The sequence below is a fragment of the Mercenaria mercenaria genome, chromosome 5 (assembly GCF_021730395.1).
Source record: "Mercenaria mercenaria strain notata chromosome 5, MADL_Memer_1, whole genome shotgun sequence".
Classification (NCBI taxonomy): Eukaryota; Metazoa; Mollusca; class Bivalvia; order Venerida; family Veneridae; genus Mercenaria; species Mercenaria mercenaria.
The window spans coordinates 23,444,391-23,564,027 of record NC_069365.1 but is presented as its reverse complement, the minus strand read 5'-3'; the positions used below and the strand labels follow the sequence as shown (position 1 = coordinate 23,564,027).

General features: G+C 35.7%; 5 protein-coding genes across 5 annotated transcripts; 2 read left to right on the top strand and 3 right to left on the bottom strand.

Annotated features, from left to right (window-relative positions):
- The first annotated feature begins 8,393 nt into the window (after positions 1–8,393).
- LOC123556697 (uncharacterized) lies at positions 8,394–14,262 on the top strand. The gene is made up of 4 exons (XM_053542908.1): positions 8,394–8,474; positions 8,905–8,980; positions 9,581–11,938; positions 13,365–14,262. Exons 3-4 carry the CDS (start codon positions 9,612–9,614, stop codon positions 13,477–13,479), a joined length of 2,442 nt encoding a protein of 813 aa, XP_053398883.1. The 5' UTR covers positions 8,394–8,474; positions 8,905–8,980; positions 9,581–9,611; the 3' UTR covers positions 13,480–14,262.
- A 14,598-nt stretch (positions 14,263–28,860) lies between these two features.
- Positions 28,861–43,949, bottom strand: LOC123556653 (LON peptidase N-terminal domain and RING finger protein 1-like). The gene is made up of 11 exons (XM_045347543.2): positions 43,302–43,949; positions 41,500–41,618; positions 41,090–41,212; positions 39,280–39,516; positions 38,486–38,546; positions 37,350–37,514; positions 33,227–33,423; positions 32,390–32,511; positions 31,955–32,125; positions 31,540–31,724; positions 28,861–30,223 (listed from the first exon to the last, which is right to left on the bottom strand). The coding sequence occupies exons 1-11, from the start codon at positions 43,882–43,884 to the stop codon at positions 29,934–29,936; spliced, it is 2,253 nt and encodes a 750-aa protein (XP_045203478.1). The 5' UTR covers positions 43,885–43,949; the 3' UTR covers positions 28,861–29,933.
- Positions 43,950–56,834: 12,885 nt separating this feature from the next.
- On the bottom strand, positions 56,835–71,551 carry LOC123556652 (COMM domain-containing protein 5-like). The gene is made up of 7 exons (XM_045347542.2): positions 71,326–71,551; positions 69,080–69,240; positions 68,351–68,379; positions 67,587–67,637; positions 64,249–64,344; positions 63,409–63,484; positions 56,835–62,793 (listed from the first exon to the last, which is right to left on the bottom strand). Exons 1-7 carry the CDS (start codon positions 71,471–71,473, stop codon positions 62,692–62,694), a joined length of 663 nt encoding a protein of 220 aa, XP_045203477.2. The 5' UTR covers positions 71,474–71,551; the 3' UTR covers positions 56,835–62,691.
- Positions 71,552–75,741: 4,190 nt separating this feature from the next.
- Positions 75,742–90,376, top strand: LOC123556651 (vacuolar ATPase assembly integral membrane protein VMA21-like). The gene is made up of 3 exons (XM_045347541.2): positions 75,742–75,777; positions 81,535–81,653; positions 85,433–90,376. The coding sequence occupies exons 1-3, from the start codon at positions 75,755–75,757 to the stop codon at positions 85,567–85,569; spliced, it is 279 nt and encodes a 92-aa protein (XP_045203476.1). The 5' UTR covers positions 75,742–75,754; the 3' UTR covers positions 85,570–90,376.
- Positions 90,377–96,527: 6,151 nt separating this feature from the next.
- Positions 96,528–113,874, bottom strand: LOC123556650 (N-acetylglucosamine-6-phosphate deacetylase-like). Its single transcript, XM_053544482.1, has 9 exons — positions 113,742–113,874; positions 105,253–105,389; positions 104,411–104,465; positions 103,641–103,850; positions 102,753–102,841; positions 101,813–101,957; positions 100,060–100,189; positions 97,911–97,957; positions 96,528–97,686 (listed from the first exon to the last, which is right to left on the bottom strand). Exons 1-9 carry the CDS (start codon positions 113,872–113,874, stop codon positions 97,493–97,495), a joined length of 1,140 nt encoding a protein of 379 aa, XP_053400457.1. The 3' UTR covers positions 96,528–97,492.
- Positions 113,875–119,637: the final 5,763 nt, after the last annotated feature.

Sequence of the window (119,637 nt, the reverse complement as noted above, 5' to 3'; positions counted from 1 at the left end):
TTTCTTGGTTGAGTATTATGTTTAAGTCAACTTTTCTCATAAACTATCAAAGCTATTGCTTTAAAACTTGCAACAGTTTTTCACCATCATAAGTGGACACTGTACATCAAGAAACATAACTCTATCCTGCTTTTTGCAAGAATGATGGCCCTTTTTAGACTTAGAAAATCATGGGTAGGACAATATTTCTATTACACAAAAAAAAATCAGATGAGCGTCAGCACCCGCAAGGCGGTGCTCTTGTTAAACAAACAGCAACAATGGATTTAAAATAATCTTTAAGATACTTATGATTCTCAAGTCTGATCCGAGTTAATATTCAGTGGTTATCAGATCTTGAACTGTAAATTACTTCATCCTTAATGTCTAGCCGTTGGTAAATAAGCTGTTATCTGTGAATGGGTTGATAATTGCAGCAGTGTCCATTTCTTCACAAACATCTCCGATGAAAGGTTAGAGTTAATGAAACTTGTCATAAATATTCATTGGATGGTTCATTTCCAAATAACTTCAATGGTTCATCTTGCGAGAAAGTAGAATTTTTCAGAGCAAAAGGTTGAAAAATACTCAGATATTGATTCATAAACTGGTTGTCCAGTTTTGAAATAATTTCACATTAAGTTCCTTGGATGAACGACCAGAAATGCTCCTCAAGTCAATGGCTATATAGAAAAGTGAAAATCTTCTGCCGAATCTGTGGGCCTTCTTTCAAAGTAGTTTGACAGAATTATTTCTTAAATGGCTGTACAAAAATTGATCAAGTCATACCCATTAAATATAAAATAGGTAACAGGAAGTTGAACATTTTCCCTATAGGTGTTGATGGAATATAATTGAAAAATTTGGACAGATTTTACTGTAGTTTTGCAGGAATACTCCTTCAGTGACCTACAAAACTAAGCTATGGTCATAGGTCAAGAACACGAATTCAGTGGGTGGAGCTTCTGTTCTCATAATGTTTTTATTGGACTATGAAAACCATGTCTTAAACCTCCAGTTAGATTTCAGAATGATTTCACAAAATTGTTTTTAAATGACTATCAAAATGCTGTGTTGATTCGTAAAACAACTTGGTTGCCATTGGAATGTGGTGCATATGAAGTTGTAATGAATGAGGAAGACTTAATGTAATAACTGAGAGACTTTAAAAACGCAATAGTTACTAATTTGGTGAAAAAACATAGTAAACATTTGTATATTTTAATGAAAATTGGCAACATTAAACACTCATATCTGTTCAACAACTTCTGGAAAATCCATTTCAAAATATTGATTAGAAAAAAACAATACCACATTTTAAAGAGCAACACCCTCAATATTGAAAATCACAATTAATAGCATGTGTAACTTCCATTAGAAGCAATACAGGCAGCGCATCTCTGCCTCATCGACAACACAATATTTGTTATGCGTTGTTGGGGAATGTTATTCCACTCCTGGATCAAGGCCTGAGAAAGCTCATTGACGTTTCTAGGGGCTGGGCGATGGGCTCTCAATCGTCTTCCTAACTCATCCCAGACATCTTCAGTCGGAGACATGTCCAGGGACAGCGATGGCCAGTCTAGCATAGGTATTACATTTGTAGCGAGAAAAGCTGTTGTGAGGCGAGCCGTATGGGCAGGAGCATTATCTTGCTGCAATAATCCTCCTCTGTTACTACGATGCATAAATGGAATTACAACAGGACATAACACATTGTCTATGTATCGCCGAGCATTCACATTACCCTGGAGGATGACAAGGTCAGTTTTGTGGAACTGGGAAATCCCAGCCCACACACATGAACGCTGCCCCCACCTCCACGATTAACCTTCTGTATACATTTATCGATGAACCTCACCTCTCGCACGATACACCCGCATACGTCCATTACAGTTCTTAACATTGAACTTCGATTCATCTGAAAAGAGAACTGCTCCCCATTGCCGGCGGGTCCAACGATGGTGTCTATGAGCCCAAGCAAGCCTCGCTGCTTTGATTTTCTCTAGAGGCCATACCCTTTAATGGATCTTCATGAAAATTGGTCAGAAAGTTCACCTTGATGATATCTAGGTCAGTTTAGAAACTGGGTCACGTGCCTTAAAAAACTAGGTCAGTAGGTCAAATAATTAAAAAACCTTGTGACCTCTCTAGAGGCCATACTTTTCATGGGATCTGTATGGAAGTTGGTCTGAATGTTCATCTTGATGATATCTAGGTCAAGTTTGAAACTGGATCAACTGCGGTCAAAAACTAGGTCAGTAGGTCTAAAATTAGAAAAATCTTTTGACCTCTCTAGAGGCCATATTTTTCAATGTATCTTCATGAAAATTGATCTGAATGTTCACCTTGATGATATCTAGGTCAGTATCGAAACTGGGTCACGTGCGGTCAAAAACTAGGTCAGTAGGTCTAAAAATAGAAAAACCTTGTGACCTCTCTAGAGGCCATATTTTTCATGAGATCTTCATGAAAATTAGTGAGAATGTTCACCTTGATGATATCTAGTTAACTTTCAAAACAGGGTCACGTACCTTCGAAAACTAGGTCAATAGGTCAAATAATAGAAAAACCTTGTGACCTCTAGAGACCATATTTTTCAATGGATCTTCATGAAAATTGGACAGAATTTTTATCTTGATAATATCTAGGTCAAGTTCAAAACTGGGTCACATGAGCTCAAAAACTAGGTCACTATGTCAAATAGTAGAAAAAACGATGTCATACTCAAAACTGGGTCATGTGGGAAGAGGTGAGCGATTCAGGACCATCATTGTCCTCTTGTTAAAGTCTCTCAGTGTACACTTATTTAATTACCAGGGCCTCCGCTGTCGATCGCCAATGTCGCCATTTGCGATAATTTTAAGAATTTGGCGCTAAATTTTGCGAACTGGCGAAAATAAGTGGCGCATAGCTTTTTTTCCTCGGCATTTGTTTTTTCCGTAGTGATATAAGCGGCCCAATAATTGGTTCCCGATACACATGTTTACCTAGACGCTGGTAGTGAATAAAATCGATAACCAGTCTAGGCAGTGTTGACAATTCGACTATTGAGGTTGGTTGACACTTTGAGAAGATAATTGCGTAATAATGTGTGAATTGATGATTAACCAGTAATCAAAACATCTGACAGCTTTTATGTTTGACCTCTGCCGAGAATTCACCAAAATTAACGCCGATTACGGTGTACTTTATGTGTTGCGATTAGACAAGTGTTCAACTCGACCTTTTAGAATAGAAAAAAATCCGAATTTTCCTTTCCGAAAATAAATGAGTCCTGAAAAATTGGTAATTCTGACCAAAGAGCTATAAAAATAAAAATTACTTCTACAATAAACTAATGCACCTTCAAAACTTGTTATTATTCCTAATGAAATTATTTACAATATTTTATTTCTCTATGCACACTATGACAGCCAACTAAGAGAAATAAAAGTGGCTCAGAACTTTGGCTTAAAAATGGCTCTAAAGTGGCTCCAACTTTTTCAAATTGGCGAAAAGGTTGGCGACAAGTATGAAAAACCCAGAGGAGGCCCTGATTACACTCAGTTTTGAAACAAGCTTGAATCACTGTCTGATTCATTTTATGAGAAAAATATCTACAGGTGTCATATGAAGTGACTTTTAGAAGTGACACCTAACAGATTCCAATGTGTGATACCAGTGAGGTGCCAACACTTCAATCACTTTACCATTACAGGAAATTGGAATCACACTTATCCTTTTCTAACAAATATTGTCTATTTGAGATTTAAATTAATATTGTGACAGTGTCATCTAAAATGGTGTAAAATATATGTAAGATGCAACTTAAAGTTTCTACTTTTTATGCCCCCGAAGGGAGGCATATAGTTTTTGAACCATCTGTCGGTCTGTCCGCAATTTTCATGTCCCGTCCATATCTTTGTCATCCATGGATGGATTTTCAAATAACTTGGCATGAATGTGTACCACAGTAAGACGACGTGTCGTGCTCAAGACCCAGGTCCGTAGCTCAAAGGTCAAGGTCACACTTAGACGTTAAAGGTCATTTTTCATGATAGTGCATTGATGGGCGTGTCCGGTCCATATCTTTGTCATCCATGGATGGATTTTCAAGTAACTATGCATAAATGTGTGGCACAGTAAGACGACATGTCGCGCGCAAGACCCAGGTGTGTAGCTCAAAGGTCAAGGTCACACTTAGACGTTAAAGGTCATATTTCATGATAGTGCATTGATGGGCGTGTCCGGTCCATATCTTTGTCATTCATGCATGGATTTTAAAATTATTGGGCATGAATGTGTACCACAGTAAGACGACGTGTCGCGCGCAAGACCCAGGTCCGTAGCTCAAAAGTCAAGGTCACACTTAGACGTTTAAGGTCATATTTCATGATAGTGCAATGATGGGCATGTCCGGTCCATATCTTTGTCATTCATGCATGGATTTTAAAATAACTACGCATGAATGTGTGGCACAATAAGACGACATGTCGCGCGCAAGACCCAGGTCCATAGGTCAAAGGTCTAAACTCTAACATCGGCCATAACTATTCATTCAAAGTGCCATCGGGGGCATGTGTCATCCTATGGAGACAGCTCTTGTTTTATTATGAGATCATTTCTTATTTTACTTGAGATTAGGAGACTTTTAATTTTTGGTAAGTGTATAAAACAAAATTACATCATTGCCTCAACTGTATACATGTCCATCATTTCCTTTTCAGTCACTAATATAAAATATATGTAAAACTGAGGATATATATTATTAAATTAGTAAATTAATTAATTTGTATTTTATACATAGTGCCAAATGCTGTAGTTGTATTTTATATGAAAAAATAAACGCTATGTATGTTTCTGAGCTAGTGTTATTCTTTTTTGTAGGGAAAGAATGCCTCAGTCAAAGCCGATCTAAAATGAAATCCATCAACTCCACATTTAAAAGCCTGAAATGATTTTTAGCTCGACTTATCGAAGAATAAGTAGAGCTATCCTACTCACCACGGCATCGGCGTCGGTGTCGGCGTCACACCTTGGTTAAGTTTTTAGTACCAGTCCACATCTTGACAAAGTCTTTTGAGATAAATCTTTGAAACTTTCAACACTTGTTTACCATCACCATGGCCAGTTATAGGCAAGAGTACATAACTCCATCAAGGATTTTGGCTGAAGTATGGCCCCTTTCGACTTAGAAATCTTGGTTAAGTTTTTCATACCAGTTCGTATTTTGACAAAGTCTTTTGAGATAAAGCTTTGAAACTTTCAACACTTGTTTACCATCACCATGTCCAGTTATAGGCAAGAGCACATAACTCCATCAAGGATTTTGGCTGAATTATGGCCCTTTTTGACTTAGAAATCTGGGTTAATATTTCGTACCAGTTCATATTTTGACAAAGTCTTTTGAGATAAAGCTTTGAAACTTTCAACACCTGTTTACCATCACCTTATCCAGTTATAGGCAAGAGTACATAACTCCATCATGGATTTTGGCTGAATTATGGCCCTTTTTGACTTAGAAATCTTGGTTAAGTTTTCCGTACCTGTTCATATTTTTTGTAAAGTGTTTGACATATGGCTTTGAAACTTTTATCACTTGTTTAGTATAATAGTCTCTATCTGTGGGAAAGAGTACATAACTCTGTCATCTATTTTGGCTGAATTATGGCCCTTTTTGGACTTTGAAATTGGTTCTGTTCTCATACAAGTCCACGTTTTGTCAAAACTATTTGACATATGGCTTTAAACTTTGAACACTTGTTTATCATTATGATTTCCATCTGTAGGCAAGAGTACATGTACATAACTTTTTTGACTGAATTATGGCCATTTTTGGACTTTGAAATTGGTTCATACATTGCCATTTAGTGCAAGACTTATCGAAATCAAAGAAATACAGGAACATTGTTTGTCTAATCTATTTATTTCTTTTGTCTGAATATCTGTGGAAATATTTTGACCCCATTCTTCAATCAATTCTTCGAATAGTCGAGCGCGCTGTCATCAGACAGCTCTTGTTTTAATTGGACCATATTGCCATAGATATGTCTGTTTGAAATTCAAGGAAATTCTTAAATACAGAGGCAGCAATGTTTGTGTTTATATTCATTTACACACACTGAATTTGCTCAGGTGAGTTTAAAAGAATGATAGTACATACTTAGAACTGTAAGTCACTGGCCTCGCCTCAGTTTCCAGTGCCTTATCATTGCTTTTCTTTTTGCTGTTGTTTTTCTTTTCTTTTTTAATTTATATTTTGTTGCAACATTCAAGGGAGTCATGTTAAGTTACTTGTACACATACTTACTGGTATGCAGTAAAGTTGATGTGTCACTCATTCATTCTGGTGTTTATAATTTGATACACAATGATCATTTTTGCAGATTTGATAAATGTATGACCATATTTGACAATGGCTGATATTAAATTCATCTCATATAATTGTCGAGGTTTACATGACACTAAAAAAAGGGCGGATGTTTTTAGATTTTTGAAGGATCGGGATGTTAGTATTTATTGTTTACAAGATGTCCATCTAGTTTCTAGTATGCAAAAGCACTTGTACTCACAGTGGAATGCAGAATGTTATTTTAGTTTTTCCAGATCCAATGCTAGGGGAGTAGCTATACTTTTTAAAAGAAATATAGATATGAAGGTTCACCAGGAACACATTGATAAAGATGGAAACTATATTATTTTAGATATTACAGTTAATTCAAAGAGATTCACACTTGTTAATATTTATGGACCAAACCTTGATCAGCCAGTATTTTATGAAAATATTTTCAGGATAATAGATACAGTTAGAAATGACTCATTAATCTGGTGTGGTAAGATTTAGTATTAAATACAGATCTAGATTACTATAATTATAAGTCAATGGATAATAATAAAAATTCCAGGAATGTTTTTATTGATTTTATATCAAGTAAACATCTTTGTGATCCTTATAGAGAGCTTAATGGCGAAATTAGAAAATTTACATGGAGAAGAACAAACCCTGTTCAACAGGCTAGACTAGATTTCTTTTTAGTTTCACAGGATCTGTTGCCACAAATTAGATGTTGTGATATTAGTTTAAGTTATAGGTCAGATCATTCTATTGTTTTGTTAAATGTTGATTTTAGCAATGTGACCCATGGCAAAGGTCTCTGGAAATTTAATAATTCTCTGTTGTTTGATAGTGAATATTTAAAATGTATCAATGAAAAAATTGAAGAAGTGAAATCACAATATTGTCTGCCAGTTTATAACCCAGAGAATTTAGAAAATCTTAATAACCAAGAGATCCAATTTGTTATTGATGACCAACTTTTTCTAGAAACATTGTTGATGGAAATAAGGGAAAAACTGTATCATATTCCAGTTATAAAAATAAGTGTAGAAAGTCACAAGAAGATATTTTGATTTCACAGATTAGAGACTTAGAGAATAATTTAGTAGAAGAGAACAAAGATAAGTTGTTAAAACTACAGGAAGAATTAGAGAGTTTTAGAAAAGAAAAAATGAGAGGTCATATAATAAGGTCAAGAGCGGAATGGATAGACAATGGTGAAAAACCGACAAATTATTTTTGTAACCTTGAAAAATACCATTATACTAATAAAGTGATACCCTTTTTGGAAAGAGATGATGGTACAATGATATATGACCAAAAGGAAATTTTAAATGAAACACAATTATTTTATAAACGTTTATATACTAAAGTTGATATAGCTGATGACTATAACATTGATAACTTTTTAGATAATGATGCCAATATTCCAAAATTGAGCAAGGAGCAGTCTGATTCTCTTGAAGGCCTGATTTCTTATGAAGAGGTTGCTGATACATTAAAAAACATGAAAAACGATAAAAGCCCAGGATCTGATGGTTTTTCATCAAATTTTTTTAAAGTCTTTTGGAAACAAATTGGAAATTTTATTGTTCGAGCTATAAATTGTGCTTTCCATAAGGGCGAATTTTCAGTTACACAAAAACAAGGCATTATTACATGTATACCTAAAGACAATAAACCTAAGCAATATTTAAAGAACTGGCGCCCGATTACACTTTTGAATACGGTTTTTAAACTTGCATCTGGCTCCATCGCAAAAAGACTTAAGAAGGTACTTGATTTTTTAATAGATGGAGATCAAATAGGATTTGTACAAGGAAGATTTATAGGAGAAAATACACGTCTTTTATATGATATAATGCAATATACTGATAAACATAAAATACCTGGATTGTTAATGATGATAGATTTTGAAAAGGCGTTCGACACCATTTCTTTTGATTTTATCAACAAAACATTAGCCTTTTTTAATTTTGGTCCCATTATAAAAAAATGGATTTCGCTGTTTTACAATGGTACGGAGACATCCGTCCAGTTGAATGGTTTCCTTTCAAAGTTCTTTAACACAAGTCGCGGTTGCCGTCAAGGAAGTGTCCTATTGAGTTGTGTGGAAAACTATTAAGTAGAAAACAGACACTTAAAAGTCATATAGCCTGCCAACATGATGTTGAAGGTAAGCAAATATGAACAACTTCATATATTCACGGTATTAAAGGCAATAGCCTCCAGATCATTCGAAAACACACACACACAAAAAATAATTTTTTAGGTATCTGAAAATTAATGATGTATTTCTTAAGAATGCTTTGAAACTTAATATTCCATGATGAATCCTTCAGGTTAAATCACGGTTCTGGAGTTACAGCCCCTCAAATGGCTCAAATTTAATATTTTGTCTTTAGCAGTCATACAGAGACTTCATTGTTTTCTTGATTTGGCATTTTTGAATAAGTTTGGAAACAAAAACTAATTTTTAAATGTTCATAATAAGACCATACTTCAGATGGAAAGAAAGATCATTTTTTAGCCAAAATCTAAGTATGTGTATATAGTAAGAAAATAATAATTTATGGGGGAAAATGTTTTTGTTTTTTTATTTTCAGCGGGAAACCCACCAAAAAGATACCGGCAATATGAAACGGATGAAACAAAAGTCGTCCCTAGAACTACTCAATGGAGGTAAAAAATTTATAATAATCTAAATGAATACCACTTACTATCCACTAGGTAAAGCTGTATTTAAATAATGAGGCAATTGCACTACATTTAATTCAAGAAATATTTTAGCTTGTGAATAAAAGGTTATTAAGTTAAGGGTGAGCTGTTAATTGAGGACATGGTCAGCCATCCATTTTCTTCATTTTTAGCTTGACTTTCTATTTAAAGAAAAAGTAGAGTTATTGCTCTCTCCCTGGTGTTGGCATTGCTGTTCGTTAAAGTTTTTGATACAGTCAAATATCTCTGTTACTATCATAGCTATTGACTTGAAACTTAAAGCAGTTATTTACTATCAAAGTCTACACCAGCAGAAACAACATCCATAACTCTGATTTGAATTTTGACAGAGTTATACCCCTTTTTAAACTTAAAATTTTTTGGTTAAAGTTGCATAATTTTTTTTCTGGCGAAGCTCTGATTCAGAATCAAGCACAGAGAAAGGTCGAGCGTGCTGTTGTACAGACTGCTCTTGTTACATCATCTCCTCTGAAGCTGTATTTTATCAGTCATACATGTAAAGAATATGTCAAAATTATCAAAGATTTATTTTTCTATTAACAGAAAAAATCAATCATCTGAAACTGAAAGAGACATGGAATTTCAGATTCCAGTTGACATCATACATGGACTCCTTCCAGATTCTGATGATGAAAATGATCATGAGAATGTTTATATGATACAAGACATGGATATTGTTGTTTCATCATCAGATACTGATACTGATACTGAATCATCATCAGATGAAGATGAACAGGCTTGTGCGGACACTGAAAACATACCAGAAAAGACAGAAAGTGATCCATCTCTTTATGTAATTCCACCAACTGAGTCTATGTACCAAAGTGAAATAAGCAGATCTGAACATTTGTTGGCTACAAGTGCCTTTGCCACAAGACACAATTTGTCAGACACAGCTCTCAGTGATTTATTACAACTGTTGCAGTTACATCTTCCAGGTAATAATATAGGTGAAACCAGTGGTAGAAAACTAAAAGAGTCTTGTGGCTTTAATAAAAGTTACTTGAAATACCACATGTACTGTGATAAATGCAAGAAATTATTTGACACAGAAACTGATAATTGCATCACACCTGGATGTGATGGAATCCGGAAAGATGTTCAGTGTAAGAACTATTTTGTAACAAGCAAGATATGTTTCCAGCTCCAAGAAATACTTGAAAGAGAAGGTGTCTGGAGATCCATAGAAGAATTTAGAAACCATGAGTCAGAACATATTTGTGACATCACAAGTGGAAATGAATACAGAAAATTAAAGGCACAAGGTGGATTTCTTCATATGTCATCAAATTTAACATTGTCATTATTTATTGACGGCATCCCTCTTTTTAAGAGCTCTTCTACATCCCTGTGGCCAGTGTACCTGCTTATAAACGAGATACCACCAAAGGAGCGCTATACTAGAAAAAACATGGTTTTGTGGGGGGTGTGGCAAGGAGTGGGGAAACCAAAAATGAACATGTTTTTGAAACCACTTGTGATTGATTTAGTGTCTTTGTACCAGCAGGGCTTTACTTTTACTTGTCCTGAGACGATGTTGGTTGTGACCGTGAAAGCTATGTTGATTATAGCAACTATGGATTTGCAAGCAAGAGCTTATGTTGTTGCAATGACGCAACACAACGGATTAAACGGATGTTTATACTGCATGGAGCCAGGACAGGTTGTTGCAAGCGGAAAGGGTCACTGTAGGGCCTACTTGTACAGAGACCAGCCAGCAGAACAGCGTACAGATGAGACATTACGAGAAAATGCAGACTCTGCAAGAAATACAAGAGAAAGGGTAAATGGTGTAATAGGACTGAGCGTGTTATGGTATCTGCCATATTTTTCATTCACCAATAATGTGGTAATTGATTATATGCATGGGACATTACTAGGTGTCTCCAGAAAAATGTTAGAGCTCTGGTTTGATAAGACACACTCTTCTGAACCATTCAACATATCACAGAGAATGGGAGAAGTTGACAAGGATCTGAAAAGGATTAAGCCCCTGTATGTTATCCATAGATTACCCCGAGTGTTAACAAACACATACACCAATTGGAAGGCATCCGAAATAAGGAATTGGCTACTGTTTTACTCGTTGCCATGTTTGAAAGAGCGCTTGCCGGACATTTACCTAACACATTTCAGCTGCCTGGTTGAAGCAGTTTACATTCTTCTCCAAGAAGGAATCAGTCCCCAGGATCTTCAACGAGCTAAGTTACTTCTGCAAGCATTTGTCAGAAACATGCAGATTTTGTATGGAGAGAGATTCATGAGTTTGAATGTTCATAACCTTACCCATATGGTAAGATTTGTTGAGTTGTGGGGCCCACTGTGGGCTTGGTCGTGCTTCTGCTTTGAATCTTTTAACGGGGAGATCAAAAAGTCTATACATGGGACTGGTAATGTTTGTAATCAGATATTTTGGACATTGCAAGCACAAAAGCGTATTGAATCTGCAACAAGACATTTACCAGATGAAAGCAAAACTAAGGTGTTCATGCAAAACATGACTGAAAGCTCTGAAAGGTTTGGTTCAAATGCAGATGCCTATCAATGTAAAGTTGTGAAAGTGACTCCTCTGTCAGTAACAGTTTCCAACACAGTGAAGATGCAACTGAAGGAATATGTAGACTCTGATGTTGAAGATGACTTTGTTAGTGTTTCGAAGATTGCACGCAATGGCTTCATGATGTACAGCATGCAGTGCTCTAAAGTTAAGAAAAAAAATTCTTACACTATTTGTTTGAGTAAGAGGATGCCAAATTTTGATCAAGTAAATGCTGTAGAGGTAAAAAGCTTCATTATGGAAAAAAGAACTAGGAAAGTGTTTGCACTTGGCAGAGGTGTGGAGAACAGCGGGTCTATCCTCCAAAGACGTGTACCACACTTGCAGAAGTTAATTTTTCAAGGGTAAGAAATTTGCACTTACTGTGGTAAAGTTATATATTTTTTATGCTACATAAAAACTGTATTGGGCTGTTCAAGTTTATATTAACAAAATAATTATACCCACAGATCACATTTGGATACCATTTTGCAGTCAACCACGTCTAAAGTTCTGTCCATTGTGTCTGCTTGTTACCTTACTAACTTATTAACTACAATAAAGATTTTCCTTAAACAAGCATCAACTGTTAGCCTTGTCAAGACAATGTACAGAGCACATAACACAAGTCACTTCAGGTCAAGTAGTTTCACTTTGTGTCCACTATTTTATATTTCTAAATGGCTTGAAGATTGCCATCATTTTAACATCAGTTGTTTAGGTCACAAAGACTACTTGGCTTGCAAAGCACACAACCATGGCCACGATGATCAAGTCACACTTGGAGATCAAATAGCTTAATTTCATGTCTGCTTCAAACTTTGTAAACCACTTTTATGACTTTCACGAAACTAGCATCAATTATTTACCATGTTAACCCTTACCCTGCTAAATTTATATAATGAACTTGTCCATTTTTCTATTTGGATTATAATAAGTACCATTACTTGTGGTGCTTAAGGGGTGCTTAACCAAAAAAGATGCTGACTGAATGACAAACAATGCAGATCTTGATCAGACTGCATGGATGTACAGGCTGATCATGATTTACACTAGTCGTAAAGGTAGAACCAATCGTGTCCAGCAAGATAAGGGTTAAGTTGATGTGAAGAGCATGATTCATTAGATCCAAGGTGAAGGTCTGAGACCTTGTTTCCACTCCATAGCAAAAGTCCATAGAAGATTTTCATAAAACTTGCATCTCCTTGTAACCTTACCAGGGTGACATGCAAAGCCCGCAACACAGAAGTCAAGGTCACACTTGAATGTCAAAGATAAATAGCTTTAATTAGTGTCCACTCTGTTCCTTCTAAACTACAAGTATGAATTCGCATCAAATTGATCAATTGTCACCATTATGCGCTACCCAGGTCATTAGGTCAACGTCAAGGTAACACTAATAAGAGGCCTTTAATTTGTGTCCACTTAATATCTTTTTCACCACTGAAAAGGATTTTCATAAAAATAGCATCAATGGCTGACCTCGTCAAGACAACATACAGCATGTAAAACCCAGGTCACACGGTCAAGGTCACACTTTGTCAAGGCTATATTCACTTTACTTTCCATGTATTTAATAGAGTAGTGTATTGTAGGGTTAGCTGTTATTATTTGCTTTTTAAATGACTTCAGTGCTTTTCTGTTAATTTTGTTGTAATTAGAATGGATATAAATTTCATATTTTTGTTTTCATTTTGATTAGACATATATATATATATATATAAAATATTGATTATATGTTCTGTGACATTCTAAGACTTGTTTTTGAAAAGACAGTTCTTTTTTTTGCAGGAACATGTATGACATGGTAGTTCCAGTAGAACATCTGGGTGAACCTTTGATGGTTATTGATACAGTAGGAGGTGTATATGGTGCCTTGCTTCCAAACAAAATAGAAAGAGACTGAATGCAGTAACATGATTTGACCAGTAAATAATTGACTTCTGTCTGGTAGTGAATGTCTGTTTGTGACATAAATTAGAGATCCTTGCAATGAAACAAATAAAATCACCAGGAGATTGGGACCTTACTTGTGAAACTGAATTTACTTTAAGCAAACTTTTTTCTTCTGCAACATCATTATAGCAGCCAGAAACAGTACAATCCATAGGGATTAACTGATATAATTGTTGTACAGATCTTTCTACTACCAAGAAGGATTATCATGCTGTGACCTGTTTCTATATAAATAGTGCTACTGTTCCAAGTTGTATATTCTATGTTGTTGGAAATTGTTTGACTGGGAACTTTTTTGAGTTTATAAAGTTTTAAATGGACAGTGTGAATAATTTAATTCATGAAAAATACAATATCAATGAGATGTACATGACTTATTTCTTAAAATGCATTTATTTTAGCAGGTATATGTAGGAAAAGATCTGAATCTTAAGTATTGTCAAGTCTATTCCTAAGAATTGTTTCTTATGATTTGATTGCAGTGTTAACAATGAAAAAAATATTTAAATGATCAATATAAGTTCTAACCTTTACCAGGGAATTTTGACTACATTTTTTGACTGATTTAAATTAATAGTTGATAACATCAAATTTTAAAAACTCAGTAATACCTGCCTTAATTTTTTTTTTTTAATTTTTAATTTTTTTTTTCTTTGCGTATTTGAAATCATCAGGTCATTGCGGTTATTTTGAATACTTGGACATTAAAACTCAAATAAAATATTTTGACATTGTACTTTTTTATTAAAAAAAGCCTGAAAACTGGACTTAGTCAATTCTAGTGATGTTTCTTGAGTCATTTTGAAAATAACTCTAAGTGCAAATACTTCAGTGTCCAGGGAATTTTTCCATACAAATTCCATACACATTTTTAGTTGAGGGACATTTTCCATGCAATTTTCTGTGTGTCTGGAAACTTTGTGTCTGGAAACTTTCCAGTGTGACCCTGGAAACTTTCCAGTGTGACCCTGGAATACCAGTCACTTTTCCATGGAAATTTTCCAGGGATTTGTGTATTCCAGTGTTTTCCAGGGTCAATAGCATATTTTCCAAGGGATTCCATGCACTTTCCATGGAAAACCTTGCTTGTCCAGGGACATTCTACAGACGGGTAGCTCTTACATTTTTATCCTTTGTGCAGAGATTTTAGCTATAAAAATAAGAAATAACAAAAATATTAAAGGTATTGAGATTAATGGTACAGAATATAAGATAGCACAATTTGCAGATGACACTTCCTTATTGTTAGACGGATCAGATAATTCACTAAATTGCACTCTAGATGTTTTGCATGAATTTTCAATATACTCAGGTTTGAAAGTTAACTTTGAAAAAACTCATGTCATATGGATAGGTAATTTGAAGTATAGTACAAGAGCAATTAAAACAAAGTGGAAACTAAATTGGGGTTGTACATCATTTAAAGTTCTTGGACTTAAATTCCATGTTGACTTAGATAAAATGCTAAGTCTAAATTTTGATGAAAAGATAGAGAAATTGAAAAGATGTATTCAGTATTGGAAAAGAAGGGAATTAACCCCTATAGGACGTATAACCGTTGTTAAGTCCTTGTTATTGCCAATGTTAACTCACCTTTTTACATCATTGCCAAATCCAGACAAAATTGTATTAGATGCCATAAACAAAATGTTCAGTGAGTTTGTATGGAATGGTACTCCTAGAATTAAAAACACTGTTTTCATAAAAGATTATAAAGAAGGTGGCTTGAAAATGCCTGATACTGTTTCTTATGTGAAGAGCTTAAAATTGTCATGGATTAAACGTGCTGTTAGTGGAAAAAACTTAAAATGTTATATACTACTGGATGATATTCTGAATATTGAAAAGTTGTTTAATGTGGTAAAACATATATAGAAACTGTACATAGAATATTGACAAATGCATTTTGGAAAGATGTTTTGCAAGCTTATGTTGACTTTGTGCATGTATTACCAATTGACTGTATTGAAAGATTTCATGAAATGCCTTTGTTTTATAACCACAACTTTCTTATTGGCAATTAGCCGGTGTTTTTTAAAGCTTGGTATGATAAGGGGGTTAGATATGTAAAAGATTTGCTGGATACAAATGGAAGGTTTTTAAGTAGACAGCAATTTGAACAAAATACAGGATTGAAAATCAATTTCCTACAGTATGAAGGAATGCTTAAAGCTGTTAAAACATTTTATAAAAAAGTACCAAGGGACAATAATATGAAAACAGAGTCTACCCCCCTGTTCCCTATAATTCCTTGTTATGTAAAACCTTTGATAACTTGTAATAAGGGAACTTCAGTGATGTATGATATATTTATAGACAATACAGATACTCCAACTTGCCAAGACAGGTGGAACGATAATTTTAAAATTGAACCAATAGAATGGAAATACTTACATAGCTGGGTGTTTATTCTTACAAAAGATACATATCTACAGTGGTTCCAAACCAGATTGATACACAGAATATTAGCTACAAATATATTATTACACAAGATGAACATTACACCAGATTCTAATAATTGTTCTTTTTGTAAGACCGATACTGAAACTTTAATCCACCTGTTTTGGGAATGTCCAATAATAGAAAAGTTTATATTAGAAACCAAGAATTATGTTATAACTTTTGATCGAGACTTTCAGATTGATTGCAAAACCTTCATTTTAGGAAATTCTAAAAAGAACTTTGAACATTATAACATTTTTTGCCTGGAAGTAAAAAGATATATTTATATGTGCAAAAGAAAAGGTTGTATTCCATCCCTAAATGGATTGAAGGGAAGTCTAAAGTTAGCCTTGTCAATTGTTAAAGAAACAAAAATATCAGAAGATAAAAAGGAAAATTGGTCTTTGTTAAAAAGAATATGTGAATGAGTTTGTATTTATTTTGTATTTATTATAAGAAGTGTTAGTAAGCTGTACAGAACTTTACTTCTTCTATACCAGTGTACCAGTGTCTTAAGGTCTTAAGTTATACTTGTCTTGCTAGAATGTAATATGACTTTTCATTTGAATGTTTATCTCCTAACATATAAGGTACAATACATCAACATTATATTGCTTGTTTGATACAGATTAACTAGTGTCTTTTATTATGTGTCTTTCATATTTTGTATATATTGCACTCTTTGTACGGTGTGTTCCCGTGGAGTGCCCCGATCCACGCACACCTATGGACGGGGAAAATAAAGATGTATTGAAAAAAAAAAAAAAAAAAAATTAAAGGCACAGTGGAGAACTATGCAGGTCATTTTTGGGGGGGGGGTTTGCCACATCCACATCTGAAACTGCCAAAATAGTTCCCTAACCTAAACATGAGATTCGGCATGAGAAAGTTACCAACATAGTGGCTTTGCAACCAGCATGGATCCATGCTGTTTGCTTTCAAACCTTATTGCAATTAGAGAAACCGTTAGCGAACAGCATGGATCCTGACCAGACTGTGCGGATGCGCAGACTGGTCTGAATCCATGCTGGTCGCAAAGCCACTATGTTGGTTTTCTCATGGCGCGGCTCAAATATTGATCCACACCTTCAACCAGTGAATGATTCTTATTTTGCTGCACAAGAGTCTTAAAATTATTGCTAAATAAGAATCTGAAACTGCCTAAATAGTTCCCTTACCTGAACATGAGATTCGGCATGAGAAAACCAACATAGTGGCTTTGCAACCAGCATGGATCCATGCTGTTTGCTTTCAAACCTTATTGCAATTAGAGAAACCGTTAGCGAACAGCATGGATCCTGACCAGACTGCGTGGATGCGCAGGCTGGTCTGAATCCATGCTGGTCGCAAAGCCACTATGTTGGTTTTCTCATGGCACAGCTCAAATATTGATCCACACCTTCAACCAGTGAATGATTCTTATTTTGCTGCACAAGAGTCTTAAAATTATTGCTAAATATTTGAGCTGTTGTGATATCCTGTGTCAGTCTTCATCATTAATCAATAACTACTTTTAACACTAGAAGTCATAATTTAGGCCCAATTTTAATGAAACTTTGTTTGAATATTTATCTTAATAAAATCTCAGACAAGATTGAAAATGGGTCATCTGAAATTGAAAACAAGGTCTCTAGGTCAAATCATAGAAAAGCTTTTAATATTGTAATGGACATGTTTTATACCTATGAAACCTTGTCAGAATATTTTCTTGGTCAGATTTTAAAACTTGTCATCTAGGGACAAAAACTAGATCACTAGGTCATGTTGTGATTTAGGCCTCTGGCCCATACACTATCAATAACATACATGTATATATATATATATATATACAAACATGAAACATATTTACTTACAGCTACTATTATAACGGATAATCAAGTAAATATTAACTGTTATGTATCATTTATGTGAGAAAAAAAGTATTTGTTTTGAGAAATAGGTTTGTATACAATTTCTAACTCCTTTTAAGTTTAATACATGCCAAATTCTAGAAAGGCCTTGTTAACATTCCAGAGACCACAAGTTTTACCTGATTTTCATGAATCTTTATTGGAATGTTTTCTGTGAAATCAAGGTCAGGTTTGAAACTGGGTCATCTGGGGTCCAAATTTGGTGACTAGGTCAAGACATGGAAAACCTTGTTGGGACTCTAGAGGCCGTATTTTCTACCTCATCTATATGAAACCTGAACAGAATGTTTACCTTTATAAAATCTGGGTCAAGTTTGAATCTTGGTTGTCTATTGTAAAAACTAGTTGCCTTATACACACTCCAGAGGCCACAGTTTCTAGATGATCTTAGTGAAGCTTTGTCAAAATGTTACCGGTAATTGTCTTTATGAAATCTTGGTCTTGTCCAAAACTGGGTTGTCTGAGATAAAGAAAACTATTTCAGACAAACTTTGGTAACACTCCAAAGGTCACATTTACTACCTGATGTTTATGAAACTTGTCGGATTAAGTTCTAGCTGTCATGTTCTAAGATGTAAGGGGTTGCTCAGGTAAGTGATGCAGAGCCTACATGTCACTACTGTTTTATGCTTATTTTAACATTATATAATCTGTTTCTATAAATACCGTGTTATTTGCCATGTTTATGTAATGTTGTTTATTGTCTATATATAGAAGAGAGTTATGTAAGGATGTTTTTATTCCCTGTACACTCCTGTTATTGATATTGTATCCAAACAGGTAATAGAAATTAACATTAAACAGTGTAGTCATAAGAAACGTTCAGTCTAGGATAGATTATAAATATGAAATATAGTTATATATCCGTCTGCATCACAGTTCAACTTTTCTAAGCAACCAATCAGAAGCCAGAGATTTTCAAATTATTTCTAATGCATTTATACAGCATGCCAGGTTATGCAGTACATTTTAAAGACTCTTAATGCCTTAGTATAAAATTTTGCTGCCACATTTTCTGTTATGAACAGGAAATACATTAATTTCTTGTTAAACCCTATTTCTGATAAATGATGTCTTTAACATTTGTCGAAGATTTGAATATTGCTGAAAATACTAGAATGCTTTATTGATTCTATTGTTTTTTATTACCTCCCTCAGTTTTTGGCTCCTACTGCTTTTCTAACTATGAAATTACGCACAACAGCTATTTGGAAAGCTGGTCAATCTGTTTCTAAGATGAAAATTTAAAGCATTATGAACCTTTAAGGGAATCTATAAAGCAGATATTTCGAGATTGCCAATTGTTAACTACAAGTCTAATTGTCAAACTATAAATAGGTATATATCAGTTATTGATTTTCTAATGAATAAGGTGACTGTTTATCACTTTGATGTGCTTCATTACCCCAAAGAATGTGAACAAATGAAATATATTGTATTCTTGCTGGTTTTTCACCTCGGTGTACTACATTTCTAGCATTATTGCAAAACTGTAGCATGTTTTATTGTGAGTATGAGAAAAAATTCAATACTGTTACTTGCTGATATATTCAGTTTACAAGAAGTTAATTGGCAACTATAATTGAACCATTGATATTACCAATAGATCTCCCAGATATTGCATTGGTTCTATATTATAGATGCCTTCTTAACCCTTACCCTGCTATATTTCCAAAATAGACTGGTCCATAATTCTATTTGGGCAGTACCACTTATTCAAAAAGGTGTTTACTGAAAATTAACTGACTTAACAGCGAACAGTGCAGACAAAGATTAGCCTGCACGGATGTGCAGGCTGATCTTGGTTTGCACTGGTCGCAAAGGCAAAATCACTTGCTGCCAACAGGCTATGGGTTGATGTTAACCCATCATAAAATAGTGCTATTTGAGTAACTTAACACATTAACATCTGTAACATTAGCCGCAAATAATGGTTGTTTTATTATTCATTTTTTCTAACTATACTTGTGTAATTAAGGCATGGAGATAACTTGAATTTATACTGAAGATGGAGGAATGTAGTACAACGTAATTGTTGGCATTCATCCATCGGCACGCCCATCACTGCAATATATGTTTAAGTTCTTCCACCTTTCATGACAGACTTTTACCCAGGCCTTAAAATTATAAACTACCTCTCAAGAACCACTTTATTTTTTTGCATCAAATATTATCTTTACCATAATTGTATTGACCTCTCACAGGTTTATGCAAATGGCTTGGATTGGCTACATAGGGTCTGCAAGAGATAAAAAAATATGTATCATGAAACACTTTACTGATCTTCACCAAAGTCGGTCTAGAACATCTGTGTATTGGTTCATTTAGGGGCTACCACAGCTAAAAAAAATGAAAAAAGAACTTGATCTTCACCAAAGCACAGCTAAAACAGAAAAGCAAGATCATTAAATGACTCCTTCTCGTGAACCACTTTACGGATCTTAGATCTCTGTCGAGTTTCTTAACATATTGGTCATGATGGCCATACTTGGGGAGAACCAGAGCTAAATATAGATAAATCCTTCAAGCAACTTCATTCACCAACTTGAAACTAGAGTATCCTTGTAGCAACTTTTCATATATTTGTGCCAGTAGCTCCACTTGGCACGTTTTAGCGGTCGCCATGGTCACACAAAAAAAATATTAAATGACATTTTTCTCGTAAACCACACCAAACTTTGGTCTGAGAAAAACATTGTCTATTTTATGTAAAATTGTCTCCCTTCCTTATTGTACTAAGTTGATGTAGACAGTGTAATACATAATATGTTCGTTATGTTGGACAGACGAAATACCGAAATGGCAGAAATCAGCCACCATACAACTGAGTTATTAAGTTGTTTTCCTAGTTTTTATTCTACTGCTAACGCAGGTTAACCTATCGTTAAAAGCTTGGCTTGCTGGATCAATAAGATTGTATAACATGTCATCATTATATAAACTTGTGATTTCTATGTCAGCAAATATTTCACCATTCATGTCACTTTATCCATAATCAAACTAGAATATACCAACGTAAATGTTTAAAGCTCACTAAGTCTTTAACTTTGTTCTGGTTGAGCTATCAGTATATGCGGATGGTCCGGCGACCTTCTGTAACAGTTTTACAGAAACATCTCATGTTCCATACTTTGTAGCATCCTCACAAAGCCCTTTTTCAATTTTATCTGACCACTTCTAGAGCTGAAAATAGAAGAATAATCCTTTAATTAAACGATCTTCCTTCATGATGTAATTGCATCTTCACAATCTTTGGTCAGAAGCATCCCTTTGTTTCGCTTGGCCCCTTTTAGAGCAGAAAATTTTTTTGGCGACTTCCCTTCCCATGAATGGCATGTTTGGTCCTCTCTGAAATCTACTTAACCCCTTTTAGAGACACAATGAGCAAAAACAGAACAAAATCATGTAATTGACTTCTTGCGATAAACTGCTTTATGAATATTTCAAGCTGTTCATTACTAGTTGTTTAAAGGTGTCTCTTTTTGAAATTGTTCGCTCCTAAAAGGAGACGTGTGCTCATATTTAAATAAATTTTACATGACCTAAAATCCTACAATGTTTGACGTTTGATGCAGATCCATCAAGCTCAAGAGAAAATCTGTTTAAAGGTATTTCTGTTTTAGTTCTTGTGGAGCCCTGAAAGGGGTCGACGGTTCCTATCTGAGCAAAATTGGGAGAGGATCTTCAATGATGGTACAGACCAAATGGTTCATGGGGAGAAGCTTTTTTATAGATAATTCTATTTTTAACTGTAGCGGCACCTGAAAGGTCTGAATGCCCCAATTTGAATAAAATTTGAAGAAATTTTATAATGATGCTACATGCCAAGTTTGATGTATCCATCAAGCCTTTTAAGAGAATTCGTTAAAATTCTATACTTACCTTTAGTGGCCCTAAAAGCGACCATCTGTCCCCATTTGAAACAAGAGTACTGCCTTGTGGGTGCAGATGCTCATCTGATTGTTTTTGTCTCTGTATAATAGAAATATTGTCCTACCCGTGTGTATTTGTGATATTTTCTAAGTCCAAAAGGGACCATAATTCTTGCAAAAAGCAGGATGGAGTTATGTTTCTGGCTGTACAGAGTCAGCTATTTGTAATGAACCAGTTTTGCAAGTTTTAAAGCAATAGCTTTGATAGTTTAGGAGAAAAGCTGACCTTAACATAAAACTTTACCAGGCAATGCCGACGCAGACGCCGATCAAGAAATGACAATTATAGCTCTTTTTTTTCCAAAAAACATCAGATGAGCTAAACAAGAGCTGTCACAGGAGACAGCGCGCTCAACTATTTCCATGCTGGATAGTTAAACTGGGTACATCTGTGGAAACTAGTGCTGTCACTGGAGTGTTTAATGACTCCAATTGTGGATGAAGATATTGCTCAATAGCCTGAGTCTATGTCAAAAATATAAACTTAAAGTAATAAGAGAGGTAAAGATAAAATGTATCAAAACACTATATAAGTATATCCTAAGCAAAAAGGGGCATAATTCATTAAATATTGGTGCCAGAGTTATGCACCTTGTGTCATACGGTGTGGGTGATGATGTTGAACAACTATTTTAAGTTTGAATCAAATCCATTCAGGAATGAAAGAGACAGAGTGAAAGTGCATCAAAACTTTAACATAAAATTCTAAGTAAAAGGGAATAATTAATGAAACATTGGTGCCAGAGTTATGAACCTTGTGTCATATGATAAGGGTAATGATGTTGAAAAATTGTTTAAGTTTGAATCAGATCCATTCAGTAATAACAGAGATAGAGTGAAAGTACATAAAACTTTAACCTGAAATTCTAAGTAAAAAGGAGAATAATTCATGAAAAATTGTGCCAGAGTTATGCATCTTGTGTCATATGATGTGGGTGATGATGCTGAACAACTATTTTAAGTTTGAATCAAATCCATTCGGTAATAACAGAGGTACAGTGAAAGTGCACCAAAACTTTAACCTGAAATTCTAAGTAAAAAGGGAGAATAATTCATGAAAAAATGGTGCCAGAGTTATGCACCTTGTGTCATATGATGTGGGTGATGATGTTAAACAACTATTTTAAGTTTGAATCAAATCCATTCAGTAGTAACAGAGATAGAGTGAAAGTGCATCAAAACTTTAACCTGAAAATCTAAGTGAAAAGGGGGGATAATTCATGAAATATTGGAGCCAGGGTTCTGGCCCTTATGTCAGATGATGAGGAATAAGTATTTCAAGTTTGAATCAAATCCATCAAGTAATTACAGAGATAAGTTGAAAAAAGAGAAAGTGTAAAAAAACTTTAACCAAGGTGGGGACGCAGAAAGACGCCGACACCGGGTCTAGTAGGATAGCTCTCCTTATACTTCGTAGAGTCGAGCTAAAAAGTTTTAAACATTGCACCTACATTATTTCAGTCGTGTGGCCACTTTCTAGCTTTGGTGGTCGAGGAAAACCCCAGATGCTCCTCCTTGCATTATTTCCTCATGGGCAGGCACCTGGGTAAACCACCAACCTTATGTAAACTATCTGGATGGCTTCCTCACATGAAGGATTGAACACCCCAAGTGAGGCTCGAACCCTCATCGGAGAGGGACAAGTGATTTAAGTCAGCGACCTTAACCACTCGGCCACGGAGGCCACAAAATTTGAAAGGACCTTACAAAAATGCTGCAAACCAAGTTTGATAAAGATCCATCAAGCAGTTCATGAGAAGTTGTTTACAAGTTACTGCACTTCTAGCTCTGCTGTCCTCTAAAAGGACTCAAAACCATTTGAACATGTGTTAGAGAGGACCTTGCAGGATGCTATTAACGAAATTTGGTGTAATTCTGACCAATTTTTCAGAAATGTTCATGTTAATCGTTGACAATGGCCAACATACCGTCCACCTATACTTATCACACACCTGTACATTAGCTCGGTTCAGGTGAGCTTAAAGTGATGATATTCCACCGCCTCATTGACATTTTCTACCCTTTGTCCACCATTTTGAAACTAGACAAACCACGCACACCCACTAATTCAACTAGTTAAAAAATACTGTTATATCTGTTAACTAGAGGCAATTGATGCAATAGTTAATAAAAGTAGTTACAATAGTAGATGATCAAACCAGGCCATAGATGCACCTGCATGTAGTTTACTTTTTGATAAATTTCGTTCATAAGGCATGGGCATGTTAAGCTTTGTTGGTGTAACTTTTCTTCACTTCTATGACTGAAGAGATAACAACAGAAATATATGTTAACTTTGTATTTCTCACTTTTATTATAAATACGTAATTACAAGATAATAAAATACTTCAATTTGATGGAACAAGACATTATTGAAACTATGACAAAATGTACTGTAAAAGCTGAAACAATCCAAGGTCAGTCTCTTCAGTTGTCTCTACCAGGTTTACTATATGTAAAGAAATTATATTCCAGAGAGAGAACAATGACTTCAGTTTCTGGAGTGGGGGTGGAGGGTTCAGGGAATTTCCTCCTCAAAAACAATTTGGCAAGAATTATATTTTCATGATGTTAAATTCCAGTGTTTTTTCTATTATTTTTGAAGTAACTTTTTTTTTTTGAAGATTTCAACTGACACACTGAAGAAACTAACCTTTTCTTTTAGCCTTACAAAGTGAATTCTTATCTATTAATAGTTTGAATAAAATCTGTGAACATTATATCACCTTAAAACATGCACACTGATAAAACTCAAGGTGTAAAACATAAAAGTTCAGGAATTCTTACTTCATAATTACCTCAAAATGGTGCAACACTTCGCCATACCTTGGTTTCAAATAAAAAAAAATACATGTTAAAACACCCAAGTAATAATAGTAAATACCAGGGCAATATATCAAATATTCATGATAAACATTAGGATAAAAATGCATATCAATACCTGCCTATGACCTGGCTGTGAACATTCATTTGGAAACACAGACATATATGATAACTGGCTGAAAATCTAGAAATATTCTTGCATGTCACGTAATTAATATTCCATTAAAGATAGTTCTGCACTACTGATTAACCGGAAGTAAAGGCGTCATATCATTTATCTGTAAAACATGGAATAAACCCTGGATTCCGCATAGGGGAATGTAAATCATTTTATGAAATAATAGCAATAGGTGAGTAAATTTATTACAACAGCAATCTACTACCTTTCTTCAGTTAAAAAATAATTTGAAGACACCCGAAGACAGTAAAAAAGTGTGTTAAAATCAGCTTAAAATGATTTGCGGATCTCTTTAACCACTTGCAAATATCTCTAAAACACGCACATGGACCAATACGTTTCATTTCACCATGTTATATGCCACATGTTTATTTATGACTGTAAGAAGATTTATTAAAATCTACATTGTAGAAAAATTCTATTCGCGAAAATATTATCAAAATTATGATTTTCCCTGACTCCTGTTATGAAAATTTGCATGCGGTCCAAATTTTTCAAATCTGTCTCGCAAAAAAATTGAGTACACGACTCTGTCAATTTATTTACTGAGTTTTCTGAGTATATCCTGAAGTTAAAAAAAATCAGGGTTTAATTATGTTTTATACTGTAGAAAAAGTTTGATTCTAACATGCAGAACCACCTTAAATAGGTCTCGGAATTTAAGGAATATGTTCACTTTAGTGACTGCAAGCAAAACTTTGGTAACTTATTTAAAAACAAAAATGTAAAGGAAAATTAAAACAGGTATTCAATGTTACAGTAGTAGAGTAGAATCTATCTGTTGCAAATAAATGAAAATACAACAGTATACGTCAGTATGTTTTTGACAATTGTCCTTCCATATCAGATAACCTAAGATATACTATTATTTCGTTTTCTATCTCTAACTTCCCTGGCCAGCCACTCCAAAAATCTTATGCAGGTTCTTGTTGCATAAAAACTACAGTTTAACAGCTAAGATAAAATTCAATATACAAATTTCATGCAGTTAATGTATATAATAATATCTCTTTTCATTCTGATTTTGAGTGATTTAAGTTCTACAAACTAATCTATGATCCCTTCCAATGTTTCTCACACAGACCTTGTATCAAAATGTTTAAGGTGATAAACTAAAATATGTAAAATGAACGTTAAAAGTAAACAGAATTCAGTGTGACATTTCATATATATAACGACTTCCTTATCAACAAGTGCTTTATTTACCATAACATAGACTAACTAAAGACCATTAACATACTGCCTTTTTGGAACTTATATGCCGAAAATTTCCTCTCAACTGTGCAGTGATTTAACTTAAGTAGACGAAACAGTTTTGTTGATTTATGATTCTGGTTTCAAGTTTCAATTACAGTGGAATCAAAATGAGGTATGGTATCAAATTTTTCATATCTGCTGGAATCACAGAGATAAAGCAAGACCAAATGTTCAGACCCTGTACGTCTCCTCTTACAATCATACGAGTGTAGTTCCAATTGTTTTCAAAGATGAAAATAGACCATGATTTAACATTTTGACTCACTAGAGACAAAAAATCCTTGATAAGCAAGTTACAAAAATAATTATTAACACATAAACAAAGGTAGATTTTAACAAAGATAAAAATGGTTTCTCTGATATTCTTTACCCAGTTACACATCTTAAATAGCACATGACTTAATGAGGTACATTTGCAATTCCCTGAAATTCACACATATAATGTTCCACCTAGCTCAGTATACTCTTATAATCTTACTGTTTCTATTCATGTTATAAAGAAAGTAGCGGGTATACCTTATTTTTGTTTCAATATATATATATATATATATATAGAGAGAGAGAGAGAGAGAGGGAGATTTAAACCTGTGTTTAAATAGCTATATACAGCCACACTTTTCTATAGATAATGAAGCACTGAATTTGCTACAGAACGGAAATGTAATAAACAAAGACAAAAATCAGGTGTAGCCACTGTGTCCATCCTCCTAGAAGGGTTGTTAACACAGGTTCAACCATATGTTACATTCTTTAAAAAAGTTCATTTTTTTGTTATATTACAAAAATATGTTTAGAAAATTAAATCACTGATGGAATAAGAGACAGAAAAACATTGTTGAGAACAATTTAACATTAATGCATCAAACAGAACATATTACCATTTACACTGAACCATTGATGAAGAACACCTTTCAGCTGGTGACATTAAAGCTATATTATACTGAAATTTTAAATTTGGAAATATGAACAATTACTTCACAGTCTCAAAATAAACATAATTTACACATTTTTTTCTTTAAATAGTATGTGTGTTAGAATTAAAATGCTTCACACTAATGTTTAAATCTAACTCAGTATGAATGTGCATTTCTGACTTAAAAAAGTTTTTGAACAAGTGGCTATTACCAGACATGACTTTAATTGCAACAGCAGTTCTGCATACACATACACATACAAAACTGAGGAGGATTATCTTTAAATCAATATCCAAAAATCTATACCTTACTGCTAATTATTTTAGTATGATGAGCATAGTACATCTTTAAGCAAAGCATCACTAGATGAACAATGATCAGACACAATCCTCTACAGACAAGCAAGGATATTCCACTATTTCACAATAACTAGTATACAGAAATATATAAAAATATTCTTTTTATAATTCAGTGCATCAAAAATATTCTTGAATCAGTAATATGGTACACAAGTTTGATGTGAATGATTGAGAACATACATATAACAACCTGTACAGTAGACATAACTTCATTAACTGATTAACTTGACAGAGCAAATAATTAATTAATTCTAAATTGGTTATCTAGCAATTGTATTCATATTAATTCACATGTTATTTCACATTGTACATGTCTGGTATGGAAATAGAGGTATGTTAGGGGGACGATAATTAAAATAATCAATTAAAACTATTTATACAACCAATGTAAATGGAGCAATTAACAGTCTACTAAATTAGTTTAAATGTAGTTTCAAACTAAGTTGGAGTTTTCTTTTCCACAACTCGAAAGTAAATCTGATGTGATCCTTTGAGAAAAGCACAATTCGAGGGTTCAACGCAATAAGGGCGTATCTACATATAATAATCATATGTAGATACGCCCTTATTGCGTTGAACCCTCGAATTGCCTTAACAGTTCATAGACAATCTTTCTGTAATTTATACAAGTACTACTTCAGGAACTTTTGGTATTTTTTTAAAAATTTCAGAGGAAGGCCAAGGGGAACAGATTTACTGTTACTGAATTAATTCCTCCTGTTTATGGTCTTTCTTTAAGAGTGTGGTAAGCATGCTCTTTCAAAGTCACTATCAAATAACTTAGCTACGATCTCAGGGCCCACGCTGTCGTTCGCCACTCGAGCCATTTGGCGAATCTGCGATGAAAGTGGCGAAGAAAAATCGCGAGTGGCGAAAATGAAAAAATGTTCGTAATTTGGACCGCCATTTTAGACGTTATAAATCGTAACCTCTGAGAAATTATGTTAAAAAACAGTTGACTGGTTCCGATAATATTACCTTATAAAATTAACTTATTTCGGGATAGTACTACCCAGTCTGCGTTTACTTTTACATACAACAATGTGTAATAAACATCTTGACACGCGAGAAGATGCAATTTGCAATCAATTAGCAACCGATTATCGGGTTAAAATAATCTTTTTGTTTTGTTGTCATTACGGCAGATTAAATGATTGATGCCTTTAATTTCCATGGATCAAATAATAAATAAATAAATCGGCAAAATAATGAATGGTTTGATGAATTTTTTAACGTTGTCGCCACCGTCAGACAGTATCTTAGTCACAGGCACGGGTCCAGTGTATTTTTTGTTTAATATAAACATCCTTTTTTTTCACACAAATATACTTTTTATATGTTAGTCAAATGAAAAAAAAATGATGACAAAAAATCCGGTCACAATATCATACACAACACTGTGACCGGATTTTTGTCATCATTTTTTTTTTCCATTTGACTAACATATAGAAAGCATATAAAATTTGTGTGAAAAAAGGTTGTTTTTTTATATTAATAAAAAAAAATAAAAATACACTGGATCCGTGTCTGTGATCTTAGTAAGTAATTAGTAAAGGTGTTTGCCAAGTTTTTTGAATGTCTTTAAAAGTTAGGAATGGATTTGAAATGTAATCCTGTATCAGGGTAGATTTCTCGGAAGCACAGAGCACCAAAAAACACAGCCCCCGGGCCATGCATTTACATAGTAGGCCCACAACAAAAAGAAGCTGTAATGGAAAAATATTTCAGACAGGTTGCTTCAAACATCCAACAACATTTTAAAATACAAAACTTGCTTTAGAGGTATACCCACTTTCATTCAAAAGTCCCCCTATATAGCTAGAATATCACCATTTGCTTATGGGAAGTAACAAAAATTTTCAACGCGCCGCAGGAAGGGAAACCTCTCCAGCACCCTCCCTACCGTTCCCGAGAAAAAAGGTGGCTCCAACTTTTTTCAGCCCAGTGTGGGCCCTGGATCTAAATAGTACCAGAAAATAATCAGTCTTCAACTTACAACAATCAAATAAATACATGTAACTGAATACACTTCCATACTGTATCAACATAAACAAAAAAGTAAAAACAACTTCAGCTGTCAATCAAACAATAATCAGTTGACTGAATTATACAGGGTACCTGCTGTTCTTGTTGTTGCATAAGGTTTTTGTAAAACTTTTTGACAGCTCAGATGGTGCTGTTATCTGATATCATGTCTCTCTTATCACTAAGACGCACTGATTCTTCTAACCCTTACCCTGCTATATTTCTATAATGGACTGGACCATCTTTTAATTTGGACAGTACCACTTATTATTCAAAGGGGTTTTCACTGAAAATTTACTGACTGTATAGCGAACAGTGCAGACCATGATCAGACTGCACAGATGTGCAGGCTGATCTTGGTCTGCACTGGTCACAAAGGCATAACCATCTGCCGCCAGCAGGCTAAGTGTTAATAAAACAATGTTTCATTCATTTGCAAATTACTGTCAGTTTCTGAATATATATTTATCAGATGTATATACTGCCACTATGTCAAGTTTAACCCAGGGCATATCTGAATAGAACATTTATGAAAATAATTATTATCGACAGTACAATGACTAGTCATTTACTGTCACGTTTATGTTTCAAAAATCCTAACACTTTCTTCAGCCCGAGAAGTCGCTCTTTATACGATTGCATAGCAAGCATTGCAACCTGAATCCTAGGATCTAAAGGTAGAACTGCTATCATCCACCAGTGCCAGGCAGTTCCATTCTGCCCGTAGTTGTTGTCAGCCTCTGGGCTAGGAAAATCTCCAAGGTGCTGGCGGATCTGAGTTTGTTGAGTTTGAGGTAAACTTTCATACCAGCTCTTGCATACTCCGTACAAATCATCTGACAATGATTTTAATTCTGGAAAAGAGAGACAAATAAATGGAATAGCAGTCCAATAAGGCTTCTTATATAACAGAATAATTATATGGTCAGAAAAGCACTAATTCAATACTGCACAAAAATTTATGAACAATTAACTGTAAAGGAAGGTAATAAAATTTTGCATGCAATAAAACTTTTTGACAAATATCACTGACAAAAGGGCATTTAAGAAGAGACACTTCCTACAGTATGATCTGTGTCAAGGTGGCAGAAGCAAGTGGTGTCCTTGTAACAAAACTGACAGAACTTGGATACAAATTCACATGACTCTGGTTTCAATTTTACAAGAATTCATGTGTCTTTCTAACCTGGATTGGCACCTTCCTTCACATACATTTATTTGTGTTATAATTCAGTACTGAGTGGCAATGTGATTTTATACATGTCATTTTATATCTAATATCCTGGGTAAAATGAAAAACTGCCATAACTCTTAATTATGCAACCCTTAATAAGCTTGTGAATAAACACCGATGAGGCAAAATTGAAGAAACTAGATGCCCAAGGGCAACATTTCGAGCCTGCCAGCTGTCAAAAGGACCCAGAGTTGCACACGATTCTCTGTCTCACTGAGACAAACATTTGTGCCAAGTTATTTTAATCCCACAATCAATGAGAAAGTTATTGTCCGGACAAGGTCAATTATAACCATATTTGACCTTTAAACTCCAAGTGTGACCTTGACTTTTAAGATATTGATGCTGGTGTTGCACGCGACACACCATCTCATGATGGTTAACAATTGTGCCAGGTTTTAATTTATAATTCCGCATTAAATGACGAAGTTATTGTCTGGACAAGGTCATTTTTAGCCATATTTGACCTTAAAACTCCAAATGTGAACTTGACCGTTAAGATATTGACACGGGTGTTGCACGCGACACGCCGTCTCTTGGTGGTGAACAATTGTGCCAAGTTATTTTAAAGTCCCACAATCAATGACAAACTTATGGTCCGGACAAAGAAATCCGGATGGATGCACTGACACACGCACATGCACCAAACAGCCATTTGGACAACTATGTCTTCGCTCCCTTATGGGCTTGACAAAAAATCATTTAAGCCCGACATTGTACAGTCAAACTGAAACCTGGGTTTGACTAAAATATCCTAGGTCTTTATAAGGTTCATCAGTCACAGCTTCTATTCAAACTAAAAAGCTGATCCCATGTATTACCATGCTCCCATTGATGCCAGATAGAGTTAACTAAGCAGAATTCTACATATAGATCTATTTGTCAATCTGGTCGTAGGGTATATTCATATTTTCAAGTAAACTATCAGTAACTGACCTTCTATGTTATCTGCAGGTTGATCTTGTAAAAACTCCACCTTGGCTGTACTGTACCCTTCCCTTTGGCCTCTACTCAACACCTTAAACCTCTTCCCACCTACAGTATCTACGAGAGATCTGCCATCAGGGAAAAACTGCACATCTCTAATCTCAAGCATACATCCATACTCTGAGAAATCCTCCCTAAAAAAGATGGGGAAAATAATGAATCTAAATCAAAGTAACCAAAATGAATAAAATAAATAAAGAAAACATTTATCTTCAAACTGTTTTTCAACTCCATTATTTTTTGTCACATACAAAACACTGGAAGAGTGAGAAGCTCTTATTACCAGAGTACACATTAACAAAAAATATACAATTACAATTAAATTTAGTCCACCCACAAACATCTAAGAAAATTAACAACTTACTCTCCATCCCCTGTAGCTGTACACATGCCAAACTGACGACTACCTGTTTCCATACACTGTCGTACCATAAGTCGGTAACGTGGCTCAAATATGTGCAGAGGACAAGGTACATATGGATATCCCAGAGTACACACAAATACAGGGATTTCACGCTGGTTCTCAAATCCTAACCTGAAATGAAAAAAAAAAATTTGTAAATACAAGAGTTCAATAACATCTTGCTCTTAAATTTCACGGCTCAAACAGAGTAGCAGTTTCTGATGACAGTATTTTTATATATTTTGCTATACACCATAAAGGGAAAAGCCACAACATCCTATGATGGCTGTTTCTACAAACTTCAATACAGGAATGCATAAACTAGAGCTCTATAATCTCTTACCAGACATTAATAAGCACTTACATTAACGAAAAGTATAAACTGGCACTCCTTACCCTGCTATTTCATTCAGTTCCTCCTCATGTTGTTGTTTTCTCAATCTGGTTTCTGCAGGTAAGTAGGCTTCTAGCAGATTCTCAACAGCAGTTGTCACAGCTTGTCTTCTTTCAGCCAGATACTATAACGACAAAAGCAACTGGTTTTTATCGACACTATCACTCCAATATTCAAAATGTGTACGCTTTCAGCAAATGGCTATCCTTCTTTTTTACAACCTATTTTTAGATGATTTTTTCCAGCATGGCTATAACTCTATATCTGTTTATTGAACAAAAGCTACCAAATTAAATTTTACTTCAGTAACTTAAGGAATGAACCAAACAGCAAGACCTGTTGGTCAATCACATGATTAAAAGTTGAATAAGTTTCTCTATACTCTTTGATCAGTCAGTTACATATAATAACCTATTCAAGCTTTGAGATAAGAGATATGAATAATTGCAACTGACTGAACAAGCTTCAAATGATTCCAAATTATATCCCCTGTAATTACCACTGGACCAATAAACTATTAAGGTAAGATAGCCTACATATACTGTACTTAATAATATAGGTCATTTCCCCCAGAAAGAGTTTGATACAGACACCAGTGGAAATTACAGTTTATGTGGTCAAGGGCAGCAAATTTATCAAGTTAATCAGCTATTGTAAGTACTCCATAATTACAGGTAACTAACTGCAACATGAAATACATTATCAATTCAGTTATATCAGAACGGAAAAGTTTAGGGGATCAAATTCAGCACCATTTCAAACAAATCTCATGCACATGTTTTTTGTCTTCCCTAACACAAAAGGGGAAAAAGGAAATAACATGTGTAATGATTATTTACCTCTGCCAGACAGCTCTTGCATAGTGGGCATTCTGTTTTATGATCTAGCACCTTGTCGAGACATGGACGGCAGAAAATGTGACCACAGGGTGTGGTCACAGGCAGGTGTAACAATCGGTAACATAGACTGCACTCAAAGTCTTCCTTATTTACCACACTTGGATCAATACTTGGCAAATTGATGGCTCTCGGTGCATCTGAAATAACATAACTTCACTTTAAATAGATTCAGAAATGTACAACATAAGAAATGTGTGTAATAATAAAACTTAACAACCTATAATTCCCATTTCAATGTCAAGTATGCTTGATCACACTAAGAAGTCTTGACAACTGATTATAAACTAAGCTCGAATTTTTTTTTTGGTTTTTTTGTTGTTTTTTTATTTGGGTTTTACAGTGCACCAACACAGTATAGGTTATATGGCGCCAAACAGGACTACAAATTTTGTTTCCATATCTCATTTACATAGAAACTAGAAAATGCTTTTGTAAAAAAGCGCATGTCTCCCCCAATGCAAAGTCCTATAGGCAAGAAGTCAATAGGGGTCAGGAGCAAAAGTCAAAGGGACACTGATGGTTGGTTGCAATAGGGATCATCTACTTGGCATGTCCAATCATCCCCCTAAATTTCAACACTCTTGGCCTAGTGGTTCTCAAGTCACTGTTCAGGCTTCTGTGACCTTGACCTTTGATCAAGTGATCTCAAAATAAATAGGGGTCATCTACTCTGCAAGTCCAATCATCCTATTAAGTTTCAACATTGTAGGTCAAGTGGTTCTCAAGTTATTTCCAAAAAATGATTTTACATGAACAGGCCACTGTGGCCTTGACCTTTAATAGAGTGACCCCAAAATCAATAGGGGTCATCTACTCTTCATGTTCAATCATCCTATGAAGTTTCAACATTCTGGGTCAAGTGGTTCTCTAGTTATTGATCGGAACTGGTTATCAATGTTCAGGCCCCTGTGACCTTGACCTTTAACAGAGTGACCCCAAAAACAATAGGGGTCATTTACTCTGCATGAACAATCATCATATGAAGTTTCAACATTCTGGGTCAAGAGGTTCTCAAGTTATTGATTAGAAATGGTTTTCCATGTTCAGGCCCCTGTGGCCTTGACCTTTAACAGAGTGACCCTAAAATCATTAGGGGTCATCTACTCTGTATGACCAATCATCCTATGAAATTTCATCATTCTGGGTCAAGTGGTTCTCTAGTTACTGACCGGAAATGGTTTTCAATGTTCAGGCCCCTGTGACCTTGACCTTTCACAGAGTGACCCCAAAATCGTAAGGGGTCATCTACTCTGCATGACCAATCATCCTATTCAGTTTCAACATTCTGGGTCAAGTGGTTCTCAAGTTACTGACCGGAAATGGTTTTCAATGTTCAGGCCCCTGTGACCTTGACCTTTAATGGAGTGACGCCAAAATCGATAGGGGTCATCTACTTTGCATGTACAATCATCCTATGAAGTTTCAACATTCTGGGTCAAGTGGTTCTCTAGTTATTGATCGGAAATGGTTTTCCATGTTCAGGCCCCTGTGACCTTGACCTTTGACAGAGTGACCCCAAAATCAATAAGGGTCATCTACTCTTCATGACCAATCATCCTATGAAGTTTCAACATTCTGGGTCAAGTGGTTCTCAAGTTACTGACCGGAAATGGTTTTCAATGTTCGGGCCCCTGTGACCTTGACCTTTGATGGAGTGACCCCAAAATCGATTGGGGTCATCTACTCTGCATGTACAATCATCCTATGAAGTTTCAACATTCTGGGTCAAGTGGTTCTCTAGTTATTGATTGGAAATGGTTTTCCATGTTCAGACCCCTGTGACCTTGACCTTTGACAGAGTGACCCAAAATTCAATAGGGGTCATCTACTCTTCATGACCAATCATCCTATGAAGTTTCAACATTCTGGGTCAAGTGGTTCTCTAGTTATTGATCGGAAATGGTTTTCAATGTTCGGGCCCCTGTGACCTTGACCTTTGATGGAGTGACCCCAAAAACAATACGGGTCGTCTACTCCAGCAGCCCTACAACCCTATGAAGTTTGAAGGTTCTAGGTCAAATGGTTCTCCAGTTATTGCTCGGAAATGAAGTGTGACGTACGGACGGACGGACGGACAGGGCAAAAACAATATGTCTCCTGGGGGAGACATAATAAAAACATGAGGTATGGAATCAAAAATTTCATACCTGCTGAAATCACAGAGTTACAGCAAAACCAAGTGTTAAGATACTATTAGTCGCCTCTTAGGATCATGCAAGATGCAAGGGTAAGTTCCAATTCTTTTTATACACAGATCGTCCCAGAACCACATGAGGCGGCTTGTATGTTGAACAAGAGGACAATGATGGTCCTGAATCGCTCACCTGTTCCCGCATGACCCAGTTTTGAGTATGACGTCGTTTTTTCTATTATTTGACAAAGTGACCTAGTTTTTGAGCTCCTGTGACCCAGTTTTGAGCTTGACCTAGATATCATCAAGATAAAAATTCTGACCAATTTTCATGAAGATCCATTGAAAAATATGGCCTCTAGAGAGGTCAAAAGATTTTTCAAATTTTAGACCTAATGACCTAGTTTTTGACCGCAGTTGACCCAGTTTCAAACTTGACCTAGATATCATCAAGATGAACATTCAGACCAACTTTCATACAGATCCCATGAAAAATATGGCCTCTAGAGAGGTCACAAGGCTTTTATATTATTTGACCTACTGTCCTAGTTTGTGAAGGCACGTGACCCAGTTTCAAACTTGCCCTAGATATCATCAAGGTGAATATTCTGACCAATTTTCATGAAGATCCATTTAAGGGTATGGCCTCTAGAGAGGTCACAAGGTTTTTCGATTTTAAGACCTACTGACCAAGTTTTCGATCGCAGTTGACCCAGTTTCAAACCTGACCTATATATCATCAAGATAAACATTCAGACCAACTTTCATACAGATCCCATAAAAAATATGACCTCTATAGAGAGGTCACAAGGTTTTTTCATTATTTGACCTACTGACCTACTTTTTGATGACATGTGACCCACTTTTGAACCTGACCTAGATATCATCAAGATGAACATTCTGACCAATTTTTATGAAGATCCAATCACAAGTATGGCCTCTAGAGAGGTCACAAGGTTTTTCTACTTTTAGACCTACTGACCTATTTTTTGACCGCATGTGACCCAGTTTCGAACTTGACCTAGATATCATCAAGATGAACATTCAGACCAACTTTCATAAAGATCCCATGAAAAATATGGCCTTTAGAGAGGTCACAAGGTTTTTTATTATTTGACCTATTGACCTAGTTTTTGACGGCACGTGACCCAGCTTCAAACCTGACCTAGATATCATCAAGATGAACATTCTGAGCAATTTTCATGAAGATTTTATGAAATATATGGCCTCTAGAGAGGTCACAAGGTTTTTCTATTATTTGACATACTGACCTAGTTTTTGACCGCATGTGACCCAGTTTCGAACTTGGCCTAGATAACATCAAGGTGAACATTCTGACCAATTTTCATAAAGATCCCATGAAAAATATGGCCTTTAGAAAGGTCACAAGGTTTTTCTATAATTTGACCTACTGACCTAGTTTTTGATGGCACGTGACCCAGTTTCGAACTTGATCTAGATATCATCAAGGTGAACACTCTGAGGAATTTTCATGAAGATCTTATGAAATATATGGCCTCTAGAGAGGTCACAAGGTTTTTCTATTTTTAGACCTACTGACTTAGTTTTTGACCGCACGTGACCCAGTTTCGAACTTGACCTAGATATCATCAAGTTGAACATTCTGACCAACTTTCATAAAGATCCCATGAAAAATGTGACCTCTAGAGTGGTCACAAGCAAACGTTTACGCACGCACGGACAGACGACGGACGCTGCGCGATCACAAAAGTTCACCTTGTCACTTTGTGACAGGTGAGCTAAAAATGACTGATCTGTTAGATGTTTAACATAGAATTTCATTTTGAATTTTGATCATTCAATTCTTACCAAACCACATTTAAATAATTAGCACTATTTAAATTCTTTGGCAAAAATTCTCATTCTGCCCTGAAATTTTGTGACTCTAAAAAAATACATCTTGAAATTTACCTTTATTATCATTGTTTGATTGGTTGGCATTGGTAACCATATCAACAGGCTCATTACTTGTTTCATTATCCATCTGGCTGAGGTAACACATGTTTGAAGCTTCTGAGTAAGTTCTCTTTGGGGAGTAGACAGGTGTGTTTGCACGAGAACTTGGTGCTGATAAACCTAGTATAAAGAAAAAAAAATGTCATAACTACCAGAGTAGATATACATAATTAATTGACAACATAACTGACAATTTGTTTACTCCATAAACACATTTTTATATTTATATAATATTTTAATTTAAATAATAAAAGGCATATATATATATATGTTTCTTTATTTTGTTAATGACCATAAGTATACACCAAACATTTAACAATTGTCACTTGACTGCTTTAAGTACATAACTACACTGACAGGTGAACCAGTGGTTGACCTTACGCTTGACCGCTTGTATAACATTAAACTTGAACTTGAATGGTCATGACTAGTCCAAGTCTCTATGTTCACATGACATTTTTAGTCACAGTGAGATTGAAAATTTAACAACAAATTTTACAGAACTTCATGATTAAATTCATGTTGAGACAGACCATCACAACTAAACAATTTAAATTATATCTTATATATGTAATTAAGATATCAATGACAAAAATTGTTTCATAATCAAATTCAAATTCAACAGACTCTGGAGACAGATAGTGAATATCAGCCAGTACAGCTTGATATGACACCCGATTAGTATGTATAAACACATGGATCATCAGATATAAATAATGAAAATCTATTTATAGACTGAGTACTAGTAGGTTAAGTAGTTTATATAACACTAGTTATATAAATCAATATATTTTTATCAGCCATACAGTTTGTATGTTTTATAAGCTAACTGTGATTAATTTTGTCAAAGTCATGGTGGAAAATTGTACCTGCCAGAAATTGTACTGGTTTTACATGAACAGTTGACTGCTAGCCATTCACTAGTTACATGTAACTGTTTGAAATTACTAGAACTATCATAGAAACAATCTGTGTACAAAATAATTTATCAATCATTATGTAAATGGCAAATTCTGACTTTTTTACATTCTATTGAGCCATATCCATAACATACACCTTAAATTCTATTCAAGACAAAAAAATATACTCACATTTTCCTTCAGGTTGCTGAGAAGTTGATGCTTCAGTCCTTGAATATATTAATCCTGAGTTCTAGTAAAAAAGAAAAACCCATACAGATAATTAAATCAGCGTGTTAAACTAGGTCAGTAGGAGGATTATTTACTACACTGAATGTATCATTATCTTCCTTTAAGTCACGTTATTTTGCATTTTGTTGCATGTGTTAGGTTATATAACTTACATTATCTAATAGCTTGTCATTGTGTGCAGTAGATAGACACGTGGTTGAGCTACATAATGCTAGCTATGTAACTATCTAGGCAGATGATATAACAATATTTTAATAAACATTTGCCTGCTAATTGAGGTAATGCAGTTTTCGGCACAAAAAGAACTCAATGCATAAATATACAGAGTGAGATCTACATGCTTATCTTTCACCTTTAAACAACATGTATATTTGTTTTTTTTGTTTTTACAATGTTTAATAAAAACACAGAAGAATTTATATGAAAAGATAAAGTTGTTCTGATTTAAATTCTTTCACTGAGAGGTTAAGATAAGAATATGACAAACAACTGCTTCAAGACCTTAATGAGTTTATGACACTGTAACATTTTACTCAAGACTTAACTGCTTTTTAACCACTGTAACCTTACAGTGTAATGTTTAACACCAGATCGTAATCAGGTTTTAATGGCTGTACCAATTAAATGTAGACCTTACTGAGCTTTAAAACCCTCTTACGTAACAATCAAGATACAGTAAAAATGATTATGAAACCTTTCAACATAGAAACATTATGTCATACAGTATCATATACCTGATCATTAGTGTTTGTTCTGTTCCTGCCTTCGAGGAAATTGGTTGCTGTGGCAACAGTGTCTGTGATGATTTCCTTCAACTGTCGAACAGTGTCTACAGTCACACTAGGTAGAAGTAAAGATGTGTCAAAGTTGGAGCGGATTAGCTGATCAAGCAAAGAGGGATTTAATTCTCGCTGCAATTCTGCAGTCTTCGGATCATCAGGAGAGAGTGGTACAATTATGTTATGCAGAGCCTGAAATCAGATGTCGGAATGTTTGTAAAACAGAGCTTTATGTTTACAACATATATCTTAATATACTGTCATCTTTTTAGAATGCAAGAAATAAAACAAACAGAATTATCAGTCCCTAGATGATCAATTGAAAATTTTCAGGTAATATCACAACTGGGAATATATTAAGCAGACAGCTGAAAAAAAAGCCAATAATAATTTTACCAAAATAAAAAAGGCTTGTTTGACAATGTTCTTTCATTTCTCCATATAATTCAAGAGACCATTTCGACTTCTAATTTATATCATTTTTAAAAATTTGACAACATACTAGTTTGCATTCACACAAAGTCTTTTATCCCAGGTAATTAGCATTTAGTGAATAAACAGTAATGTCTGATGTCCTTGCATAAATGAGCCGCGCCATGAGTAAACCAACATAGTGGCTTTGCGACCAGCATGGGTCCAGACCAGCCTGCACATCCACGCAGTCTGATCTGGATCCATGCTGGTCACAAAGCCATTATGTTGGTTTTCTCATGGCATGGCTCAAATGTTAACTTGACACATAGTATGACTTCAAGATAAGAGACTAATTTTGATTTCCTAACTTTATTCTTATACAAAGTATGACATTTAGGATAAAAATACAAAATTATACAATACATACATACTGTATTATCTAACTGTAGTTTAAACATGGCCAAAATAAAAAATATTTGAACAGCTTGTCAAAATTGTAACTTAACTCTGACTTAGTTGTATAAACAACTGATATAACTGACTGGTTAAACACGAGTTCTACATTTTGTTCTTCAATGATATAAATGTTACAAAATCCTACATTTAGTTCTTCAGTGATCATAATGTTATGAAACCTAGTTCAATTTTAAGAAAAGATTTCTCTTTTATCAGCAGAAGCACTTTGATTTCAGTATGTACAATCAAAGTACCTTTGTTAAATTCAAAGGAATGGTTTTGTATCATGTATCAATGTTTATCAACGAAAGCAATCTTAGAATTCAACAAAACTGGCAATGAAGACAATAATATCATTTGTGCTTTTTTTTTGCCTTACTTAACATAAGGTTATATACACTGACTGTAAATATGTCTATATATATATCAATATATAACATTGCTATGCTCTATTTATTGCCTATCAGGTTATAAAACTTAGCCAAACCAGGTTTATACAATAGTCATACAATACGATATCTCGGTCAATACAATGAACAAACCTTTTTACCGCTTGTCAGTATACATATATTTTTAGATTAATAATATTTTTAATTCATAATAAGACCTGCTAAGCTTAAATAATAAGAGGGTGGATTTAAAAGTCAATCCTTTTTTTCCCAGACTTTATTTGCTTTACTGAAGTTTTCCTGATTGGTCATGTGGACACATATTTGTGTGGACAAGGTGTTGGTCAACCTTTTACCATGCTTATTTTTAAAATGGATTGTTCAATCATTCAATTTGGGCAGTTCCACTGGTTTGATGTGACGGCTGATCTTGGTCTGCTCTGGTCTCAAAGGCAGATCACTTGCCGCCAGCAGACTACTGGTTAATGATAACAGATGTTTCGTACCTTTGCCAGATAATCTTTAGCTGTGTCTACTGATGAATCCAAGGCCAGGCACTGCAGAAGGGCTACCACAGATTCCTCATAACTTCCCAAACCAAATAATGCACAACCCCGTCGGAAATAGCCCTGGAATGTATAAACAAAATTTAGTAATGTCTTTTTCTTACATATGCCAATATAGGCAATAGGTACATTACATTTCAGTTCTTATCTATAGAGCAGTCATTCACCTCCCTTGAAATTAAATACAAATGTGCAAAAAAAGTTGAATGATAAAGGTCATTCTACTCACACACAAATAATGCAATGATAAAAATCTTGTAGTTAAAGTAGTAGTATTAATATTACTACTACTGGTTTAAATAAATCACAGGCCTTTGATGTGATATTAACAGAATAAAATAGATCTTTACTTTTGGCCAGTCTGGTCTCAACTGTAAAACATGTTCAGCATCACCCAGAGCTTCCTGATAGCGATCCAGTCTACAGAGAGCATGTGAACGGTTACTCCATAGAATATGATCTGTTGGGGCTGAAAAATAATACAGGTGGTTATATCATCATGTGTTTATGTGTCTGTGGTCAAGTAAATTTCAGTAATATGTATTTTTTACAAATACGAGAACTATAGTCTTTATTAATTTAGGAACAAACAGCAACTCTACAGGTATTTGACTTAAATCCAGTTTGAAATAAACCTATGATATAGAATATAATGCACAAATCCTTTCCATAAATATATAGTTCTTTTTACGGGAGTATGGCATGGAATTACCAACCAAAGTGCGATTTCCAGTCTGGTGAGCAAGCAACTGGTACAATAAGTAGAAAGCAACTGGAAACTTATTTAATCAAGACTGACACTTTAATAAAATCTGGAAAGTAGGTCCCTCAGAAGCACCAAGAACAAGGCAAACTGTGAAAATTGCAGACTCGGTTTGATTGAGTCTGTTAACTCTTACAAGACTGATCTTTTACCTCTCACACCTTTTCTTCCTGGTTTACTTGTTAACCACGATTTGTAAGTTAAGTATCTTAATCTCTGAAGGCTGCAGGGGCTTCTTTACTTATCAAATAAGGTGGAAGTTGCAGATAAGAGGGGGAACATGGGTCCTTTTAATTAGAACTTTAACTGATAAATGAACAAACCAGGGGTTCACTCCAATTTAAAAGGGGGCAATACCACATTCCCCCCTCCCCAAGCCCTTAATGTAACCAGTAACCTCTATGAATGACCAGAACTAAAATATAAGTAAGAGATTGCAGACACCACTGTTTGAGTGTTTGTAATAGCTCAACTCTCCATTCAACAGTTAAAAAAATCAACTGCCACTTTAGTTGAGCTGGTAAAAGTACTATTTTTGACACAATTAAAAGCATGCCCGCAATTGGGTGCACACCAGCAGCCCAGACAAAAACTTAAAGGTTAAGAAGGGCAAACCAGCCCCTTAGCCTTCTCAGCAGGGATGAAGAGTAGAACTTGGAAGGGACCTGACCTCCAAATGTCTTACATATAATAATATATGAGAAAGCATTTCCTAAACATAGCCTCAAAAGCCTCAAAGTTGAAACAAATTTTCACTATAAAAATGTACCTATATAGGAACACTCACCACTTATTACTAAATGAAAATCAAGTTTTTGGACTCTTACGTGTGCATGACGAAGCAATTTAGCTTTCAAAAATGAAATCTACAGATTCATATTGATCAGTTAATTCACGGAATGCTAATTTAGTCATGTCCTAGATTTTAACATGTACTTTCACTTTGGAAAACAGTGTGTAGTTTCCAATCTGCGCCCTTAGTTGCTTTTAAAATCAGATATTATAAATGGATACTCTATATGTAAAACAATAAACTAGATCTGAAAACTGTTTGTGATCACTTTGATGTTTTAGTGGACATTTTTTTTTTAATTTTGAATCAGAGTTGCAAGAGTTATCTATCCTTTGGTTATTAGTACGGTACATTACAGAATTATTACGGTAATAAATTATCTGCACAGCAAAGTTTTCTGTAAAGTTGGACAGCAGTTAACAATAAACACCTGACAATATACAGTTCTAAATGTTATACACCATACATGTTCAATGCGGAGCGGGATATAACGAACTGGAATAAATGTACTTCTGCACCGCTTATACTTGATGGTTATGAAACAGTTTCGTAACAATAAATTCCAATAATAAGACCAAAAACAAAGCAATACTTACCCATTTCAATAGCATTTGAATAAAGTTTTATTGCATCTTTAAATTTACATGATTGAAAAGCGTCATTTGCGTCTTTCTTGATTTTCACTGCTTTGCAGTGATCAGGAAACCAATGTTCTATGATTTGTGATAAAAGAATGTTAGATTTGATCCTCGAAACATTCAAATTATGGTTTATAGTTCCACAATTTTTACATTGTTTAGTTAAGTCTTTCCTTAAACATGATCTACAAAACGTATGACCACATGGTATAGTCACAGGATCATAAATCATATTTCGGCATATCAAGCATTCGAATGTCACATTCCTGTTCATATCTGTGTCTACCTGCTTGTCTTGTTTTACAGAGTTCACTAAAGACGAAACCAAGTGTTTTAAATCTTTATGAGAAACACTTCCAACACGACAAGCCTTTGAATAGGCAGTAAAGGCCTTCTCAAAATGACCAGCACGTGCGAAACTGTCTGCTAATCCAAGGAGTAATTCCGGTTTAGGTCCATATTCTGATATAGATCGTTCATAAATTTCAGTGGCTAATTCATAATTTTTAGAGTTAAACGCCTGCCTGGCTAGATCAACCATTTTTCCAACAAATACCACCCGTCCCTCTTTCTTGTCCTCTCACTTTGTACACTTACATAAACACAACAATACCACGTGGTACGTATACCATTTTCTGATTGGCCAATACAGATGTCATGACCTCCACCATTTTACTCATACATGTATGTTATACAACGCTTGTTATGTAGACACGACGTTGTATAAGTGAATATTAACATTCAAACCATTGTTACTAGATCTAAATACGTTTTAAATCTAGTTTTCATTGATATGTCCATCTTATTTAAAAATTCTGACCAGGATGATCGAAATCTAGGTCAAGTTCAGGTACATGCCTATAACTGATATTGAACTTTTTGTAGGACATTGTGTTACATAACCCACCTAGGCCATTAAATTTAATTTCTGTTAAGCGTCCCAGTCATTGTAAACGTTATAGGACAAAAAAAGCGTCCCGATCTCTTGTATTAATTATATATAGATCTATATAGGATTTTTTTGTAAGAGGAATTATGCGCATTTTTTCAAGTAAATATGCAGCAGTAGTATAGGATTTCCAGACATTTCTTTTCTTATTTTGACTGGGGCAGTCTTTTTAACGGAAAAGAATGCTAAATTGCTCTTGCCTTAATTTAACTAATTACCATTCTGAAATTGAATATTTTCAGTTCACGAATAAAGACCACGGCCGCAGACATTTTGACTTTCTTCATGAGCTTCGCCTAAAAGTTAAATATAAATTTAAGACACGTGCAATATTAGCCTTGATCGGAACCTCTCACACTTAAGATGGACACTCTTTCACGTCGCTATAAAAGCTAGCTCAATAGCAAGGAAGTATAAGTGCACCCTACTGCTATCCTACTACATGTACAAAATCTAGCACTATTTTTTTTAATGTTCATTTTGTCATATAAGCCCAACTGTTTTACTCAGAAATACGAGCACAACACTTTGCATCCAGAGGTCACGACTTTGATCCATAGGAGCGCTGTCCAAATGATTTGGCATGCAGATGATGTCCAGTGCGTGTGTCATATATAATCCTCCACATTCGAGTCACAGGCACCAGTAGACATGTCAACAGTAGACATATGTATTATTTGTAGGGGGTCATATTTCATTACATATTTTTCATTTTGAACTTATTTAGGATGAAAACAAGGCCATATTCTTTGTCCCAGGTCCGATACTGGTGCCTGTGGGAGGTGGGGGAGGGGTTAACGTCACACTGACACATCTATAGGCCTTATGGCGACTTTCTGGCTTTTAATGGTGGAGGACGACCCTAGGTATCACTTTAAGCACTATGATTCGAAAGCACAGAGGCTCGAGAGGTTAGAAACAAGTCACGGCTTCGAAGTCAGTGGCCACGGAGGCTCCGTAGTTTATTTGTGGAAATCAATTTAAAGTCAGTGCTAGCGCTGGTACAGACTGGTGTTCACCGTTGCGTAATTGAAATGTTAAAAACGGCCCAAAACAATCAAGGAACCAAACAAACGGTGTTTATGTAAATTTAGCTAGGTTTTGTTTTCTCGAGAATTCTTCAGAAGTTCATATTTGTACTAATTTGGTGAATTTTAGCATAATTTGTTTACAAGTAAAAACAACTGCAATACTAACTCGTTGATACTTAACAGAAGAAATTAAGCAATGTATATAATACTTTAAAAATATCATTTTAGGTAGGCAAGTGTCCTAATTGGACGACATTTTATACAAAATTATGTACTTGAAAGATTTAGTTTTACAAACTTGTATCAATTCGAAGAAAATGTTTCTTTAAGGACAAAAGATTGCACTGGCATATATAAACAAATCCTTAAAAATTTAAGATGTTTATTTCTCCGGCCCCCGGCGAGTGCACGTCTCAAGAAGGCACAACTAGGTCATAATGGGTGCAGGTACACCTAAAGAAACTTTTTAGTCAAGCGGAAACATGTGAACAAATTTGAGACCCCCTCCCCTTTGGATCACACAGACCAAGTTTGGTGAAAATCCAACAAACGGTTAATAGCTAGGGTTAATTTTTGCATGGTGTGCCGTTAAAAGAGACAAGATAGAGGCAAATACAAGGATGCAACAGACCAAGTTTAGCGCACAGCCATCAACAGGAGTAGCTGTTGTATTTTGTTTTCTAGTTAAAGGGACGGGGGTGGGGGTGAGGGAGGGGACAAGGGGAACCAAATGAAATAGTTTGAGAGAAGAGAGATGATACAGACCAAATCTGGTAAAGATCCAACCAGCGCTTAATGGAAAGAAGTCCTTTAAAGTTTTTTTTTCTGTTTATTACTTTGTTGGCCCCTAAAAGGGACCAAGCGGAACCAGGAAAGGAACACTGCATGGATGCTACATAACACGTTTGGTTAAAATCTATCAAGTGGTTCTTGCGTAGAAGCAGTCCCTAGTTACAGCTCTCGCAACATTTAAAGACCAAGCTTAACCAACCTAACAAAAATAACAGAAGTCTGCAGAATAAGTTTGGTGGTGAGCTATCACGTGTTCGTGAGAAAAAGTCGCTTGAAAGTTTTTTTTTCTGTTTTTAGCTCAGTTCCATATAGGGCAAGCAAAACTATATTTGAAAGAGGTCTCTGCAAGAATACTACCGGTCAAAGTTGAAGATGAATATCCGTCAGGCAGTACGTAATAAAAGCCGTTTAAATAGTTTTTCTGCCGTTAACTCCAGCACCTCGTAAAAGGGGTCAAGAAATACCATTCGAACAAAGTTTTTAAAAAATCTTATAAGATTGTCAGCCTTTCGGTCAAGTCAGAAATTGGGCCATCTAGGTAAAAAGCTAGGTGAAGAGGAATCTTCTTCGAGATCACAGGAGGAAGAAAAATGAAGAAAAAAGTGGTGCGCCTGTGTGTTGGGGGAAAGAGGCAGGATGGTGGGCAGGTCCGTTTGGCCGTGGGTGGGGGTAGAGCGTTACTTGGGCACAAATTCGTTGAGGTGGAGGGAAGGGGTGAGGTGGGAGGCCGGGGGTCAAATTTGTTAGGGGTGATGGCGGTTGCGGGTAATGTGGGTTGTTGCACTGTACATCTTCTCGTCACCGCCTACCTTTATTTCATGTTGCAAGTCAAAGCCCTAAATAGCTAAATGACCTTAACCTTTGACCTATCGACCATGGGTTTTGCGTTCTTCACATCATCTAATCGCCTCCTACGCGTATTCCATGTTTGAAGTAATTTTCTTTTACAGCTTTTAAGTTAATACGACACGAAACCATGGACAAATTTACATTCGAGCTGTATTTGTTGACCTGCCGACCAAGTCCATTCTCTCTACACATCATTTCATTTCTATTTACCTATGTGCAAAGTTTTAAGTCAATACCTTGAATAGATTTTCAGTTATGCTCCGGACAAAAATGCAACATCAGAAGTGAACTTTGACTTTCATTTGTGATTTTAAACTACCGACAATTTTTTGCGCTCTGCCCAAGGTCCTATCGCCGCCTACAAATATGCCAAGATCAAAGTCATAAACTCAAATGATTTTCAATTTATGTAATGGGCATATATTCCGTTTATCCAAACGTTGTATTAACACACTGAATACTACTGAACATGATCATATTCTTTTTTCATGTCTTTATAAAATCTAAGCAAAGTTAAAAATTGCACATTAGCATTAAATTATAAGCAAGAGGGCTATACTGAGCCTAGATCGCTCATCAGAGTTTCACAGCTCAGTTAACAATTATGACAGAGTCGTGTAAAATATATTTCTGCTAAAATACTGTGAAAACTGGCATGCAGAGGCAGCCTTGGTTTTGACGGATCAAGTTGGTTTGAAGCAGAAGGCCACTAAAGAAACATTTACTTTTTTGTATTGCGATATTATTTTAAAATCAGATTTTAAGTTGTTAAGGCGATGTTGTTTGAAGAGTTTTTACCTTTTAGCTTTCAGATGAGCTAAACATGATCATGCTACCGTTGCACCTCTGTTTTCAGCTGAGCGTAACATTATACTACTATTGCACCTCTTGTGCTCATCTGAGCGTAACATTATACTACTATCGCACCTCTTGTGCTCATCTGAGCGTAACATTATACAACTATCGCACCTCTTGTGCTCATCTGAGCGTAACATTATACTACTATTGCACCTCTTGTGCTCATCTCTTATACAAAACAACTCCTGTGAGTTTAAATATCACTTTCAATAATTTATCTTTCATCAAAACAAGTTTTAAACCTAAATTAGTTAAAGTAATAGCACATATGCACATTATGCTACTGTTACATCTCTTGTGCTCATCTAAGCGTAACATTATACCACTATTGCACCTCTTATGCTCATCTGAGCGTAACATTATACTACTATTGCACTTCTTGTGCTCAGCTGAGCGTAACATGATGCTACTGTTGCACCTCTTCGAACTCGCGTCCCCGCGATCCGTAGACCAACGCTCTTACCTACTGAGCTAAGCGGGCGGGCTGCTGCACCTCTTGTGCTCAGCTGCACTTAACATTACACTACTGCTGCACCTCGTGCTCAGTTGCGCTTAACTGTAGCACCTCTTGTGGTCAGTTGCGCTTAACATTATACTACTGCTGCACCTCATGTGGTCAGTTGTGACTAACATGATGCTACTGTAGCACCTCTTGTGGTCAGTTGTGACTAACATGATGCTACTGTAGCACCTCTTGTGGTCTTGTTGTGACTAACATGATACTACTGCTGCACCTCTTGTGGTCGGTTGTGACTAACATGATGCTACTGTAGCACCTCTTATGTTCAGCTGTGCTTAACATTACACTACTGCTGCACCTCTTGTGCTCAGTTGGCTTAACTGTAGCACCTCTTGTGCTCAGTTGCGCTTAACATTATACTACTGCTGCACCTCTTGTGCTCAGTTGTGATTAACATGATGCTACTGTAGCACCTCTTGTGCTCAGCTCAGGGTAACATGATGCTTCTGATCACCTCTTGTGCTCAGTTAAACGTAACATGATGCTACTGTTGCACCTCTTGTTGTGCTCAGTTGAGCGTAACATGATGTTACTGTTGCACATCTTGTGTTCAGCTGAGCCTAACATGATGCTACTGTTGCACCTCTTGTTCTCCATTGAGTTTAACATGATGCAACTGTTGCACCCCTTGTGCTCCACTGAGCTTAACATGATGCTACTGTTGCACCTTTTGTGCTCCACTGAGCTTAACATGATGCTACTGTTGCACCTTTTGTGTTCCATTGAGCCTAACATGATGCTATTGTTGCACCCCTTGTGCTCCACTTAGCTTAACATGATGCTACTGTTGCACCTTTTGTGCTCCATTGAACCTAACATGATGCTACTGTTGCACCTTTTGTGCTCCATTGAGCCTAACATGATGCTACTGCTGCACCTCTTGTGCTCCATTGAGCCTAACATGATGCTATTGTTGCACTTCTTGTGCTCCATTGAGCTTAACATGATGCTACTGTTGCACCTTTTGTGCTCCATTGAGCCTAACATGATGCTACTGCTGCACCTCTTGTGCTCCATTGAGCCTAACATGATGCTATTGATGCACTTCTTCTGCTCTATTGAGCTTAACATGTTACTGTTGTTGCACCCAATGTCCTTAGCTGAGCCTAACATTATGCTTCTGTTGCAAAATGTGTATACACGTACAAAAGTGTTCTCAAATCTTAACAAATATTCCCATTTAGTAACAGCTTTTTATTATATCGATAAATATTTTTTCTTTTTTTGTTGGATTTAACATAGCACTGACACGATTTACGTCATTTGACAATTTTCTGGCATTGATGGTTGACGTTTGTGCAGTATCTAGTCTAAATATGCAACAAGAGGGCCAAGATGGCCCTCAGTCGCTCACCTGAGTAACACACACGTACAGTGTAAACATGTTTTACCTAGTGATTTCATGGATACAAATATTCTAATTTTCACTAAGATTAGACCAAAAAATGTGGCCTCTGAATGTTAACAAGCTTATTCTTTGATTTAACCTGGTGACCTAGTTTCTGACCCTACATGACCCAGATGAAAATTCATAAGATATTTCATGCACAAAAACATTCTAGCCTAGAAATCATCAAGATAAACATTCTGAACAAGTTTCATGAAGATAGGGTCATAAATGTGGCCTCTAGTTTGTTAACAAGCTTTTCCTTTGGTTTGACCGGATGACCTAGTTTTTGACCCGACATGACCCAGATTTAATCCAGGCCTAGAAATCATCAAGATAATCATTCTGTGCAAGTTTGTATCAAAGTAAATCATACATGAAACCTCTATATGGCTGAAACGGCCAAACTAGAAAATTTTGCCCCTTTTAGGCGCAATAACTCCAGAACCCATGATGGAATCTAGCCAGTTTTCGAAAGGAACAGAGACCATATTCTGACATAAGTTGTGTGTAAGTGTGGTTAAAATCAAATATAAAATGTCACTTCTATCGTGTTAACACAGTATAATAAACAAATTTTGGCTCTATCAGGGGTCAATAAGGGGCCGAAACTCCGTACCTATGACTGGATCTGATAGATTCATCATGGAATCCAAGATTTTTTTGTTGCTGAAGATATTTTGCAAGTTTGTATCAAATCAAACCGTAAATGAAGTCTATATGGCTGCAAAAGCCAAAATAGCAAATTTTGGCCCTTTAAGGGGCCATAAATCTGGAACCCACGATTGGATCTGGCCAGTTTTCGAAAGGAACTGAGATATTATTCCAATACAAGGTGTGTGCAAGTTTGATTAAAGTTGATTGGAAAATGTGGTCTCTATCGTGTTCACAAGGCAAAAATAACAAATTTTGGCCTTTTAAGGGGCCATAACTCTGGAACCCTTGATGGGATCTGGCAAGTTTTCGAAAGGGACAGAGATATTATGCCAATACAAGTTGTGTGAATGTTTGATTAAAATTGATTGCAAAATGTGGTCTCTATCGTGTTCAAAAGAAATTGTGAACGAACAACGGACAAAATGATATCACAAAAGCTCACCCTGTCACTACTAGGGGTTATACAAAGACCTATTGTCTGCTTGACATAGGCGTATAATGCATATACATTTAGGAAGAAGTGCCATATATGACAGTACTAAGATGGCCAAAGATAATTTAAATATGGAACTGACTCAATAAAAGATTCCCCTACGTCTGAAACTATCATTAGAAAAGTTATTGATACTGTGGTCAATTCTTCAAATAAGTGGGGGATAATTCCCACAGAGTACCGGTAATTTTGCATGCTGAATATCATTCCTATCAAGAACAAGAGTGTCAGACTGTCACAAAATACGCCCGTCATCAAATCTGGTCTAATTCAAGGGCCATAATCCAAGAGCGCCTGGGCGGATTTTGCTGGTTATCGAACTTGGCCGAGATATTTTGCCCATAAAAATTGTCAGCAAGTTTGGTAAAGATCGGATGAAAACTGTTTGACTTAAGAGAGCAAACAAAGCTAAATTCGCAGATATTTAGTATTTCAAGGGTCATAATCCAAGACTGCCTGGGGCGATTTTGGTGGTTATCGAACTTGGCTGAGATTTTATGCCGACAAACATTATCTGCAAGTTTGGGGAAGATCGGATGAAAATTGTTTGACTAATAGAGAGCAGACATTAAGGCTAATTTCGCTGTCTTTTGAGTAATGCAAGGGCCATTATCCAAGAGTGCCTGGGACGATTTTGCTGGAGTTTGGTGAAGATCAGATGAAAACTGTTCAACTTAGTGGGCAGACAAGGCTAAATTTGCAGATTTTTGAGTAATTCAAGGGCCATAACTCAAAAGTGCCTAGGGGTATTTTGCTAGTTATCAAACTTGGCCGAGATATTATGCACACATTGTCACCAAGTTTGGTGAAGATCGGATGAAAACTGTTTGACTTAAGAGGGTGGACTAGGCTGAATTTGCAGAATTTGAGTAATTCAAGGGCCATAACGAACGCCTAAAGCGATTTTGCTGGTTATCGAACTTGGCCGAGATATTATGCCTACAATCATTGTCACTAAGTTTGGTGAAGATTGGATGAAAACTATTTGATTGAGAGAGCAGACATTCTTTTGGACACTGACTGCCCACCCACTGCCAAGGGTGTTCACATAATACACCCAGCTCTTTCAGAGACTTGCGTATAATGATGACTCCAGATCATACACTTTTTGATACACTGGATCCTTCATGATTTTGTCTAAGCCAAGAGCCACAACTCTTGTCTGACAAACTTCACAATGCTGAATAACAATCCCATGAGGTTTGATGACTAGGTCAAATATCTATGCACAGCACCAATTCGGACAGATGGATATCTATACAGACAAGGGCCAAGGCAAATCTAACCATCATTTTTGGGTCCACAGAAATGCAATTCTGTTGCATGACAACGTCCCTTCCTACAAGTCCGAAACTTTTGAAGAAGGAAAAGATCCATGTTCTTCCACATGTATTATACTTACAAGACCTTGCGCCATTGCACTATTTTCTTTTTCCCAGTCTAAACAAGTGGATGAAGTATTGCCATGCAATACAAAAGTCCCCTACTGGAAGGCGTCTAATTTTCTCTACTGCAGTATAACATAATGAACTGATATCTGTCAATGATGTATAAACAATATTGTACTATATATTATACAATATAATATAACAAAGCACTTGGATTAAAATTTGCATTATATAAAAACATACAGTTGTTTTCATTTGGAATTTTTAATTTTTTTGGCCAAATATACAAAAAGTTATCAGTGAAATTAATCCTAAAAAAAAAAAAAAAATTATAAAATGTAAGTCCACAAGAAAATCTTTACCAGGTAGAGATAGATCAAAATACACCTAAATACTGGATGTAACATGCATGTTGTACCACAGAAAAGTGGTCTCGATTTTTCCCTACGGCCAGTTATAAAAAAGTTACAATGTAATCTATTTATAGTATCAACAAAGGGACGTAATTCAAAAAGTGTGCCTCATGTGTTGAACATTTGTGCCAAGTTACATCAAAATCTCTCCATGCATGAAGAAGAAATGCTCCGGACAAAGTCATTCTTGAATTTGACCTTTGACCTCTAAGTATGACCTTGACCTTTGAGCAAGGGCTCCGGGATTTGTGCATGACACATTGTCTCATCATGGAGAACATATTGAAATCCCTTAATGAATGACAGAGTTATGGACCAGACACGAAACAGACCCTGTTCATGCCATGTTAACATTTGACTACTAAGTGTGACCTTGACCTTTGAGCTAGGGGTCTGAAAGTTGTGCATGACACATCGTCTTATTATGAGGTACAATTCGTGGGCTGAGCGCGAAACTATTGTATCTTGTTCTTTATTCATATACAGTTACAATAGTTTCGCGCTCAGCCCTCGAATTGTGCCAAGTGATATTAAAATCCCTTCATGGATGGGAGAGTTATGGACCGGACAGGAAAAAAGCCCTGTTGACCTCCAATTGTGACCTTGACCTTTAAGGTAGGGGTCCGGGTTTTGCACATGACACGTCGTCTCATCATGGGGAACATTTGTGCCAAGTAATAATAAAATCCCTTCATGGATAAAAGAGTTATGGATGGACACGAAATTACAGACGGACGGAATGACGGAAAAGCGCATTCCTATAGTCCCCGAAACTGGTTTTTAACCAGTGGGGGACTAATAACGTTATCTAGTGGATGTTTTGGTTCACAGCAAGGGTAGGGTCTGCTGTTTACCAGTGTATGCTTGATAGATTTAAATCAGACTATGAAAATGCACTCAAAATTTGGAGAGAAAAAACCCAGAAATTTTGTATTAAACAAGGAGGTCATGATGACCCTGGATCGCTCACATGAGTAATATGAGCCACATGTTTCGAATGGCAACCTGATGCTAAAATATTAAGAAGGTAGATCAGTAGGTCACATTCATGGTATTAACTGAAAGTCAGTTTTAAGATTGGTGCGCAAAACTGTACATGTCATCCAAATTTCAAGGCTATATCTTAAAAAACAAGAAAGTAGGTCAGTAAGTCAAAGTCATAATCAAGTGATCCCTAATCGCTTGGGGTCATTAGGTAATTATAATTAAATAGTCTAGGATATAATTTTTGAAGTATTTTTTCCTATATAATTAATAATTATAACAAGTGACCCCCAGGGCGGGCCTCTTTTCACCCCAGGGGCATAATTTGAACAAACTTGTTAGAGATCCACCAGGCAATGCTAAATACCAAATATCAAAGGCCTAGGCTTTGAACTTTCAGACAAGACGATCTTTACTTTTTTTCCTATATAAGTCTATGTTAAACTTGGTACCTCCAGGGCAGGGCCTCTTTTCACCTTTGGGACATAATTTAAACAAATTTGGTAGAGAAACTCTAGGAAAGGCAACATACTTAATACCAAAAGCCTAGGCCTTGTATTTTCAGGCAAGAAGATTTTTAAACTTTTTTTCCATTATAAGTCTGTAAAACTTGAGACCCCCGGGGCAGGGCCTCTTTTAACCCCTGGGGCATAATTTGAACAATTTTGGTAGAGGACCACAAGGCAATGCTACATACAAAATATCAAAGGCCTAGATTTTTAAAGTTTTTTACTATATAACTCTAAATAAGTATGTAAAACTTGTGACCCCCGGGGAGGGGCCTCTTTTCACCCCTGGGGCACAATTTGAACAATCTTGATAGAGGACCATAAGATGATGTCACATGCCAAATATCATGGCTCTACACCTTGCAGTTTTTGACAAGAAGATTTTTAAAGTTTTTCCTTTTGGTTGCCATGGCAACCACAGTTCTGCATGGAATTAAATTCTTTTAACAATTCTGAAAGGGGACCACCCAAGGATCATTCCTGTAAAGTTTGGTGTAATTTTGCCCAGTGGTTTTCAAGAAGATTTTTTTAGAAAATGTTGACGGATGGACGACACACAACACACGCCGGACACTGAGCGGTCACAAAAGCTCATCACGAGCCTTTGGCTCAGGTGAGCTAAACAAGAGGACCATGATGGTCCTGAATCGCTCACCTATCTCCACATGACCCAGTGTTCAACTGAGTATGACATCGTTATTTCTATTATTTGACATAGTGACCTAGTTTTTGAGCACATGTGACCTAGATATCATCAAGATAAAAAATTCTGACCAATTTTCATGAAGATCCATTCAAAAACATGGCCTCTAGAGAGGTCACAAGGTTTTTCTATTATTTGACCTAATGACCTAGTTTTTGAAGGCACATGACCCACTTTTAAACTTGACCTAGATATCATCAAGGTGAACATTCTCACCAATTTTCATGAAGATGTCGTGAAAAATATGGCCTCTAGAGAGGTCACAAGGTTTTTCTATTTTTCGACCTACTGACCTAGTTTTTGAAAGCACATGACCCAGTTACGAATCTGACCTAGATATCATCAAGCTGAACATTCTCACCAATTTTCATGAAGATCCATTGAGAAATATGGCCTCTAGAGAGGTCACAAGGTTTTTTCTATTTTTAGACCTACTGACCTAGTTTTTGACCCCACGTGACCCAGTTTTGAATCTGACTTAGATATCATCAAGATGAACATTCTGACCAATATTCATGAAGATCTCATGAAAAATATGGCCTCTAGAGAGGTCACAAGGTTTTTCTATTTTTAGATCTACTGACCTAGTTTTTAATCCCACGTGACCCAGTTTCGAACTCGACCTAGATATCATCAAGGTGAACATTCTGACCAATTTTCATGAAGATCCATTGAGAAATATGGCCACTAGAGAGGTCACAAGGTTTTTCTATTTTTAGATCTACTGACCTAGTTTTTGACCCAACATGACCCAGTTTCGAACTTGACCTAGATATCATCAAGGTGAACATTCTGACCAATATTCATGAAGATCTCATGAAAAATATGGTCTCTAGAGAGGTCACAAGGTTTTTCTATTTTTAGATCTACTGACCTAGTTTTTAACCCCACGTGACCCAGTTTCAAACTTGACCTAGATATTATCAAGATGAACATTCTGACCAATTTTCATGAAGATGCATTGAGAAATATGGCCTCTAGAGAGGTCACAAGGTTTTTCTATTTTTAGACCTAATGACCTAGTTTTTGACCCTACGTGACCCAGTTTCAAACTTGACCTAGATATCATCAAGATAAACATTCTGACCAATATTCATGAAGATCTCATGAAAAATATGGCCTCTAGAGAGGTCACAAGGTTTTTCTATTTTTAGACCTACTGACCTAGTTTTTGACCCCACGTGACCCAGTTTCGAACTTGACCTAGATATCATCAAGGTGAACATTCTGACCAATTTTCATGAAGATCTTGTGAAATATATGGCCTCTAGAGAGGTCACAAGGTTTTTCTATTTTTAGACCTACTGACCTAGTTTTTGATGACACGTGACCCAGTTTCGAACTTGACCTAGATATCATCAAGATGAACATTCTGACCAAATTTCATAAAGATCCCATGAAAAATGTGACCTCTAGAGTGGTCACAAGCAAAAGTTTACGGACGCACGGACGGACGACGGACGACGGACACCGCGCGATCACAAAAGCTCACCTTGTCACTTTGTGACAGGTGAGCTAAAAAAGGAGGAACACTTCCAAGGTATTACAGGACAACAACAATTTTATCAATATTACATATTGTTAGGATCATTAGGTTACATTACACATGCTTCAACCATTGAATATATAGATTTTCACAGAACACTTTTATATTGGTGATCTTGGACTGTAATAAACTCTTAATATAATTGAGCCGTGCCATGAGAAAACCAACATAGTGGGTTTGCGACCAGCATGGATCCAGACCAGCCTGTGCATCCGCGCAGTCTGGTCAGGATCCATGCTGTTTGCTAATGGTTTCTCTAATAATAATAGTCTTTGAAAGCGAACAGCATGGATCCTGACCAGACTGCGCGGATGCGCAGGCTGGTCTGGATCCATGCTGGTCGCAAAGCCACTATGTTGGTTTTCCCATGGTGCGGCTCATATATTCTAGTACAAATCATCAACACTAAAAATATAAGCTATTTTTTTTTATTTTTGTACATGCTAAATGGGATGAATATTTGCATAATTATAAATTCAATAAAATGTTTGTTTGCTAATTCTGTACAACTATACACTGTTTCTCATACTCTCCAAAAAAACACATCTGGTACAAACCTAACAATAAATAATGACTACTTACATCAAAAGCATTGAAACAACTTCAATCTTTAAGAAAAATAAATCTGTAACAGTTTTTCTAAAATTTCTGCTTATTACGCAAGATGTAGTATAATTCATATCTTGAATCATCTCAATTTTATGGCCAAAATGTATTTGTCCCTGTGTAAAAATCAGACAAAAAATATATTTTCTCTGTGAAAAAAAAAAACAGGCCAAATCAAATTTTTTTGGGGGAAAAAAGAAGAGAAAATTCTACATTTTTCACTCTTATATAAGTAGATATCATACGCTACTTTAAAACTGTATAAGTGGTTATTTCTGCAGGTCGAAAAGTCAGCGAATTGGTAATTCCAGACATTTGGCGTGCGTAAATATTAGCATATTCCCATTTTCCAACTTGCGTGAAAATAGTTTTTCATAAGAGCTACTTATATGTCTGGCGTAAAAATTACATTTTTGCTGCATGACAGCCTTATTATCCCTTATATGGAGCAAGTGAACTTTCATTTATAAATAAAAGAATGTGCTACACATAACGGAATATGCTGTTTGTCTTTTCTTTATAGAAAAAATATTTACTTGAAAGCATACTATAAAAAATATTTACTTGGAAACATACTAATATTTATTAAGGAAAGCAGAATATGTACATTGAAGTAAATCCTTTTATTACATTTTGTAAAGGTGTGAAATGCAATTTTAAAAGTCAGTAACTATGTTTTCTTGCTTCCACACTTGCCTATGTCAGTTTAAGATAATCTGCTTTGCTAGTTTTGTATCTGTCAACAAATGAATGGAATTTAATGAAATTATGATAATCTTTTCATTTTTGAAATATAACCAAACAACTTTGGCTTTTTTGATTTGACGTATTTAAGGCCTAAAAAGGCAGCTTTAAAAATGTGTATGGTGTACAGACAGAGGCAGAGGGTCAATTGCTCTCGTTTACTACTGGTGTTTTCATGATGGGTTGACCGATTTTTATGCTGGAGAAAATGTTAGCGATTTTTTTCAATTCACGAAATTCGCCAATATTTCCACCTCGCTAACTTAACCACTTATACAGTAAGACATATTGAACCTTTTCTAACAATCCATCAACAAATATGGCCAAAATTTATATTATAGAACTTTCTGGTATCCAAAATGGCTGAATTTTACCATGGAAAATACACCATCAAAAACTTCTCTTTTTTTTTTGAGATTTACCAAACACTTATCAAGGTATTTTGAAGATCTTCAAGTAGGTTATATGCTACATAGAATAATTCACCTGGGCTATGCCCATGTGAAATCATTCCACATGCATACAACCTCTTTGTTGTGTTTAAATAAAACATGATTCTGCCACATTTTCTCTCTTCGACTGCCTCACAGAAACTTTATGTACTCTTTCTATATTTTCGAAGTTAAAACTACTTGTTCAGGAGACAATAATAAAGACATATATTCATAAAATGTTTGATATCAAATGTATATCTGACATGGTATATAGAAATAACAAAACAAAATTAAAATTGGTATTAAATACAAACACAGAAAAAACATCAAAATACTAATTTTATTAATCATTTTAGAAGTGTTTCTGATGCCTTTTGAGTAAAGTGAAAAAAATTCACTGCGGTACATCTAGTTTACATACTGTTCACAAACATACAATCCATAACAATAAGAATTTTAAATGAATTTCATTCCTTTAGTTGATATAGTTTTTGGTAAAAATGTTGGATAAGGAAATTTACATATGTTGCCTTTCTGAAACTACCTTGGAAAATAATTTGTCTCATGAAAATCAAGTTAAAAGTATGTGCCACTTACAATATAGATAAAGAATAAAAATAGTGACAAAAATGCAGTTTTTAATATATTTTGGAAGTACTTTACTTTTACCCAATACACGTGTATGTTTTATCTTTTGCTAAAGAAACAAGAGGGCCATGATGGCCCTATATCGCTCACCTGTTATCATTGCACTTGAGGACAAGGTCATCAGAAAAAATATCTAAGTCCAAAGGACAGGAACAACAAAGGGAAGAAATTAAACCAAAAAGAAAAAAAATTCTTACAAGGTACAGATATGTCAAAATACACCTAAACACCTAAAAATTGGAGGTACCATCCATGTTGTACCACAGAAAAGTGGTCTGGGTTTTTCCCTACGGCCAATAATAAAAAAGTTACTAAAAACAAGCTATTTATAGTAACGTAAATGGGAAGTAATTAAAAAAAACAAGAGGACCATGATGGTCCTGAATCGCTCACCTGATGTCGTTTTTTCTATTATTTGACATAGTGACCTAGTTTTTGAGCTCGTGACCCAGTTTTGAACCTGACCTAGATATCATCAAGATAAAAATTCTGACCAATTTTCATGAAGATCCACTGAAAAATATGGCCTCTAGAGAGGTCACTAGGTATTTATTATTTGACCTACTGACCTAGTTATTGACGGCATGTGACCCAGTTTAGAATCTGACCTAGATATCATCAAGATGAAGATTCTGACCAATTTTCATGAAGATCCATTGAAATCTATGGCCTCTAGTGAGGTCACAAGGTTTTTCTAAATTTAGACCTAATGACCTAGTTTTTGACCGCAGTTGACCTAGTTTCAAACTTGACCTAGATATCATCAAGATGAACATTCAGACCAACTTTCATACAGATCCCATGAAAAATATGGCCTCTAGAGAGGTCACAAGGTTTTTCTATTATTTGATCTACTGACCTAGTTATTAACGGCATGTGACCCAGTTTCAAACTTGACCTAGATACCATCAGGGTGAACATTCTGACCAATTTTCATGAAGATCCATTCAAAAGTATGGCCTCTAGAGAGGTCACAAGGTTTTTCTATTTTTAGACCTACTGACCTAGTTTTGACCAGAGTTGACCCAGTTTCGAATTTAACCTAGATATCATCAAGATGAACATTCAGACCAACTTTCATACAGATTCCATGATAAATATGGCCTCTAGAGAGGTCACAAGGTTTTTCTATTATTTGACCTACTGACCTAGTTATTGAAGGCACGTGACCCAGTTTCGAACTTGACCTAGATATCATCAAGGTAAACATTCTGACCAACATTCATGAAGATCCATTCAAAAGTATGGCCTCTAGGGAGGTCACAATGTTTTTCTATTTTTAGACCTACTGACCTAGTTTTTGACCGCAGTTGACTCAGTTTCGAACTTGACCTAGATATCATCAAGATGAATATTCGGACCAACTTTCATACAGTTCCCATGAAAAATATGGTCTCTAGAGAGGTCACAAGGTTTTTCTATTATTTGACCTACTGACCTAGTTTTTGATGGCACATGACCCAGTTTCGAACTTGACCTAGATATCATCAAGGTGAACATTCTGACCAATTTTCATTAAGATCTTATGAAAAATATGGCCTCTAGAGAGGTCACAAGGTTTTTCTATTTTTAGACCTACTGACCTAGTTTTTGACCGCACCTGACCCAGTTTCGAACTTGACCTAGATATCATCAAGATGAACATTCAGACTAACTTTCATACAGATCCCATGAAAAATATGGCCTCTAGAGAGGTCACAAGGTTTTTCTATTATTTGACCTACTGACCTAGTTTTTGATGGCACATGACCCAGTTTCGAACTTGACCTAGATATCATCAAGGTGAACATTCTGACCAATTTTCATTAAGATCTTATGAAAAATATGGCCTCTAGAGAGGTCACAAGGTTTTTCTATTTTTAGACCTACTGACCTAGTTTTTGACCGCACCTGACCCAGTTTCGAACTTGACCTAGATATCATTAAGTTGAACATTCTGGCCAACTTTCATAAAGATCCCTTGAAAAATGTGACCTCTAGAGTGGTCACAAGCAAAAGTTTACGGACGGACTGACGGACGGACGCACGGACGACGGACGCCGCGTGATCACAAAAGCTCACCTTGTCACTTTGTGACAGGTGAGCTAAAAATGACTGTAAGTTAACAAAAGAAGGATCTGCCAAATGAATCTGTTGACATAAATGAAATTTCAGATCAGTATCTTCATTAGTTACGGAGATATACCCGTTTAAATTTGAAATAAAGGGAGGTAATTGACATAAAATCAGTCCATAGTTATCTACCCTCATTAACTCGGTCCAACTAATGACAATAATGAAATTTCAAATAAGTCCTATAAGTACTTACTGATATAAATCCATTTTGATTACAATCAGGGGAGGTAATAAGATATGAAATAACTCTGGAACCTACGACTGGATCTGATTTGTCATGGAATCCAAGATTTATTGTTGTTGAAGATATTTTGGAAGTTTGTATAAAATAAAACCATAAATGAAGTCTCTATATGGCTGCAAAAGCCAAATTAGGCAATTTTGGACCTTTAAGGGGCCATAACTCTGGAACCCATGAAGGAATCAGGTCAGTTCAATAAAGGAACCAAGATCTTGTGGTGATACAAGTTTTGTGCAAGTTTGGTTAAAATCAAATCATAAATGAAGCTGCTATTGTGCAGACAAGGTCAAAACAGCTAATTTTGGCCCTTTCAGGGGCCATAACTCTGGAACCCATAATGGGATCTGGCCAGTTCAAGAAAGGAACCGAGATCTTATGGTGATACAAGTTGTGTGCAAGTTTGGTTAAAATAAAATCATAAATGAAACCTCTATCGTGCAGACAAGAAATTGTTGACGGACGGACGGACGACGGACGAAGGGTGATCACAAAAGCTCACCTTGTCACTATGTGACAGGTGAGCTAAAAACTATTCCATCTGTCAGAAATGGGTAGGGTATGCTGAATCTTTTGTTCTCAAGTTTTAAAAAATGTTAATAACAGGTAATGAAACAAAAGTTTAGATGAGATAAAGATATTTTTGTTTTGTTTGTTCAGTTTTTTGTTGGTTCAATGTCACTACAACACAATGGGTCATACTGCGACTTTCCAACTTTTGATGGTGGAGGAAAATTCCAGGTTCTTCTCCGAGCAATGTTTCATGTATAGGCAGGCACATGGTTAGAACCACCAACCTTCCAGGAGTCAGCTGGATAACTGAAGCTTCATATTAAAGAATTCTGAACCGTAGCAAGGTTTTTGAATGCACAGTGATGGGCAAGTAATTTTAAACCAGTGACCTAAACCACTCAACCATGGAAGCCCCCTAGATGAGTCAAATTAATAACCATAACATTTACAAAAGCCTAAAAATCAACATTTAATTGAATGAATGAAATGAAGAAATGGTTTCTACGTTCTTTTACTACATGCAGGAAGTAAGAAAGTTAAAACATACAAGCACTAAACTCGCTATTCATAATAATCTTGACCAAGTACACCTGAAGTTAAATCTTTATTGCTTATATCATGGATGTACCCAGCGTCATCAAAAGCTTAAAATGTCACAAAGGACATCCAAAATCATGGATGTATCCAAACACAGACGCAATGATGCCATACGAGGTATCCAACTAACCATTATATTATGTAAACTCACTCAAAAAAAGAACAATTTCAGGAAATTCATTTTTTTCTTAGTCAATCCAAAACTTGAACTGATGTAAGATGAAAGTCAACTTTCCACAGTGTACTGTAGACTCTATCACAAACTGGAATGTAAACCTTTTATAAAACCATCAATGTGTATCAGTAGTGTAAAACGGCACAAAATGTACTTTTCACTTGACAAGTCAACACCATGACATTACAGATACAGCATATCAATCTTTGATCTTTAAAATGTTTCTTTTCTCTAAATCTTCCATCTCTTTTAGAACATAAGCAACATTATACCGCAATTCATGGAACTTTGATACAGGAACCTGAAATGATAATACTTGTTCATATAGACACTAGAGAATTAGCTCTAGTCAATGCAAGACTCAAGAAAATAGTGACAATAACAATGTTGAGCAAAGAATAATTCTTATATACTAATTTATTTTAGCTGTATAGTGAAGAAAGCTTCAAGTTTATCTGAATCACTTTCGAGCCAGCTTCCTGGAAAAACCAGTACCGCTGTCAAATGAGAAGGCGTGGTCATGACCCCAATGGGACTCAAACCAACGACCCCCGGGTTGAGCGTCTGACACCTTAACCACTAGACCACTGCTCCAACAGTAAACAGTTCTAACATATCATTCCATGACTTAATACACAACAATGCCATCATATAGAACTGGTATCTGTATCTGTGTTAGATTCTTCAGATGCATGACCCTTCACTTACCTTAAACTGGTAGTGGGTAACAAGGGTTCACTTAACTCCAGCTTATTCCAGTGATCTATAAACCTGCTGCGATCTATAAACCTGCTGCGTTAAGTTAGAGCGACACAGCCGTAGGTAACACATGACAATGTTTTTCACAGAAGTTCTATAGTTCGGATGGTTAGAAAAGAAACAGGTGCATTTTTTATCAGAAGTAGACTGTACTTACCTCAAAAGAATGTATATTACCATCTGTAAGGGTCATTTCCATTAATACAGTAGGTTCTAGAACTCTATTTAATACACTGAAATAGCAAAAAACTTAAAATTTAGAAAATCATTTTCTGTATCCATTAAGGTAAGTTAAGTAAATAAAAACTTTAATAAAGATGGTATTACATAAAAGCACTAATCTTATGTTTTGTGTAAACAGCTTTCTTTCTATCATAACTTCTTTCTTTCCAGTACAAAACTTTATTGTAATTTATCATAGAAAGTATGTGCATTACCGCAAATAATTTTAATTTTTTATACATGATTCTACAAAGAGCTTTTTCTACTTCTTTTTCAAGGACTATTTTTCTCAAAATCCCTTCCTGAAAACTTAATCCAAACAACTTTAATTAATTTTTTCAAAAACCAGTTATAGTAGACACTGCACACCATGTAAACTGTGATAAAATGCCTTCAGAGACTGCTAGCTATGAAAGCTTACTGGTGTATACCAGAAGATCAAACTGCCTTCATTCTTCTATTTCTTCATAAATATATAAGTGCATTTATTCCTTCCACAAAGCAAGTTACTGACAGAATGCTTTCCAAGAAATGAATGCCAATTTGTTTTCTCTTCAATTTGCATACTGACAGTCTTTCCAGTGATGAAAATTAAACAGACTCAATATAGAACATTCTCTAGTTATCTCAAAACAACACTCTTTCCATGTGCAACTTTTGGATAAATTCACAAAACTCATACAAGGTGTGTATAAACAAGCATGGCCAAACAAGTGTTGTGACATCTGATATATTGTGCCTAACTGAGAAATGTCTGTGTATATACTGAACTAACCTTGTAGATATTCCAACATCTACTCGCCACTTCAGTCTGTCTAACTGTGGTAACCTTGGTCTAGAATTCAAAAACTCACAATCTATCTGCGCTCTCCTAAAATGCACATACAGAAAAATGTAAAATAAAAAGCCATAAATATGGTGGCCATGTTTGTATCTTAAAAAACTTACAACTCACTTCAATGAATGGACAGATGATATCTAAAAGTTTCAGCTCAGTCAAATTTTACCCCGAGTCTGAGGTAATATCACAAATTTAGTTATTATATCATTATGACAGTTCTAACCCTAAAAACAGCAAAACTTGTAAGTAAAATGTGAAGTTGAACATACTTTACTAAATGAAATGCAAATACTCTTCAAACTAATTGTAGCAGAAATGAGTTGTACTTGTATGTGCGAGTGCAAATATGTAATCGATTTTCTCTGCAGGAATGGATTTCAAAAATTTTCTGTTTATAACATGCTTACAAACGTTAATAAGACTATAAGAAAAATGATCTTACATGTCTGCCTGTGTAAGACAGCTGTTTTCCCAACCCTCGGGAGTTTCGATAAAAAAAAAAACTCGCTAACGCTCGATTTTTCATTTCACGCTGTCCCTCGGGTAGGGAAAAACTAGTCTTACACAGGCAGGCATGTAAGATCATTTTTCTTACCTATCACGTTCAAAATAGACAAATAGATTTGGGTATTTCCTTGCATTATTTCTTAGTTTATGACGTCATAATAGTGCCAGTACTATGTGACATCACCGAAGTGAACGCTATTTTAGACAATGTTTTTCCATAGGGAAAGACTGGAATATCTATCCCTGGCGCGTGCTTGGACAAGTGTATACTTTCCTCGCTAGGTAGGCAAGAACAACATTTCATGAGAAAAACACAGCTATTTAGTGTGCAAACTAATGTAATGTGCAGTGATTCAGAATGTTAGTTTCAAAACAATGTCATCTTATTTCTGAAAAACGTCTACAAACAAGAGGGCCAAGATGGCCCTAGGTCGCTCACCTAAGAAACACACCATAACAGTGTAAAACATGTTTGACCTAGTGATTTCATGGAAACAAATATTCTGACCAATTTTCATTAAGATTGGACCAAAAAATTGGTCTCTTGCGATAAAACAAGCATTTTCTTAGATATGACCTAGTTTTTGACCCTAGATGACCCATGTTCAAACTCGACCTAGATTTCATCAAGGCAATCATTCTGACCAAACTTCATGAAGATCAATTGAAAAATACAGCCTCTATCACATACACAAGTTTTTTCTTTGATTTGACCAAGTGACCTAGTTTTTGACCTCAGATGACCCATATTCAAATTCGACCTAGATTTCATCAAGGCAATCATCCTGACCAAATTTCATAAAAATCAATTGAAAAAAACAACTCTATCGCATACACAAGATTTTTCTTTAATTTGACCTAGTGACCTAGTTTTTGACCTCAGATAACCCATATTCAAACTCGACCTAGATTTCATCAAGGCAATCACTCTGACAAAATTTCATGAAGATCAATTGAAAAATACATCCTCTATTGCATACACAATGTTTTTCTTCGATTTGACCTAGTGACCTAGTTTTTGACCCCAGATGACCCATTTTCAAACTCGTCCTATATTTTATCAAGGTAATCATTCTGGCTAAATTTCATGAAGATCAGTTGAAAAATACAGCCTCTATTGCATACACAAGGTTTTTCTTTGATTTGACCTAGTGACCTAGTTTTTCAACCGAGATGACCCATTTTCGAACTTGGTCTAAATTTCATCAAGGTAATCATTCTGACTAAAATTCATGAAGATCAATTGAAAAATACAGCCTCTATCGCATACACAAGGTTTTTCCTTGATCTGACCTAGTGACCTAGTTTTTGACCCCAGATGACCCATTTTCGAACTCGGCCTAGATTTTATCAAGGTAATCATTCTGACCAAAATTCATGAAGATCAATTGAAAAATACCACCTCTATCGCATACACAAGGTTTTTCTTTGATTTGGCCTAGTGACCTAGTTTTTGACCCGAGATGACCCATTTTCGAACTCGGCCTAGATTTCATCAAGGCAATCATTCTGACCAAAATTCATGAAAATCAATTGAAAAATACAGCCTCTAGCGCATACACAAGGTTTTTGTTTGATTTGACCTAGTGACCTGGTTTTTGACCCGAGATGACCCATTTTCGAACTCGGCCTAGATTTCATCAAGGTTATCATTCTGACCAATATTCATGAAGATCAATTGAAAAATACAGCCTCTAGCGCATACACAAGGTTTTTCTTTGATTTGACATCGTGACCTAGTTTTTGACCCGAGATGACCCATTTTCGGACTCGGCCTAGATTTCATCAAGGCAATCATTCTGACCATTATTCATGAAGATCAATTGAAAAATACAGCCTCTATCGCATACACAAGGTTTTTCTTTGATTTGACCTAGTGACCTAGTTTTTCACCCGAGATGACCCATTTTCGAACTTAGCCTAGATTTCATCAAGGTTATCATTCTGACCAATATTCATGAAGATGAATTGAAAAATTCAGCCTCTATCGCATACACAAGGTTTTTCTTTGATTTGACCTAGTGACCTAGTTTTTCACCCGAGATGACCCATTTTCGAACTCGGCCTAGATTTCATCAAGGTTATCACTCTGACCAATATTCATAAAGATTAATTGAAAAATACAGCCTCTATCGCATACACAAGCTAAATGTTGACAGACAGACGACAGACAGACGACAGACGGACGACAGACGACGGACGCCGGACATCGAGCGATCAGAAAAACTCACCTGAGCATTGCTCAGGTGAGCTAAAAACAAGAGCTGCCTGTAAGACTGTCAATGCTTGACTATTTGAATTGTTGTCCCAGAAGCAGGAATATTACCCTAAATGTTAAAATATCTAAAAGTTTCAATCCAGTATCTGCATTAGTTTTTGAGACAGCAACTTGCATGCAAAACTTTAACCAGGATTTTCTAAGTCCAAAAGGGGGCATAATTTGTCCAAAATACATGTCAAAGTTATGGGACTTGATCCTGTGAGGTTGGTAATTGACATAGAAAATGAAAAAATAAGTTTAAAAGTCTTATGCCTTGAAATGATAGCTATAAATTATGTACTTTCATGCAAAATTTAACCAATGTGTGGCACTGACGCCAGGGTGAGTAGAATAGCTCAGACTGTTCTTCGTATAGTCAAGCTAAAAATAGTTCTGCAGTGAAACATGAAATTTATTTTACTGATTTTTTTCAGATATTTTATCACAAAACATGTTATAAACTTCTGACCTTACACAACATGATGGACACAACAGTAACACCTACCTATTTCCAAATATCACACTTGCTATATCTGTATGAAAGTCTTCTGGTATTCTGAAATATAGCAAAGCAAAATGATATAATGCTGGTGCAAGTTTGTAAACCATCTCTTACTAATTTTCTTGTATATCTTGTCTTTAATCTCTAGTCAAGACACAAACTTGGATTATATCAAACTTTCTAAAACTCAAATTTAGTATGTAGTGTTACACCACTCACCTCAGCATCATTGGCTCAATTACAAGGGCTTACATGAGCATTTCATGTAGTCCCAATCAGTTTTCTTAATATACTAAATTTAAAATAAGGTTTCTGTATGCCTGTGACACATTTTAATAGTACAAAATATTTTAATTGGTGCATTTTAAATTGTTATGACAGACAATTGAATTCTTGTAATATGCCTACATCTGACATCTGCGATATGATTGAATGTATAAATAAATGAGAGGGACCTCCGCAGCCAAGAGTTTAATCAAGGTTGCTGACTTCAAATCACTTGCCCCTCACTGATGTAAGTTCAACTCTCACTCGGGGCATTGAAATCTTACTGTGAAGAAGTCATCCGCTGGCTCACGGAAGGTTGGTGGTTCTACCCAGGTGCCAGCCTGTGATGAAATAATGCACAGAGGGGCAGCTGGGGTCTTCCTCCACCATCAAAAGCTGCAAAGTCGCCATATGATTTATAATTGTGTTGGTGCAATGTCAAACCCAAATGGAATGATACAGGCATTTTAAATAATAATGCAATTTGTATCCACACTTACTGTAACTCTTGTAAATCTTCTTTAAACAACTGAAGAAAAAAATAAAGTGTAGTTATATATAATTATGTAGGTAAAATGTTCTTTGTTACATTAAATTTGCTTGTATAGTATGATCAGTTAACATAATTATAATAACAGTCAACTTTTGAACCCTAAACTGTACTTCTCTTTTAATCAATATTGGTCTGAACTGAAGAAGACAACACTCCCTACGCCAATCCTCCACCATTCATTTATAGGGAAAAAATGTCACATGCAGAGAGTATGTCACTTGCAGAGAGTATAAAATCCAAGAATACATACTATATTATTAAGCAACAGTTGCAACAGTACACTGGTGAACAAAATTTTAATGTCATAAGGCTCATACAATAAACTGAACGATAATTAGGACATTTAATACGGTAATCATTAAATGAATAAAGTCAAAATATCAACATCAGACACTCTTTTGTTGAATTCAAAGTCACACTGACTAAATTTAAGGTTGTATGGCAAGTTTGCAGATTTGACAGATGAAGAAATCACAGACCCTCCAGGCATTATTTCTGGCAGAACTAACCTTCTGTAAGCCAGTTAATTTGCTTCAAGAATTTGCCGCACAAAGCAAGGTTTTACACAGACAGTGGTGAGCGGCATTGAAGTAATTCAAAATTTAGACCTTTAACCACTTGGCCATAGAGGCCCAAATAGAAATACAATTTTAAATTGAATGATGTTGTAACTTACCTCTTGCTTTAAGGATCCAGTTGGAAGCTTCAAAGCACACTGTAATAATTTTAAAAGTCCTGAGTATATAACACATAAGGTTTCTTCTTGGAAGTCTTTACTTTCTAAATCCTTTAACTGTTTATATTCTACATCTTTACCTTCAACTGCTGTAACAATCACTGAAAATAAACAACAGGGTCCTGCAGAATCACACATATACAAAGCACAGAAATATATTTCTCAACACTAATCATCTTATTCTAACTCTCAGTGTGAAATTACAACACTACAAGGCTCAAAATTAGCACGCACTCGCAGAATGCAATTGTGGAAAGAACAAGAAGCCCAAATGTACCTTAGTCGCTCACCTGAAGAGGACATTTACTTTTTTACCTTTTTTCTGACAAGGTTTGGTGAATATCCATTCAGCAATTCATAAAAAGTTATTTGAAGGTTTTTCTAACTTTAACCTTGAGAAGAAGTTGTTTAATGGTTTATATATTTTTAAATCAGTATTTCAGCTAAATAACTTTTTTTTTCAGGAGCCACTGACAATACCTCTTAAGTTTCAGCAGAAGAAAAAATCATTGAAAGGTTTTTCTATTTTAAGCAAGGGGTCTTGAGTGTCCAGACTCACTGCACATCGTTCTCGCCCTGTGACATTTGGTGCCAAATGTGGGACCATGGCATAAATCCTTGGTCAGTCTTACAATGCTTGCAATACTGTGTACCCCTGAAATCTAAGGAAGAATTTCTAGTTTGTAGGGTAGTCAGATTGTTTTATATGTGTGACGTCAAAACTTCAAATGACCAAAATAATAGAGGATAACAGTACACCGTCATGTAAAGTTATTGGTTGATTGCTTGCGCATACTGTCATGTAGACCGGATAAATGTTAATCATCTAGAGTACATAAATCGGTTTAAATTGTAATAACCAGAAAATTCCTAAGTTTGGAAATTATTTGATAATTTTTACCTAAATCAATGAGGAATTAAATCCTCTTTTGATATATGTAAGTTTTATTTGAATTTATGATCTCATATTCGCAACAAAATCTGCATTTAATGCCAAATCTGCAATGATGACAAGTTCATTGGAAATTTCCTCCACTATTTTGGTCTTTTGAGTGTTTGATGTGAGGGGAGATATTGCCCAAAAGAAAAATAACTCATTTTTTCCTAGGATCGAGTCAAATTAGTTGGACTAGTTTTAGGGGTGCACGTTGTGGTATAACTTTGTAGCATTAGGGAAGAATTATGAATATGTGTAAAGCAGTCGTTATAATTTCCACTAGTTAGTGCAGCACTTGCCAGTTTACCTGAGGTATAAGCTCTGGACTAGCTGCATCTGCCTCACCTTGTGAGATTTATTTTCGTTTTACCTATGCGTTTTGTCTTTACATTACAGGTATTTCAGTTGCTTTTTTTAATAAATCAAATTGCACTGATACCTATGAGATGAATAAGTAAATAAAGGTAACAGTCACTCACCCTAATAAAATTATGACAAAATGTGATTACATGTCAATTTCCGAAATCGGTTGAAAATATATCAGTTGAATGACTTCAGTACAATATATTGTAATAAAAAATTGCCGTAGGAATAACCACGTGCGGGCTTTTCACTATTCTTACGGGAGAGCCGTATTAAGAATAGCCTGCGAGGCTATTCCTACGGGACGGTATGAATAGCCACTTCCAATTTTAAAGTGTCTACTGACGCAAAGTTTGTTATCGTTTTTCAAGATGTAATTCAAAACATTCTTTGCTGAATTTTGGAAAAGTTACAATGAGAAAAGCACTCTCATGACCGGTCGAGTATATACAGCGAGGTTCACTCGTCCTATCCAGACTTCAACTTGCCAATGCGACCGGGCAAATGGAATCTTACACCCCTGTAAACCTTACCCCCAGCACTTTGGTGGTACCAATTTACAGCTGGATCAACTGAGGCAAACTTAATAAAGTGCCTTGCCCAAGGGCACACTGCAAAGGGAGTAGCCAGGAATTAAACCTGGGGCCTTCACCTACGTATGAAAGCGTCTTTAACTCTTAGCCCTCTCGACTAGTCCAAATAATTTGACGTCAAAAGTGATTCCCGAGATATTTTCGTGATAGGTCATAATCCAGGGCTCTCTTTACGTCAAAACCAAAAAAGGTACTTTCTATGTTGTACGTGGAGGAAAGATATTGACCAATGCAAAAATTATCACAATATCGTGGTTCACGTACAATTAGTATCACTATAAATAGAGACTTACACAACAATATTTTCCTAAATACACTTTTCTCCAACTTTGACAATGGTTTCACCATGGATTTTACTTCAGTGGGAACTCTGGCACCATAGAATGGTGTCCTGTCACTGACAGCGGATTTTCCACTGCCTGTCACTTGAATAATTGACATTTTCAAGTCCTATTTTTCTTATCTACGACACTTTACTCATATTTCTTTTTCTATTGCTGCACCGCCCACAACCGGACACGGAAATTAACGTCTTGTGATATGTTAAAAACCTATACCATACATTACTGCAATAAGTGAGACATCGGGTAGACCGATTTTACATTTTTATATTTCACGTTGTCTACCTAGAGGCGGATATCGACAAGTCAAAAAAATATAGATCTAACGATATTCAAAGTACAATTATTTGGACTATGCAATAAGTATCCTTATAATGCACGAGTTCGGCAATATTTTGTTTTTATCCGAGGAACAAGTGAATATTCATATTTCTAGTAACAAAGCTAATACTGTAATTTATCTATCTTAAAAGCCCATATGAAAAAATATTGCGATAAAGTAAACGAACACTCTGGTAAACACCACTTATTCCGGTCAGTAATATTTTTTGGCGAAATCTTGGATAAGTTTAAGATCAATAATTACAGGGGCATGCATATGATATTTTTAATATTTCTACTGTGTATACCACCTTATCACATTATTTAATAAAGGACAAACTAACTGCTCTAATTCAAAAGACAAAGAGCATGTTTACTAGTTGCATTGTCAAAAATTATACCTTGTGGACCTGTGACGAAGTTTGTGAGGCCCTCTCTTTTTTATTAAACAACATTTACATCAACATTTTATATTGTTATGAAAGAGAATCTGTATTGAACCTTTCTCCAGATACGCAGGCACACATCATTACTGCATTTAATCATACACCACGATGATAATCTTAATGTTTTTTAATAATGTAAATTTCCCCCTTTTGGATTGGGATGTACCTAGGCAATATTTTATGGGATATATGTTTTTCAATTAATTCTGTTTAAAAGAACGTATAGTCATATTGAGATTTTGAGCGTAATTTATATTTTACAAATAAGCTTCTTATGCAAGGTTACTATAAATTACTATGCTAAATTTTACTATGGATCTAAAATTTAGTAGTAATTCAAAATCATTTCAGAAGGTATACCAATTATCGAGTTTTATGGGGATGTGGTTTTCAAACTTCGTAGGATTTTGTGTCATGGCAATCTTCCAATTGTATTTAGTTAAGTTATAAAACGTGTCATTAAAAGAGATTATGACCCAACTGTTTTGAGACACCTTATCTGTAGCATTCAACCCTTTTACAGTTGGACGCTACTCTTTCCTCTTGGATTGTGTCTGACGGAACAGAAGGAGGACTCTATGATAGGTAGTTCTCAAATCCCACCAGGACTGAACTATTTTGATGTCTGTCTTCTCGCCTTTTTCGTCGGGCTCTTTAGAGTGTTCCTCTCATTGCACTATCTTCTGTTAAAGCAATGAATACATGCGTTTTTGGTTCTTAAGGATTGCTTTTTAATCCCCCGCCACGGGTTGTGGGGGTTATACGAATGGTCTCCGTCCGTTCTTCCGTCCGTAACACTTTCGTGTCTGCTCCATATCTCCCAAACCCCTTGAAGGATTTTCATGAAACTTGGGTCAAATTATTACCTCATCAAGACATTGTGCAGAACTCATAAGTAAGCCACCCCATGTGGTTCTGGGACGATCTGTGTATGAAAAGAATTGGAACCGCTGCCTTACCCTTGCATGATCGCAATAGGCGACTAATAGGGCCTTAACACCTGGTTTTACTGTAACTCTGTGATTCCAGCAGGTATGCAAACTTTGATTCCATACCTCATGTTTTTATTTCGATGTAAATGAGATATGAAACCGAAATTTGTAGTCCTGTTTGGCGCCATGTAACCTATACTGTGTTGGTGCGCCGTAAAACCCAAATAAATAAATAAATAAACATAAGTAAGCCATGTCGGCTCCAGGTCAAGGTCACAACTCATTTCAAACGTTTTAGCCTTCCATTTTGTGTCCGTTCTATATCTCTTAAACGACTCGAAGGAATTTTATAAAATTGGGGTCAAATGATTAACTCATCAAGACGATGTGCAGAACTCATAAGTCAGCTATGCCGGCTTAAGGTCAAGGTCACAACTTAGGGTCAAATGTTTGAGCCTTCCATTTTGTGTCCGCTCTGTATCTCCTAAGCCCCTTTAAGGATTTTTATGAAACTTGGGTCAAATGATCACCTCATCAAGATGATTTGCAGAATTCATGAGTCAGTTAAAGGTCAAGGTCACAGCTCAATGTCAAAGGTTTACCCTTTCACTATCCATAACAATGGCAGGGGATTTAGCTGTCTTTCAGACTGCGTTGTTATATAAATCTGTGTTTAACATAACACGCCTTCTGTTGCTTTGCGTGTGATAGGGGTTCACCTAGCGGGAATAACTTTTATTTGCACTTTCCCATGACGTTGGAACATGGCGGGGCTAAGAGTGAGGTCAGGTGCACCATAAACAGGTTTAAGCTCCGAGTGGTACTTTTCCGTTTCAAGGCGGTGCCCAACTGTATTCCTTTATGTGTTTGTTTTGTGTGCGAGTGTGTGTGCGTTGGTCGTGTATACGTCCATGTGCTGAGTTGTGGTATACGAAGTCTTTGTCTTTTGAACGTGACTTCCTTTGTTGGCTATTTGTTCTTCTTTCTATATGAAAAGTACACAATTAGTTCTTCATTTTTACATAACTTTATAATTATTTTTGATTATTTGTGGTCTGTTTAATGCAGACATAATTATATAATTTATGATCTTCTGTATATATTTTGTCCGCAAAACCCAATGACGTCAGCGCAACGTCACGATGTGTAATAACAAAAAATCCGTTTGATTTTCAAAAATAATTCTTTTAAGGAGAATGAGGTTACTTCAAGTAATTTGAAACCAGATATATTCCAATAGAATTCTGTACAAAATTAGTATGGTGGGGGTAAGAGTGAAGTTGGGCGCGCACCATAAACTGGTTTAAGCTCCCCAGTGGTGTTTTTGCCACTGACCGTTCCAAGGTGGTGTTCCTTTGTTTGTTCGTTTTGTCATAAAGTGTTGGCTTTGTGTGTGTGCGCATGTATGTGTATGTGTGTGTGTGTTTGTGGTGTGCGCGTCTGCGTGCTGTGGGTTCCGTTTTGGGGAGGCTGCGTTTTTGGTACGTGGCATTCCCTGTTTGATATTTGTCTTTGTTTTTTAATTATAGCGTTTCGTTTGCCCCTTTTTCATATTGGCAGTTAAGTAGTATTAAAATTTAAATTTGGAAATAACTTCATTCTATCGAATGCGTTCCTGAACGTTTTAATTATTGCGAAACAGCCATTTAGGAAAACAGGAAATTGTGAGTAGAAGCATAACAGATTGTGCTTATGTGAAGAATTACCAGCCGGTCTACTTTCGACATGTACACATATTTGGACTATAGAAGGAAATCCATTCAGTATTCCTGAATAAATAAAGCAGGAAAAGTGAAATCTCCACAGGTCACACTACACGACAAAAATTAAAATGTTACCTGTTTATGGACGATGCTGCCTTTCTTGCCCTCTAGCCCTGTCTATCTTCCAATTAGCCAAACCCATGCTGGGTACCTAGACTTGACGCGCATCAACCGGCGTACAATAAATTAGTAAGATAAGAAATAAAAGATGATAAAAGATTTAAGAAAGGTTTGTTAAAAACTGGTTAAAACAGAGCAGGTATATTACGGAGAGATAGGTTCAATCTGACTTATGACCAGACTTAACTCAGGGCCAGACAAAATGACAATGTCCGGCGGCAATGCATTCCAGTGAACAACGGTTCGAGGGTAACATGAGAATTTATGATAATCTGTTTTGGTCTGGATATACTGGAATGTTAAGGAGTGACATGAACGTGAAGATCTAGAGACAGGGACTAAGTAGTCTGGAAGAGCGATGGTAACCTGGTTATTCAGGATGTTATGGAACATATATAGCCAGGCGTTGGTCCATTCTGCGAAGGTCAAGGCGTCTCCACAGAAGGGACGCTAACATGTCTAAAACACTTGACATTTGGCCGTAGTCGTGTTTGACCCAGCGGGCAGCTCTGCGCTGTTCGGCATCCAGTTGGTGTATGAGTTCCAGTGTATGGGACCCAGACTAAGGAGCAGTACTCCAGTTGAGGTCCTGTATGCCCTAACAGCACTAAAAAACTTGTATCGTGTATTCTATAATAAAATAAAAGTACAGAAGACCCATACAAAGGAACACAGCCACTAATTCACCTCAAATGAGAATATGTATACACCTGCACACTATAGTCCCCAATAGTCTTAAACGGTATGGTATGTGTTTTTCTCATCGTATCTCAACAACAACAACAACTACAACAACAACATGGCAGATGACTTGAGAACAAGGTATACTTGTTAAAATTAAACCATTAAATACAACATTTGAGAAAGTGATAATGAAACAGCTTAAAGTGCGAGTATAGGTCTTTCTCGCTTTGATGTGTGATTTATTTAAAAAGTCAAATTGATCGGAAGATAGGTAGTACCATAATGGCTAAGTATTCGGACATGCTTTTTTTTGGATACACATAATTATCGTCCTTGCCAATGTCCGACATTTATATGTAATGAAAGTTAATCCGTTTCTTAGTTTTGTCATTTAACAAAATAAACCAACTCGATTTTGAATAGCATGCAGAATGTTTTGATGATTTTTTTTAGGAATTACTCGACTTTTAAGCTTAATTTAGATCTTGATCTTGATTGATTACTGTGAAACGAATTCCCGACCATTCACTCCCAAGTCTTTTCCTCCCCTGTCTTTTCCTCCCCTGACTATTCACTCCCAAAATGGGAGTGAATAGTCACCTTATGGGGTGACTATTCACTCTTATTTCATTGTTTTCTATTATGACAATTCATTGTTTAATATTTAGGTTGGAACTGAATTCTAAATAGATATTCCAAGAATATTTGAATATTATTGCAAGTATGATATATAATATTGAAATTTCATATTTCTAGATGTAACTGAAACTGGACAGTGTACGAAATTCAGATTTGAATCCAATAGCCCGTTCGGGCTACCAGATTAAAAAATTTCCAAGCCCGACACCAATTTCACTAGCCCGAACTTTAACACCTTAAAATACATAATTTTTGCACCATATAACATTTTGTTTTACAGACATCACTATGCATGTTTGAAGTAATAAAAAAGACATACAGAGATTACAGTACATGTTTGCCATGTTTTTGAAACATTTTAACTTGAAATACTCCAGTCCAGATCAGCATCGTCAGAGTCCAAAAGCATCGGACATGACACTCCTTGCCAAAACGAAATCTAAACTGTTATGCCCGATTTTTTAGGATCCGCACTCGCCAATTGCTGCAACTCGGACTGTTGACAATTTGTAAGATGTAATACCGAGTGCTGAATACACATTTACACACACGCTGATAGCATAATTTAAGCTCCGCCTACTGCAGGTACTTGTGAGATTTTCGCGAGTAGTGTGAAAGCTAATCAAATTATCCGTTACGCTAGAGGTGTTTGTATTCAGCCAATTAGCGCTGCGGTTACGTCTTTGACACTGTGTTTGATTGTCAACACGTAAGAGTGTAAAAACCAATAATTCCATAAGCGATTCTCAGTCTAGAAAATCACGATGTAGTACTCGTTTAATTAGCATGTTTTTTTAAACAAATGAGGAAAATTCGGTAGCCCAGTCGGGCTTGTACCTGTGAAAAATCGGTAGCCCGAGCTGAAATTTGGTAGCCACGGGCTGTCGGACTACCGTGAATTTCGAACACTGACTGGATAATTAAATTAAATGCTATACATTACAATGATATATTCAATGACATTGTACATAATAACAATAATAATTATTATATAATTATTATAACAATATTAATACAGGGGTTCCATTTGACCCGGGACCCCGGGTCCGGACCCGGGAGATTTGACAAAAGACGCTCAAAGGACCCGGCAGAATACTTGCCTGTGCGTCCTTCGGGACCCAGGGGCATTTTCCTTTGATAATCCTTTCTCTTATCATTAATTTCCTTCAGTGAAACTATTTCCACGATAGACACGTGTATTCAAAATAAACACTCGCGGTCATGCTCTCCTGCCTTTGATCTCTGCTAAATCCCGCCCTTTCTCCTGTAGACATGCCTCGCTGATTTTTATCAGCAGGTTACGTCACGGCGAGTGCACATAGGTAACAAGAAATCAATGAAGTGTTGAAATTAATTGATAAAGCAAATCCTGTGTACTGTCAGAAAAGGCGCCAATTATTAAATTATCGTAAGCAGCGGATTACCGAGCATGTGAAAAGTGCCCTGCAAGATTTTTTCATGCCAACTTTAAATTAGACCATTGTTTAGCGATCATATCGTAATTTCAACAAGAAACTTCACAAATTTTGATGAATTTCGAAAGCAAAAATAAGTTTAGAATGTCCGTTCACGGGTCTATTTACACCCGATGTCATATGCATATTTCCAAAATTCCTAAAAAAACTTGACTTTCAATGCAGTTTTTTATGATAAGTAGCATCATTATTTGAGGAACTATCGCTGATTTAGCTTAGTTTGCCAAATAAACTGAGCAAAAACAACTTTCCGATGACATTCGGAAAGTGTAACAGTATTCGGATAGTACATTTTGGATACATTTTTCTAGAGTGTTATAGCACTGTTCTGTTATTAAAAATGAAATGAAATATTGAAGAAAACCCTAATTAAAATAACATGAATTTTGATAAATATTAGTTTACAATATGAGACTATATGACCTGAGACTGACATTTTTATTATGCTGTAACATGATCTTGGGTTTATTGTTTTCTTAGGTAAAGATCTACGTATTACTGAATAAAAAAAAATAGTAAATTATATTGACGTGTTGGGACAGGACTCCTGTATTTTGGAAAAGGACCCTTCAAAATTTGGGCCCAAGGGTCCTGGGACTCTTGGGTTTTCGGGTCTAGTGGAACCCCTGATTAATAATGACAATAATAATAGAGCCCCGTCAAGCAAAAAGGGTCCTTATGGTATTTTTTTTTATTGCTTTTACTTTTTTTCCATTTTCTGAAAGAACGATTTATTTTGTATCGGAAACGAAGTTTCAGTTGCCTATCATCAGTAATTATTGAAATATGAATAAGATGTAATTTAATTAAGTTATGTATTGTTACTACAGCATCTTTGATGTCCTTTGATGATTTAATGAGAGAAGTGATATAAAAAAAATATGCATTGTTATATTAATTATCAATCCCTCATTGAAAAACTTGTTATAATCACTGTTATATTCCCTAGTATATAATCCAAGCATTTTAATTCATTTCATTCTTGAGTATTATTGTATAATTATGCTAAATTTTATTCTGGTGTCATAACTGTTTGAAAAGTGAATTATGAAATTGTTTGATTATGTATGGTAAATTAAATTTCATTAATTATGTCACAGTTAGATTTATGTATTGGCTGTAACAGGAAGGTTCGTCCGAGCAATCCCCCGACTATCTTACTTCAAAATTTAACCACAGCCAAATATCTGATGTGAACTTAGATCAAATCAAAACAATGAACTAAAGATACCAAAAGCAAGAATAGAATTTTTTCATAAATCTTTGAGCTACTCGGGACCCACAATCTGGAATAACATACCTAATCATATTATGCTCATCTAATAATCTTGCAAAATTCGTTACGTTAAAGCGTGCAAATTCACGACATACTATATTTCTTAAGAAGGCTTTAAAACTTAATTATTAACAAACTATAGAATCTACTACAGAAACACATGAGAATTTGCTGTTTTTAATACTTTACCATTCCCGGCGCATTCATCTTTTTTTTCTTTCTTGATTTGGAATTTTAAAAATATTTTAGAAACAAAAACTCATATTCTTATGTTTATAATATGACCAAACTTCAATTTGAAAGAAAGATGTTTCAGCCAGATCTTTACATTACTCTTCTTTAAAACCTACTGTAATACTTAAAATCGTTCTTGCTTTGGCTTAAAGATCTTTTTTTTATCATGCCAGAAAATTTTTAAGTCTCATTTCCTCAAAAATTCCTTAATTTTGTTTTTATAAGATTGTTTTCTTTACACTCTATGTTTTGTATTATTTTTGTTGCACTAACAATGATACTTAAAAAAAAAAACAGTCTTGGTTAATTATTTATCTTATCTTACATATCTACATTAAAAAATAAAAGAGAAGTGAATAAATTAATAAATTATTCAGTTTTGTTGTCTCTAAATATAATCCAGCTAATGAACATACAAGCAATAATTAATTAACCTAACCTAAATTATGTTATGTTGTGTTATCTTATGATGAATTTTAACTTTAAAGACATGAGAAGTATCGGTTAGCAATTTCTATATGATATTGATCTGAAAGGTGATGATTAGGGTAGCAACTTTCAATCGAGGAGTGTTAAACAAACACAAGTGATAATTGATAACTTTGTTAATATACAACTAATCAAGGAGGTTACATCTCATGGTGATGAGATAATTGGTAGCTTTTAAGTATACGGAATATCAAAGATGTTTCACAAATTATTTCACAAGGTATAAGGTAATGTTATTACAATTTAAAAATTTATCAAACACAATGCTATAATGACTTATGAAAATTTTGACCAAAGGACTAAAAAAATACACACATAAAAATCAAAAGTTTTCTTTTTTTTCTTTTGATACAGTGAAGTATGAATTTTGTTAGAATGTTTTCCAGTTACATTTTTAGTCTCTATTTATAGTTTCTATTAGTCCATTTCAATAAATGCAAACCCAAAAGTTCTCAGCAGTTTAAATTACATATTTAGGCCATCACAGTTAAGTTTTATTAAATAGGTATTTTCTTAATATACTCTCTCTTTTTCAATATCCTCTTTATACTGAAAATACTCAAAACAAAGTAAACTTGCATTTTCAGAATATTAATAATTAAACTTGCATTTTCAGAACTTATTAATCATAACACAGTCAATAATATATATAAAAAAATAAAAACTTCATTAATATTTCCAAAGTATATTTTGGATTATCTTTACAGTACCCCTCTCAGAAAAAAATAATCCTACACATTTTCACAATACTCAGTATATATAATCTGCATTATAAAAAAAATACATAAAACATTAAAATTTTCAAAACCATTAATTTTTATTGACCTCCCAATAATTAAAACATAATTTCTAGAGAACAAAATAAAAATGGGAGTGAAAAGTCACCTCTTTAAAGAAAATGGGAGTGAATAGTCAGGGGAGGAAAAGACTTGGGAGTGAAAAGACTTTGGAGTGAAAGAGCTGACACCCCTGTGAAACATCATAAACATTTACTCACCGCGGTTTGAGGTAGATTGAAAACGAAAGTAGGATATTAACATCGACCATTGCTTTTCATCCTAATATAACAGATACCAATAATCGGCCACTTCCCAATCCAAAAATAAATTATTTTAACGCAGTATTCTACAAGTTGGCTATAAGAACACTTAACTGTGACCTGTAGTTATAAAATATAGCTAGAACATGTGGTACATTTATTTGACTAGAACTTGCTGGACTCGACTGCACCAGCCTGTTGTCGTGGTCATCAGTTGGCTTGAAAGTTATAAGCCTGGAGAAGGCTTTCTGGGTTTGTTTTGGGTCAAAAGCTTTGTATCTGTACGTATTTTCACTGGAGTGCTGTAGGCCTGTCAGTGTTTTTTATCACCAATTTGGGAATGGGGCCGGGGCCTTTACAACTAGGAAAAATGTGTCGGAAAATGCCTAATTTGGGAATTGTTAAAACTGATATCTTCTGTAAAACATTTAAGAGAGAAAATGGCCATAATTTATCATTATGCATTAATTTAGCAAACTGACTGTGTTTTAAATGTTTATAGTTTTAGTCTTGTTTGAAAAAGTTGGAAAAAAAGAAAATATAATTAACTTTGGGAATTTTAGCCTTAAAATTGGGGAAAAAACATACTATTTTCCATTGGGATTGGGGCCCTATTTCGGCCCCAAATTGGCTAGAAAAAAACAACACTGCCTGTTGTTGGCAGGAATGTATGATATGAAAGACAGAACAGGCAGATTGTTTTCATTTGTATAATGTATGACTTTGCTCTTGTTATCTTACAGGATGATGGGTGGACGAGAGAGGGAAGATGGGGTGATGAAGACAATGATACTGTTCAGTCTAGCAATGTTGTTTTTCCCAGTATTTCTATATTTCTTTAGTAAAAGAATGTTATTTGAAGGTACTTGTATGAACTGTTTATTAAATATATCATAGTTAAAATGTAAAAGATATTTCTTTGAACAGTTATCTGAGGTATTTTTTTCTAGCAGCCAATAATAATTGGCTTCTATGTAATAATATGAAGCCACTGTTAAGAATTTGCTCCTCATGCCAGGGGCAGTCATTAATTTCTTGGACTGTGGGAATAAAACTCTGACACTTTAATGTAGAATCAGGTTTAAATTAATAATTTGGACCAACTCTAATATATGCCCTGTGGTCTAGTGGTAGCACACCTCACTGTCCATCCAGTGTCCGGGGTTCAAATCTGGTCCAGGCACTGGAAATTTCTGAGATGCTCTTTAGTGTCTCCAACCTAACTAAGTGGCCAGTACTGGTTTCCAGCAAAGACTTATATAAATTTGCATACACTGGGCACATTAAAGAACCATACTGTCAATTTGCAAAGAGCTAGGCTAAGTAAGCAAGACATACCTGTATCTAAAAGACCTCTCTCTATTTTGGGGGCTTTCTCTTGCTCTGTCCCTCTGATCAGATTGCTCTGTTTCTCTATTAGTAGAGGATGAATTTGCCACCCAGAGTGGCTGCCTTTGTGCTTTTTAAAGCACCTCTGACCATGTTTATCATGAAAAAGGTGAAAAAAAATCTTGTATAATAAAAATCTAGTAATGCAAAGTTTTGCTGACTGTATAGAGCTGCAGCGGCCTAATGGTTAAGGCGCCTGTCTCGCAATCAGGAGATTGAAGGTTCAAGTCTTATCAGAGGTGGGTCTTGTTTCTTAAAAGAGAGCAGTTGTTGAGTCACCAGCTAGTAAATAGTTCATGATTGTCTGCTTGCCTGATGTTGGGCTTGAAAAAGTCTCAGAGTAATGCTGTAATGCTGTTCATTGGCTTTCCAGCGTTCCTACCTTTCCTACTTTTTTGAAAGAGCAATTTTTCCCTACTTTTCTATAAAACCTCCTATTACTCCTACTTTTTTTTCATATCAGAAGTAGTAAAAATGCATTTTATGATCCCCATATTGAAAATTTTCCCCCTGCATTGTGGGGTTGGGGTTGGGGAGAGGAGGGGACAGCCCTCCAGCAGTACCCCAAATGAATGATGTAAATTAATGTCAATGTTTCAAAGTTTATACTGTGGTATATGAAAGTAGTTTAGATTCAGGAGGTGCGTCTTTAGTGCATTCAATTGCTAGCAGTGAAATGTTGTTGAATCCAGAGCAAAAGCCCTTTTAAGCTCACCTGAGCAATGCTCAGATGAGTTTTTGTGATCGGTCGATGTCCGGCGTCTGTCTGTCTGTTGTCTGTCAACTGTCGACATTTGGCTTGTGTATGCGATAGAGGCTGTAATTTTCAACTGATCTTCATGAAATTTTGTCAGAATGATTACCTTGATGAAATATAGGTCGAGATTGAAAATGGGTCATCTTGGTTCAAAAACTAGGTTACTAGGTCAAATAAAAGAAAAACCTTGTGCATGTGATAGAGGCTGTATTTTTCAATTGATGTTCATGAATTTTAGTCAGAATGATTGCCTTGATAAAATGTAGGTCAAATTCGAATATGGGTCATCAAGGATCAAAAACTAGGTCACTATGTCAAATCAAAGAAAAAACTTGTGTATGCAATAGGGGCTGCATTTTACATAGGATCTTCATGAAATTTAATCATTTATGAAATCTAGGTGGAGTTTGAATATGGGTCATCTAGGATCAAAAACTAGGTCACCAGGTCAAATTGAAGAAAAACCTTGTGTACACAAAAGGGGCTGCATTTTACACTGGGTGTTCATAAAATTTAGTCAGAATGATTGCCTTGATGAAATCTAGGTCAAGTTAGAATATGGGTCATCTGTGGGCAAAAACTAGGTCACTAGATCATATCAAAGAAAAACCTTGTGTATGCAGTAGAGACTGTATTTTTTAATTGATTTTCATGAAATTTGGTCAGAATGAGAGCCTTGATGAAATTAAGGCCAGATTTGAATATGGGTCATCTGGGTTCAAAAACTAGGTTGCTAGGACAAATCAAAGAAAAACGTTTTGTATGCGATAGAGGCTGTATTTTTCAATTGAGGTTGATGAAATTTAGTCAGAATGATTGCCTTGATAAAATCTAGGTCAAGTTCGAATATAGGTCATGTTTGCTCAAAAACTAGGTCACTAGGTCAAATTGAAGAAAATACTTGTTTACACTTAAGAGACTACATTTTTGGTCCAATCTTAATGAAAATTGGTCAGAATATTTGTTTCCATGAAATAACTTGGTCAAACATGTTTACACTGTTATGGTGTGTTTCTTTGGTGAGTGACCTAGGGCCATCTTGGCCCTCTTGTTACTTAATAATTTTGACACAAGACTCGAGCTATTGTGCAATATCTTCATCCATCATTGGAGTCATTAAACACTCTAGTGACAGCTCCAGTTTCCTCAGATGTGCCTATTTTCACTATCCAGCATTGAAATAGTTGAGCGTGCTGTCTCCTGTGACAGCTCTTGTTTTTAATCCCCCGCCGTTGCGGAGGGATTATAGGAATGGTCTGCGTCCGTCTGTCCTTCCGTGTCCTTCCCTTCCGTCCTTCCGTCCGTAACAAAATCGTGTCCGGCCCATATCTCCTAAACCCCTTGAAGGATTTTCATGAAACTTGGGTCAAATGATCACCTCATCAAGACGATGTGCAGAACCCATGAGTCAGCCTTGTCGGTTCAAGGTCAAGGTCACAACTCAAGGTCAAAGGTTTGAGCTTGCCATTTTGTGTCCGCTCTATATCTCATAAACCCCTTGAAGGAATATTATAAAACTTGGGTCAAATGATCACCTCATCAAGACGATGTGCAGAACCCATGAGTCAGCCATGCCGGCTCAAGGTCAAGGTCACAACTCAAGGTCAAAGGTTTTGTACCATCCATTTTGTGTCCGCTCTATATCTTCTAAACTCCTTGAAGGATTTTCATGAAACTTGGGTCAAATGATCACCTCATCAAGACGATGTGCAGAACCCATAGGTCAGCCTTGTCGGCTCAAGGTCAAGGTCACAACTCAAGGTCAAAGGTTTGAGCCTTCCATTTTGTGTCCGCTCTATATCTCCTAAACCCCTTGAAGGAATTTTATCAAACTTGGGTCAAATGATCACCTCAACAAGACGATGTGCAGAACCCATGAGTCAGTCATGCCGGCTCAAGGTCAAGGTCACAACTTAGGGTCAAAGGTTTGAGCCTTCCATTTCGTGTCCGCTCTATATCTCCTAAACCCCTTGAAGGAATTTTATAAAACTTGGGTAAAATGATTACCTCATCAAAACGTTGTGCAGAAATTATGAGTCAACCATGCCAGCTCAAGGTCAAGGTCACAGGTTTGAGCCTTCCATTTTGTGTCCACTCTGTTTCTCCTAAACCCCTTGAAGGATTTTCATCAAACTTGGGTCAAATGATCACCTCATCAAGAACTCATGAGTCAGCCATGTCAACTCAAGGTCAAGGTCACAACTGAAGGTCAAAGGTTTCAGCTCTGTATCTCTTAAACCCCTTGAAGGATTTTCATGAAACTTGGGTCAAATGATCACCTCATCAAGACGTTGTGCAAATTTCATGAGTCAGCCATGTCAGTTCAAGGTCAAGGTCACAGCTAAAATCAAAGGTTTACCCTTTCACTATCCATAGCAGTGGCGGGGGATTTAGCTGTCTTTCAGACTGCCTTGTTTTTTGTTGTACAATCTTGGGGTGAGTGCCTTTAGATATCAGCATTACACTTTATATTCAATCTTTTCTTTCTATTTCAGTATTTTTTGGTATGAGCAGTCAGGACAGTTACTTCTATGCAGCATTTGTAGCCATAGCAACAGTACATATAATACTTGGAATGTTTGTTTACAAAGCATTTACAGAAGAAACAAGTTCAACACCTAAAGTGGACTAACACACAATGTGTTATAGGCATACAATCATGGGTTCAATTCATTCCTGTATTATACTGGCATCTCATCAGAGCAATTTTAGCTTGTATACAGTCTTCTGTAGATATATGGATAAATGAGCCGTGCCATGGGAAAACCAACATAGTGGCTTTGTGACCAGCATGGATCCAGACCAGCCTGCGCATCCGCGCAGTCTGGTCAGGATCCATGCTGTTCACTAACCGTTTCTCTAATTGTAATAGGCTTTGAAAGCGAACAGCATGGATCCTGACCAGACTGCGCAGATGCGCAGGCTGGTCTGGATCCATGCTGGTCGCAAAGCCACTATGTTGGTTTTCCCATGGCACGGCTCAAATTATGATTCAGTGACTGTACATAGAGTTGATGTCATTACATTTTATGGTTGATACTTGTCTTTTGATGTCATTTTAACTTTAGGAACTGTTACTTTGTGTTACTATAATTAGTTAATATGTTTTTTTTCTGCAGGCTCAGGTTTTATCATAGACAACCTATGTATTGATTTTTCTTATTTCCCAAAGTGTTTTCTGGAAAGGTTTAAGCTCCTTGAAGAAGAATGTGAACATACTGGTGAACATTATAGCAACTTGCTCACACATTTTTAATTGGCAAAAAATATTTTCTACCAAATATCTGTAAAATATATGTAATATGAAAGTAACCAGTGGTACAAATCCTAACAATGCCTTGATTTTTGCAAGATATCCTAATAAAATACCAGATATATGTAGCGCATAAGGGAGTCAACCATTGCAACCCTTTTGAAATAATGGAGAAAATCAGCATTCTTATTTTTACCAATACTCCCTTTATAATTTTTTTGTGCCATATATATAGAGATAGACCCTAAAATTTTCAATGATAGTATTACATTAAATAAAGTCTAGAAATTAATTTCCAAGTCCTTGAAATAACCAAAAATGATTTCACAAATGTGAAGTTTACGATAGTTTTGTTAATATCAATAACAGAAGTTTTAATTTTTAATTTAAAGTTGTGATCCACAAAGAATGACAACTCTTGCCTTGGGCTAGTACTTATAAGTAGATATCTATTAGTTTACTTCCCTTGCAATTACACAACTGAGTGGAAAATGAAAACTCTTTCAGACACAATATCATACTTTTTTGCACAACAAAATCATTAAGGATTTATTCATTTGTGTTTGATTTACCCCTCAAGACATGGTTCCTATGATTCTGTCAACTTACATATGGTAAAAAATTAACTTTTAACAAGCCAATAATAAAATGAAGTACCAGTAGGTAAATAATAGCGCAGATAATACAGTTTTGCTTGTATCAAAATGTCACAATAGATCCACTTTTGTAATACAGAACACCTGGTAGGATTAGTAAAGGTGCAATTATATTGATCTCTATTTCCTATGCCTAATATATACATTCTTTGCCAAACATGGTGGAAATGAATATGTTGAAAGATTTCAGCACAACTGTGTGTAGTAAGCTTTTAAACAGACTGATTTAAAACAAGATGACAAGAAATAATAATATTAGAATTAATGAAATTATGCAAAATTCTAGTCACATATTCAGAGTTAGTCCAAAATTCTAAAAACTACTCTTTTTTTGCTTTTACAACATTTGTGTTGCTCAGTTTAAAGGGAGACATTGTGAGCTTAAAGGTAAAGATGATTTTTGGATAGATTGTTTATCGTTACAGTGATGTAAATACATACTGTAAAGTCATTTAATTTTGTGGCATGCTTTTTTATGGTTTTGAACAAAATTGCTATTTAATAAAGGTAAGAATTTATGGATTTCATCTTTTGGTGATAAAATAAATGGAAATTGTATATTTTTTTTCATTAAAAACATGAAATCAACAAAAATTAGTCCCCTACAAAACAGATGATTTTACAGTATGTACAAATAAAATGTCCTGTTTTGTAACAGCTGTTGCTAACACCATTTTCTCTGTTTAAGTCGACTGAAAGTTTTTATAGGATAAACATGGTCTATGAACATTGTGAAAATATGCTTGTATAATAATAAGTCTTTCAGCCACATCATACCGGTATATATGTTAATGCTGTTCTTTTTTCTATGAAAGTCAGATGTACTCAAGAATTTTTTAAAGAAGTGAAATGTAATGCTGAATTTAAAACTAAAATTTAGTAACTTTAAAAATGGTATAATTAACTTTAGTTCAACTGCTGTACTCCGCTTCCTTATTCACGTCAAGTGAATCTCCCTTTAGATTGATTGTCCTAGAAATTTGTAATAACCTCATTATTCTATGATACATATGATAACCACAGTTCTTTGAAACTTCTACAAAAATTAGGATAAAGGCCTGGAATAAGTTCTTTTAAAGACTGTAGTGAATTTAGGTTCCTGAAGTGATGACTTGTATTGTTTAGTTCAATTGAGCTGTTGAATGGCATCCTTTCTGCACTGCTGCAGAGAAACTAATTGTCAGTGTCTAAGTAAATCCTGGCAAATTTATTGAAATCTGTTATGATTGAAATTTTACCTACCTTACCATGAAGCTGGCTTCTCAAGCAGGAGCTCACTGCAGAGGAATGATTCTGTAACAAATGATTTAAACAGCAGGTTTAAAAAAAAACTTTGTTTAGTCCAGCATGTATGCATACAATGCTAAAACTAAAAGCAATGTTAAATTTTTGTGTCTACAGTGATGACCGGTATCTCTGTAACAGTGTCATTAGTAGCTAAACTATTCGAAGAATAGGGGAGCTATCCTACTCGCCCCGGGTCGGCGTGAGCGTCACACAAATGTTAAAGTTTGCGTACCACCCCAAATATTTTCAAAGTCCATCGACATATTGCTATCATATTTTGCATACTTGTTTACCATCATGACCCAAGTCTGTAAAAAGGAGGAGGCAACTCTATCAAGCATTCTGACTGAATTATGGCCCCTTTTTGACTTAGGATAAATGTTAAAGTTTGCGTACCACCCCAAATATTTTCAAAGTCCATTGAGATATTGCTTTGATATTTTGCATACTTGTTTACCATCATGACCCCAGTCTGTAAAATAGGGAAGGCAACTCTATCAAGCATTTTGACTGAATTATGGCCCCTTTTCGACTTAGAATAAATGTTAAAGTTTGCGTACCACCCCAAATATTTACAAAGTCCATTGAGATATTGCTTTCATAATTTGCATACTTGTTTACCATCATGACCCCAGTCTGTAAAAAGGAGGAGGCAACTCTGTCAAGAATTTTGACTGAATTATGGCTCCTTTTCGACTAAGAATATGCTTATTGTAATGTTAAAGTTTTATTCATTGCTTATACTATCAAGCACTGAGAATAGTCGAGCGCGCTGTCCACTGACAGCTCTTGTGTATGGAAATGGTCTCGAAAAAATGTCCCTACTGCGTAGTAATATATTGAGTATGTGATTGTAGATTATTGTATTCATCATTTTAGGTTATATTTTGTTCACTGCATCAAGCTTTTGAATACATTTGTATATTTAAGTAGATAAGTGGGCCTGTACTTATTGATATCAATTTTATGAGCAAGACATTTAGACGGATTCAGTAAGTCAAGAGTTTTGAATTGCATTTACTTTAGCTCACCTTTACAGAGTTCACAGTTCTGTTAAACAGTGATTGAACATGGTATTGTAGATATTGTACAATTATTGCCATTAACCTTTAGCCCCCTAGCGGCAAGTGATTCTGCCAGACAAAGATCAGCCTACACATCCATGCAGGCTGACCTTGATCTGCACTGGCCGCTTTTCAGTCAGTACAATTTCAGTGAACATCCCTTTGAATAATAGAGTTGCTATTGTCCATCTGTCTGTCCAAGTATGTGTTGTTCTTATCTCAAAAAAATATTTGACCCAGCTGTCAAACCTTACAGGATTGTCATTCAGCATGAAAAGTTGTGCACCTGGTCTTTTAAATAGGATTTCACACAGCCGGACCAGACTTACATAGCAGTTTACTTAGTCAAAAGTATGACATCCAAATTTGTATCATACCTATCAAAAAAATAATTTGACCAGTCGTTGAACCTCAGGATTGTTGTTAAGCATGCGAAGTTGTGCACCTGGTATTTAGTTACAGCACTTTACTTAGTTGAAAATATGCATAAGTAGGGCCTAAAAGTTTGTATTGCATGTATCTCAAAAAGTATTTAACCTAGGATTATAGAACACTATAGCATAATATATGAAGTTGTTTTCCTAGGGTTTTGTTTGAGATTTAACATGGCCAGACCAGAGTTATGGCCCTTGACTTAGTTGAAAGTATGCATTAGAGCATAAGTTTGTGTTGCATGAATCTTAAAATCATATTTCACTTAGTCATGAAACATGATAGGAATATTACTCAGCATGCGAGGCTGTGCACATAGGGTTTTGTTCCAGAGTTCTGTCGGTCAGACCAAAGTTATGTCCTTTGATTTAGTCAGAAATGTACATAAAGGGCAAACAAGTTTGTGTCACATGTATTTCATACTTATAATTTTCAATGTATGACAGTTATATAACTTTGGCTTGAAGACATCCGTCTCGCCTACATTTTTCTAATCGTCCATGCAGTCTTTACAGCCAAGCAGACATTCTACTGAGTTAAATAATTGACGCCATGATTGAACTTTTTAGTTTGAACAAAATTGATATGCCAGTTAGTAGCAGCTCACATCACAGACTTATTTGTACATTCTGTATAACACAAAAACAACAATGTCAATTTTGTATATTGTTACATTTATTTAAATATATTGTAAAGACAAATTTTATGTATAAATAAAAATGTTTCAAATATTTGAAATTGATTATTCGCTGCGTGTCTTCTTATATTTCTATAACTTTACACATTTTGACTACCAGACAATAGGTTTGATTTCAGGGCCTCCTTGAGTGCTTATTTCTAATTACTTATTTCCCTTCAGCGGGTTTCTGTCTCTCACTTGAGAAGTTAAATTACACCAGTTGAGAAATTCATCATACTAGCATGCAGAAAGTTGGTGGTGGTTCTACCAAGACTCTCATCATTGCCTGAAATAATGCCTGGAGGTACTTGGAAATTTGCCATCAACAGAGTAAAAACAAACTAAGAGTATAACCAAACTATGGAATTACTTCATTAAACATGTTATATACATAAAAGAAAATGCCAAAATAATGTATGGTGAACCAGGCTGTTTAATTGAAATATATAGTATTTTTTCCAAAGAAAAATATTCTGATTTCCCATTATTCAGGCCTTGTTTTTGATGTATCACTTTAATCTTATAAAAAGAGTTCCCTTCCATGCATACAACCTTTTCAAACAATTCATAGCATTGTTCCTATCAAACCTTTTCAGAAAACTTTTTCACGAATCGAGCAAATTTCAAACATCTATGATAACGCCAGAAATATACAAACTTGCTGACTAGACAATTTTTTGTTTATGGCAAAAACAGATACAAAATGTAACAGTTTCAAGATGCAAGGGTCATTCATTATTTAAGCATAAGAAGCAAAGCCTAGCCTTCTTTATGGCTTCAACACTGGTGTTCAGAGCGGAACACTGACTATGAAACCAGGGGTCACGAGTTCGAGCCCCTGCTTTCCAACTAAAAATTACTAATATTGGACGAGTCCTGTGTATAGGTGCTTTACATCTGGCATGCTAAAGAATCAGGGAAGCATCTGGAATTTGAGCGTCTTCTGTATCTTGTACTATCCTCCTATTGGCATTACTAAAGTCTTCTGGAGGAGTCGCCTATATTGTGGAGACAATAAATAAACTTATATACAAACAAAAGGTGTTCCATAAAACATGCTGAATATCACTAAAAGCTCAACAGACCTTAATATGGACGGTTAATGTTTAATTATGAAATGCCCATTGTTACCATGAAAAAGCATTTATATATTACATTATCTCACTATCAAAGTCAAATCCCTGGTTAACTTTTCAGACAAATTACATTACATTACAAATGTTCACCTTAAAAAGTAGTTGAACAATTTAAAAATATAGCTCAATGAATTGGAGGTGCAGATGAACTATTGGTTTAGGTGGCTGTTCAATCATCCACCATCAACATTATTACTTAAACCTTCTCTGAAACTGCCTTCTGGCTAAGATTACACCAACATTATGGCAAGGTCTTTTCTCTAGTTTGTTCAAATGATTCCATTTGATCCCCTTTAGTGGCATCTAGAGGTAAAACTAGAAGAAAACAAGAGGACCATGATGGTCCTGAATCGCTCACCTATCCCCACATGACCCAGTGTTGAACTGAGTACGACGTCGTTATTTCTATTATTTGACATAGTGACCTAGTTTTTGAGCACATGTGACCTAGATATCATCAAGATAAAAAATTCTGACCAATTTTCATGAAGATCCATTGAAAAATATGACCTCTAGAGAGGTCCAAGGTTTTACTATTATTGACCTAATGACCTAGTTTTTGAAGGCACGTGACCCACTTCTGAATCTGACCTAGATATCATCAAGGTGAACATTCTCACCAATTTTCATGAAGATCTCATGAAAAATATGGCCTCTAGAGAGGTCACAAAGTTTTTCTATTTTTCGACCTACTGACCTAGTTTTTGACCGCACTTGACCCAGTTTCATACTTGGCCTAGATATCATCAAGAGGAACATTCTGATCAATTTTCATGAAGATCCATTGAGAAACATGGCCTCTAGAGACGTCACAAGGTTTTTCTATTTTTCGACCTACTGACCTAGTTTTTGACCGCACGTAACCCCAGTTTCAAACCTGACCTAGATATCATCAAGGTGAACATTCTCACCAATTTTCATGAAGATCCATTGAGAAATATGGCCTCTACAGAGGTCACAAGGTTTTTTCTATTTTAGACCTACTGACCTAGTTTTTGACCGCACGTGACCCAGTTTCGAACATGACCTAGATATCATCAAGGTGAACATTCTGACCAATTTTCATGAAGATCCATTGAGAAATATGGCCTCTAGAGAGGTCACAAGGTTTTTCTATTTTTAGACCTACTGACCTAGTTTTTGACGGCACGTGACCCAGTTTCGAACTTGACCTAGATATCATCAAGGTGAACATTCTGACCAATTTTCATGAAGATCTCATGAAAAATATGGCCTCTAGAGAGGTCACAAGGTTTTTCTATTTTTAGATCTACTGACCTAGTTTTGACGGCATGTGACCCAGTTTCGAACTTGACCTAGATATCATCAAGGTGAACATTCTGACTAATTTTCATGAAGATCCATTGAGAAATATGGCCTCTAGAGAGGTCACAAGGTTTTTCTATTTTTAGACCTACTGACCTAGTTTTTGATGGCACGTGACCCAGTTTCGAACTTGACCTAGATATCATCAAGGTGAACATTCTGACCAATTTTCATGAAGATCTCATGAAAAATATGGCCTCTAGAGAGGTCACAAGGTTTTTCTATTTTTAGACCTACTGACCTAGTTTTTGACGGCACGTGACCCAGTTTCGAACTTGACCTAGATATCATCAAGATGAACATTCTGACCAACTTTTATAAAGATCCCATGAAAAATGTGACCTCTAGAGTGGTCACAAGCAAAAGTTTACGCACGAACGCACGGACGGACGGACGACGGACGACACACGATCACAAAAGCTCACCTTGTCACTTTGTGACAGGTGAGCTAAAAAAACAACTTTGACTATCTTTTCATAAAAAAACATAATCGATAGTCATCAAACTTGGTATGTAGCACAGTTGTATCACCCCTCAAAAATTTGTTCAAAAGATTCCACTTAACCCTTTTCTGGACCACCAGATCTTGAAACAGAAAAGCAGTTCTAATGAACTGCCTCATGGATCTTCTGCAGAGCTGATCTGTAGCATTCTTGTATGGTCTTCTCTCAAGATTATTCAAATGACTCCACTTGGCCCCTTTTACAGGCTGCAAAAGCTAAAAATTGACATTTAAATGACTTCTTCTGAACCGTTTGATGGATCTTCACCAAACTGTAGCAGTATGGGGCTCACTCAAACTTGTTCAAATGGTTCTGCTTGAGCCAGAGCTAAAAGAACAAGTATGTCCATGGGCAGAAAGTCAAGCCCGCCAGCTGTCAAGTGTGACCTTGACCTTGGACCTGGTTCTTGCGCATGACACTCCGTCTCATAATGGTGAACATTCATGCCAAATTACATCAAATTCCCACCATACATGAAGAAGAAATGCTCCGGACAAACTACATCGACCTCACCGCAATCAGGCTCGACGAAAGTGTTTGAACTACTTTTCATGGATTTTCAGTCAAGTTTGTCTGTTGTAGTCTTGTAAGGTCCTCCCTCTAGTTCGTTCTAGTGGGGCGCTTGACCCCTTTTAAGGGCATTTAGAGCTTAAAGTAGAAAATCCTTTACACTTGTCATGAACCACTTGATTGTTCTTTATCAAACTATAGCATCTTTTGATGGTCCTGTACCAGTTTTGTCAAACTGGTTGTGTTTGACCAATTTAGGGACCACCAGGGCTAAAAATAGTGTGTTCATAAACTATGTCAATGACTTGCAGCAACCTTGGTTTATAGAATCTTTGGAAGGTGCCCTCTCAAACTGTTCAACTAGTTTCGCTTTGCCCATTTTAGATTGCACTTGGAACTTTTTGGGGGCCACTAGAGCTAAAAGAAAAAACCTTTAAATAACTTCTTCCAAAGAACCACAGCATAATGTGCTCATCAGACTTGGTCAGAAGCATCCTTGCACGAGTTTTCTTCTAAACTTTTTAATTTGTTTTGCTTGATTGAACTGCCAGACATTAAAATACATCACTGACTTGGTTAGATAATTCTTGTATGAACTAATCCAGTCAGTTTTAAGACTTCAAGAAAAAATATATATAATCCTAAAATTTCTTTATTTCTGACATGAATTTCCTATATGATGACTCTTAGGGTCTATAGTGCTACGATGTTTTTTAACTTGACCTGAAATTGATCAAAGGCCAACTCACAACTGTAATAGTTCATTGAAACATACACTGAAACAGAGTGGAGTGCAGTGGATTTCATCAAATAGGCGGTAAAGGCCTAAACCTACAGTGGACTGGAGTTCAGTTTTAATGACTGTTCTGATTTTTTAAATGAAAAAAAATCATTTTAGTTTACACTGTGACTGAGGACTTTGTGGTATATACTTTCTCCTGTCTATTCCGATTTTTGTGGAATGTTTTCATGCTACCTATAATCAATACCAGTGATAAGAGTTTGTCTTGACACACAGACTCATCAATGTCGTATCTTCAAGGTCAAGGTCAAAGACCTTGTAAGTCATGATTTCATGTCTTGGTCATTACTCTGGGCATTTCAGCATTTATGTTTTTACATACTAAATAATTGTAACCATTCATGATAATGTGTGTCATATATGTTCAAGGTCAAATCAACAAGGTCAGTGAATGACTATAAAGGGGCCATTATGGTCCTCTTTGTTTTTATACATGCCTCCAAAAATTCATTTTTTTTGCACAAAAACACAAGCCACACTAACAAGAGCTGTCCATAAGACAGCCAATGCTCGACTATTCAAATTGTTGTCCCAGAAGCAGGAATATTACCCTAAATGTTAAAATATCTATAGCATTTCAATCCAGTATCTGCATTAGTTTTAAAGATAGTATCTTGCACACAAAACTTTAACTAGGATTTTCTAAGTCTAAAAGGGGACATAATTTGGCCAAAAATGCATGTCAGAGTTATGGGTCTTGATGCTATCAACTAGTTTTTATAACCCTGAAAACACTGTGAAGTTTCAATTCAATATCTACATTAGTTCTGGAGACAGGAACCTCCACGCAAAACTTTAAGCAGGAATTTCCTAGTCCAAAAGGAGGCATAATTTAGCCGAAATGCAGTCAGAGTTACGGGACTTGATGCTATTACCTAGTTTTATAACTCCAAAGACACAAGTGAAGTTTCAAATCAATATCTGCATTAGTATTGGAGATAGTAATTTGGAGATAGTAATTTGTATACAACCTTGGCGATATATGACCAATTTGTGTTGATTCGACGTAAAACCCACCTCACTCACTTGTATGCAAAACTTTAACCAGGATTTTCTAAGTTCAAAAATGGGCATAATTTGGCAAAAATATATGTCAGAGTTATGAGAACCTAGAAAAAGAAAAAAGTATCAAAGCTATATGCCTTTAAATGATAGCCATATGTACTTGCATGCAAAACTTTAACCAAGGTGTGACACCGACGCCTATGCTGACGCCAGGGTGAGTAGAATAGCTAGAGTATTTTTTGAAAAGTCCAGCTAAAAATTATGCAAGTGTTACACTAACTAGCCAATACATCGTGTTACACTAACTAGCCAATACATCTGTTGTCTGAATATAACATTTAAATATTACATAATTATAACACTTCTCTTACTACCTATATATAGTACAGTACCTAATTTATTCAAAACATAGATCTGAAGTTGAAAAGCTTTCAAATGCCTACAAATGTCCATATATTTCTCAGAAATTTAAATTTGACAGAATATATTTGATATTTTCTATCTTAGCATACTTCATTTTACATTAAATATTGATCTGGATTGCTCATCAACAGTCCAGTATTTCAATAAAAAATAGATTAGTGGAATATTTAAAGCCTGACTGGGACTTACAGCCAGGACCTCCCACACCAACTTGTAGACAGTGACACTTTTCTGTAACAGCAGATTCTAGAACTAAACAACTATGGTGTATTGATTTTGCCAGCAAGTTTTGTGTAAACACTGCAAACACTTTTAATCTGTCAAAATTGCCCAAAGTCTAATTTAAGTATATGAGCTTATTAAATTGGCAGAACTGGTGAAATGTAATCTATGGCAAATTTATATTTGACTTTTTAGCAGTAGACGCATAGCAAAGACAGCTAGCATTGTCCAAAATTTTAACGACTATTTAACAAGTTTCAATAGGATTTCAATCATTACATAATTAGTTGCATAATAATTACCTTCCTTTATCACACAAATTCATTAGCCTTTGCTTTCAATCAGTATTATGACTAAGACTAACTATCATTCATTCCTAGATATAAAGTCCATTGCTTCTATTTACCTGTTATTTCTATTACACTAAAGTATGCGAAGAACTCTTAGTATGGTCTCTATACTATCACAGATCCTTAAAACTTTAGTATAAATGATAGAAAAATATGATATAAAAATCTACAATTATCTGAAACAGCATAAATCTATTTGATTTCAGTTAAGTTTATCAGATAAGTATCTGCTGTTTTCCTTCATGTTTAATTTTGTATCAATTAATGAGCTTCCATCAATATATAAAGGATACAGGTTACATTAAAAGTACCCAGTTTGATTCTCTTAAGGTATCCGATCCACAAATAGGTAAAATTTTGATGCCTGGTGACCCCATGTTTTTTGATATCATTTGAATGAGTGATGTCTGCTGAACAAGAATTAGTAAATAAGATGACCATAAATATTAAGCAAGAATCATCAAAGTCATGTTTTTGACCGTGAAATGATAAATTTTACACTGCAATAACTGGATTTCTGTTGAAGTATAATTGAAGACTATAAAGTAATAAAATAAAAATTCTGTAACATATTTTTGTCATGTAATTTATATTTTCTTTTTCAGTAGACAATACACTTTCAAATGATACAAAATTTTAATAAGCCTTCTAGGCATCAATTTTTGATATATTTTAACAACACTGTTATACAGAACTTGCTTATTTGTGGACCAGATACCTTAAATACTCAAAACTGATATTCCCTTACAACATTCTAAACTGGAACTACTACTATTTGATACAAAAGAATTACAATAAAAATTGTAAAAAAAACCAACAACATTACAATAACAATATTTGGAAGATGACATGCTGTAGCACGTCTGGCAATGACAATTATTTCAACAATATTACACCAGCATATATATCAAAGTCCAACAAGAAGTCCCGAGTTCCAGACTTGCTCTCCGGCAATATATGTGGCCATCACATTGAGGGCTTGATCAAGAATGGTAAAGTCTGCATCGGTGTCATAATCCAACGTGCCCTTTCGGTCAGTGATACCAAGCATCTTGGCTGGGTGTAAACTTGCTGACTCCAGTGCTAGCACCTCTCCACATCCTGAATGAAAGACAGTTTATACAGGTGACTGTAGATTATATGATTTATTTTTAATAGTCTCAATAAAAACACCGTATTTAACACTGAGGAAAAGTGCAGTTAGTGTGTTAGATATTACGACTTATAGCTGAAAAAAAAATACTCTGGTACAGAAATATATTGTATAAATTGTATCGCACTAACTTGACTAGAATTGACTTTGTATCTAACTCTTATTCACTTACCAGTATTTTTTAAAAGATTTCTCACACAGTAGTCCAACTTTGCGATACTGAAAAACAAAACGATCTAAGATCAAGTCTGAGAAAAATGTTACCATTATCAAACTGAAATAAATATCATTTAGCAGTATCTCGGACATGTTGAAAATATGAACTGACAAATACATTTATTTACTCTGTTATTCCATTCTAGCTAAGCTAAAGGAGAAGGACTTTCCCGATAGTAAATGTAGAACTTAAATGTTACTTTGTTGTGAAACTTGCTAACTGAACCATGAATATCACCATGAATATCGAAATCATGACAGAACAACATTATACAAATATCTGCCTTTGTATTTACTTAGTATTAATTTCTACAAGCAACCAAAAGGTTAGCCTGTAGGACAACAGAAGAAGGAACTACTGCTTTAGTTCTCAGATAAAACCATAGTCGACTAGACCAGCTGTTAAGGTAGTTCTGCACACTTGGATCAAATTTTTTAGTATGACGTAGAATTTGATTAAACCCTGATTTTTCAAAACCTCAGAATATACTTTGAAAATTTTCTTGCTAGACTGATTTGAAAACTTGACCCAACACAAGTTTTCATAATGGGAGGCTATGGGAAAATCACAATTTTGATCACACTTTTGCAAATAGATTTTTTTCTACAATGTAGATTTTAATAAAACCTCGCAGTCGTAAATAAACACATGGCTTTTAATATGGTGACATAAAATGTATAGTTCTGTATGCTTGTTTTCTAGATATCTGCCAGTGATAAAAGAGATCAGCACATTTCAAGCTGATTCTAAGAAATTTTTTAGAATTATTTAACATGTTAGATATTTTAATGTTTTAACTTTAGAATGGTAGTAATGTTAGAGCTGTAAAAATTAACTCGCCTGTTGCCATTAAACCATAAAATCCAGGCTTTATTCTATGTTTTCCAGAAAAATGATGTTATGCCAATACTTCCGATTTATCAAATGTACAGAACTACCTTAATGTTCACAGTAATTTTTGAAGAAATAACTATAAAGCTTATTGCTACTGTCTGCAGGACCAGTATGTCCCACTGCAGCTGCCTGTTTAACAAAGTGGTACAGAGTGTCTCAGTGCCTGCTATTATATTACCTGAAACAGAGTGTTTCAGTGCCTGCTACTGTATTACCTGCCACAGAGTGTCTCGGTGCCTGCTATTGTATTACCTGCCATAGAGTGTTTCAGTGTTTGCTACTGTATTACCTGCCACAGAGTGTGTTGGTGTCTGCTATTGTATTACCTGCCACAGAATGTCTCGGCGCCTGCTATTGTATTACCTGCCACAGAGTGTGTCGGTGCCTGCTGTTGTATTACCTGCCACAGAGTGTCTCGGTGCCTGCTATTGTATTACCTGCCACAGAGTGTCTCGGTGCCTGCTATTGTATTACCTGCCACAGAGTGTCTCGGCGCCTGCTATTGTATTACCTGCCACAGAGTGTTTCGGTGCCTGCTACTGTATTACCTGCCACAGAGTGTGCCGGCACCTGCTATTGTATTACCTGCAACAGAGTGTCTCGGCGCCTGCTATTGTATTACCTGCCACAGAGTGTCTTGGCGCCTGCTATTGTATTATCTGCCACAGAGTGTCTCGGCGCCTGCTATTGTACTATCTGCCACAGAGTGTGTCGGTGCCTACTATTGTATTACCTGCCACAGAGTGTCGGTGCCTGCTATTGTATTACCTGCCACAGAGTGTCGGTGCCTGCTATTGTATTACCTGTCACAGAGTGTGTCGGTGCCTGCTATTGTATTACCTGCCACAGAGTGTCTTGGCGCCTGCTATTGTATTACCTGCCACAGAGTGTGTCAGCGCCTGCTATTGTATTACCTGCCACAGAGTGTGTCAGCGCCTGCTATTGTATTACCTGCCACAGAGTGTGTCAGCGCCTGCTATTGTATTACCTGCCACAGAGTGTGTCAGCGCCTGCTATTGTATTACCTGCCACAGTGTGTGTCAGCGCCTGCTATTGTATTACCTGCCACAGAGAGTGTCAGGGCCTGCTACTGTATTACCTGCCACAGAGTGTGTCAGGGCCTGCTATTGTATTACCTGCCACAGAGTGTCTCAGTGCCTGCTATTGTATTACCTGGCACACAGTGTCTTAGTGCTTGCTATTGTATTACCTGCCACAGAGTGTCTCAGTGCCTGCTATTGTAGCTTGCTTGCCTTTCACCTCAATTTTCTGATTACCTAGCCAATGTTCCCCTGTAGGCAGACCCATAGCTGATATAGCATCAGTCACTAGCACCAGCCCTAAAAATCATGTCCAGTTAAGCATTTCATCTAATAGTATGTAGCTGTAACAATTTTTTGAAAAATGTTCTAAGGCACAGTATAAATTTTAAAGATAGTACAATAAAACCAGTCAGAAAGAACATGAATGAGGAAAAAGCTAGAATGTTGTACGTAAGTTTTTGTCCCAGTCAGGTAAATTTACTAAGAAATTTATTATCAACAAGAGTTTGCACTTCTGAGGTGTCATCTATGCAGGTTATACTGTAATGTTAATTTTAAGGTAATTGGTGAAGTACAGTCAGACCTCATTAAGAGACTGCAAGTTGTGTTAAGAGACTAGTCAAACTAAGAGAATGTATTGTGGTCTCTGAATGCAAGTTGTACTGTGTTTTACCAGTGACTTCATATCACTTATTGTATGCAACTTACTATGTGTGACAAAGCTTTATGAACTTCCTTTCACTTTCTGTATTAGTATTTTCTATCTTATATATATATATTTTTGTGGGGGAGGGGGGATAAACTAGATGAAAATTGTAGTAAACTTTGTTCTTGATAGTATATTTCTGTTAACATCCATCCTCCAAGAGTGACCTGACCCTTGACAAACATTTGTGTCAGGTTATATTATAATCCTTTTCTGGATGGCAGATATAATTATTATAGACAGGGCATGAAAAACAAGACCTTGTTAATTACATGTTAATCACTGACATCAAAATGTGACCTTCACTTTGTAGCTAAGGGACTGGAACTTGCACAAAAATATCATCTTGTTATTGGGAACATTTGTGCCAAGCATCAATAAAATCCCTCAATGGATGGCACAGTCATGGAACAGACACATAACCTGTGCTCTCAAAGTGTCCGTTAAACCTTTGACAGTCATGAAGATCATTCCAGTGGTTTAGCAGACAATTCAAACTATTTGATCTTTGACTTATAAGTGTAACCTTGGATGTGTTGACCTGATATATGATTGTGCTCTGCAAAGTCGCCTTAACTAGATAAACAACTAAGGATGGCAAAGAACAGCATTTATAGTATTCGAATATTCAGTCAATCTTCCTGACAAATATTGAGTGAATACAAGAGAGTGCAGTTTTTTGCACCTGCGTTTGTCAGACAATTAATGTTCACTCGAGATAACTGATGTTAAAATGGAGTAAATTTCAAAGTCAGGAAAATTTAGTACAGATATTGAAAAAAATCGAAATAGCCAAACTGAGATATCTGTAGTTGATTTATATGGAATAAGAAGGAAAAGATCGGTACTGGGAACGTCCACTCAAGATATCGAAATATTGAAAAATTAAGTCAAGATAACGTTTTTTGAACTGTAGTTTTATGAAATATGGAGCAGACACAAAGTGGAACTAGTATACCTTTAACCTCCAAGTTGGACCTTGAGTTTTGACCCAGAGACCTGGGTTCTGTGCAGTGTATGTTGTGTTGATGAGGTAAATAATTGATGCTAGTTTTATGATAATCTTCCTAGCAGTTTAGAAGATACGGCGCGGACATAAATTATAGACGGACAGACCGACACATGTGTGACTCCAATAAAGCCTCATTATACTTTGTATCTGTGGGTATGATAGATAGATAAACTGAATATAAAAGATATTTCTAATAGCAAACCTTTAGTATGCACTCTCTGTGCTAACCGTAAAGCAGAGGGATGTGTATGTATACCATCAGCAATCAGTCCGTAGTACAATGGTCGGCCCTCGTCTATATGGGTACTTGTTAATACACCTATCAAATGAGGGTCTCTATGATGATACTGAAAAACAATACACACAATCAATGTCTATTTTGTCTTATAATACTTTACAGGCCTCAGTGCTTCACTTTTAAACAGATATAAACCTACAACAATACCACCTGTTTGAAAAGACTATCTTGCTCTATGTGTAACTGCTTTATTCTGACTTCCATCACAGAAAAATTAACAATGCATTTTGTTGAAACCAAACCTTTTAAAAGTGTGCCAAGGAGACACTTTTCTATACATCTGTGTCAAAAAAATACCTGGCTCTCAGTGTAACTGTTTTATACTGACTTCCATCACAGAAATATTTTCAATGCATGTTGAAATCTAAAGCTACTTTTCAAAGTGCTGCATGGAGTCACTTTTCTATGCACCTGTGTGCTGCAGCTTTTGTCTTTTGTGAAAATCAGCCAGAGTCACTACTGGGAAATTAGCTTTGCCCTCCACCACCTTTCACCCATAAACCTGCCTTAGTCTCTCTATGGATGACCAGCCTGAGTCACTCCTGGAAAAACTAGCCAAACTCTGATTCTGGGGAAAGTTAGAATCACTCTTGTAAAATGCAGCTTGAGTTACACCTTAGTAAACCTATCTAAAGTTTTCTTTCAAAAACCAGCAAATGTCATGGGAAAAGCAACTTGAGACACTCCTGATAAACCATTACTATTCATATGTAAAGTCGCTGCTAAAAATATGCCTATCATGAACTTGCAAATTCATTATTTAGACACAGAAAACAATGCTTCCAGTTTAACTGAATTTTTAAAGAAAATGTGTGGACAGCTGTAATAACATGAGAGTACCTACTGACACCATGGCATTGAAGAGATGTGTGATCATACATGCTCCATTGTTAATAGCCGTCTCCCCAGTAACCAGATCTGCTGAACTGTGACCTGCATAAAAATAAAGACTTCATAGTTTTTCAGTCACTGGTTTGCAGATGGAATTATAGCTTGTGGAGAAGGGAAACACTTCAAATCCTTAACAAAAAAAAATCAGCTGGAACAAAATCACAGTTGCATTACTAGATAATGTTTTGTAGCATATCCAAGAATACTGGGGCTTAGCATTTGTGTAAGAAAAGTAAGTCCAGGCTGAGCCACAGGATAAATTTATTGAAAGTTTATTGCTTGAAGGTGTATTGCTGTTTTATATAGCACTGCTTCAACTAATCTTTACTAGACCAGCTTTCCTAAACAGTGAATTCCAGTTACTAGTATTGAGAATTGAGATGTATAATATTGATTTGTCTCAAATAATTGTGCTATTTTCACATATTATTGTTATAATTTATAATTGTTTGTCATTGTACTACAAAAAAATATCAAACATTAATAAGCATACATTAGAAACACTATTGTTATGTAAAATATTATACAAATTTCTGATTATGAAGTTTTTGGTGTCCGCTATATCAGGTGATTCTTTACTGTATTTTTATAAAATTATGATATAAATATGTGTTCCTTATATCTGATAATTAGCTGTAAACAAGTTTGCTGAAACCATTTCATTTTACATAGAATAATGAAAAGAAAAGCTGGGTCACTTGAAATTGTTCCTTTTAACCAGAAGTTTGTTATGACCATGTACATATCACTGAAAAATTGTTGAAAAAGACCCTAAACCCGAACACAGTGACGCACAACCTAACAAAGTTTTCTGTATTTAGTTGATTCGCTCTATTATTACCTAATGAAACTTTAACACCTCTTTTGCATAATTCCTGTATAACCTCCCCTGACCTCTCCAGTTCTGGTGCCAAGGTAACCATGGCAACATTGTCAAAATCACCGTACATTTCATCAACATCCCTGATACCATTTGGAAATGACCTGATATTATCTGGATTGTGAGCTCCCTTCTTAACTTTATTTATAAATGGTCCCTCTAAATGTAGACCTGAAAGGGAGGTAATCATAAACAATGGATATTTTCTTCTATTACAATAAATATTATAACCTTTGGCAAATATTTCAGAAAACAACAACAGAAAACAGTGTTTAACAAGAAAAAGACATATTTTATGTTCATAAATGTGGCAGCCATATTACAAACAAAGGCATTATCAGCCTTTAACACATTTTATAAATATTATTCAATTAAACGACTTTAAAATCAGATATCATAAGCACATGTAGAATGGTACTGCCGTGTTAAAATATTTCAACTTCACAATTGCCAATCAGCAATTTTTACGATCCGCACTTGCCAGTTAAGAACGTGCGAAACACATGCATTTATACATGTACTTGGAATTGTCTTCAACAACTAAACTATGTTGGATAACCCTGTAAGCCAAGTTCTGGTTAAGTCAGTTTTGCTTGTATAGAACATACAGCGAATCTGCCGTACCAAGGTAACGATTCCATTAAAATCAAATGATGGTTAAGTTGTGTTTTACTGTAGTAATTTGCAATTTTTAAAATGATGGAACAGACTAAAATGATGATTATTTTTACCTAGGATACCAGCTCCATTCTTGCTCCCATTGCACTTCTGAACTTTTGGTATAACCTGAAATGTTTGGAAATTTGGAAGAACACGAAATACATTATGGTCATCTGGAGCACAAACAATGATAAATCAATTCTTGAATAAGTTATAAGGTTTCAAGTGGTACCATATGTGTAAAACGAGCCGTTTCTAAGACACAAAATGCCCACAAGATGGCCTACCTTGAGACAATGTGTATGTAGTTTTGTATGCTTTGACATTGACCATCGACCAAACGACTTAAAATCAACAACTGTCATCTACTGACTACAGACAATTATCTCATAAAGTTTAAAAGTTATAAGCAAAAGTTATTGAGCGGAAACCATTTTCAGTCTAAAGGTCAGTGTGATCTTCACCTTTGACCAAAACAAACAAATGTGCTCATCTACTGACCTCAGGAAATCAACATCTGAAATCTGACAAGAGAATACAGCTTTCTTTAGTTACCGAGTGGAAACCATGTACAGTCTTAATGTCATTGTGATCTTTATCTACTGACCACAAAAACAATAGGGGTCATCTACTGATGCAATCATCCTACAAAGTCTGGCTACTGTAAACCCGAACATTCTCTAGTTATTGATTGGAAACCAAATGCTTTACTGACAGACAATGAGCAAAACACCCCTTCTTCAATGAGGAAGGGTAGCATAATAAAGTAAAGAAATAAACTTTACTGACAGCATCTAGGAATGACTACTATAATTTAGTTAATTGAAGGCTAGCAGTAGGTCCATTTAAAAGTTTCAAATTAAGGAACTGTAGCGCAAACAAACAGATCATCAAAATAGACTGAACTACCTACCCTGTGGTAAGTTTGTTTAGGACTGGTGATTATGGTAGGACAGAATGAGGTAACACCGTGCTCTAGAAGACCTTTAGACACTGTCTGTAAACCTGAACATATATCTTCCGTTTCAGTAAAGTCTATACCAAAGGCACCTGAAAAATACAGAGATAATTACAAATGGTCTGTAAACCTGAACATATATCTTCCGTTTCAGTAAAGTCTATACCAAAGGCACCTGAAAAATACAGAGATAATTACAAATGGTCTGTAAACCTGAACATATATCTTCCGTTTCAGTAAAGTCTATACCAAAGGCACCTGAAAAATACAGAGATAATTACAAATGGTCTGTAAACCTGAACATATATCTTCCGTTTCAGTAAAGTCTATACCAAAGGCACCTGAAAAATACAGAGATAATTAGAAATGGTCTGTAAACCTGAACATATATCTTCCGTTTCAGTAAAGTCTATACCAAAGGCACCTGAAAAATACAGAGATAATTAGAAATGGTCTGTAAACCTGAACATGTATCTTCTGTTTCTGTACTTCCACACTGGGTTCGATCCCTGGCTGCCTCATACCAAAGACGTAAAAAATGGTACTAGCAGCTTTCTCGCTTTGCACTCAGCATTAAGAGGATAGTGCTAGGACTGGTCAGCCCAGTGTCAGTATAATGTGACTGGGTGGTGTATCATGTCATGTATCTATGGTGTGATATTCCAGTGAGGCAGCACAATAAAGTTGGGCATTGTGCTCACTGCAACAATTAGACTAGACACCATCATTTATAGGACTGAAATTATTTTGAAAAATATGTTAAACGTTTGTAATGTAGATGGTTGCAGTCTGCATATCATCTCATCACCACCTGCCTATATTCAAAGTTTCAAGTCAATATCTTGAATGGTTAGTAAGTTATGCTCCGAACACTAAATACAACAGACAAATTTGACCTTTAAGCTCAAACTGTGACCTTCACCTTGGCCTACAGACCTGGTTCATGTGCTCAGCACATTGTCTCAATGCCACCAATGTACACGCCAAGTTCGAAGTACCAATGCATAGTTATTTAGTAGGAATGGGAACGAATACTGAAATCAATATTCGAATATTCGGTTTGCCATATTCGAATATATTCGAATATTCGGTTTGTTTTAATGGAAGCTTTAAATTCTTATTAAGTGATTGGCATATACACAACGTATTCATTTGTTTAAAGCGTGGATCATCGTAAATGTTTGTTTCGGGTAACACAATCCTACCTAGCAAAACCCGCCGATCCTAGCGTTTTATTTCACGATTCTGTCAGTATAATCATGACACGATTACTATTCGTGTTTTAGCTTCAAAATGATAGCAAAAAATAAACGATAATAATTTAACGTCGCAATTTATATCTAAAATATACAGGTCGTTCCAATTTAAACAATGACGCGTGTTGTATATTACCGTCGCCATTTTGAAACTTTCATTGCTGTAAAAATGTAAAAACAAATGAGCAGACTAAACTCTTAAATAAGTTATGCATCAATCGTGGTATTTCATTGATTTTATTATAATAGTTACTTCATGATTTATTTGAATCGGCCATGTCGATTGTAAAACTGAATTCGACGGATGTGCTCTGCAAACGTCGTTACAAACTATTGTGAAAAGATCGACAATATCTACAAGTTGTATTGTTTTGAAATAGTTCACTACTTGTAACATAACAGGCGCAATAAATGAACAAAGATAAAAGATATCCATTACCCTAATACAAACTGTGAATCGTAGCGATGACCTCAGTAATTTTCTTTTAATTGACATTTTGACATGCATCTAACACACTGACGCTGTTGCAACGTTAATCCGAAATGCTGGCTCCTGCCAATTATGCATTGCTATTTTTTGTTAATTGGACATCTTTGATACGCGTAAACAATAGCTTGGTTATTGTAGAATTAGCATGCTCTATTGCCCAAAATCAATGAACTATTGAAAAAAAAAAAAAACAATAATTTACGAATATTCGAATTTGATTTTCATATTCGAATATTCGCGATTTACGAATATCGATAAATCTTCCATCTATTATTAAGTTATGCCCGGACAAATATATGAAAGTTTTGACCTTTCAGCTCAATCTGTGGACCTCACCATTGAACCTAAGACCTCTCAAGTGCTTGCATATCACTCATCACCATTACTATATGCTAAGAAGTTTAAGTCATACCTTTAATGTGTAAAGTTATGCTCAACAAGAATTATGGCGGAGGACTGATGGACAGACAGACACACACACACACACAATCATACATGAGGACCATGATGGTCCTGAATCGCTCACCTCTTCCCACATGACCCAGTTTTGATATGACCGTCGCTTTTTCTATATTGACATAGTGCCCAGTTTTGAGCATAACTTAAATAACCAATCAGGGCAACTTATACAATCCCTTAAAAATTATTATGCCTCCAAGAGTCACAAGGTTTATTTCTATTTTGACTAAATGACTAGTTTTTGATGGCCGTGACCCATTTTCAAACTGACCTAGATATCTGCAAGATGAACTTCTGACCATTTTCATGAAGATCTCATGAAAAATGGCCTCTAGAGAGGTCACAAGGTTTTTCTATTTTTAGACTACTGACCTAGTTTTTGACACAACGTGACCCAGTTCGAAAATGACCTAGATATCATCAAGTGAACATTCTGACAATTTTCATGAAGACTTAAAATATGCACTCTAGAGATGTCACAAGGTTTCAATTTTAGACCTACATGACCTAGTATTTTTGAAAGCAGTTGGACCACTTTCGAACTGACCTAGATACATCAAGTGACTTCGACCTAATTTTCATGAAGATCTGTGAAATTGGCCCTAGAAGTACAGTTTCATTTAGACCTACTGCCTAGTTTTGAAGGCACGTGACCAGTTTCGAACTTGACCTGTATATCAAGATGAACATTTGACCAACTTTCATAAGATCCAGAAAAATATGACCTCTAGTGTCCGAGCAAATATTACGGACGAGCTCACACGCACGACCCACAGGACACGGACACTGCGGCTCACAAAAGTCACTTGTCACTTTGTGAAGTGAGTAAAAAAAGTCAATATTTTCAAAACGGCGTACAAATACACAAATTATTTACTTTATCATACAAAAGGAAATAATTGACATTTACCACCAATAAAGTTAACTGGATACTTGTGACCTTGACCCATGAGATAGGAGTGGTGAGTATTGCACACGACATCTGAATATACATCCATGCATAAAAAGTTACAGAGTGGACAATAAGAAAACACCAAAAATCTTTTATCTCAAAGTGTGATCTTGAACTTCAAGCTAGAGGTCTGAGTCTTGCACGTGACATATCATTATTTTGTTAACAAGACTGTTTGTGATAAGTAGCTTGAATATCCAACCATGCAAAGTAAAGTCACTGATCATACAAAAAATGACTTCCAACTTTGACCTTTACAAGTGTAACCTTGACCTCTGAGAAAGGGGCCTGAGTCCAACAGAGGCCATCTACCAACCATAGGCAATCATCCTACAAAGTTTGACAACTGCAGGCCTAAGCTTTCTTAAGCTTAGCCTGGAAACCTAAGTCTAATGTCACTGTGAACTTGACCATTCACCTACTGAACCAAAAAAATAGGATTCATCTACTGACCACAGATAAATATTGTATGAAGTTTGATGTTAGAAGGTCAATGCATTCTAAAACGAAATGGTTCAATGATGGACAGAATGACATGAGCAAAACAATAAAACCCTTCAACAGTGTGGCGTAATCATTTACATGAAGCCTTCTTTTTACTTACCATTTATTTGTATCAATACCCAGTGCTAAACATCTGGCAATCATTACCTGCATAGCGTTCATCAAAGAAATTTTCGATTGAATCTTCCTTCACGGTACCAGTATCTCTCACTACCTTGGTTCCACAAATTTCGTTTTATACTGATAATAATCCATCTGCACTTAGAAGCATCTCGTTACACTGGAAACAAAAATATATAGTAAGCTTTTACCAGACACTACATAGCAGTCTGATACAAAGTGCTTAACTTTACATCAATTTAAACAATTACATTCACATTTTTTATCAATTTCCATCTTATTAGACTGATTTTGTTGATTAAACAATTGAGTTAATTCGAGGATTATATCTATATAGCATGTAAATCAAACGCAACATATTTATCACAGAATCCGTTTCAGATTATGTGATGTATTAGAAACCCTAATGGCATCCACCAATTATTCGGTTTCACACTGCTTTGGAATACATAATAATGTAAGCTTTTAAACAACACACAATTCATCTCAATACATTCTGTATAAAAAAGTATGATTGTATACTCTGTATTACATCTAATTGATTCAAACAATTAGCAGTATTTCCTTAACATTTTTTCCTTATCTTTATCCAATCTTATTTGAGAGTCGATGTTTAATGTTGAATAAAGTTAATCATATTTTGGATGACTTGAATATGCACATGGAAGGTAATTATCAATCAAAATATGTAGATGACGATTTAAGCATCAAATACTATGAATAAACGATGTTTTCATTATAAGGAAATCCATGTTTTACACTGATAATGTTATTAGTTGATTGAACTTATTAGTAAACCATTAATGAACATCTACCTATGATTGGATATCAATCACAACAGGGGTCATCTGCTCTGCAATCATCCTATGAAGTTTTAACATTCTGGGTCAGTGGTTCAATCTCAAGTTATTGATCGGAAACAGTGTTTCATGTTCAGGCCCCTGTGACCTTGACCTTTTATGGAGTGACCCCAAAAACAATAGGGGTCATCTACTCCATAAGACCTATTACCCTATGAAGTCTGAAGGTTTTAGGTCAAATGGTTCATTAGTTATTGATCAGAAATGAAATGCAACCGATGGAAGGATGGACGGACAGGGCAAAAATAATGTCAGGAGAGACATAATCAATCTTCCCATATAGCATAATTATACAACATTTGAAAGGAACCACATACCAGTTTTACACTTTTTTTCAAAGTTTGAACTGAAAGTTTGACTTGAAAAAAATATATATCTCAGGTTGTGCAATCGCCACAGTCACAACTCAATATCAGTTCATATTTTCAGGCCGAGTATTTTTCTCTTGAAAATTGCACTAAAGCCTTAACAGCTGGTCAAATTATCATCAACATAGAAGCATATGATGATTTATAGTACATACGCCGCTTGTAAAATGTTTGAGTCTCGTTTAGACGGAACGTTTACCCCAAAATATTGAAATCTTACGCACAGTCAAACTCTATTATAACACATATTACAAAGACAAAATTTAGTTCTTTTTGAAGTACAATATGTATACTACAAACTCTTATGGAATTTTTGTCGAAATTGTTCCTGGTTATTGCATTAGACACAAAAAGACAACCCCATGTAAATTTAATTTAAAATGTTGTTTGTACATGCATTACTGACCACAGCTTGCTAGGTAAACCAGTACACAATTTGATGGTTCAACGCAGCACTACACTAACTATATTCATTTATATAGGGAGATAACATAGTTTTTCATTGAACAGTCGACTGCTATAATATCACCTGTTTATATACATGTAAATTATGTGTGAACAGATAAAACAAATTGGATAAATTGATGGTGTTTGGATTTTTGTGTATAATTCAGTAATCAGGTAAAATTTCAAATTAATTCCCTAAGACTTTGTTCTTCATGGTCTTCTTTACAATTGGCTGTAATTATTTTTTTACATGTATTGAATATATATTGAGTTTGACTGCACGTAAAATTGCAAAATTTTTTTTTTTTGGCCAGAGAAAAATATCGAATCAAGGCATAATACAGGTAGTGAAATGCACATCCTTTTACATGCATATGTTCACATAGATATTTAAAACATAATTATGACAAATTATTGACTTTATTTTTACCACTTAGTCATCTTTTATTTTTATGAAAATTTGCATGTAAAATTTTGAGTAAAACGGCCGCCTCTTTGGCGATGCCTTAAAGAGTAAAAAAAAGTCTCATCTACATCTACTGTGTACTGCCCAACAATCAACTCGGATTATAACTGGGAGGCGCTTTGTCTGGGACAGACTGTTAAAAGATGACCAAGCTCATTAGGTGCAAAGTTAAAAAGAACTACAAATATTAAGATAAAAACATAGATATAGATTAGAAGGTTACAGCTGCCAGCCTCTCAGTGAACAGAATCAAACTGGGGCTGGACTGTATATGTAGGGCGAGACCATTCCAGGAACGAATTGTTTTTGGAGAAAAGGAGTTTGAATGGTATTGCATGTGAGATTGTGGGATCAAGTAGTTCAGGTTCCTTGTAGGTGTGAGGTGGCTATGGTCAACTGTAATAAGACTGTACCTTATTTTAAACAAGAGGACCATGATGGTCCTGAATCGCTCACCTCTTCCCACATGACCCAGTTTTGAGTATGACGTCGTTTTTTCTATTATTTGACATAGTGACCTAGTTTTTGAGCTCATGTGACCCAGTTTTGAACTTGACCTAGATATTATCAAGATAAAAATTCTGACTAATTTTCATGAAGATCCATTGAAAAATATGGTCTCTAGAGAGGTCACAAGGTTTTTCTATTATTTGACCTATTGACCTAGTTTTCGAAGGTACGTGACCCTGTTTTGAACTTTACCTAGATACCATCAAGGTGAACATTCTCACTAATTTTCATGAAGATCTCATGAAAAATATGGCATCTAGAGAGGTCACAAGGTTTTTCTATTTTTATACCTACTGGCCTAGTTTTTGACCGCACATGACCCAGTTTCGAAACTGACCTAGATATCATCAAGGTGAACATTCAGATCAATTTTCATGAAGATCCATTGAAAAATATGGCCTCTAGAGAGGTCAAAAGATTTTTCTAATTTTAGACCTACTGACCTAGTTTTTGACCGCAGTTGACCCAGTTTTGAACTTGACCTAGATATCATCAAGATGAACATTCAGACTAACTTTCATACAGATCCCATGAAAAGTATGGCCTCTAGAGAGGTCACAAGGTTTTTTTTATTATTTGACCTACTGACCTAGTTTTTTACGGCATGTGACCCAGTTTCAAACTTGACCTAGATATCATCAAGGTGAACATTCTGACCAATTTTCATGAAGATCCATTCAAGGGTATGGCCTCTAGAGAGGTCACAAGGTTTTTCTATTTCAAGACCTACTGACCTAGTTTTTGATCGCAGTTGACCCAGTTTCAAACTTGACCTATATATCATCAAGATAAACATTCAGACCAACTTTCATACAGATCCCATGAAAAATATGGCCTCTAGAGAGGTCACAACGTTTTTTCATTATTTGACCTACTGACCTACTTTTTGAAGGCACGTGACCCACTTTCGAATTTGACCTAGATATCATCAAGACGAACATTCAAACGAACTTTCATACAGATCCCATGAAAAATATGGCCTCTAGAGAGGTCACAAGGTTTTTCTATTATTTGACCTACTGACCTAGTTTTTGAAGGCACATGGCCCACTTTCGAACTTGACCTATATATCACCAAGGTGAACACTCTGACCAATTTTCATGAAGATCTCATGAAATATATGGCCTCTAGAGAGGTCACAAGGTTTTTCTATTTTTATACCTACTGACCTAGTTTTTGACCGCACGTGACCCAGTTTCAATTCTGACCTAGTTTTCATCAAGATGAACATTCAGACAAACTTCCATACAGATCCTATAAAATATATCGCCTTTAGAGAGGTCACAAGGTTTTTCTATTATTTGACCTACTGACCTAGTTTTTGAAGGCACGTGACCCAGTTTCGAACTTGACCTAGATATCATCAAGGTGAACATTCTGACTAATTTTCATGAAGATCTTGTGAAATATATGGCCTCTAGAGAGGTCACAAGGTTTTTCTATTTTTAGACCTACTGACCTAGTTTTTGAAGGCACGTGACCCAGTTTCGAACTTGACCTAGATATCATCAAGATGAACATTCTGACCAATTTTCATAAAGATCCCACAAAAAATGTGACCTCTAGAGTGGTCACAAGCAAAAGTTTACGGACGCACGCACGGACGACAGACGCTGCGTGATCACAAAAGCTCACCTTGTCACTATGTGACAGGTGAGCTAAAAATATAATAAGGGAATTTTTAATGCAGCTTTGTTCAAGGGATTGCCAGTTGAGATCAATAAGCATTTGGGTGACACTGCTTGTTTGACCATAGTTGTTACATAATTATGTATCGAGCTGCAGATCGTTGTACTCGTTTAATTTTGTATGTGAGGGATTTTTGCCAAGGGTGCCATATAGTCAGCTGCATATAGTGGAACAGTATTTAAGCTGTGGGCAGACATAGGTGTTGTAAGCTGTTTCTTTTACTTTTCTGTTGTTTGTTTTGACATTTCTTTTGATGAATCTAAGTGAATTATTTGCTTTCGATGTGATGTTATCAATGTGTTTTGACCAAATGAGATCTTTACTTAGTGTAACGCCCAGGTATTTAGCAGCTTCTGTAGTTTTTAGTGATCTATTATGGAGTGTATAATTGTAGATGATATGTTTTTTCTTTCGAGTAATCCTCAACACCTCACACTTATCTGGCTTGAACTCCATTGATCAGTCCTTTTCCCAGGCTTCTAGGGAATGAAGATCATTTTGTGAGGATTGAGAGTCAAGGGAGGATTTAACCCTCAGGTACATATAGACAATAGTGTCATCTGCGAAAAGTCGTGACTTACTTTTGATGGACTCTGGGAGGTCATTTATGTAGGCTAGGAAGAGACAAGGGCCAATGACTGATCCTTGTGGAACCCGGAAAGAACAGGAAGTTCATCTGAGGTGAAGCCATCCGCAACTACTCTTTGGGAACGGTCCTTGAGAAATGACTTGATCCACAGGGATGCTAATGGGTGGACTCCCAGGGTATCGAGCTTATGAATCAATTTATGGTGGTCAACCTTGTCAAAGGCTTTACTGAAGTCCATGACAATGACGTCAGTCTGTTGGCCATTCTCAAGATTGTCAAATACCTCTTGTGTAAAATTCACAGCTATGCTTTGACCTGAAGCCATGTTGATACTGGCTAAGGTGATCATTTTTGTCAAAGTGGGACATGATGTTTGAGACAAGAATATGTTCCATTAATTTTGAGGCAATACATGTTAAGAATATGGGCCTATAGTTACATGTACTAGCCTTGGATTTTGAACCTTTCTTGTAAACTAGCGCAATGATTGCTCTCTTCCAGTCTTTTGGGACTTGACCTGTTTCAAGAGATAGTTCATTAGTTGGAATATTTTTGTAATGATCGGGGCTATGTCTTGGTGAAGCTCCTTAAGTAATCTTGGGGAAATTTCATCAGGACCAGAGGCTTTATTTGGATTTAGCCCCATTAGTAACTTGTCCATGCCCTCAACAGTTATGAGGATCGTTGGCATCTCTGGTGCTGATTTAGGGTTTGTTGCTTTTTTGCTGAGTTGTTTCAGGCTTAGAAGTTGGGGCTTTGAAAAGACAGATTCAAACTGTTTATTGAGGATATTTGCTTTTGTGACTGGGTTGGTACGAGTTAAGCTCTAATACTTCAAGGGGGCTACACCACAACTCTCTGTTTTGTTATGTTTAACAAACGAGTAGAACTTTTTGTTCCTACCCGGTTGAAAGTCGCCAGTAAAAATGACCGATTCCATATAAGACCAATAGGAGGTTCTTATTTCCTTTTGGATCCTACATTTTAGGGCCTTAAATGCTTTGGCAATGGTTGATTGTTTTTCTTTTTCATGTTTGAATACTTTTTTTTCCCGTTTACGTATAAGTCTGAGGATTTTGGGGGATAACCAGGGAAGGTCCGCACGTGTCTTACTTAGTTTTGTTGGGATGTGTTTATCACTCAGCTTATTTATTTTTTCTCCCATGTGGAGTTGGGATCTGTATAGTTTGAGTTGGAAAATTGAACACCAAACTCAAGTATGTCTGATTTGAAATTAGACCAGTTAGGTTTCTTATAACATTTAATCAATCTTTTAGGTTGAACTGGTCTTCCTATGTTAATGTTTAGTTCATGAAAAACTATGTCATGGTCTGAGGTACCAAGGCTTGGGAGGGTTTTAGTGGCATTTTCTTGGGCAGGATAATTTGTGCACACTTTACTATACTGCATTGGTAAAAAACAAATGAAACATCACCACATAGTGTTAAATAACATTTTCATGTATCTTTAACAGAAACACATATACATGTAAATTGCAATATTAAAGGAACGTTTAAGAATATATAGTCTTTTCAACTTCCTAGTATCCGAAATAAATACTATCCGACATTGGCGCCATTACAAGCATTACCGCAGTTTTACTCTGGTTTATAGCAGTGGAAATATATTGTCTTCATAGTACAAGCAAACTAAATATGTTACAGTTAAACAAAAGAGCCATGTGAAACAAAGAAGTCTTGAATTATAAACCTCAAAATTATCTGGGAACAAAACAGCTGATATCCTGAAGTCTCTAAAACCCGGTATACGGTTTCAGACGTCATAACTAAATATGGTCTTTAATATACTGACGGTGACCTTTTGAAATGTAATGCTCATGATCATCGTCAAAGACCTTCGACTATACTAAGTTAAGACCAAGGCTTATGCCCCCCCCCCCCCCCCCCAATTTTGAGAGGGCAACCTTTGACCTCAAAATTGATTTTTGTCAGAAATAACAGTAGATGTAGATAAAAGAAAACGCCAGTTCTAGACAACATTTAGATGTACTGATAAGTATTTGGCGTGATATGTGTTGTCAATAAGGGAAGAACACTTTTTTTTGGTTATCAAAACAATTTCAGGGAAAATATGGATGGGTTTAGCTGGCCGGTCCCCCAATACACCCCCACCTCCAACATTGAGATCACTCCTACGCCAATGTAGAATACCTAAAAATTTAAGTTTAACGTTACATAGACACCTTGAAGTTATCAATGGATGGTGCTGAAATGGTATGTGGTTCCAAAAGAGTTCTAGATTCAAACGGTGGACTGGAAGGAATTTCAGACCATTCACTCCAAGGTCTAATACTTAACCACTGGTTAATTCTCTCCTGACCATTCAACATGGGAGTGAATGGTCAGCCTATAGAATGACTATCTACTCCCAATTTTATATGTTCATCACGACAATTTAAAACTATTGAATGTTTAATATTTTAAACAATTGTCCTTTAATTAGAAGATTGTTATTTAGAACAGCCTGTGCATGGTGTGCTAGCATTGCGGCAATTGACTTTGATATAAATGGGAAACCAACAGATAAAGTTAAATGTTAACCCCCCACCCACCCTGAAATTATGATTGAAAAAAATGGCGGCGTGAGAAATGATTCCGAAAAGACTAATTCTAGGAGGTTCAAGATAGAAAACGGCTATTTAACGTATCAGTACTGCTAGCAACACACATTGTAACAACGTGTCCATTGATAATTGTGAGTATCAAGAACATGACTTTAATTAAATTATTTTTAACGAAACTGGGAACTTCTGTAAAAAATTTGACTAGTGTCTCGGCTCACATTATCGAAAAGATGGTGAATTAAAACATGTCAAGGCTGACTCTATTAGAATTTAAATCGGTAGACCCGGATGAGCGCAGCGGGCACAACAACTTAATTTTTAGTAGTATTTCAAAAACCCAAAATGAAAACTGTCACAACAATATCAAACTTTATGAAAACCTATTATCGATGTCACGTAGATTGGGGATCAAATAGACCGATTATAGTCCAGTTTATTAATTCAGTTACACTGAGCATGTTATCTTCGTATAGCCAAGAAGTTAAAAACACTACATTTCATATGAATAGAGATTTTCCTAAAGGAACTTCTGATGCCAGGAGAATTCTTTGGCCTGGGAATAGACTCAGGAGTGATTATCCAGACATTAAAATTAGTAATGTTTATCCGGCAAAACTTCTGAAGGATGGCAGCGATTACGCTGCTATTTTTCCCAAATCGGAGCCTCGTCATGCAGAGTGATTGTAGCAGGTGTTTAGTAACAACCGACCAATGCGAGCTCTGGCATCTCGTGATGGAAATTCCTTTGCTTATTGCCGCACAGGGCGTAGCAAACAGTCAAATCGCTCGAAATTAGATGTCAGTGTGATTCGGGTACTACATCAGGACATTAGGCGGTTACGCATTAGGACATTGTATTATTTCCCGTTAATAATAATGGTAGAATCTAACTACATGTAGATAACCTATGTAAGGTTTGTTTTTCTTCACTTTTCAAGTGATGCAACTTTATCAAAAGTAGATTAAAGCTCCTATTCTAATTATATTATTAATTTGGTCATTTCCCTAACTCTATTTCAGTTGATTGGACAAATATGGCTTTTAATCTTTTTGAACTTATTGAAAAGTAACGTATTATTAGGTATTATTCAATTAAGTTAGGAATTTCTTTATATCCTATTTTATGTCCTTCCCTGATTTAAAACGCATTTGAACGTGTTTATCATGAAAAGGGCGTTATATAAATCCGGTATAGTAATAATAAAAACAAGTATTTTACGAAAAGTATATAATACACCATTGTGATAATTAGCAACAGCTTATTTAAAAACTTGTTTTAATCATAGTTATATTCCCTACTATATAATCTAAGCATATTAGTTTATTTCATTCTTGTACATGCTGAGATTTATGCTTGTGTTATAAAATACTTGAATAGTGATCTTATAAAGTTGTTATTATTAAATAAGAACATATCGGACAATGGAAAAATAGTGATAAGTAGTTCAATCTATATCACGGCAGTCACAATTTGGGGAGTCAATAATGTTTCTGGCATAAAGCTGCATAGGATACGTAACCTTGTATGAAGTATAAATTTGTGTTGTCAGCAAGTAATTTGGAACAGTAGGAATATCATTATCTAACATATGCTAGAAGGACGCTACAGAACAAGCAATACGTATTTCATCTTGAAGAGCACTGTAGTTGATGCAGTATATGTGGATATAGACTGAATATTTCCAGCATTTCTAAGAGCATATCTGCGGTCTCTTACAAGATCTGAAAGATAGTGTGATGTGAGGTTATTTTTGTAAAAGAAAACTAACTTACGCTTTTTTCTTGTGTTTGTAAAGGTTTCCCAACAAACTAGTTTTTTTTTCAATAGAAATGAGTTTCGTTGTTCCAGTTACTATGCTTGCTGCTTCGTTTTTTCAACTTCTTGTTTTTCGCCTTGTGCACAATTGTAAAAAAAAGAACATCGCAATGCTCATGAATATGTCTAATAAATGAATTGTTAATGACTCAGAGAAAATTTATACCCAACTGAAATTTTTTTTTTCAAGTAGAGCTTTCGTTGTTATGTCGTCAATTTATGTAGTCAATCCAAGGTCATTTGAAAGGAAAATACCTAAATTTTTATAATTATGGACTACGTTTATGTGTTGACCTTGCAATAATAGTGGAGGATCATAAGCTCTGTTTTGTTTGAGGGATATCAATAAAGGATCTGTTTTAAAAGCGTTAAAGCTCAGTAGCTATCTTGATGCCAAACCATCTGAAGAGCAAGAGCAAGAGAGCAGAAGCAGTATTTGGATTTTTAACAATTGAAAGGCACTTTTCATCCGTAAATACAATGTAATTTGATATGAGCTTGAATATCCAGTACTACTAGTATGTCATTGATGTAGATGAGAAATAAGAGTGGTCCGAGGATTGGTTGATCCTTAGGGAACCCGAATTGCAAAGTGATTACAGGCCTTGAGTATAATACTTTGTTTTCAATTATGAAGAATAGCAAGATCATAAATATCCTAAAACTCCATAGTCTTAAAGTTAAAAATGAAACCCTTGTGGCAAATACGGTCGAATGCCTTAATCATGCCACAAAATATAGCCCTTATTTCTTTACCGGAACCAATAGCTTGTGAAAAAAAGTTGCGCATCTTTGTTAGTTATTTTCTGTACAATCACCAGGAACACAACCAGACTGTAAGGGAGAGATATTATGTTCATGAAGAAAACTGAAAGTTTGTTTAAGGACATTTTATTTTCAAACACTTTGTTGATAGTGCTTATGAGAGAAATAGGACGGTATATATATAGTTTTAGGTCCGCCATTTGCAAATAATACGGGACATGACAAGACTCACGAGTGTGAGTGTGCCCTTCTGGTCTATTTTATCATAGAAATTTTGTGTCCTGAACGCAATATCTAGCTCATTTTCATTGTAAAGGCGGCTAAATTGGTATAGGCGAAGTGCTATATAAATGTACACATTCGTTCTACTCTCCTCTGACACTTCTTTTCTCAGTATTGTATTTTTAATACTTTTTTCTCGCACTGCTATCAACGCGTTTTCGAGAAATTTTCAAATAAATAATA

What these genes read in the sequence shown, in the direction of transcription:
- LOC123556652 (XM_045347542.2), bottom strand. Translation starts at nt 71,473, where the DNA reads ATGTCAATTATTCAAGTGACAGGCAGTGGAAAATCCGCTGTCAGTGAC. An exon ending in CTGGATCCTTAAAGCAAGAG is followed by an intron (nt 68,380 to 69,079) that starts GTAAGTTACAAC and finishes TTTTTTCTTCAG; the next exon opens with TTGTTTAAAGAAGATTTACA. An exon ending in GTAATATACATTCTTTTGAG is followed by an intron (nt 62,794 to 63,408) that starts GTAAGTACAGTC and finishes TTATCATTTCAG; the next exon opens with GTTCCTGTATCAAAGTTCCA.
- LOC123556653 (XM_045347543.2), bottom strand. Translation starts at nt 43,884, where the DNA reads ATGGTTGATCTAGCCAGGCAGGCGTTTAACTCTAAAAATTATGAATTA. An exon ending in TTCAAATGCTATTGAAATGG is followed by an intron (nt 41,619 to 43,301) that starts GTAAGTATTGCT and finishes ATTATTTTTCAG; the next exon opens with CCCCAACAGATCATATTCTA. An exon ending in ACCTGCAGATAACATAGAAG is followed by an intron (nt 30,224 to 31,539) that starts GTCAGTTACTGA and finishes TCTCTTTTCCAG; the next exon opens with AATTAAAATCATTGTCAGAT.
- LOC123556650 (XM_053544482.1), bottom strand. Translation starts at nt 113,874, where the DNA reads ATGGAGTTCAAGCCAGATAAGTGTGAGGTGTTGAGGATTACTCGAAAG. An exon ending in ATACCTGGGCGTTACACTAA is followed by an intron (nt 105,390 to 113,741) that starts GTAAAGATCTCA and finishes TGTATTTTTCAG; the next exon opens with GTGCCTTTGGTATAGACTTT. An exon ending in TCTTCAATGCCATGGTGTCA is followed by an intron (nt 101,958 to 102,752) that starts GTAGGTACTCTC and finishes ATTGTTTTTCAG; the next exon opens with TATCATCATAGAGACCCTCA.
- LOC123556651 (XM_045347541.2), top strand. Translation starts at nt 75,755, where the DNA reads ATGGCAGATGACTTGAGAACAAG. An exon ending in GCAGATGACTTGAGAACAAG is followed by an intron (nt 75,778 to 81,534) that starts GTATACTTGTTA and finishes GTTATCTTACAG; the next exon opens with GATGATGGGTGGACGAGAGA. An exon ending in TAAAAGAATGTTATTTGAAG is followed by an intron (nt 81,654 to 85,432) that starts GTACTTGTATGA and finishes TTTCTATTTCAG; the next exon opens with TATTTTTTGGTATGAGCAGT.
- LOC123556697 (XM_053542908.1), top strand. Translation starts at nt 9,612, where the DNA reads ATGGAATTTCAGATTCCAGTTGACATCATACATGGACTCCTTCCAGAT. An exon ending in CAGAAGTTAATTTTTCAAGG is followed by an intron (nt 11,939 to 13,364) that starts GTAAGAAATTTG and finishes TTTTTTTTGCAG; the next exon opens with GAACATGTATGACATGGTAG.